The 134972-nt window shown below is 40.4% G+C and overlaps 2 protein-coding genes across 10 annotated transcripts; one reads left to right on the plus strand and one right to left on the minus strand.

The window, feature by feature from the left end:
- The first annotated feature begins 10705 nt into the window (after positions 1–10705).
- Positions 10706–40450, plus strand: Ncf2 (neutrophil cytosolic factor 2). 2 transcript variants are annotated; one of them, XM_013015785.1, is made up of 15 exons: positions 10706–11050; positions 13216–13298; positions 20691–20799; positions 24733–24867; positions 26225–26332; positions 28135–28194; positions 29327–29370; positions 31241–31382; positions 31576–31644; positions 32900–32975; positions 34895–34920; positions 35272–35423; positions 35550–35661; positions 38332–38509; positions 39992–40450. In XM_013015785.1, exons 1-15 carry the CDS (start codon positions 10877–10879, stop codon positions 40102–40104), a joined length of 1581 nt encoding a protein of 526 aa, XP_012871239.1. In that variant the 5' UTR covers positions 10706–10876; the 3' UTR covers positions 40105–40450. The 2 variants fall into 2 exon arrangements, with proteins under 2 accessions (XP_012871239.1, XP_012871240.1); XM_013015786.1 differs by lacking the exon at positions 26225–26332.
- An 877-nt stretch (positions 40451–41327) lies between these two features.
- Positions 41328–111465, minus strand: Smg7 (SMG7 nonsense mediated mRNA decay factor). Of its 8 annotated transcripts, none has more exons than XM_013015716.1 (23): positions 111328–111341; positions 90252–90343; positions 84135–84166; positions 81504–81621; positions 78931–79063; positions 68919–69090; positions 67416–67487; positions 65923–66073; positions 65455–65590; positions 62034–62196; positions 61767–61923; positions 60439–60509; positions 58934–58994; positions 56120–56239; positions 53794–54082; positions 51629–51773; positions 50830–51122; positions 50064–50435; positions 46330–46410; positions 45689–45848; positions 44563–44733; positions 44304–44449; positions 41328–43755 (listed from the first exon to the last, which is right to left on the minus strand). In XM_013015716.1, the coding sequence occupies exons 2-23, from the start codon at positions 90302–90304 to the stop codon at positions 43642–43644; spliced, it is 3210 nt and encodes a 1069-aa protein (XP_012871170.1). In that variant the 5' UTR covers positions 90305–90343; positions 111328–111341; the 3' UTR covers positions 41328–43641. The 8 variants fall into 8 exon arrangements, with proteins under 8 accessions (XP_012871170.1, XP_012871168.1, XP_012871166.1 ...); XM_013015714.1 differs by having other exon boundaries at positions 50830–51212; XM_013015712.1 differs by having other exon boundaries at positions 50830–51212; positions 53656–54082.
- Between the last annotated feature and the right edge of the window lie 23507 nt (positions 111466–134972).

Genomic DNA, 134972 nt, shown 5'->3' on the forward strand with positions numbered 1-134972 from the left:
GACAAGAGAGTTAGGGGGGGCAAGGGGAGGGAGGAAAGGAGGAGACAGATGATCAATGAAAGCTTGTCTTAAAGTCTCCTTTTCCCCTTCTCACAGCCTCCAAAATGTTGGCCTCCCCAGAAGTACAAATGTCCTCCCTTGGTTGTTGGTGGTTTCATTTTAAGAGCGGAATAGAGGATCAGTTGGCCAGCAGTGACCAGTTTCTACACCCTCCTCCCCCTCCCACCAAGCTCTCCTGGGCTCTCCCTAGCCCTAGGAAACAGAAGCTAGAGTAACCCACTGAAGTACAAGAACCCAACTTGGGTGCCCCAAAAGGGCTGGGAAATAGCTTCTAAAGCAAGAGTAATAGTGACAGCCAATCACATGGCTACTAAAGCGGAAGCTGACAGGACCCTGCAGAGCATTTTGAGGTTGAGCCTACACTGTCATTTCATTCACCCATTATAAAAGGCATAGAAAATCCAAATGAAGGCCAGGCAGCTGAAAGGAATCCCTTTGCCTCCCTGAATTGTCAGTGTGCTGGGACACTTGAACTTGAGAAGGAAGAAATGCCTTAGATATATTTGTGTAAAATCCTAAGCAATTAAAAGTCAAGGGTATTTATATCTTCTGGAAATGAGGTGGAGTGAACACCTAGTGATCCAAGGTCATAGGTCCTGGTGTTAAACTATTAGGTTTCATAATAGTTTGTGTGTGTGTGTGTGTGTGTGTGTGTGTGTGTGTGTGTGTGTGTACTAAGTCTCAAGACTGCACTCAGGGCCTCTTGGCACTCATTTGGCTCTTCTGCTCACAGCTGGTACTCTACCACTTGAGCCACTCCTCCAATCCAGCTTTTATGTTGGTTAATTGGAGGTGATGTCCCTCAGAGGTTTCTGTGCCAACTGCCTCCAAACCATGACCCTCAGATGTCAGCCTCCTGGGAAGTTAGGATTACAGACTTGAGCCACCAGCATCCACCTATAAGCTCTTTCAAGACAAGGATCACATTGTTGCCTTTGTCCCAAGAGGTCACTACAGTGTGTAAACTGGGGCTATAATTATCTGGAGCCAGAGCTAAGCTCCATCTCAGTCCTGGATTTCAGTTCTTTTCTTTCTCTCTGTTCAAACCACAGGATTGCCATGCAGTTGGGAAGATAGATAATGCAGAGATGCAGCCCCACCACATTTTGCCTGAACAAAATAAAGGTGAAGTGCTGGATCTTGCATAGCTCAATTTAAAGTATGAATATTTGATATCAACACATAATAAAGGCCAGGTGACTCACACCTGTAATCCTAGCTGCTTGGGAGACTGAGATCTGAGGATCACAGTTTGAAGCCAGCCAGGATAGGAAAGTCTGTGAGACTCTTATCTCCAATTCACCACCAGAAAATTGGAAGTAGCGCAGCGGCTCAAAGTGCTAGCCTTGAGCAAAAGAGCTCAAGGACAGTGCCCAAGCCCTGAGTTCAAGCCCCACAACCAACAACAAAAATGAACAAACAAAAAAACATAAAAAAAAACTGACTCATGCCTACAATCCTAGCTATTCAGGAAACTGAGATCTGAGGATCACAGTTCAAAGCCAGCTTGGGTGGGAAAGTCTCTTATCTCCAATTAACAAAAACTGGAAATGAGAATGTATCTCAAGGTGCAGAGCACTAGTCTTGAGCAAAGAACTAAAGAATTGCTCAAGGACCCCAAATTCAACACAGCAACACAGCAACACACACACACAAACACACACACACACACACACTCTAAGTTCATAGCTAGGATTGCAGGTATGGTGCCTAACTGCTTTACTTCTTTTTTTTTTTTAACCAATTGTCATTGGAATCTGTAGGACTGGATTTCGGTTGTTCCATTCTGTCTTGTTTTTGAGATAGGATCTCCCTGTGTAGCTCAGGCTGGCATAATCCTTCTGCCTCAGCCTCTTGAGTGCTGGGATATAAGTGTGAAGCACCACCATATCTGGCAATCCTGGTCCTTTATGAGGTCTGAAGCTCTGAATGAATTATTAACCCCGACTCAGTTTCTTTTCCTCTCCATGATTTTGTAAGGAGCAAATGGCATGCTGCTCAGTAGAGAGAAGTTGTTACTGTGCTATTTATTGTTAGTGGCTCCAGAAAGGATCCTTTGCCTGGGAAACCTCCTCATTAGATGCATAATTGCCCTGGGGTAGCACCTGCAAAGATGGACACAGGCTTGCATTTGCAAACAGGGTGATGCTGGGAAGGACAGCTTCGTGGAAGGTTCTAGCCAGGTCCTGATCACTTCTGACAAAATGTTGCCTGTAAGATGGTTTCTGTGTGGCCTTCCGTTGTTCACACCCCAACCTGGGGAGGGGTGGCTGTCACTCCTTCTCTTTTCCACCTACCTAGCCCTTGAGGCACGGTGACACCCATGCTGTGTGTCCAGAGGGGAGGAAGTGTGTGTGGACACTGTCTCAGCCCTGACAGTGGCCTCACAGCTTCCGGCTGACCCCTCCTCTTGGGCTCCTGGGCCTCTGGAGCTCTGCTTGGTGAACTCCATGACTTGGGATCAGCTGAAGTCGGCTGCTCCCAGTGAACTGGAAGACAGCAGCTAGAGTGACACATCCGTCCCAAGGGTGAAGCCATAGACTGGCTGAGGTAGCACAGGGACTCCTGAACCCACCTGGGCTGGGGAGTCTAGCCCCAGGAAGACATGGTGGTCACAGGGAGAGGCCCACAGACCAGGAATCACTGCTTTTCTTCCGGTGCCAGTCCCACCTGTTTGTACCATGGAGCTTCCTAAATGTGGGGTTCACCTTCCTTTTCAAAGCTCACAAGAAAGCAGTCCTTCAACTCCCACTGCCTGCTCCACCCCTCACAACCTGACTGCCTCCTGTGTCCACTGTCCCAGCTCTGCTCCTGCTGGTGGCCTGCCCTCAGTCCCCTCTCCCTCCTCCCATCTCTTGACCTGATGATTGCATGGCATTTTCCCACAATCGCCTCTGGCTCCTCTTTCCCAGAGCTTCACCTGCCTTAATTAGAAACTCCCTAAAGTTCAATCTTTTTTTTTTTAAGTTGGCAGCCTATCTCAGATGGATTGCCCTAGGGAGACAATCTGGCCAAGATCATGATTTGTGATTTGGAGCTGTTTGTATACCAGTTGTACTGCAGATGAGATTACCACACCATTTGCTGGGGTAGCCATGGGTGTCACCAGCCTCCCCCCATCCTTGGTGGTTCAGGCTGGAAACAACAGGGACTCTCTCATCTGACTACTCCACTCCCCTTTCTCCTTGAGTAACATCCCTTTGTCCCCAGGAGCTTTTCACATGCATGATCTCTTCCTGCAGCAGAGTTAACATCATCAGTTCCCACCTGATGTATTGTGCTAGCTTCTTCCTGTGTTTCCTAGCCCTGCTAGCAATCACCTCCAGGCTTTAAAGCACTCATTCTCTGTCTTCCTTCCAGAACTCTATGTCCCAGTGGACTGGGACAGAGGGGACAGCAACGCAGGAGCAGGAAAAAGAGGAACCATGGCTCACCTGCTTGTAAGCAGACAACCTGCACAAGAGACAGAAATTTTGTCTAGTTGAAATTACAAGTGAATTCAAAGTTGGCTGTCCAGTGTTTTGTGGGTAAAGGGCTTCCACAGCATTTAATGATGCTAGACAGAATGGTGAATGTCCTGTCTTTAACTGTACTGCAAGATAATATACTAATCTGCATGCTCCCGTGTGTGAGGAATCACAAGGAGGAAATGGTCCCAAAGCTGAGAGCAGGCAGCCCAGAAGCAAAGAGGAAGGACCTGCTGTGTGAACAGAGGTGTAATTGAGAGCCCTAGGGCCCCGCCGATGAGCGGGTGGCCTGCAACTATGAGCCTTTACTAAGTCAGCCTAGAGTAGGAGGATAGGAATGTGGACAGAGACCAGCACCCTACCAGGCAAATAAAGATGCCTTGTTTATTTGTCTCTCTCATAAATATATTTCTGTCTTACAAAAAGCCAGCAAGACAAGCAGAGATTTTGGTTGTTGTCATGTGTTTGTTTTTGTTTTCGGTCGATCATAGGGCTTGAACTCAGGGCCTAGGCCTTGCTTCTGAGCTTTTTGGCTCAAAGCTAGCACTCTACTGTTTTGAGCCACAGCTCCATTTCCAGTTTTCTGGTGCTTAATTGGTGATGAGAGTCCCATGGACTCTCCCTTTCCTGGTTGACTTCCGCCACCATCCTCAGCCTTCTGAGTAGTGAGGGTTGCAGGCATGAGCTACCAGTGCCCAGCTGTCAATGTTCTTTTTCCTTTTTAATCTGTCTGTTTGTCTGTATTCATTGTGGAACTGGAGGTTGAAATCAGGGCTAACTGTCTTGAGCTGCAAAGCCTTCTTTTGTCTCTACCTGTTGAGTAGCTGGGATTACAGGCAAATTTGGCATTGTTTTTATAACATTTTGCAGGTGATAGAAGTAAAGTGCTTGAGAATAAAAGGGACTTTTGAAAGTTTACTCAGAAGTCCAGATCAGACACAGGGTATGAATCCAGGATTTCTCACTCCTAAAGCCAAAATGCAAGATGAGAAGAATAGAATAGGAGATTGAGGACTTCCATGGGGTTCAGAGTCCAGCTGGGCCTAGAAGTCACCCAGCAGCCCCTAGATCAAGGCCCTGAGCAATTAAGACTCCCTAGATAACACAGGGAAATTTGGAACTGGACTTTCAAAGTCTCTCCCCTTAGTGACACCGGAAGTGTGGTCAGGGAAAGTCCAGGGATAGATAAACAAGTTTTAGCTTCTCAGGGTGGAGGCTGTTCCCTGGGGCAGCTCCACTCAGCTGCTCTCAGGAATAGCCCAAGACTGTCTAGCCAGAGACTGTCTAGGAGGTAGGGTGTTTGATTAAGACAGGTAAGATTGGACCCAGAATTGACAGGGCCCCGTGTAAAATGAAAATGAGAGCCTCATGTTCAGAAACTTCAACATGATTGAAAATAAATCAAGGGTGGGTCCTCCGTATCCAGTCGACCTCAACTTCTAGCTGCCACTGTGAGAGCTTTTACAGAGCAAATGTATTGAAAGGGAGAGGCAAACAATGCTCTATCTTTGTGATAAATGCAACCTACGTTTGCTTTGGTGGTTCAATGGTAACCAAGTGAGGAAAGGTCTGACATTAAGGCTTTGGACATGAGGTCCTCTAGTGTTTGCCAAGGGATCCAGGCAAAGGGATATGGGTGCCAGCAGGACAGGGTGGATGTGCTGGATGGCTAAGAAGAGCTACAGTGGGCAGAAGAGGATGTGAGCATATGTCAGCTTCCTGTACAGGCCAGCAGAGGGACCACCAGGCCTCTGGGTGGGTGGCTGAGTCAAGAGCCGCCTGCCCCAAGCCTGTTCTTAGTGGGTAGCACGTCTGTTAGTGCTGTCCAAGATTGCATTCGCTGTTTTGACAAGCACAAGATACTGTTGACTCATCACAGGCTCATGATCAGTCAGCCAACTGTGTAGAGTTCCAAGAGTTGTCTCTTTCCTGGGATTGAGCGTTTAAACTTAGGAGGAAAGCTTTACGTTATCCCTACCAAATTTCAACCTGGAGGGGCTGGGAAGGTGGCTCAGTGGTAGAGTGCTTGCCTTGCATGCATGAGGCCCTGGGTTCGATTCCCCAGCACCACATAAGCAAAAAGAAAAAAAGCTGGAAGTGGCTCAAGTGGTAGAGTGCTAGCCTTGAGCTGAAAAGCTGAGGGACAGCGCCCAGGCTCAGAGTTCAGGCCTCACGACCGGACCCAAAAAAAAAAAAAAGAAGAAGAAGAAGAGAGATTACATCAAAATAAAAAGTGTCTGCACAGGCAAAGCACCTAGTTACTAAACTAGAAAGACAGCCAACAGACTGTAAGATCTTTATCAGCATTACATCTGATAAAGGCCTAATATCCAAAATATACAAGGAGCTCAATAAATTACCCCCCCCCAAAAAAACCCTAATAAGCCAATCAGCAAATGAGCAGAGGAGCTTAGGAAAGACTTCTCAGAAGAAGTAAGAATGGCAAACATATGAAAAAATGGTCAACATCCCTGGCCATAAAGTAAATGCAAATCAAAACAGCTTTGGACTCTATCTTATCCCAGTTAGATTGGCCAGATTGTGAATTCAAACAACACCAAATGTTGGTGGGGATCTCAGGGAAAAGGAACCCTATTGTTTTGTTAGTGGGAACATAAACCATGACCAATCTGGACAGCAGTCTGGAGGTTCTTCAAAAAACTAAACATAGATCTTCCCTTCTACCCACCCATACCACTCCTGGACATCTGCCTAGAACATCACAAGCCAGGATAGTGTAAAGGAGCTTGCACATCCAGACTGCTGTCCAGATTGCTGTTCATTGCTGCACTATTCACAATAGCCAAGTTATGGAAACAGCCCTGCTGCCCTACAATAGATGAGTGGGTCCAAAACATGTGGTACCTATACACCACAGAGTTTTACACAGCCATCAGAAAGAATAACATTATGTCATTTTCAGGAAAATGGATGGACTAGAACAAATCATGTTAACAAATCAAGCTCAGTGAGACAAAACAGACACGTTTTCTCTCATATGAAGAAGACAGTTCTAAAAGGCACAAAATGCACTAAAATGCACAAAAACATGATAGCTTATATAGGATTCTAGATACTCACACACAGCGAGATTAAAGGAGGATACTTTTATGTGCATAATACCGCTGCACATTTAGAATACTATTTATCAAAATGAATTCCAATAAATGGAAACATGGGATTTATTTATTTATTCATTTATTTATCTGTTTGTTTGTCAGTTGTGGGGCTTCAGGGCCTGGGCACTGTCCCTGAGCATTTTTTGCTCAAGGCTAGTGCTCTACCATGGTGAGTCACAGCTCTACTTCCAGTTTTTGGTTAATTGGAGATAAGAGTTTCACAGCCTTTCCTGCCTAACAGGGCTTTGAATCATGATCCTCAGGTCTCAGCTTCCTGAGCTAGGATTACAGGCATCAGCCACGCGTACCTGTCCAGCTGGGGTTTATTTTTGTTGTTTTGGTTTTGGTTTTGCTTTGGGTTTGGGATTGTTTTTGTTTTGTTTTGGTCTTTTGAGTGGTCGCAAAGAAAGTGGGAGAGAGCATAGACATGGAAGGAGGAAGGGAGAACAAACGCAGTCAGGATATTCAGTATCACTATGCGGAAAATTAACTATGCAACTTGGGGGCAGGAACAGGAGAAAACAGGAGAAAACTGGAGGACAGGGAAGGAAGGGGCAGCATTGGCCAGAAGAAGTTGTACTCATTACCTGGCTTATGAAATGGTAACCCTTCTGTACAATACCTTAATAGTAACAATAGAATAATATGTTTAAAAATCAGGAAAAGTAATGGGCTAGAGGTATGGCTTAAGTGATAGAGTACCATCTGCTCAAGGCAAGCAAGCTGAGGGAGCATGAAGACATGCCTTAAAGTCTCAATACCAGAAGAAGACCAAAAAAAATAGTGACATTAATAAGAGGAAAATATTATAGACATAGTATTTAGCTACCTAAACTGTTTAATGTCTGAATTGGTTGGATTATCTTGTCTAAGAAATATCTTTCCTGAATATATCACTGATATTTGCATATGAAGCTTTCCTCATCCATCTTCTCAAAAAGGATGAGAGGCTGGGTGCAATGGCACCCACCTATAATCATGGCTAGTCAGGTGGCAGAGATCAGGAGGATTTGGGATCGAGGCCATCCCAAGAAAAAAAATTGGAAAGATCCCCTCCCTCTCAACTGAAGGCTTGGCACAGTGCTGCATAGATGTCACCTCTGCTACACAGGAAGCATAGATGAATGGATTGAAGTCTGGGCAAGCCCAGGCATAAATGGGAGACCTGTACGTAAAATAACTAAAAATCAAAAAGAGACTGGAGGCAAGGCAGAACCCTATCTAGCAAGTGCGAGGCCCTGAGAGTTGAAACACTAGTAAAGGAGAAAGGGGAGAAGTATAAAGAAGAGGAGGGTTGGGTACCAGTGGCTCAGGCCTGTGATTCTAGCTACTCAGGAGGCTGAGATCTGCGGGTCACAGTTTGAAGTCAACCCAGGCAGGAACATCTGTGAGACTCTTATTTGTAATTTAGCAGCAAAAAGCCAGAATCAGAATTGGGCCTCAAGTGGTAAAGCATTAGCCTTGAGCAAAAAAAGCCCAGAGCTAATGCCCAGTCCTTGAGTTCAAGCCCCAGAACCAGCACCAAAAGAGAAAGAGAGGAAGAGAGGGGGAGGGGAGAGAAAGGGAAAGGGAAAGGATGGAGGAGAAGGAAGAGGAGGAAGAGGAAGAGGAGGGGGAAGGGGAGGAAGATAAAGAGGAAGGGAAAGAAGAGGGAAGAAGGAGGAGGAGAAAGAGGAGGAGGGGGAAGAGGAAGAGGAGGAGAAAGAAGAGGAGGAGGAGGAGCAGGAGGGGGAGCAGGAGGAGCAGGAGGAGGAGGAGCAGGAGGAGGAGGAGCAGAGGAGGAGGAGGAGGAAAAGGAGGAGGAGGAGGAAGAGGAGGAGAGAAAGTCATGGCACCAGGCTACAATTGCCTCTATTCAGGGGACTTTCTCTATCAGTGAAGGGAAAAAATAATCTTCCAAAACTCCTCAAAAGTCTTCTACTGAAGTCTCATGTTTGTTCCTGCACCAAACAGAGCCCCACTCCCTTTCCCTGGGTTAATATTGGAGGCTTAAGCCCTGGAAGCACTGGTCTTGGGGAGTCTAGGGACTGGAATAGAACGGGAGTTCAACAGAAGGAGGAAGGAAATGAAGGGTGGCTGAAAAGGCCACTCAGGACCAGTGGGAGCAATGAGGGGGGAAGCACAGGTGACAGTTATAAACTGTGACACACACGTCGGGGGAGAGGGTCATGGAGAGCAAGTCACAGATCAGGAAATGTCACTGGGGTAGAAGTGAAAGTGCCCAGCCAATGTAGCAGAGGGACCAGGCCTGGCTCAATGCTGAGTGGGACAGGAAGGAGACCAGTGGGCTGGGACAGAAGCAGAGGACAGAGAGATGAGCAGAGCCAGCAAGAGAGCTTCAGGAGAACCTCACATGCGTGGCGTTTGGAAAACTACAGACTGCCCCAGGAGCAATGCTCCAAATGGGGTTGGAAAACATCAGCTTGGCTACTTCAGGGCAATGCCAGGGGGCAAGGCCATGTTAACCCCCTGCTGAGGGTTACCGGGGAGAAGGAGCAGCCTTTGTTGGCAGTGCAAGGTGGTTCTGAAGGTGTAGATATGAAGAATGGCCAATAGGAGGTGCTAGTGAGCAACGCAGAGGCAAGTGAGAAAAAGAGGGGGAAGGGTGAGGGGTACAACTAGTGCAGGACTGTGGAGTGCAGGGTGGTGTGTTAGGGAGCACATTGTTAATGGTGTGGGGGCTGTGGCTTCTAAAATGAGAAGGTATGGTCTCAACTTTTAAGGGGCTCCAAGAAATAACCTGCAATCAATATTTGCGAAAAGGTGGTACAAAGCAGGAGGTGGAAGAGGAGTTTATTACCTGAAGCGTGGAGCTACCTGTCATAGAACTAGTGACATAAGTATCATTTGCAGGATGGGCCTTGAAGGATGAGGAGGAGTTTGCCAGCAAAGAAGGTGGAAAGGCCTTGCAAACACAAGGAAGGGTCTATATGTAAGGCCACACAAATATGTCTTCAATTCTCAGCCTTCAGTCCCACAAGTCATGTAGATAGACTCCTGAGTTCTCTCAGGTGCAATAAACTGTGAGTTAAAGTATTTCACTCTCATAAGCATCTATTGTACTTTCCAGGAAGATGGGGTGGGGGTGGGGGGGATGTTTTGCTTGGACTTAGGGCCTGGGTACTGTCTTTGAGCTTCTTTTTTGCTTAAGGCTGGTGTTCTACTACTTGAGCCACAGCTCCACTTCTGGCCTTTTTGGTGATTAATTGGAGACAAGAATCTCACGGACTTGCCTGCCCGGGCTGGCTTTGAACCATAATCCTCAGATCTCAGCCTCCTGAGTAGCTATAATTGCAGGCATGAGCCACCTGCACCCAAGTCAGGAGTTCTGTAGAATCACTACTCAAAATTGTTTCTCAGTGAAGGTGTCCCGTCTTTCACTTTTCTCATGCAGCAAGACATCTAAATCTGTGTTGGAAAATCCTGTTTTTCTTTCTTTCTTTTTAATAAGCCAGAACAAGACTCTCCTCTCTTTACAGGAGCTGTGTTTACTGTCATGTGGGGCTCTGGATCTGGGCATTTGTCCCTTCTACACTGCTGTGTGTTCATTACGGTTATCTCCGACTTTGATGGACCCCCAAGACCATTCTTCTGTCTCAGAAATGTGTTCTTTGCTCACTTTTGCTCAAGATAAAAACTAGCATAGTGGTGCCTGCCTGTGATCCAAGCACTCAGGAGACTGAGGCAGGATCACAAGTTCCAGGTCAGCCTGGATCATATTATGACAGCCGATGAGACAGAAAGAAAATAAGGAATCCGTTGAATTCTCCTCTCATCCAGTTCCCTTTGGCAAAGGTGTAGAAACAAGGAGACACTCAGACTTACCAGGGTTACCTTGGCTGGAAGCTGCCACGAAGTGGGGTTGGGCAGGGAGAAGGAGAGGTGGCGCAGGGGGCAGAACCAAGCACTTTAGGGAACTGAACCGTGGCTGCACTTCTGATGTACTTCCTCCCTCTTCTCACCCCACCTCCTCACCCCGCCCTCCAGCCTCTACTTTTCTCTCAGGGTAGCTTCTGCGTCAGTTCCTGGAAGGTGGGGACATTTCCTGACACCCTTGCAACACTAATAAGTCACCCTGAAAGAGACTTGACCCCCACTTGGAACACCAGCCTACAAGTGTGGAGACGCAGGGCTCTGGGGCCACCCTACTGTGGGAGACACACCTGCTCCCTGCCTGGCCTCCCTGCCCCCCCCCCCAACCAGCTCTCAGTCCCCTGGCGTCATCTGACCATGTCCCTGGTGGAGGCCATCAGCCTCTGGAATGAAGGGGTGCTGGCAGCTGACAAAAAGGACTGGAAGGGGGCCCTGGAAGCCTTCAGCACCGTCCAGGATCCTCACTCGCGAATTTGCTTCAACATTGGCTGCATGCACACAATCCTGGGAAAAATGCCAGAGGCGGAGAAGGTGAGTGGGGTGGGGGGACTCCTCACTTCCTCTGAGCCCCTCTCTCAATCCCACGCCACTTGAGCAACCTCGTCTGATTGGGGAAGATGGAGGTTACCAGAACAAAGGTCCCAGCTAAGGTCCTGATGGACAGGCCTGGGTCTGCAGATGGGCCTGGCGGCCACCATGGCAAAAATCTCTGCTAGTTCCCATGAGTAGCAGTGGTGAGGGTCATGCTGATTCCATTTCTCAGTACAAGTCATTTCTTGTTGGACCCAGGTGCTCTGTCTTTCTACCTTGCCCAGTTATGACTTTCTAAGAATTTCACAGGCATCAGCTTTGCCTGCCCAAGAGATTGAAGAAAGGCCACATAGGAAAAAATAGGTTTCCACTCAAGTGATAATTCTGATCTATTATGCAGGGCTTTCTTTCAAGGCTTCTGAGGCTGTTGGGAAGAAAGCGTAGTGAGATTTTTTTTCTTATTTAAATAGTCCTAGTAAGAGATAGAGCATTCTAACAACTCCTTTTTGGGGATCCAGCATAAGGTAGAGAGGGCATGGAGTTTGGAAGCAGAGGAACCATGATCAAATCCCAGCTTGAGCTCTCCCCACTTCTCTCTGTCTCTGTCTCTCTCTCTGTCTCTGTCTCTCTCTGTCTCTGTCTCTCTCTCTCTGTCTCTGTCTCTCTCTCTGTCTCTCTCTGTGTCTCTGTCTCTGTCTCTCCCCCACCCCCACCCCTCTGGATTTTCAGTATTAATTAAACAAGCTACATAAACTCCTGGCTTTCAGCACCACAGGGATTTAAGTATCATGAGCATGAAGAGACATCAACTATTAAAGTACAGTACAGTGTAGCTTCACACTGCTCTCTGAAAGGTTTTGATTTTTTGGAAAAGTCTTGGCAATTGAGTTCTCCCAGCATCCTAAAGAGCCCGTGTACCCCACAGTCATCTTGTGAGCAGCAGGTAAACAAGCCCCAGTCACACCCTCCTGCCAGGAGACAAGGGCTTGCAATGCTGTGACGTGAGCCAAGCAGGGCTCACGCTGCAGAGGGGCCGGTCAAGGGGACCGGAGGGTGGTGGCAGCAGGCAGCGCTGGCCCCGCCCCCGGAGGGGGAGCGGGAGAGCAGCTGAGGGCCAGCAACAGCGTCAGCTCTGTGTTCTGAGAGGTGGTAGAGACAAAGCACACATTGTCTTGTTGGGCAAAGGAGGTGATTAGTCAGGGTGCAGCTCTCCCAGCCCAGCCTCTTGGCTCCGGCCTTGGCCTGGACGTGGGATCCTGAGCCAGGCTGTGACCGCCACCACCACCACATGCTCCCAGCTCACTGGCTCCGCTGGCTCCTGACTAGATTCCTTCTTGCTCTATTCTGCTGACCTGACATTCTCTCTTGCTCTTGTTTACCTGCCCTTACTATATATATATATTATATATATACTAATATATATACAGTGTGTGTATATGTGTGTATAATATATATTATATAACATACACATATATATACTATATGACTTGTATGTATAAGTGTGTGTATACGTATATACACATAATATGTATTCTTAGTTATACAATATAGATAATATAAATATTCTTGTTATTTATATCATATTGATATCTTAAATTTATATCATAAATCATCTTATTTGCCATTTAATTTATTAATTTGATCCTACCAATAATCTTGATTTTTTTTTTTTTGGTCGGTCGTGGGGCTTGAACTCTGGGCCTGGGCACTGTCCCTCAGCTCTTCAGCGCAAGGCGAGCGCTCTACCACTTGAGCTACAGCGCCACTTCCGGTTTCCTGGTGGTTTATTGGAGATAGGAGTCTCACGGTCTCTCTTGCCCGGGCTGGCTTTGAACCGAGATCCTCAGATCTCAGCCTCCTGAGTAGCTAGGATTACAGGCGTGAGCCACCAGCGCCCGGCCCTACCAATAATCTTGAAAGACAACTAGGAATGTTCCCATTTTACAGAGGAGAAAACTGAGGTTCCTGGAGATAGCTACAGGCTAGGCAAGGAGGAAGTGACAGCCCAGAGAGTTCTGATGCAGAGTGACTATGCTCCAGATTTCTATCCCATCACCTTGAAGAGCTGGATCATTCCCAGGCCCCTTTTTGACTCTCCCTGGGACTCATCTCACCTCTTTTCAACTCCTCGCTCACTGGCCACATCTGGACTTTTCTCTCTGCAGGCTTTTACCAGGAGCATTAACCGGGACAAGCACTTGGCAGTAGCTTACTTCCAGCGAGGGATGCTCTACCTCAAGATGGAGAAGTAAGTGGCCCAGTGCTGCCCACACTGGAGAAGGCTGAAGAGCCTAGGCGAGGGTCTCAGGGATGCTGGGCCTGGTGTGCACAGTGCCTGACTAGCCCAACCCTGGCAGAGCCTCAGGAGCGCAAGCAGGGGAGGGTCTACCAGGAGGGAAGGCGGGCCTGCCCCAGAGTATCAGAGCTGTACTCACAAGTGGTAGAAACCTCCACCGCTCCTGCCCCACACTTCAAGTGTCTCTGGTGGGGTTGTCCACAGTACCTTACACCTGGGAAGCAATGATCTCTCCCAGATGAAGAGTTTCATGAAACCCCATGAAAATTGGGCTTCATCCTAGTTAATAGGTTTCCAACACTGAATGAGTATAATTCAGCCACAAAAATGAGAATACAAACCATTAACAATATATCTTGTCAATTAATACAGATGTATGTTACATACATATTAACATTTTAAAAGTTTACAGTAGATATCTTAAAAATAGGTGTGGGGGTGGTTAAAAAACAGCACAACTGGGGCTGGGAAGGTGGCTCAGTGGTAGAGCGCTTGCCTTGCATGCCTGAGGCCCTGGGTTTGATTCCTCAGCACCACATAAGCAAAAAGATAAAAGCTGGAAGTGGCACTGTGGCTCAAGTGGTAGAGCGCTAGCCTTGAGCTGAAGAACTGGGGGACAGTGCCCAGGCCCAGAGTTCAGGCCCCACGATCAGACCCAAAAAAAAAAAACAGCACAATTCCATTTGTTTTCATAGAAGAGAGACCAGAAGGCCATCGATCTGTAGTGTGCAGACTAGATCAATACTTTGGCCTTAGGTATTTTTGGTAAACCTTTCTGAATAGCGGGATGATTTTCTTCAAACACTCATGGAACCCTGAGTGGAAAGATAAATATAAATAAATGTTAATCTCAATTCCCACTCCCCCCACCAGATGCCAAAGAACAAATAAATAAACAACAGAGGAAAAAAAACATTCTCCGTGTGAATTTTAAGTGAGTTGGGAGACAGCACATGGACCCTTTATAGACAATCTCTCATTGCTTACAAGCTCCAAGGAGAAACTGGGCTCAGGCTAAGGAAATTCTTTCCAGTAGTGAAACGGGCCCAGTGGTGTGAGTGTGGGTGAGGAGATAGGGTGGTGGTGTGCATCTGGAAGGATGCAGAGGGTACTCTGGGGAGGGGCTAGGCTCTGGTCCCATGCCACTTTGGAAGGCCCTAATCCTAGGACCCCGGTAGAAATGCAGCCTGCAAAGCCCACGTGGTCAGCTGTTACTAGGGGCAACCACAAGGAGCTCAGAATACTTCAAAGATGTAGCGGTTTGCCAATTACCTAAAGGCTTAAAGAGCAAAATCTTCCCAGAAGGGGGGGAAAAAAAAGTATAACCCAAGAACACTGTGCAGACAGAATCCAGGGCTGAAAGGAGAAAGAGTTGTCTGTCTCCTTGGCTCTGTGCACCTGTGTCACTTAACACCAGTGTGTGGCTCATGCCTGGAATCTCAGCAAGCAGGGATATAGAGATTTGAGACAAATTATTAAAAACAAAACAGGCTTGGGCATGGTGGTACACAACCGAATCTTAGCTATACAGGACACAGAGGTAGGATCAGGGTGTGACAAGGCCTATCTGGGTAAAAGCACAAAACCCTATCTAAAAAAATAAAGACAGGACTGAGGCATGGCTCAAGTGATAAAACTCTTTCCTGGCCAATCAGATGCTGACTCCAAACCCCAGCACCCAAGAATATCTAAGAAGGTCAAGCACAAATCCCCCAAACTGTGTTAAATCTCAAAAGGCAGACTCTAAGACTGTGTCTTTAAGTACCTCTCATAGGCTAGCATAAAGACAACCCACAGTAAGAGGAGCTGTTCCCAGAAGGAAGTTTCACATGCAAATGCTTGCAAGTTCCTAAGCCTGAAAGGCTAAGATCTTGAGGGAGTTAGTATAAGATCCAAGGCTGAGTTTCTTGAGCTTTCCTTCCCAGGCTAGATTCGAGCCATGACCTTCAGATCTCAGCCTCCTGAGTAGCAAGGATTACAGGCATGAGCCACCCAGGCCCAGCCATTCTGTAAATTTCTTAAGAAATCTCTACACCCCTACAGGTATTTTAGTACTGAGATAGGGGTTCTTTAATACATGCTTGTTGAATTAATTCAATGAAAGTGAGCAAGTCTCTACATCAAGAGACTCATAGATTAAAAGGAGGAAACAAGTCACCAACTAGGACTGGGCAAGTCCTCTGTGAGTGCTGTACTTAAATTAGTGCCTCGAGCAATGATTCCTTACTGAGTGGTTAAGAACCATGTTTGAATGCAGAAGGACTTGTTTTAGAGTGATAAGGTCCCTCTCTCCCCAGCCATCTCAGGTCATGGCATCGCTTTCCTGTCATCTAGAAGTTCCAGCAGAACAAAGTCCAAGCGCATTTCCCAAGAGGCAGGTGGTGTCTTATGTTATCCTGGCCATGCTGTGTCCCCTCTCTGGCCCTATACTTGTCAACCCAAAGTTGTTTGTAAAAAGTGAGAGCCCCCTTCAGATGTTACGTAGAAAGGAGACCTGAGCCGGGTGCCGGTGGCTCACACCTGTAATCCTAGCTACTCAGGAGGCAGAGATCTGAGGATCATAGTTCAAAGCCAGCCTGGGTGGGAAAGTCTGTGAGACTCTTATCTCCAATAAAAACTCAGAAAACTGGAAGTGGCGCTGTGGCTCAAGTGGTAGAGCTCTAACCTTGAGCTGAAGAGCTGAGGGACAGCGCCCAGGCTGAAAGTTCAAACCCCACAACCGACAAAAAAAAATAAAAAGGAGACCTGCAGTCAGTCCTTCCTGCTGAGCTCCAGATGAGAAAGGATGGAATCAAAACCCCTGTCAGAGGCATAGTACAGTATCCCAAAGATTTTTGATATGTTAGCTATGGGTGTGTGAACTACAGGGATCTGGGCTACGTGGTAGCTACATTGGTAGCAGGAGAGCAGCAGGAACTTCTGTGGTTACTAAGAAACCTTTCTAAGGCCTGTTACAAAAGAGGTTGGATGAGGAACCTTGTCATGCTGCGAAGCCATGGTGGGAAGCCCCAGCCTGGGGCCACAAGGGCTGGCACTGCACAATAGGGTATTACTGAGTATGGGTGTGTGGAGGGAGAGAGACAGAACCCTCAGAGCCTGTGGGGAGCAGGTGCTCCTGCTGACTCCACAGGAGGCTTTCACATGGAAGAGGAGTTTGAAGAGGAGCTAGAGGGAGGCAGGCCTGTACCCACCGCCCACTGCACCACACATAGGGCTGAGCTCTATTTTGGACTTTTCATATTGAGCCTATTCAGACCTGTACAGCAGGAAACAGAGCTTTGTGTCAAAGCATGGCCACCTACACCCTGTGGATGCACTGCGGGGGGGGGGGGGAGAAGAGAGACCAAGAATAGAGAGGGAGGATGCATTCAAAGACCTGTTTAAAATGGGACATTAGAGTTAGAAAACAGTGGCTCAGGCCTGTAATCCTAGCTACTCTGGAGGCCAAGACCTGATGATTGCAATTCAAAACCGACCCAGGCAGGCTAAGTCCATGAGATTGTGTGTGTGTGTGTGTGTGTGTGTGTGTGTGTGTATGTGTGTGCGCGCGCGCGCGCGTGCTGCAACTGGGCGTTGAACTCAGGGCCTAAGCTCTGTTCCTAAGCTTTTTGTGCTCAAGGCTATTACTCTACCACTGAGCCACAGCTCCATTGCTGACTTTTTTGGTAGTTAATGGGAAATAAGTGTCACATAGACATTCTGCCATGGCTGGTTTTGAACCGCAATCCTCAGATCTCAGCCTCCTGAGTAGCTAGGATTACAGAAATGAGGCCCAGGCTTTGTGAGACTCTCATTCCCAACTAACCACCAAAAAGCTGACAGTGGAACTGTGGCTCAAAGTACTAGAGCACTAGCCTTGAGCACAAAAGCTAGTTTGTTTGGGGGTTTTGTTGTTGCCTTGTCACTCAGAGCAAGCACTCAGAATAGTCTGTCAGTTCTTTCTCTGTCACGCTAGGGACATCTCTAGGAGAGGGAGAATTACAAGGTGAGGTTTGCTGGGCTCCTGCAGGTCCAGGTAGACCCAGGCATGTCTCTTCACAGCTGAAATCCATCTGCTTCGCCTGCTCAGCAGGGAGGAAGGCCCATTTGTAAGTTAATGCTGATGACACTTTAGCGTGCCCTCTGAGACCTGCCATGGAAATTGTAGCTGCTCAGAGAACAGGACACCTGCGCCACCACCTGCCCCCTCATCAGCTCAGAGAAACAGCTTGGAAGGATGGACCGCTGATGCCTTCGTGCTATCTCTCCCTTCCCACAACTTGGGGTCATGTGAAAGATGTGTGGCGATGACTTTGAAATGCCCATTGCTTCCTAAGGAAGGGCGCCCCGGCTTTCACGCATTTTATAACTATCTCTGTTAGCGGCAAGGATATTGGAGAGAGCATGCTCCTGTTTCAAACCCAGACTCTCTTTCTTCTCCCGTTGCCCCCTAGCCACCACTGCCACTGTTTGTGAGCTGCTTAAGATTGAGAGGGAACCAGTAGCTCATGCCTATAAATCTAGCTACTAAGGATCTGAGATCTAGATGATAAAAGGTTCCAATCTGAAAGACTCCCTCTGCAATTAACTAGCAAAATGCCAGACTGGAGGTGCAGCTCAAGTGGTAAAGCACCAGCTGTGAGCATGCAATCCTAGCAAGAGCACAAGGCCTGAGTTCAAGTGACACACACACACACACACACACACACACACACACACACACACACGTACGTACGTTCATCCAGTAGGGATGGCAGCTCCATCTCTTCCTCTAACACCTGGACCCTTAGGCTCTCTCTTAGGCCAACCAGCCCCTCTGGTCAGCTCTAAGTCTCCTTATCTCAGTCCCAGCGTCTACACTGTGTTTTTAATCTCATGAAAATAGCTAATACAGTGTAGAGTTTTAAATAATGCTATGACAGATGATTGGTACATGGGTTAAACATGTTGTACTGGGGTTTTGAACTCAGAGTCTCACACTTGCTAGGTAATTCTACAATTGGTAGAATTTAGAACTGAAAAAAAAAATTAGGAACAAATGTGTCAGGGACCTTTTTTGCATATAGTGTTTACAACATCCCTGTGAGAATCGCCATTCTTTTTGTTTGCTTGTTTGTTTTTTGTTTGTGTGTGTGTGTGTATGTATGTTGGTTGTAGGGACTGAACTCAGGGCCTGAATGCTGTCCCTGAGTTTTTTTTTTTTTTTGCTCAAGGCTAGCACTTTACCACTTGAGCCACAATACCACTTCTGGTTTTTTCTGTTTATGTGGTACTGAGGAATCAAACCCAGGGCTTCGTGCATGCCACATTCCCAGCCCAGAATTGCCATTGTTACTAAAGATGAGGAAACAGTGAAGTAACTTGACTTTCCTCACCGGACATGAGTGGCAAAGCCAAGACTCACAGAACCACACAGAAGCTAGTTCCTCCTTTATAGATTCTTTGTAGATCATCTGCAGACAACACAGTCCTATATGACAGGGTGATGATTCAAGGATCCACCAATAGTGAGGCCTAGTTCCTGGCTCCTGTCCCTGCCCTCAGGAGCCCTCCCTCCACCACACTACCCCTTAAAGATCCTTGCCAGTTCTAGGTGGCAGTGGCCTAGGAGCTTTCAGCCCAGCTGCCCAAGTGGGAGACACAACCTAATAGCCAAGATGGATTCCTGTGTACCAGGGGCTTAGTGGAGGGACAGGTGGGCTGGGCTGGTGTTGCTGTCCCCACTCACTGTAATCTAGCAGTGGTCCTCTTCCATCGGGGCCTCTGAAGGTCAGGGCTTCCTCTGGATGTGAATCTTAAGTCCTGCCCACAGCCCTGCATCCATGATGTGGGGGGGTCCCCATTCTAGGTGAAATTCCAGGTCATCAGCCCTAATATAGCTTGAGCTAGTCAGCACACCAGCAGCAAAGTCCATGCCATATCAAAAGCAGCCTTAAAAATACAGACTAGCTTCACCCCCTTTTCCAAAGCATAAGGAAGAGGCAGGATGGGAAAGGGGATGGTGAGGCCACAAAACTAAGAGCTAAATTGGACTCAAGGAAGTCCCAGGATGAAAGCCAGGCGCTGGTGGCTCACGCCTGCAATTCTAGCTATTCAGGAGGCTGAGATCTGCGGACTGTGGTTCATAGCCAGCCCAGGCAAGAAAGTCTGTGAGACTCTTATCTCCAAGTAACTACCAGAAAACCAGAAGTGGCGCTGTGGCTCAAGTGGTAGAGTGCTAGCCTTGAACTGAAGAGCTCAGGGTCAGCACCCAGGCCCAGAATTCAAACCCCATGACCAAAAAAAAAAGTCCCAGGATGAGTCCTCTTTGTTCCCTGCCCCTCTCCAAAGGGACAATCTCTCCATAGTGCTTTCAAGGCCTCCCCTTCACTTTCAAATAAACTTAGGATTTACCTTAAGAAACAAAAAATCTTCAACAAGTTTGACAAGAAGTGTACTTGTTACCTTACTTATGTAACCAAAACCCCTCTGTACATCAACTTGACAATAAAAAACCAAACAAACAAAACGTCTTCAGCTGGACAATGGTGGCTTATACCTATAATCCTAGCCACTCGGGAGGCTGAGATTTGAGGATCATGGTTCAAAGCCAGCCAGGCAGGGAAGTCTGGGAGACTATTATGTCCAATAAACTACAAAAAAAAATATCCAGAAATAGAGCTATGGCTGAAGTGGTAGAATACTAGCCTTGGACACAAAAGCTCAGAGACAGAGCCTAGGCTCTGAGTTCAAGCCCCAGGACTAGCACCAAAAATAAGTGAATAAATAAATAAGTAAATAAAGTCTTAGGAAAATGTACGCATTATCCTGCCCATGCAATTGTAACCCCTCTGTACAGTATGTTCACAAATAAAATAAAATTAAATAAAAAAAAATAAAGTCTTAGGATCAAGCAGTGAGGGGGGGAGGATGTTGTAAGCAGCTTGAGGAGGGGCCATTGCTGCTGTGCTAGGCAGGCCTGACCTTGGGGGGGTGGGCAGTCAGGAGAAAGAATGCTCTGAATCAGCTCTGAGACTTGGCAGATAGAGGCGTGGGCAAGTGTGGCTTTGCTTAGAGCTCTTAAAAGAGTGTAAAGGCGGAATCTGAAGGCCAAACCAGGTTGTTGTTGTTGTTTTAGAAAGATGGGAATGGTATACCATCTATAGAGAAGAAAATCCCTGTGACCATCCCAGCCTAGAGCCCTCTGGGACCTATGAGTCACTATGTCTGCAGAATCCTTGCACCCAGGGTGGGTGAACCACCAGAGCAAGCTGAAAGAAATCTGCAAGGCTGCTTCCTCCTGTGAAATAGGGATAGGAGAAGCAAGAAATTGTCTGTTCTGCATCTTTTTCTCCATACTTAGACTGCTTTATTTTCTGTCTGCAGATACGACTTAGCTATTAAAGATCTTAAAGAAGCCTTCACTCAGCTTCGTGGGAACCAGCTGATTGACTACAAGATCCTGGGGCTGCAGTTCAAGTTGTTTGCCTGTGAGGTCAGGACAGGGCTAGGCTGGGAAGGAGGGCTACCAGGCACCATGGGCTGTGACCCTTGTGGATTCTTATGAAAGTCATTGTGACTCTTGGGCCTGAGGACTCAGATTTTTTTCCCTCCTTAAGAAAAGACTCAGAGATCTGGGGTCCGGAGGTGAGATCTGAGGATCAAGGTTCAAAGCCAGCCTGGGCAGGAAAGTCTGTAAGACTCTTCAGTAAACTACTCAGAAGTGGCACTGTGGTTCAAGTGGTAGAGCACTAGCCTTGAGTAAAAAGAAGCTCAGAGACAGAGCTCAGGCCCCGAGTTCAAGCCCAGGACTGGCACAAAAAAAGAAAGAAAAGACTCAGAGCCAGATGTTTGTGGCTCATGCCTATAATCCTAGCTACTCAGAAGGCTGAGATCTGAGGATCCCCATCAAAGCCAGCTGGAAAAGAAAAGTCTGAGAGACTCATCTCCAATTGATCACCAAAACACCAGAAGTAGATGTATGGCACAAGTGAGTAAGAGCACCAACCTTGAGTGAAAAAGCTAAGCAAGAATGAGAAGCCTTGAGTTCAAGCCCCAATACTGAACCACTAAATATATAAATAAGAAAGGAAGAAAGGAAGAAAAAAAGAAAGAAAGAAGGAAGGAAGGAAGGAGGGAAGCAAGGAAGGAAGAAAGGAAGGAAGGAAGGAAAAGATCATGTGGACTGGAGATATAGTTCAATGGTAAATCACTTAGTATTTGCAAGGCCAAGGATTTGATCCCCAACACTATTTAAATAAATAAACAAACAAGTAAATAAATAGCAAAGAGATTCAGATGGTTCAGACTCCTCATGGAGCCATTAGTTACCTGAAGCAATATGTTTTTATTACTACTAGGCTTCAAAATGCATGCAAAAAAAAACCCCTCAAACAAACAAACAAAACCGTGAGCCCATTGGTCTTTCTGCAGAGAGACAGGACCAGTGTGCGGATCTATAAAAGTATCCAGAATAATTTGCATGTTCTATTTGCTTAGCATTACACTAACAAACCCAAACTCATGGGTTCAGTCTTCTGCAGCAGCTGCTGTAACCGTGCTAGGTTTTCAGGTTTCTTTCTCTTTTATACACACACACACACTCTCTCTCTCTCTCTCTCTCTCTCATTGCTATTAATAGTTCTCAACCCCGAACTCGGTTGTCACTCAGAGAGAGTGAGGACAGCATGGTAACAATCTGCCCCTTCTCGCTCAAAGAACAGCTCAAAGCAGGAATCTAAGTAAAGCTTTCCATAGAAGGACAATGTCTGTATTACCAAAAAGGAGAAAACGTAGCTGGCTTTGACTTAGCAAGTAAATGTCCTTTCTCTAAACAACCCTCCCCTCCCCCAAACACATACTTGCAAATATTACGGGTGTCTTTATTTAGAAGAATTCCTGAGTGGGGAGTGGAAGTCCCCTTGCTTTATTTTCTCAGGCATGAGAAGTCAAGTGTTCCCAGGGTTGCTCAGGACTAGAAGTAAAAATAGAATCCACGGCTGCCTTAGGTCCCTGGGGACATGTGGCCCCCCCCATCTCCGCCCTCCAGGAGGCTCAGGGCTCACACCACTTCTCCTAATCTGGGAAGATGAGACTTTGCTTTGGGAGCTTGACCGGCATTTAGCCAGATGCTAAAGGAGTCTCTAAACTATGGCGCTATTGATCTGCAAAACATTCTTGCATGCACTGTGGGATCTTCAGTGCCATCTTTGACCTGTCCCCCACTAGATGCTAGCCGCTTGTCACTACGCACCGCCAGTCACTTTGTACAGCTGTAAGGACTAGCTGACCAGTTGGTCCTTTTCTAGGGAAAAAAAAGGATCAAGCTACAGTGACGTCCAAGCTGAGCTTCATGGGGGAAAAGTCCTTTCTATAGCTGGGGTTGAGATGACCTGAGACATGGGAAATAGAATCATGTACAGAGGCTGCTTGCCTCAAAATCCCACATTCTGTCCTGATAAACCCATCTGAAGTTTAAAATATCCAAAGTTGTCATTGTAGACACCCAAGCTACTGGACAGCATAGTTTAGCAGCCTAGCCCTCCAGTGCTGGCTACCTTGCTTGCCCTTGTGACCATGAAGCTGACTGAGACCACAGCCCAAGACCATTGCTTGAACTGCAAGAGAATGTCATCGCATGCATCCCTCATGTGGGAAAAGATCAAAATGCAAACTGAGAGGTACATTTCGATCACTTTTGCACTTTTGTAAAGGCAAAATATCCCAAGACAAATCATCCTCAGCCAGGGACCATCAGAATGCAGAAGATATCAGCACACAGATCCTCAGAATCAGTTCTGGAAGGAAGTCCAGATCTCCACCTCTAATACTGGTCCTGGCTGCACTATCTAGCATAGCTTTAACTCCTTAGACAGATCACTGCTGCTGCGCATGCCTGTGTGGTAAGTGAGTGCTGCTGGTGAGAGGCCACTGTTCCTTTCATATAACAGCTGCGTAGGGCTGCCTGAGTCTTCACGGCACCTGGTGTCCTTAGAGTGAGCCAAGGCATTAGATGATGTGTCAAATCCTTCACTCCTTCTTCTCCACAATACCCTCTTTTTTCCACTTAAATAGGGTTTGTTTTTTCCTGCCAGTCCTGGGGTTTGAACTCAGGGCTAAGGTGCTTGAACTCAGATGCCCTGGCTGGCTTTGAACAGTGATCCTCAGATCTCAGCCTCCTGAGTAGCTAGGGTTACAAGCATGAGCCACTGATGCCTGGCATGTTTTTGTTTTGGAGTGTGTGTGTGTGTGTGTGTGTGTGTGTGTGTGTGTGTGTGTGTGTGTGCATCTTATCAATGCATCCAGTTGTTTGATCCTGTAAGTTGTTAAGTATGATGATAAAAGAAAAAATCCTGAGCCTACAACCCAGCTAAAGACATGGAGGATGAAGTGATTATTGGGTTTGCCGTCCCTTCCCTTTTCTCTATGTGGACTCCAGCTCTCTCTAGCTCAGTCAGGCTTTGCCCATGGATTTGCCTCATTTCTACTGCTGTGTTCCAGTCTTGTAGTCATGTAGCCCCGGCCAGGCCCTGGTGCAGAACGGTGCATGTAGAATCTTCTCTGATCTTGTACCTGTCCTGTGGCTCAGCTTAAGCTCGGAGGCAGGATCTGACTGACAAGACACACACCTATGTTTTAGACCCAACTCTGCCTTGTTAAGAGGCCCTGGGCAGGTATCTCCTCCCCATCACTACAGCACAATAGTTCTTGTCCTCTTCTGACCTATTGGCTGTTAGGGTTTACATATGATGTGATGCTTTCTTAATGCCATGTTCGTGCTTGACATTAGCAAAACTAATTTTTTTATATATTTGAGGGTTTTTCTTCAACTAGAATCATTCCATTTCTATCTACCTTAATGGAAACATGCATTTTGTTAAAAAAAATTTTATTGTAAAGGTGATGTACAGAGGGGTTCTTTGCATAAGTCAGGTAATGAATATATTTCCTTTTTTTTATTGGTCGTGGGCTTGAACTCTTGGCCTGGGTGCATCCCTGAGCTCTTTAGCTCAAGGCTAATGCTCTATCAGTTGAGTCACAGTGCCACTTCTGGCCTTTTCTGTTTATGTGGTGCTGAGGAATTGAACCCAAGGCCTCATGCATGCGAGACAAGCACTCTACCACTGAGCCACCTTCCTAACCCCTATATTTCCTTTTGAACAGTGTCACTCCCTCCCATTTTCTCCCTCCCTCCCCTGCCCCCTCAACTTGTATAGTTCATTTCCAACATAGTGTCTAAGTGAGTATCACTGCTGAATTGCCTCACACTTTGTCACACTATTTTAGTGCAAGATTGACTCATTAAATAATTTCCATATCTCCAGGAGAGCTGGGGAAGGAGACATTCCCTGTATGTTCATAGAAGCTCTTTTCTGGCACCTGGCCTTAGAATGGTCTTGAGTCTTGTGTGTGATCTCTGCCTTTCTAGGTGTTATATAATATCGCTTTCTTGTACGCCAAGAAGGAAGAGTGGAAAAAGGCGGAAGAGCAGTTGGCAGTAGCCATGAAGATGAAGTCAGAGCCCCGGCATTCCAAAATTGACAAGGCCCTGGAAAGCGTCTGGGTGAGGGTGCTGCTGATGTTGGGGAGGTGGACAAGAGAATTACTTGGATTCTTGTTTCTGAGGACACCATGAATGGGAGACTTCATTGCGTTATTCCAGTTCAGACCTTGAACCTGTGCTAAGAAGTCAAGGCTGTGAGGTTAAGATGATAGAAGCTCGAGTCCCTTATAAGTAGGGCTCCCCAGCATCCCCTAGGGAAGAGGATATTAGGAACTATGCTGTGCTGTGCAGCCTCCAATCCTGTAGGGCAGTGGTCATATTTGTTAGTTCACCTTGGAGCCCTCAGAGCCCCACACAATGCCAGAATGATGTGCCTCTACACAACTTATCCATTGATAAATTGCCGGTGACTTGTGGCTTCTGCCTGAAATCCTAGCTAATCAGGAGCCTGAGATGTGAGGATCGAGGTTTGAAATCAGCCTGGGCAGACAAATAGAGACTCTTACCTTCAATTAACCAGTAAATAAACAGGAAGAGGTATGGCTCAAGTGGAAGAGTGCCAACCTTTAGTGAAAAAGCAAGAATGTAAGGCCCTGAGTCCAATCCCCAGTACCAGTACACACACACACACACACACACACACACACACACACACACACACTCAACCCAATAACATCAACAACAATGAAAATCAATTATAGAAGGAATGAGGAAAATTATCCATAGCTTGAGCACTTGCATTTGGGAACAAAGCTAGTTTTCAATTAGATTTCTTTTTTAACAAATATATTTTTATTGTAAAGATACTGTACAGAGGGGTTACAGTTACATGACTAAGGTGATGAATCCATTTCCTATCGAGCATTGTTACACCCGCCTTTGTTATTTCCCCTACTAGCCAAGTCAGTCATTGTAGACCTGTCTACATCTGCAATGCTGGTCAGTCCCAAGACAGCGCTGCTGCCATTATGGCTTAAGTCCTCGTGTCCTCTATGCTGGGAGAGAACCTCCTTCCCCAAACACCACGGAATGGGAGGGGGGCAGTCCCTAGGGAAAAGAGGGTGCTGGACAAACAAATGAACGTAAAGTCACGTTAAAGCCAGCCATTCCTCCCTTCACATTCCAGATCAGTCCTTCCAATTTGGAAGAAAAAAAAAAGTGCTTTCATGAGGTTGTTGCAACTCTTCCATAAGAGCAGCAGGAACAAGTCTCGTCACCCCTATTTTCAGTGTCGTTGTAGGGGGGAGGTGTTCTGGTCACCTGGCCACCTCCTTGGGGGCTATGGCTGAACCATCTAGATTTGTGCAAGCACGCGCCCTCTGATGCTTTCACAATGATGCAATCAATGCTACAGGCATTTCTCAGAAGCCAGCACATGGTTGAGTGACAGGTGGCTGTCCTTTATTCTATGCTACAGAAACAGAAGCTGTTCGAGCCGGTGGTGATTCCCGTGGGTAGGCTGTTTCGACCAAATGAGAGACAGGTGGCTCAGCTTGCCAAGAAGGATTATCTGGGCAAGGCTACGGTAGGTGCAACTTGTCTTCCCTACCTCCTGGGTCCTGAGCCATGTGGGGCAGTATGGGAGGGGCTCTTGGGAAGAGAGGGCCCATCTCTGGCTCTGCCCCATGATGACAGCTAGTGTCTAGCTTACAGTGATAACAACGGGCTTAAACACGGGTAAATGCTACTAGTGATTTTTCTATCGGTTCCTCCCATATCTTCCTTCCAGCCTGGCCCTAGACCGAATCCCCCTAGGTTACTCTGGGGCTGCTGGGTCTTGTGACTAAGCCCACAGAAAGGAGACACAGCTAGGAGGTGCTCAATGAACGTGGAGAGAACCTGTTAGGAGACAGAACAACCTTGGCTCAGTGCTCCCTGAAGTCTGACCTCTGTGTTCTGAGGAATCTCTCCCCACTTCCACAGCCCTGTGACCAGACGCCGCCTTCACCTGGGCTCATCCTGAATCCAAAACTGCCTTGGCACCAGTGGCTCACACCTGTAATCCTAGCTACTCAGGAAGCTGAGATCTGAAGATTGTAGATTGAAGCTAGCTGGGGCCATGAAACTCTTCTCCCCAATTACACACACACACACACACACACACACACACACACACACACACACACACACACTGGAAATAGAGCTGTGGCTCAAGTGGTAGAGTGCTAGCTTCAAGCACAAAAGCTTAGGGACAGTGTCTAGGCCTTGAGTTCAAGCCTTAAGACCTATGCCAAACAAACAACAACAAAAGTGCATTGGCTTTGACTTTTGTAAAGGGGCTGGGTAGCTAGATCTGGTAAAGCTGCAGAAGCCAGAAGAACATGACAATAAAAATACTCCAAATATTCACCAGTGAATGAATGGATAAACAAATCCTGGCATATATATGTGATGGAATATTATTCAGCCTTAAAAATGTGGTACAGAAACAAAAGCTGTATGAGCAGTAGTGGTGATGTGGCTGAACTTTGAAAACATGGATGAACCTTAAAAACTTTATGCTATGTGTAAGAAGCCAGTCACAAAAGGCCATACGCTCTCTAATTGTATTTATTGTCTTTGAATTGGTAAGTCTACTGAGATAGGAGACAGACTGCGGTTGCCAGGCTAGGAGGAAGGAGCTGAAGACTGCTTGATGTATGACATTTTCTCGGGGAGTGATTAAAATGTTTTGGAACTAGCTAGAAATGATAGTTGCAAAGCAATGTGGATGTACTACCACTGAATTACTTAAAACCGTTAATTTGATGAATTAATTTATATTAAGTGCATAATTTATCATTATTAATATTTGATTAATAATTCATATGATTTGCACATCAAGGAAGATTTTAAGAGAGAGAAAGTAAGCCTGGGTTATTGGCGGTAGTGAGGTAAATACTAGCTTTGAGCTATATGCTGGCTCATGTCAATAATCCTAGCTACTCAGGAGGCTGAGATCTGAAGATGGTGCTTTGAAGCCAGCCCAGGCAGGAAAGTTCATGAGACTCTTATCTACAATTAACCACCAAAAAAGCCAGAAGAAGTGGAGCTTACGCTCAAATGGTAGAGCACTAATTTTGAGCAAAATGGCTCAGGGACAGTGACTAGGCCCCAGGCTTAAACCCCAGTACCAGCATTAAAAACAAAACAACAACAACAACAAAATCCACCCCGCTTCTTTGGTTGCAGGAACTTCTAACCCACAGGACAGGTAACCTGATACTCAGCCACCATCACCTCTGAAATCCATGATAACGGATCTGTGGTGTGCACTTGAGGACGGGAGAGGATGTTGGGGAGAAAGCAGAGCGGGTGCCGCTCTCACATACTCCTGTTCTGTTTCAGGTTGTGGCATCTGTGGTGGATCAGGACAGTTTCTCTGGATTTGCCCCTCTGCAGCCACAGGTGAGGCAGACCTGCTCCAGATCGAGGGTTCCAAAGCTGTGTAGGAAACAGCCCCCTGGGGGAGCAGAGGTATCGAGCTACCATGTTGTCAGGGCTTCTCAGACCAGCCAGCTGTGGGTAATCGGCCTGCTCCTGTGGCTGGTAGGGAATAAGGCCCTGTCAGCTTCCTCTCAGCTTCTGAAGCCAAGCCTCCCCCTCTAAAATGCCTCTGCTCAGGGGCCTCTCTTGGGAACTATGGCAAGGTGTTTAGGGATCTGAATTTCAGCCCAAGGTTTATTCAGAGAGATGGATCCATCTGGACTGGGTGGTGGTAGATGGTGAAATGTAGGAGGCTCTTCCTTGTGACAGAAAGAGAGGGAAACAGGGTAAGGAAAATACAAACCCTGTTGTGATGGGACTGTGGTGGGTGAGCAGAAGAGGAAAAGACGACGACTTTCCTGTACGCAGGCGCCTGCCTGTGTGGACAACCACTGCTGGATCAGTATGCAGCCAACTGGGGATTCTGGGAGATAGGCTGAGTTAAGAGGGATAGAAAGGGGCAGCGTCAAGACTACACAGACTCTTGCTTCACTTGTAAAGTTGGAGAGAGCTTGGAAGAAGCCGTTTGGGCTTCAGTACAGCCCGAGCTGTGTAGGAGACCAGAGAAGCCCAGATAACTGGAGTCTGTGATCTTCAGTGGGGCACAGGGAGTGGGCATTGAAAGCAGATCCTTGCTTGGTCAGTGGATCCTGAATTGGTTTTCAATCCCCAGGAGTGTCATATGATAGGACAGACATTAATTATAGAACAGAGCTTTTGGAAACAATCCTGGGAAGGGAGCAGAGCTCAAGGTCAGAAGCACTCCCCTGACACCCGGATGCTCAGTGACAGCTAGCCTTCTGCACAAAGCAGCTGCGGCTCCAGAGGAGTTGCTGTGCTGGTGAAAGCTGTGGCTAGGGAGCCCAGGGAGGTGTTATTTTCTTTTGTTTAGTCAGGGAGCACTGTACTTTCTTTCTGGACTGTGTTTCCATCAGCCAGACATGCAGTCTTTGTTTTCTGGCCTGCAAGAATGCTCAAATTACCATTAACAGTCTGCTCTCTCTTCTTTCCCCTCACTATCCTCCCCTACTTATGTCTCCCAAATATTTCACAGGCAGCTGAGCCTCCACCCAGACCCAAAACCCCAGAGATTTTCAGGTAAGTTAGAAGTAGATCCAAAGGCAGAATGGCCAAGCGCCAAGCCTGAGTAGAAGCCTTCTGTTTTCAAGGTTAGGATAGAATGATCTATTAGGATGACAGTCTCCTCTGCAGTGGGGAAGAGGTTCCAAAGCTATGGGGTTTCCTAGCATCCCCAAGTCAGTGTGTACAGCCACCCATGTAATAAGGGGTAGTTGCAGTGCAGCAGTGTCCTGAAGAACATGGCTCCATGGACAGGGGCCAGTTTCGTCTTGGCCACAGTCCCCTCCAAGCTATGTAGCCAGGAAATTAACATGGCGAACCCTTTCCTGTGTGGGTGTTTCCTACTCGTTTTTGCACCTGTTTTTATGAAGAAATATGAGGAAGGACCCAAGAAAAGGAAGTCTATTCTTCTGTAAGATGGGAAACAAAGCATGTCCTAACTGCCAGCTTTCTTAAGAATTCCCTATAATAAGTAACAAAGCAAGCCTAGCTCCCTACCAGTAAAGGAGGCTGGAAAAAGTTAAAAAAAAAAAGTATGGTAGCCATTACCAAAAGGAGAGGTGGACAGGCATGTCTAAATCCTGTGGCTGGAAGGGTCGTGAAGAGACAGGGCATCTGGAAACAAAGCTGCATGGAGCATGAGCAGAGTGAACCTGAAACCCCACGTACAGGCGGCTTTGAAGCCAACCTTCCTCACTTGGCCCAATGAGTGCGGAGACGTATCATGGGTTCTGAGGAATGGAAGAGATTAAACATTGCCTAACACACAGAACAGCATAAGAGCTTACCGGTAGCTATTCATCCCCTTCCTCCTTCCGGGATGCAGGCTGGCCTAGGCAACTTCTCTTCACTCATCTTTCTCATTCAGCTGCCTTTCACCTGACTTCCATGGTCACCACCCCAGCCCACACTTGGAGTATGTCCTCTGAAGACAGGACCGAGGACAGGCATTATCAGATCTCTTCATCTAGAGATGTATTTTTGTCTGTTTGACTATTTTTTGGTGCTGGTCCTGTGGCTTGAACTCATGGCCTGCATGCTATCCCTGAGGTTTTATGCTCAAGGCTAGTGCTCTACCACTTTGAGCCATAGTCCCATTTCTAGCTATTTGGTGGTTGACTGGAGATAAGAGTTACATGGACTTTCTTACTTTCCTGCCCAGGCTGCCTTTGAATTGTGATCCTCAGATCTCAGCCTCCTGAGTAGCTAGGATTATAGTCATGAATTATCAGTGCCTATCTGAGTCTTTATTTTTTATTAGTATACATCAACAGTACAAGGGGGTTTCGTTGCAATAGTCACATAAATGCATTTGAACAAGTTCACTCCCTCTGTTTCATAGTTTTATTTGGTAATGGCTCTGAAGCATAAGGGTAGTGATATCAGCAATGTACTTATGCCAAAGAGAAGTAAAAAAGTGGAAGTTGTTGATTTAATAGACGGGGGAGAGATCATGTGTTGAGGGGTTGCTAAGATCCATAGTGAAAACAAACCTTCCATCATTGACCTTGCTAAGAAAGACAAAGATGTTTAGGCTCAGACTGTAAAAGTAACAGCCATGGTATGTGATAAACATTTAGATCAGACAGGAAAGACGGGGAAACGTTAGTAGATAGAGTTTGATATTAGGTGTGGTTTCAGGCTCTCCTAAGTATTTTGGGTCATCACCTCCTGTTGGTTTAGGAGAGACTCTATGTAGTTAAGCAACAGGTTGACAGGGGTTCTTACCTAGCCCTCTTGGGAGTCTAGGGAAGGCAAGCACGGAGTATCTGGTTCCCCGAGGAGCATCTTACTCCGTAGGGAAGACAGGACTGTGTATGTGGCGGTCTGATGTGAGTCTCCCCTTCTAAGTCCACTGTGGACTGGATCCCGTGTCTACCCACTGCAGGGCTCTGGAAGGGGAGGCTCACCGTGTGCTGTTCGGGTTTGTGCCGGAGACATCTGAGGAGCTCCAGGTCATGCCAGGGAACATCGTCTTTGTGTTGAAGAAGGGCAATGACAACTGGGCCACAGTCATGTTCAATGGGCAGGTATTCAGGGGCCAGGGGAAAGTGCTGAAGGAATGGGATCCTGGTGGCAAATAGCAGAGCTTTCTGTGGAGCAGGCCAGTTCACTTCTTTGTTATGTACACCATCCCTGCTGGTGCCTGTGGGCTGTTCTGGGGCTGGGTGCTGACAAGCACATCTCTATCTTTCCCTTGGATTCTGCGATGCTGAACCACAGAAGGGGCTTGTTCCTTGCAACTACCTGGAGCCAGTGGAGCTGCGGATTCAGCCTCAGCAGCCGCCCCAGGTAATGTAGTGCTAAGGCCTGAACCCCATCATCCCACCTTTTGAAGATCTCTCTCTGGAAGGAGGAAAAGTGGACACATCGGAGGGACTCAGTTGCAGCCCTACTGCTGTGGATCTTTGTCAGGATGACTTGGGGAGCAGTACTGGAGGGTTAGGTTTTCCCAGATGTATCTTCTTCACTAGGGAGAAGGATCAATGTGTTGGTTGGTGTGATACTCTTAAAAACAAAGCAAAGCCATGCCCTAGTGGCTCATGCCTATAACCCTACCAATAATCTGCCCATGCCTATAACCTAGCCTCTTAGGAAGCTGAGATCGGAGGACTGTGATTCGAAGCCAGCTGGGATAGGAAAGGCCCATGAGACTCTTATCTCTACTAAACTACAAAAAAAAAGCTGGAAGTGGAGTTATGCTCAAGTAGTAGAGTGCTAATTTTGAGCAAAAAAAGCTCAGGGATGAGCCCAGGCCTGAGTTCAAGCTCCAGGACCAGCATACATACACACATACACACATACACACAGAGAGATACACCTGTGGTCCCACCTACAGCGTGGCATGGGGTGAAGGATCTCTGTCATCCTGAGGCCATCTGTCATGGATAAAAGCACAATACCTTACCTGAAAAATAACTAAAGCAAAAAAGTGTATGTGTGCTTGTATGTATGCTTACATGTATGTACGTACGTATGTATGTAGTGGCAGAGTACCTGACTAGCAACCATCAGTACTCCTTTAGAGGAGTAGGCCTTACTGTCCTCTGCTTCTGGAGTTGCTATTGTTGCTTCCTTCCCCTCAGAGGACTGCCTTTCCATGGAGCCTCAAGAGGGCTCCTGTTTGGATCTGAGTGTTCAATGATCATAGGGCAGCTGGTCTCTCTTCAGACTTTGTAGCCAGATATATATGGGCTCTGCTCTCCCCAGTCAGACTCATTCTATCCAGTTGCTTTAAAGAGTTTTGGGAAGTGGAGTTTTTCCTTTGTACTTGAAACAAGAGGATAGACATCCAGTGGATTTCCAATATGGCGGAAGGGATGACAAGTTGGAAAGGCCTTTCGATGGATTTCTATTCCTGATGTGGGTTTTGTTTCCATTGGGCCAACCTTGTCTCTCCTTTTAACCAACATTGTCCTTAGCTTTTTCCAAGTAACACCCTAACAACTTTTAGGAAGTGTTTTCCATGGGACTCCACAGGATGGTCCCCTCAATCCAGAGAACTTTGAATGAGAAGATTCTGACCATCGTCTCTTGTCATCTATAGGAGGAGACCTCCCTGGAGTCTGACATCCCACCTCCTCCCAGTGCCAATGCCCCTGGAAGACCCCAGCTGTCACCAGGTTAGTGGTCCTGGAGCAATGCCCTAGGCCTACGTTCAGAAGCACTTCATGCTGCTTCCTAACCATTGTCATCCCAGGCTTCTAGAAATCTCTTGTTTCTTCTCCCAAAATACAAGTGTGCACTATACACCTACATTGCACGTGCATGCGCACGCGCATGCACACACACACACACACACACCAGGCATAGTCAGTTTGCTACCTCACTGCCTTCTCCAGAACACTCACTCATAGGCCTAGGTGAGGTAGTCAATTAGGATTACCACTCGGTCACCAAGCCCCTCTGATTACTGAAGCCATGTTGCAGAAGCAAAGCTGCAGTAATTGCATGTCTGTACCTCCCGAGGAGCATGAAGTGGCTATTTGCAAACTGTGCTTGTGAGGAGACCACCTTGCAGAGCCCGGGTAGGGGATGGGATGGTCAAAGAACTACAAGCAGATGTGAAAGGGAAACTGTCTCTTCAACCTTGTCTCCTCAAATACACAGGGCTGTCTTGGGAAATAATAGGCTTTTTGTCATCACTACAGTGATGATTAGCAGATTCTGGTAGAGATACACTGAGCAGGTGGTTTGTCCATGACTACCTGATCATCAGGATCACTCTGGAGACCCTCTCCTTTGCAGACCTACAGAGTAGTTGAAAGTCATGTACAATAAGCATCAAATACCTTTCACCAGTGTATAGTTCAAAGCATATACTTGTCCTGCTCCCTTTTCTATAGCTCCTCACCTGCCTGCCACTTAAAACTATAGACATGTGACACAACCTGTACTTAAGCATGGCTGCCCTGAGAACAAGTACCATCTCCTGCATAATCATGGTAATATCACATTAAAATATATTAGTGTCTATTCTGCCTAGGGTTTGTCCAAGATCACATATTGTCCCAAGACTTGGGAGTTTATCTCTCTCTCTCTCTATATATATATATCTTATGTAGATATCTATATCTATGTCAATAGATCGATAGATATGTAGATATATATTTCAATTTTTTTTGTATTGGTCCTAGGACTAGAACTCAGGGTTCAGGTACCATCCCTGAGCTTTTTTGCTCCAGACTAGTGTTCTACAACTGGAGTCATTGCTCCACTTATGTTTTTGTTTTTGTTTTTGTCTTTGTTTTTGTTGGTCATGGGGCTTGAACTCAGTGCCTAGGCACTGTCCCTGTTTTTTTTTGTTGTTGTTGTTATAGGCTAGTGCTCTACCACTTTAAAACACAGCTCCATTTCTGGTGGTTAATTGGAGATAAGAGTCTCAGACTCTTCTGCCCAGGCTGGCTTTGAATGGATTGAATTATCCTCCTCAGATGGCAGCCTCCTAAGTAGCTAGGATTACAGGCATGAGTCACTAGGGACCACCTTAGCAGTAATTTTAATGATCAATTGAGTTTATGAATAGATCTTTTTTTAAAAAAAATCATGTACTCCCCTATGCTAAATAACTTTCTACTTTTCTTATATAAATTACATGCATACTGCTATGTCAATGCATGCACATTAGAAAATAATAAAGGACAGGGCAAAAGTAAGTGGCTCTGATAATTCTTCTGTGGCTGCTGCTGCATCTCACAGTCCTGCCTTTTCATTGCTTTGGGCCTCACTGCTTGAGTTGACCTTTGGGAGGCCCGCTAACCCCACAGGTTGATAAGCATATGCTACGTCCTTTGATAGATGTCTGTCGGCTCCCTTAAAGCACACTCTGGCTATGTTCATGGACTCATGACTTTGATGTTCCCCAGAGGGAGATTTCCCCTCAGTTTACTAAGGTCAATGAACATTCAAGATTAAAGGGCAAAACTCTGGGTACCATGTTCTAATACTTTCAGTCTGTGGATGGCAGGAGGTGGTCAAGAACACTTACTCAATGCTTTTTATTTTGATTTTTTAAATTTTACTCCTTACTTTTTTCATTTAGGTCAGAAACCAAAAGAAGAGCTTAAGGTATGTTTTCCCCCCTTGTACTTTTTCAAGTAGAAGGTGGAAAAGAATGAGCTGTCAACATGTGCATGGCTCTTTGTATTATAGTCCCAATGGAAGGCCAAAACCAATTGCTACCCATTGCATAGCCCATGGACTGACCTACCCCTTCCCTCCTCCAAGCCTGTGCATACATTTCATACCAGCCCATAGCTTTTCAAGTCAAAAGTTGGGCTAGAGGATCCGTGAAGGCCTTTCAGGGTATTGGGATGTTTCCTCCTGGCCTCTCCCCTGCGATCTGGAGGACTCAATGTGACAGGGTGGCAGTGATCGACAGCTTCTGATGTTCAGCTCCCTTTGCTTCTCCTCCCACAGGAAGTAAGGCTCAGGGTTCCCACACCATACACAATCAAGGTGCACTACAAGTACACAGTGGTCATGGAGGCTCAGCCTGGGCTCCCCTGCAGCCAAGTCCAGGACATGGTATCTAAGAAACTACAGCTGCTACCAGAACACACTAAGCTGAGGTGAGCTCCATGCAGGTTGCAGTAGGGATACAGCTGAAAGCCTTGTGTTGGCTCAGAGGAAAGACATAGGAGATGGTTTGGGGGGCATGATGATCTGATACGCTTCTTCCCGTTATCATTGCTCAGCTACCGGCCTCGGGACAGCAAGGAGCTGGTGCCTCTTTCTGAAGAAAGCATGAAGGATGCCTGGAGTCAAGTGAATAAGTACTGCCTGACTCTCTGGTGTGAGAATACAGTGGTGAGTACAGCCTGGCTCCAGATGTTGCTCTCAATGGCCATTTCCTTAATGGCACGCTCAATATTTATGAAGCTTCTTTTTTCTTTTCAGTCCCAGGCTTGACCTCTGGCCTAGGCACTGTCCCTGAGTTCGTTTTGCTCAAGGCTAGCACTCTACCACTTGAACCACAGTGCCGCTTCCAGCTTTTTCTGTGTGTGTGTGGTACTGAGGAATCAAACCCAGGGCTTCATGCATGCTAGGCAAGCATCCTGTCACCAAGCCACATTCCCAGCCCTAGTCAGGCATTATGCTTAGTAATAGGGACATTGTGGGTAAAAATGTACAGCTGGGAGAGAGTTTCTCACAAGAGATGAGCCAGGTCTCTCCACTGCCATGCTTGACTGGGTCAAGCCCATCTCTGTCAGGCAAGGGTTGGGATCCAGTCATAGCCTGAGTCTGTGCCCATAGCCATTCTTCCCCATGTTTGGTTTCCACGAGGAAGAACACTTTGGGGAGCATTTATTTCACAGATGTCATGGGCAACAGCTTCCTAACAAGTATCTGAGAACCTTCCATATGCCCAGCAGTGTGCTGAGAGCATTCTTTGAGGCAGCTATTGTCAACCTGTTTGATGCCTTAGAAACAAGGCTGGCAGAAGTCAAGCAACCTAGCCAACATGACACAGCTGGTCAATGTTGGAACCAGGGCTCAGACAGGCACTGTAACTAGTACCTGCCTATGTTCACAGCCACCTCGCCAAACTGACACAACAGGGAAGGCCATCTATTGGCCCTGAGGTCTATGCAAGTCCCCTGCATTGTGGTAAGATCAACGGCAGTCAGGAGATAAGTTTCAGGTTACAAGAGGCAGCCACAGTGTAATACTCTTGTTTCTTCCTCCAACTAGTGTCCAGAAGAACAGTTGCCACTTTGTTGTTCCTTTCCCAGTCTGGCCTGAAAACTATCCCTTTGCTTTCTATCAGCATAGTTGGCTTTCTATGTAACATCATATAAAACAATTATATGGTGACTTGTGTATTCTGTATGGTGGTCTACTCCTTTTGATTGGTAAGTGGCATTCCATTATATGGATACCACAATTTACTCATCTGCTGGTGGATAATTTCCTCTAAATGGATTTAGAGTAAATTAATTTTTTTCCTTTGATGAGAAGTTCAATCTAATGACTATGCCTAAACCTCTCTCAAATTCCCAAGGCTTTTTGGAACTCAATCCAGGCTTAGGGATCTTTGCTGAATGCTGTCATTTTTGGTTATACTGGATCCAGCAAATCCTGTTGTAGCTAGGGAAAAGAAGATGAAGTATCATTTATTATACACCCACTCCAGACATGAACTAATTTTTTTTAACAATTTAGAATAGTACTGATATACAGTAAGTATTCAATAAATGCCTACATCATTGATCCGTACCATTTCATTTAATTCTCCAAGTCCCAACCTCAGGCTCAGGGAGGCTACACGGCTGTTCAGGGACACATAGCTGGTAAATAGTGGAGCTGGGATACAAACCTAGGTCTATGGGCTCCGGAGCTATTTCTACCTCCTGTACTGCTGCTGCCTTTTAATAAAGACAATACACTAAAGTTCAACAGTGTAAGAATTGGGACTTTTTAACACTCAGTCCAGGATTTTATGCTTTGGTAGTCCTGAGGTTTGAAGTTAGGACCTGTGCTTGCTAGCCTCAGTCACATTCTCCAGTATAACATTTTAGCCTAAGCTGTTTCTGACTGGTTACGACACTTCTACAAACTACATTCCTCTTAAACCTTTATGGTGCAAAAGCGACCACAATAAGCCAGATGCTGGTGGCTGTCTGGAATCCCAGCTACTTAGGAGGCTGAGTACCTGAGGACAGTGGTTCAAAGCCATCTTGGGAAGGGGAGTCTGTGAGACTCTTATATCCAATTAACCATCAGAGAACTGGAAGTGGCTACTGCTCTACCACTTAGAGCCTTGAGCAAAAGAGCTCAAAGACAGCAACCAGGCTGCTAGTTCAAGCCCCATGACTGGGGGGAAAAAGTGACCATAATGTCTAAGATGTTTAAGAAATGTTATTGCAAATCAAAGGTAAGCCTTTTTGAGAGAGAGCAGAGAGAGAGAGAGAGAGAGAGAGAGAGAGAGAGAGAGAGAGAGAATGGTGCTACATAGTGGCCCTCAAATTCAGTACTCAACATTTTAGGACTTAAAATAGATTACAAACCCATTTTTTGGTAAGACTGACTTCTTAGATTGAAGGAGTTGAAAATGTATGCTTCTAACACAATCCCTAGTGTTTGTGCTAGGAAAGGGTGTTGGATTTGGTATCAAGAAATTCAAGGGCTCACGTCCTTGTCATCCAAATTCTATTTCCCAACCTGGTGGGAATCAACAGAGCCTATCAACCTTGCTGTTGACAGGATTCCAGCAAGGTATTCTAGTATCATATATAGTTCTACAGATCTTTGGGTGTCACTTATCTATCTAGTATTCACTACATATATACATACATTTAACATGATCTCTAGTATCTCTATATAGAACATCTATATGTATATATAGATGGCTTCTACTAGGAACTAATCTCAAAGTTACCTTTAGTTTATAGCAGACTTGATCTACTGACTTCTTTTAGTGATGCTCAATGTTCACTGGCCAAGAAATTAGGAAAAATAACAGATGTCTCATTTCAGGGTGACCAAGGCTTTACACAGGAACCCACAGAAGGTGAAAAATCTGATAATAACAACCAGACACCAGAACCTCAGCTTAAGGAAGGGAGTCAAGTGGTGGCACTCTTTAGTTATACAGCTACCCAACCAGAGGACCTGGAGTTCCTTGAAGGAGATGTAATCCTGGTGCTATCCAAAGGTAAGTGCTACTCCACAGAAGTGAATTCCCATGTTTACCAGAAATAAAGTCAGGGGCAGGGAGAAGAAAACACCAATAACTTAGAACCCAAACTTCAGCTAGTGTTTTCAATCCCCTGCCTAGTTTTTAACAGGAACAAAATGAGTGCTCAGCTTTTTCCGGTCAGGTGTTCTAACAGGCATATATAATAGGTATACAATCGTGATGGCCTTTTGATGAAGGCAGCTATGTTCTGGAAACAATGAATTTTCATTCTAAAGGTTAACAAAATGGTCTAAGACCATTTTGCCTTTGCATCAAACCATAGCTCTGAATCGATACTCATTCTAAAGAGGGAATGGGGAGCGGTCAGTTTTGGCATAAAAATGGGAATAAGGAGTTTCAAACTAATAGTTCTCAAACTTCAGCGTAGTATCCCTTGAACTTAACAAAACTTTTTTGGCCATCTCCCAGAGATTCCAGCTCAGATCTATAGCGAGGCCTATAAATGTTCACTCTATGGTTTCCAGGTGATGTCAGCTTGATTATCTTTGAGAACTACAGCTCATTTCTGAAGTGTCTACATTAGCTAAAGGACAGGGTTTTGTTGTCTTAAGAGGATGGGCAAGGACAAGATAAAAATGAGAGAACACACAGGAAAAACCTAGAAAAAGCATTGCACTTCTGGGACACACAAAAGATGAATTGGTTTAAAAAAGCACCCTTCTACATTCTGGAATCTTGTCCTTAACACTTTAGTAGGAAACCAACAGCATATACGCAGTCAGCAGGGTAGTTTCATCCACCAAGTGCTTTCTCAAACTTTAATGTGAACTCAATCACGTGGGATCTTTTAAAAATGACCCTTAAAGTTGGGCATGTCACCTGCAATTTCTAATACACAACTAGAGTCCAGGATAGACGTTTCCAGGCCAGACCCACAGTAAAAATAGGAAGAATGAAGACAGTGGGGAGGAACTTTGGAGGGAAAAAAATTAATGTTCAGCTATGTTCCACACAAATGATAGAATTCTGGAAGGGGAAGGGCACGATTTCACACATGGACTCTAACGATTCATATCCAAAAATGTTTCTAAACTGTTTGGTGTTTTAAGATAGCACTTAACAAGCCACTGTAAAATAGAGGTAGTAATTATAACTAATTTACTGTGAGATGAGTGTTACGTGCTTTAGCACAATGCCTTCTTTTAAAGGCTTATATTAAAATTGTTGCTTTTACAAACACCAAATTTATCACTAGCTCTAAAAGCTTTTTATGAATCACTAACAAGATAACTTTCATTCTCAGTATTTCATTTTTAATACAATTGACAAGTGCCTGTCCATCATCAAAATTAAGGTTCCCAATCAAAGCTCAGATATATTTCTTAAAAAAAAAAAAACCTATTGGAAGTTCAGGATCATTGGTCAAATGGCGGGGCGGGGAGGGGGGTTAATTTTCAATAACTGATTTAGTAAACGATGTGCTTTCCCTTTTGTCAGTGAATGAGGAATGGCTGGAAGGAGAGTGTAAAGGGAAAGTTGGCATCTTCCCTAAAGCTTTTGTTGAAGAATGTACTGCTGTGGATTTGGAAAGTACTCCCAGAAGAGGCTAAGATGGTTCTGGCAACTAAGAAAAGGAGGCTCTATTATTTGTAAGACTTACTATACCTCTGCTATAACCACAGACATTACAGTTTGACCATGTTAATCTAACTTTTCCTTGTTAAAATTCAACCTGTTATATAACACAAGAACCTGCCCATGCAGGAAGACGGAGATGAATTGTCTGGGAAACGATGATGGAGTCTTCTAGGGTGCCAATAATCTGTTTTGCTCTAAATGCTGAAGCCAGATGTGTTCACTTTGTAAAAATCCACTGGCTTGCACCTCTCTGTATGGGTAAAACCTCAATAAAACACTTGCCTTACCAAAATAAAACAAAATATCCAAGAAATTAAATGGAAACATTTTTGTTCTTGTACTATTAAGACTCCCCAGTCCAGAGTAACTTACAGGTGACTCAGAAGGCATACACATACTCTTCTAGGAGAAGTATTACTACTTAAACAGAACCTAGACTTGAGTTAGGTTTCCATTTAATTCCACAGAGAATTAAAATACTGAAATTATATCTCTCTATGCATTCTGAGAGATGGACATTTACTACTCAATTTTGAATTTAATACTGAATTTATGTCACTATGTTCAGGAAGCCAGCTGGTTGGAATATTCCTTCCACTTAGTAATGCCATGGTTTTAGTTATCAAGAATTCTATAAATACTAGACCATAGGATCTCAACTTAGTCGCCCCATTTCTTCTTTTTGGGGTGTACGTATGCATAAGCTAGCATGTTTTTCAAGCATGGAGGTGCATGAGTCAGGAAATAAACTATACACCAGAACACCATCTAAATCCAAGGACTTCAAGGCAATATGAGCATCAAGTGCCAGCACAGTGGGGGGAGGCCCAGCAAGCCACGAATGGAAATCTTGGACAAATGGGAAGACCAGGACCAGTAATAATAACTGCTTTGATGATAATAGGTTTAGTGAATTCTGAAGGCCAAAAAGATACAATATCTCAGAACTGCTTCAGTAACAGCTATGATAGGCATAAAAATGGTGGGCTGTTAACTATTTTACATAACATTAAATAACTCTGATAATTTCTACCTATCACTTTACATATTAATTTGTTGGTTGGGAATGCTACCAAAAGACATCCCCAACCCACATTCTGACTATGTTTTCCCTTGGGTTTCAGTTGTTAAAATTCTTTAAAATTCCTTCAATATTGTGTCCTTCAGGATAGAAAAGAAATAATCTACACACGGATCTGGTTGGAGAGAACATAGTTTAATTAAAGGCAAAGCTGATTTCAGCAGCTGCAGGTCTTGCACAGATAGACAAAAACAAAACAAAAAAAATTTAGGAGGAAAAATAAACTCCAAATAAAAAGCAGCAAACAAAAATAACAAAAAAATCACAAAATAAAGTTTACTACATAAAACCAGTTTCTGATGAAGATTCTCCTCCCCCTCCTCATTATTCCACTGTGAGGATGACAAGGCGAGGAACCCATCCCAAAAGTCATAGAATATTCCAAACATCAAATTTTCATGCAGACTGGGGCTGTAGATGGGCACAGGGGCACTACCGGGAGGGAGATGGTAAACCTGGTTAGCTTGTCTAGGGTGCAAGAATCAGTGACAGTTCAAACACTGGAATGTTGCAGCTGCCTGAATGCAGAGCTCAAACACATAAACTGGGTAAAGGTAACAGGGAAAGCAGCTTAGGAAGGAGGAAGAGGAAAAAGGGGGAACACATGGAAGGGACGAGAGAGAAGCACAAAGGGTTTCATATTGCCATCGGGTAGGGGGCTTCACCCTTTCAGATCTTTCAAAAACAAAACAAAACAAATAAAAACCCCAAACACCATGTCAAACTAAAAGAGCAATAATGTAAGCTTAGGGGGCTCCAACCACTCTTTCTGAAGAGCAATAAGCATTATCTCACCCCTTTTCATTGCTGGGGTTGCTTAAACTCCAGAGACAACCGGGGCTCCTGGATGTGCTTTGCTCTGCAGCTGTTTTCCAGCTAAGTTCTACACACTCATACACACACCCCTTCCCTTTGGGATAGCAGATGGGTGCACGCACGCACGCACGCGCACTCACACACACACACACACACTCACACACACGGACCTCCCAGAAAATAATCCCTACCGCTAGCACAGCAATTGGACATTTAGATTGTTTCCATAATTTCCCCTTAAAACATTACTTTTCCAGGAAATGACTAACAGAAATTCTGTCCTCCTGTGTCTACGCAAGAACATCTTCAGTCCTCTTTCCTCCTAATAAATATCAAATAAAGTTTATCTTCCTTTCTTTTGCTTTTCCCAAAATGGCCTTCGTTATGTTTTCTCCTGTGCATGACGTGCATATGTCCATGTTGCCTCTTGACGCTCACTCATGAGGTGGAGGCTGGGAGGCTACAGCTGGGCAGGGGCCTGGCTCCTCTGTGGTTCTGCAGACATCACTGCTTCCTCTTCAGACTGTCCCTGGGCCTGACCGCTGGTCCCCATGCTGTTGCTTCTTGGTGAGATGTTGTACACATTAGGAGTAAAATCAATTGCTAGCGCACAGCATAGGGTTAAAAAAAAATGAACGGAGACAAGCACAGGAGGCTGGTAAGCAGGATGAGGCACAAAAATCAATCAACCAAACAAAAAAACCACACTGAAAGCTTCCACCTACTAAAACGTGTCAGGCCACGAATGGACTAGCCTGTCTTTTGTGAGACTGCTTGCTGGCTACTGCAAAAGGTACAGGAAATCAAAAACGTTAATTTGAACTCTTATAGCAGTCACTTGCTAGTCCAGCCCAGCAGCAGCACCACCCACACTACATCCTCGATTGGAGCTCCAGCACCTACAGGGTGAAGGACATTTCCTGCTGAGTCACTAGGCCAGAGGAGGCCTAACCAGAACTTTCTGAGGGACCTTGTTCTCTCCGTTAGGGAACACTCCCACTGGCTGAAGAGGTCGGTTCTGCATCCTACCACCACCGACCTCTCACAGGAGCAGCGATCAGGACTGACTGTCTTTGCTACACACTGACCAGAAGCACACCTGTATATGGAAGAATTCAGTGTGATATCTTACTACTGAGAGTAATAACAATAATAAAAGATGTTCAAGAGTAATTTCAACTACATTCTCAGTCAGCAAAGCAATCATTAATGGATTCCTATTTTATTCCCCAAAGAGGAAAAAAGGACTGAGAAGTTCCCATTGGCTTCTCCCACCTGCCTTCCCTTCTCAGCTTTCACTTCCCATGTGGCTAGGGACATGCACGACGGAGGAGGTGAGAGGTGGTGATATCAGGTGACTGAGTGAGACAAACAGCAGTTCCTCTCTCCCTCCGGAAGGCCCCGGGGGACGGAGAGTTCCTGATGGTTTTTCTTTTTGTTGCACTGCGAACATTTCGTGCACACTCAGCGGGCTGGTGGAACACTTACACCCTCTTGACAGCAAGAAACAGACAAGAGGGCTGCCACCTGCTGAGGACTATGTGGGCCAGTCCTGCAAACCCAACATGCCATGGTTTATGGAGCCTTCATTCTCAGGGTTGCTACTGTGGCCTCAGTGTGGTGGGTTCATGGTGCCTTGTCCCCGCTGCTGTTTCTGCTTCTGCTGCATTAACAACTGCTCCAGAGCTGAAGGTCCAGGATGCATCATGGAACTGGACCAGATAGACTGAAAAACAGTCCAAACGTTGTCAACAGAGATCAAATGCTTTGGGTGTCTGACAAGTATTTGGTTTTTAATTCCAGCCAGCTATAAAGGCATATATATATATATCCAAAAAACTCCATGCAAACTTCAAACACAATCCAGCTATGAGAAAATTGTCACTATAGTTACTAGTAAGATTTTAAACTGGAAAAGGATATGTTTATTATAAAGGTTTTAGGCAAACAAAATTTTACTAAAATCATGTAACTCTTCTTTCACTTGATCAGAAAAGTCTTAAACATGTCAAGATGCTTGACCTTAGAATAAAATGTTTAAGTTTGTGTTTCTAATCCTCTGATCCTTCTTATCATTAGTGAATTCACAAATTAAAATCTTACAAGATTCAAGGAAGATATCATGTAAGGTAGACTATATGTAGACACTATTGTATATGTTCTATGCGTTGTCAAGTCTAAGAGCTGTACAAGTCAGTCTATTTATTTGTGTGTGAAAATGGAAACATTTCTGCTTCTAGAATCCTGTAGCTCTTGTTTCTGAAATCTACTCACCTTTAGGCTTTCCATGAGAACAGTAGAGGAATCCTCCATGGAGGGGCCATGGCCTGTCCAGGTGCCACTTGGAGTGCTGGCCTGATGCCAACTGCTCTCAGATGATGACGTTGCTGAGAGATAGTCAACACCAAACCCACCCATGGCTAAGGGATGGAACCAGAGAAGAATTTAAGATGTTTTATTACTGTCAAATCCCAGGTAAAAACAGAGGAAGTTATTCCATTTTATTAGGTAGGTAATGAAGTTGAGATCTCACCTGGTTTATCAGTTTTCCATCGATCTGCAGGCCTCCTATCCCTGTTATCTGGAGTCCCAATGGGTCCAAAGTTAGAGAATGGAGCAGAATTATGGTTGTGTGTTGGAGGAGAGCTGGGCAAGCTGCTTGGATTAGAGGAATGAGGAGACTGGCTGGCTGGTGTTGAATGATCTATTAACAGCGACACAAGGCATGATATAGAAAAAACATTTCACAAACATCACAACTAGTGTTTCTTACATATCTTATCACCCGCCACTATTTTACTAAAAATGACAAGGCCTTTGGAGGAAAGGCAAAATAAAGGTCCCATAAAGGAATGTGACAGAAGCACTAATTTGCTTTAGATTCTTTGCCTAAAAATATCAAAGAAAAATATAATTTTGCCCATCAAATCTGTAATTCTGGCATGTTTCAGGTAAATACTTACTGGTTTTCCCTAACAGAGACAGATTTTTTTTTTCCTCTTTTTTTTTGGCCAGTGTTGGGGTTTGAACTCAGGGTCTGAGCACTGTCCCTGAGCTTCTCTCAAGGATAGTATTCTACCACTTGAGCCATAGCACCACTTCTGGCTTTTCTGTGTATGTGGTACTGAGGAATTGAACCCAGGGTTTCATGCATGATAGGCAAGCACTACCACTAAGCCCAGCCAGAGACAGAATTTCTTAACCTAAAGTTTCTACAAAAGTAGACTATAAAGCTGAGATGAATGAACACCACCTGACAAGATTAAAAAACTGATTACACATCAAGACACAACTCATTTTTCTTTTTTGTAACCCTACTATTTATCTAGGGTAACTGTTTATGTATGCATGCTCATGTACATAGTTCCAGGCCTGGGGCTTGAACTCAGGGCCTTTGGTGTTGTCCCTGAGACTTTCTGCTTAAGGTTAGAGATCTGTTACTTGAGTAAAGCTCCACTTGGGCTGGCTTTGAACCAGGATCCTCAGATCTCAGCCTCCTAAGTAGCTAGGATTATAGGCATGACCCACAGGTACCTGACTACCCAAAACAAAACAAAACAAAAAAAAACAGGGTGCATGTCTATAATATAGAATCAGACTAACACTGTAAAGCTGAATGCATAGAATGGTAAGTTTATAATTTAAAGATTCGTTCATACCTGAACTGGCAGGAAGTGATGGAGACCATGGAGTCCCTTCAAAAAGGGAGTACAGTGATGTTTCCTGGGGGGCCAGTGAGGGACTGAGTTCTGCTTTGGAGTTGGTTGTCAGGTTTTTCCCATATACCTCATTGAACACACTACTATTTGGGTATCTTTCCTGCAAGAGGACAGTTAGGCTGTAAACTCACTATAAGAACAAAAGCTTATTTAAGAAATAAGGAAATGTCATGTTCATAGATACCCACCTGAAGCTTTCATTTCTTTCTGTGTCTTAAATGTGAATACTTTATTTGGGTAAACAAAACTTGCAAGAATTTTAAGAAGTTTAAAGCTTCAAACGCATAATATATAGGTTACTAATCTGAGCCAGGATAAAACCAGTAACCAGAAGATAGTATTATATGGAAGGAAGGGAAAGATGTACCCACATAGAATGGAAGAAAATTAGCACACTATAATATAAAAGCACAAAGGAAGACTTTTAATTAGGTATCTACCTAAGGGATAGTAGGGGGAAAACAATGGAGGGGGTAACAATGCTCAATAGGAAGTGTACTCATTACCTTACTCATGTAACTGTAACCCTCTGTATAGTATCTTTACAATAAAAAATTAAAAAAAAAAATTAGGTTATCTACCTGATTAAGAGAGAATCCGGTGAGGGACAGGAAAGAGGATGAATGTGACATGAGCTCTGAGGGTTTCTCCAGTAAGGATTTCTTCATCATTCCAGGGGAAGAAAAAAAAAGGGGGGGGGAGTTAAGTGATTTCTTACATTTTTCTTAACATTCATCTTAAAATACTATGCAGCCAAAGTGAAAGACCACCATTTAAGCATACTTGTATTCATTCCATATACATAACACAAGGCTTAGAAAACGTAGATTCAATTTGTGAATACCATGACACCAGCTAAGTGCCAACTGCCTCAGGCAAGTCAGAACTCTTTATAAGTGCACCTAGTCAAGTTCTGGGATCAGAGACCCTAGGAAGCAGGTACTGTGTGTTTTTAGGCACAAAGCTCAGGAATCCCTGGTTAATTGCTGCAGAAGAAATTCAAGATGCTTAACTGTTTTAACACTGCTTACTCCCTAAAAGTTTTTAACATTAACATTGATGACTTAAAAAAAAAACTCTCAATCTGGTTAACTGGTTTTGTGTGTGGGTTTCCTAAGCAACTGTGTTTGTGGTATATATTAAACTATTAAAAGTCAAATTTATACTTACTGGCCCCAAGAAAGTTATGGGGGAAAAAGAACACTAGACCTCTAAAGTTCACTGCCCTTGAATAGACAGTTAATAAAACTACTAAGTACCTACTACATGCAAAACACTTCTATACATATTATTATCTTGTTAGCAACAATAGCCACAATTACTGTTATCCTCAGTTTATTTTCAAAATGGAAAAGAAGGAAAGAAGAAAGGGAGGGAGGGAAAGAGGAAAGAAAGGAAAGAAACAAAAAAGAGAAGATTGAAAGCTCTCATTTGTTCTACAATCAGTTCCTGTTTCCATCCTAAGGGACAGAAATAACATAAAAAAGGAAACAAGTGGATAGAAAGGTGCTATCTTAGCACCTCAAGCTATCCCAGCAGAAAAGCAACATGAAAGGCTTACATGCAAGACACCTTTCATAATTCCTATGCTCCCAACCATGGTACTGCCACCATGAAATAAACTTCCAGGTACTACTGCTAACTTGAAAGAAGGCCTCTGCTGTCACATGCTTGAGAGAACTTACAAAGCACCAAGGATGGTGACTACTGCCATGGAAGCTGTTCTTAAATTTTCCCCAGAACTATAATTAATACATTTTCATTTTATGAGTATTTTATTGCCTTGTGATTACAGAATAGAAATAGCAAGAGAGAAAAACTCAGAATCTTTGATTTTATTTAGATATAAGTGAAAGGGGGCCAGGTACAATTGTACATGCCTGAAATCAAAGTAGAAGCTTCTCAGTTCAAGGAAGACCCTTGCTTAAAAATAAGCTAAAGAATAAATGGCTCAAGGTGTGGCTCCAGTGACTAAGTGTAAGTGCTTGCCTCACAAGTGCATAGCCCCAAGTTCAAAATCCAGTAACTGCCCACATAGATGGGTGTACACACACACACACACACACACACACACACACGAGTGGACAAAACTCTCGGCGTATACTCTCTTTATACCTCTTACATTCCTCACCCTCAATAAAAATATAAATACTGATAAGCATAAGGAATGGTTTTTGGGTTTTTTTTTTTGCAGGCTGGGCTCTAGATTACTTATTTTGTGTGTGTGCTGGTCCTGGGGCTTGAATTCAGGGTCCGAGGGCTCAAGATTAGTGCTGTACCACTTGAACCACAACTCTAGTTCTGGCTTTATGGTGATTAACTAGAGTTAAAGAGTCTCAGTGGTAGAGCGCTTGCCTTGCATGCCTGAGGCCCTGGGTTCGATTCCTCAGCACCACATAAGCAAAAAGAAAAAAGTGGGAAGTGGCGCTGTGGCTCAAGTAGTAGAGCACTAACCTTGAACTGAAGAGCTGAGGGACAGCACCCAGGCCCAGGGTTCAGGCCCCATGACCAGACCCCCCCAAAAAATTAAAAAAATTTTTTTAAAAAAAGTCTCACAGACTTTCTTGCCTGGGCTTGCTTTTGAAAGTGATCCTCAGATCTCAAGACTCCTGAGTAGCTTAGCTAAGATTATAAGCATGAGCCACCTGCACCTGGCTGGTTCTAGAAGACTTTTAAAAAAGGTACCACTAATAAAAAAAATTGGGGGGTAACATGGGTAGTACTAGGTAGGGCTTGAACTCGGGGCCTCATGCTCTTGCTTAGCTTGCTTGCTCACAGCTGGCACTCTACCACTGGAGCCACACCTCCAGGCTATTAATATTTTATATTATATTATCCCTGTGATTTATTTCATAACCACTCGTTTATGGCATTCCAGTAATGTTTATAAATAAAATACTCTTAATTTCTACTCAATTTATGAATCTAAAGCTATTTTCAGATTCAGTTAAGCAAACAAAAAAGGGCTACATATGTTCAATCCTATCAGTCAAAAAAAATAGAACCCATTTCTTTTCATATTTTGGATATGTATAAAATCTTACTATCCCTAAGAAAGATTAAGTAACACTTGAAATTTCTGGGGCTAGAGAGAAGTGATAGCTGCAATGAGTTTGACAGGTCTGCAGGATACTTTCTGGATGATATATATATATATATGTCCAAGCTGTTAACTCTGTGAATTGTAGCAACTAAAGTCAGCAATGGTTTATCATGCTCCAGAACCATTTTAAGGCTAAATTAAGGCTATCAGAAATTTTTTAAAAATATACTTCCATAGGAAGGAAAGCCTCAGAAAGAAGGTACTACCTATACTATATACTGCACACTCTCAGAAAATGGGTTGGGGTTAGAGCAAGCAGCAGTATTATGTCAAATACATACAAAGAGGCTTCGTCCAGGAAGAGAGGCGAGAGGCCCCAACAAAGCTGGGTAAAGATCAGGAGGGTTAGAAAAAATCAGCTCTTCCTCTTCCTCCAAGGCAGCCAGACTTTTTAACAGGTCCGGAGGAAGCAGAGGGGAGCCCTTGGGGTCCTAGTGACAGAAAGGATCAATATAATTAGGGATGACAAAAGCATAAAGGACTAGTAGAATGATTAGGCTGGCAGGTGACTACAGTCAAGTAGAGAAGTGATCAATAATGAAATAAGATGGTTATGCAAAGGAAAAGGTTATGAAGTATAAACACAAAAGAACATGAGGACAATGGTGGAGAAAGACCCAAGACAAAAGAAAGGAGTAAAATTACACAGAAGACAAAGCATTAATGTGTGGCTACTGAGCAAAACAATACAATGGAGCAAGATGATTCTGCATTTTGTGCTAATGAAGAACCAGCTCTTTAAAGAAGTTACAAACATATACCTGTTTCTCATGAATAAAAAGAGCAAGGAAAGAGAATTCCCCTAAGATAACTGACAAGTTTTGTGCCTTTTAGAAAGCAATCTCCATATTTAGTAAGTCATTTTTAAACTTAAATGACTCAGCTCAACTGAAAAGAACTATTTGTCTCAAAGTTCTCACACACCAGGCCAGAGATTCCTGCACATTTCTTTACCAAACAATCACATTTATAAATTAGTTACTAAATTTTTCAGCTCCCCAAATTAAAACCTATGTTTTAATTCTGAAGAGGCCAAGTGTTACAGTACACTAAAGCATCAGTGTTCTTTATAAAACAGCGATTTCCCATAAATTATGTGAGATTTTTGTGTCAACTTGAAAGTACAAATATATACATACAGTATCTAGTAGAAAAAGTTTTGTAACCTCAGGCCTGTCTCTGAAGAACCTGATGAGGGGAAAGCGCACATACCTCAAATGGCATTCTGGACACTGGATCCTGCTCTGGACGGAAGACTCCTGGGGACCGTTTGCCCCTGCGGTCCATGTTTGCTTGCTGTGCCATTACAGCTCTGTTATCAGCCACACTGTAGGAAGGGTCCCAGTAGAATTCTGGGACCTTGACTTCTGAGGGATTATGGTTATATGGCTCCATGGGAAAAGGCTTCCTTTTTTTTTCTAGAGGCTGTTGCTGCATCACAGGAGGTTGCAATGGTGGCTCAAACAGTTTTATGGGGTCTGGGGTCTGAAGGTAATAGGGCTGCTTCACAGGCATGATTTTCCCCAGTGGGCCTTGAACCTGAGGGGGACTCCACAGCTGTTTGGAGGCATCTGCCTGTTGATACTAAAAAGAGATGGCCATCATCAAGATACAGTAAAATATAACATCATTTTATACTATCACGTTCATGGATCTGAGGGATTTTACAACTAACAAAAACCTTTGGTTTTTGCAACACAGATTTTTAGGAGCAAATTATGAACACTAAATTTGTACTCCCTTTCAAAATCCACTACTTAAGAGGTTGAAATGTATGTGTATCCATGTATCTATGTGAGAAAAAATAAGAATGTATGTTTCCCCCTCCTGCTTTTTAGATTGGTGTCACACTTCAACAAGACTATATTTCCATTTCCACTCAGTAGTTTAGATTCAAATAAGACAACTACTTACACTAAATCTTCTAGAAAGATGGCCATTAGTATCAACAGGAAACAGTAATGAAGACGTAACTTACCTGCTGGAATCCAGAGTGGTGAGGCGGGCTTTTCCCCAGAGCTGCCACAGCTTTTGTAGGGGATTGTTGTTGCTGAGCTAGAGCTTGAACCTGCAGCTGGCTTGTAGACTGTGCTGTTGGCTGAGTTGGTAAAGATGTAAGGGGTTGCTGGGAAGGTGGCTGTGATTGTTGAGGTCCCTGGTTCATTGGCCCTGGTCCAGAGGGCCGTTGCTGGCTGTAAGGAATGTGGGACTGTTTCCCAGCTTGCACCTGGTTTCCTGCTGGAGAGTGAGCTGTAGGCTGAAGAAAGGTTCCTGGGACAGAAACACCAGCTGGGAAGGTGTAACCTGAGCCCATAGAAAATGCCACAGGAGGGGGGATAACATATGTTGGGGGCGGGAACCCTTCAAAATAGAAGAACACAGCTTTAGTTCTAATGAATCTTGGCAAAAGAAAGGGGGAAATGTCATTTTTTTGGAGTAGGGGAACTAACACATAAAAGCAACAGACCAACTATGTTGTCAAACTTCAACTTGATTTTAAGAATTAGAGACTTGGCTAGTTTCCTTCTATCCACAGAAGTAATTAGAGAATTCTAAAAGTGGCTTGTCTGGTCTAATATAATAATATTTTCATGCTAATACAGATGCACTTATATGCAACCTACAGAGAAATGGTTCAAAAGTAATTTATAAGCACTAGGGAAAATCAAACTTCTTTCTACCTTTTAACATTATGGTTTAGTAAAGCTACTCCACGAATACACCGTTCAATCAGAAATATGAAATCCCCACACAGAACAGACAAAACACATATTTACCTGGTCGGCTGGGAAGAGGAGGAAAGGCTCCAGGGTGATGAATGGGGATGAACTGAGAGTTACTTGCTTGGCTTGGGGTTTGAGATACAGGGGTTTTCCTGGCTTCAGATACTGGAGTTTTTCTTAATTCTGTCTGAGATTTTACCTACGACCAATGCAGGCAAAACTATAAAAATCTGGAATTCAATTATGTCAGAAAGAAGCATATGTTCCCAAGAAAGTTTTGAAATCCCATTGAAATCCCATCATATCAATAAACCTTTGTTGAAGATATTCCGATTCATCAAGTTAAATATAGAAAATTCAGTTATTTAGTCACCAATAAAAGAAAGATATAATGGCTTAGTTTTTACTAATTGTTTTGGTTTCACATAAATCACAAAGACAGTAAATATAGAAAGGACCTTAAAGCCCATTTGTTTTGTAACTGTGATACCTGATGTTAATAGGTTAAAAAACTTGCCTATGATATGAAAGCTGGCTGTTATGTGACCCAGGGCTCTTTATGCTGAACTATGAATTAACAAAGACCATAACGAGGAGGTGATCCTAAAGTTCAATTTCATTTAGGCAGCCTTTAGTGTATAATCAGGCCTCCACAATGCAACAAGAAAGCAGTAAAGGAAAAAGAAGTAAGAAGTAGATGCCATACGAACTGTTGAGGTTGAGCAAAGAGGGAAAAAGGTAGCATTTATAGAAAGCCTGGGATAAGTATACAGTATAATGATATATTGCTTATAAAAAGCTTTATCTACAGGTAGATTAGACATGGATTAGGGACAGAAAAAGGAGATTTTATTACTGGAAGCTATTAGAGAGAATAGAGAAAGGTTACACAGGAAATTCTGGTCTTGTTATCCCTCAAACACTGAACCTTCTCATGTCTTTTTCCACCATCTCTCTCTGCTCTCTCTGTCTCTCTCTCTCTGTCTCTGTTTTTCTCTCACCATGCCTTTCCTAATTTCTAGCGTATTTTTTCCTGTTTGTTTTCCTACTGGAAATCATAAAATATGTAACATTAATTTCTTATTTTGCCCTTAAAAAATTCTATTGGGAAAATAAAAGTACTATTTGTAAGCAGTTTTCAAAAATGTAAAGTTCCTTTATCTAAACATACATTTGTCATGTCAACTAATCATACAGCTACTTAAGTACTTATCCATAATAGTTCTGTTTAGATGAAAGTATCTGTATCTCTTTGGAAACTACAAGAAAAGTCACAGATAACTGAGCAGTCTTTTCCCAGGAAAAGATTTGAGTTCTTGTTCTGCCAATTCCCATGAGCAAGGATATTAAAATGATAGTATTGTTAGGGGCTGGGAAGTTGGCTCAGTGGTAGAGTGCTTGCCTTGCATACCCGAGGCCCTGGGTTCTATTCCTCAGCACCACATAAGAAAAAAGCCGGAAGTGGCGCTGTGGCTCAAGTGGTAGAGCACTAGCCTTGAGCTGAAGAGCTGAGGGACAGCACTCAGACCCAGAGTTCAGGCCCCACGACCGGACCCAAAAAAAAAAAAAAAAAAACAAATAAAATGATAGTATTGCTACTGGCTATAAGACAGGGGTAAAATATCAAGTAAAAGAGGCTCATTTTTTTCCCCCACAAAGAATACATTTTACCTAGTTTATGGAAGCTAGGGAGTATAGGAAACTTAATGAAAACTGTGTAAGCCTTAATATACACCCTTGGTTCTACAGGACCTATAAGGGACCTCTAAATCTCTACTGTGACATTAACAAATAGTACTTAAACCTTTCAGAAAAAAATAATCCTGTGAGGAAACCAATGGCTCCACAGTTGGTCATCTCACTTAAATATGGATAGAAATTTAAAATCAAGTTGAGACTTTTTCACTCACATTATAACTCCCAATAATGGTTATTCTATAAATCTTTACATACCTCATTATGCATTCAAAGAATGCAGTTAATCTTCAGAACAGCTATTGCTCAAAGCTCAAGGAACAAAATAAATCTTGCCTTGTGTGTGAGCCTTCTTCTACCTGTTTTATAGTTCAAATACAGCTTACCTGCACTGCCACACTCTGCTTTCCTGTTTCCTGTAACTTTTCTAAGGTGCATTTCTTGGTTTCAGTTTTCCTCTTGTTGTTGTCCTTCTTTCCATCATTCTTAGTTATAGTTATTCCTTTGCTATAGTCCCTTCTCACCTCTTTGGGAGGAAAACTTCTTCCTTGGTCTCTGTTGGCTTCTCGTGGCTTAATGTTCTCTTTGAAGGTGACCACTGGTTTCTCTCCTGTGTCACAGTTGTTGCTTAGATTTCGGCCTGTAGACAGCACTGATTTCAGTCCTGAGCTCCCATCAGCAGCCAGCGACTCTATCACAGATGTTTCTTGTAGAATGAGGTTCTCTTTGGCTTCACTGGGGTCTTCCAGTATTAACTCTGGAATTTCTGTGATAAACAACAACTTTCCTACCTCATTTTCACACTGAATGAGCCTACAAAAAAAAACATAAAAGTAAATTTCAAAGTGAAGAATACAAACCTAAAAATCAGTAAATCACTGTCTGTTGGTACAATAATCAATATAATTCTAGACCTAAAAGTTATGGAAAGAATATTCTGTAACAAAGTGTAGTTCTCAGAAACCTGGGGTCTCCTATGATCCAGCAATTCCACTCCTGGGCATTACCCCTAAGATTGCAAGCTAGGATACAGTAAAGCCACCAGCACGATTATGTTTATTGCAGCACTATTCACTGTAGCCAAGGTATGGTATCACCCCAAATACCCCTCAATGGACAAATGGATCAAGAAAATGTGGTCTCTATACAGAGTGGAATTTTACTGATCCATTAGAAAAAATTATATGAAATCAGGCCCAGAGAGACAAAGGATCCATGTTTTCCCTTGTATGTGGAAGCTAGATTTAGCTTTCAGACTCCTAAGTAAATATACTGGTAGAATGCAAGTGTTTATAAATGTATTAACTGACATACAGTAGTTCAAGGGAGATCTCCAATAGTGCAATTCCTTAGAAAGCCAAAAAGTTCAGCAAAGAAAACACCAGGAAGAGAGTACTCAAAAGGGGTAGGGTGGGAGGTCAAGTGGAAAGGGGTAGACCAATGAAGAAGGGGAAAATGCAGATAAGAATCCAATGCATATCCCTACAAAATGAAGAAGAGTAAGAAAAGTGGTGGGTAAGGGAACAATGGGTGACAATGATGAAAGGGGTAACATTGATCAAGATATATTGTACTCATGTATTGCTTTGTTAAATGGCAACTCTTTTCTACAACTACTTAAAAGATTAAAAAATAAAAAAGAAACTTGGGATCTCATGAACACTTAACATCAGCATAACATATTATCCCCTGCCCTTTTCAAAATTTGCTAATAGTTACTTTAACTAAACATGCTCAAGAAACTAATCTAAGCTCTTGATATAAGGTAGCAATATATAACTATTATGCTAGGTGCCAGTACTAAGGCTTGACCTCAGGGCCAGGGCACTGTCCCTATACTTCTTTGCTCACTTGAGCCACTTGAGCCAAAGCTCCACTTGTTTTTTGGTGGTTAATTGGAGATAAGAGAGAGTCTCAAGGACTTTCCTGCCCAGCTGGCTTTGAACTGTGGTCCTCAGATCTCAGTCACTTGAGTACCTAGGATTACAGGCATAAGTTATGGCACCCAATATAACTATTTTATAGGTGTGGAAACTTAAGCTCAGAGAAGATAAGTTCATTTAAACACGCAAGCAAGTATTTAAATCTCTACATTATTATGACAGAAACCTTAATACAAAAAAATATGAAATTATTGCTTTTCCAAAGTCATCAAAGGCTAGCTATAATCTACTGGAGAGATCCCAATGGCATGCACCTAGAAAGGGGCAGAGTCTAGAAACTAAATTGAAATCTGATTCTAAAATCTGTTTTCTTTCTACTACACCAATTATACCTATTTAGACAGTAGTATCATCCTCTTCTACCCTGACTGAAACTGACCATATCCTTGCCCATATAAATCATTGTGACAAGAATGTACAACCAGTTCCATTTATCTAGATATTTACAAATTAAAAGCAAAAGATTATGATAAACAAGGAAGACAAGACCAAGTCCTCTAGAATAGACAGTGTAATTGTGATTGGAGTCACAATTAGGCATGATTATATACAAACATGTATTTACACTTTATTTATTTAGGGTCTGGTCATGGGGCCTGAACTCTGGGCCTAGGCGCTGTCCCTCAGCTCTTCAGCTCAAGGCTAGCGCTCTACCACTTGAGCCACAGCGTCACTTCTGGCTTTTTTCTTTTTGCTTATGTGGTGCTAAGGAATCAAATCCAGGGCCTCAGGCATGCAAGGCAAGCGCTCTACCACCGAGCCACCTTCCCAGCCCTACACATTAGTTATTAAATACAAATATAATCATTATATACAAATATTTTTACTTTGTTCATAACAGCATTTATGTGTGCATGTACTGATAAGGTGATTAAAAAGAAAACAGCCAAAAGTCTGATGGACATACCCAGGCTGATTATCAGCAATCCATTTTCCTATAGCGATCAAACGCTGCTGCCGTATCCGTCGTTGTTGACCTTCTTTATCTCCTGTGATACCCTGGTGGCCTTTGGAAAAATCTAAGTTCCTAGAATTGACATGACAAATTACAAAGCATTAAACTCTAAAGGCATCTTCTAAACAACCAAATTTACCCAACTATCTGCAATAGTTTCCAGATATTTTCTGTAAGGTTTAACCTTTGATATAATCACAACTAAATTTGTTTAAAATTATATTTGCCAGTATTGCAAATACAATAGAATGAAGCAGAGGACATACAAGCTCATTGTATTAATGTAATACTTTTCCTTTCATTTAATTTACTAGCTAAACTCCACACAACCTCCTATTAGAGGTGATTCTTTTTTCATTTTAAGAATAATGGTTGTTCCCTCTACCCTCAGTGCTAGGGACCAAACCCAGGACTATGAATATACCAGACTCTACCACTAGTGCTACATCACTTATACAAACATAAAATTTTATATAAGGACTGCCTTCTGAGTAATTTGCTTAAAATTGCAATGGCAATGCTAAGGTGCCCCTTCTAATAAATAGTATTAATCTAACCACTTTAAACTAGCCCATGCTAAATGTATATATTATATGAATGTACATAAATATCACAGTGAATATGGATGAGAAGTTAACTTGAAAAAAATGATTCTTCAGATCTCTCCACCATTAAATTTAAAATTTTTAAAAAGAAAGAATTTAAGAATCATTTAAGGAAGAATAATTTAAGTATGCTAAAGGCTGAAGACACAAAGATAAGTGAGAAAACATTCCTACTTTTAGGAATGAGCAACATTTTAATAATAACTATGCAAAGAGAACAAAAGACTGAGCTCTTTCCAGGAAGTTCTGGGAACTGTTTTGTTTCATGGAGTAAATGACATTTGAGTTGGACCTTATTGGGTATGGATAACTGCTTACCAGGCTGGGAAAGTAAAGGCAGAAGTGGAGGAAATGTTCTAGATACAGCATAAGCAAGGTGTGTGGAGAAATAAAAATATGAAGCTTTTAAAGAATAGGACACTGAGCATATAGTATGTGTAAGAACGGTGCAAAGGGAAAGGAAGTGACAAACCATAATGCTGAAAAACTTAAGAGCTAGATAGGGCTTGAACATCAAGCTAAAAGAGAAACTAGAATGTCTGGAGATGGATAAATCCAAGTTTTTATATTGATTGTGAACATCATTAGTTTTATATTAAAAAAAATTCTTCAAGCAGTACAAAAATGGAACACAAAGAAACACTGTATGAAGGCTTTTTATGCTCCAAGTAAATGTTAAAAAGAAGGCACTGGGAACTGGGAATGTAGCTTAGTGGTAGAGTGCTTGTCTAGTACGCATGAAACCCTGAGTTCAAATCCTCAGTACCACATAAACAGAAAAAGCCAGAAGTGGTGCTGTGGCTCAAGTGGTAGAGTGCTAACCTTGAGAAAAAGAAGTTCAGGGACAGGGCTCAGGTCCTGAGTTCAAGCCCCAGGACTGGCAAAAGAAGAAGGCATTGACTGAATTTATGAGGCATGTTAAAGAATTGTAAGATTTGGGGAGAACACTAACAGACATAAAGGCTTTTTTTAAATTTCTAAGCACAGATAAGAAACATAGAAAATTAATCTTAATGACCAAACAGGATAATATCATTTTAACTTTCATATTTCAGTTTAAAATGTGAAAGGGATATATTGTAAGTAATAGCGACTCAAACTAAATCAAAAGAAGTGATAACTACCCAACAGATAAAACTCAAGACAGAGTGTAACATAAAAATTCAAGACTATACAGAGTCAGAAGGAAAGAACAAGGAAAGAATCCTGGAAATATATGTGATATAAAAAAGTGAAACTGCTGAAGTGGAACTCAAGCTGTAGAGCGCTAGCCTTGAGCTGAAGAGCGTAGGGACAGAGCCCAGGCCCAGAGTTCAAGCCCTATGGCTGACAAAAAAAAAAGAAGTAAAACTGATTAAAGGTGGATAGAGAACAGAGATAAGGAAAAAAAATCTTGTGAAGGAAGAAGATCAAGAAAAACTCAAAAAAGGATATACTATTGAAAAGTTATTGGAATCTGTTATCTACCTAGGAGTGCACTAGTAGTCTTAAGTTATGGATGGCAAAAAAGTGAAAAGTTTGATGAAGCAAAAGATTCAGAAACATTAGAGGAACATGAAGTTGTGTATTTTGTGTTATTTTAAAGCATAATTTCAAAAAGAAGGAAGAGGAGACAGGAATAAATGGAAAAAAAAACCAGGAAAGGTATAAGTAATAATCTTTGGTTTGTATGTATTTATTTTTTGTGCCAGTCATTACTGGGGCTTAAACTTAGTGCTTGGGTGCTGTCTCTTAGGCTTTTTTGCTTAAGACTAGCACTTCACCACTTGAACAATACCTCCACTGTTGCCTTTTTGCTGGCTAACTGAAGTTAAGAGTCTCACAGACTTTCCTGCCCAGGGTGGCCTCAAACCACAATCCTCATATCGTGAGTAGCTAGGATTATGAACCACCAGCACTTGGCTTTGGTTTAATGTCAAGAAAAATATCAAAGTATAATTGTCACTTGAGAGAAACAATTATTTTCCATTTCTTTCTTCTACATTTTCTTAAGCATTCTGAAGGATTATAGGCATGACATACACAACAAAACAGTCATTATTAGTTGCTATTATGAAAATAAGATGTGCCTGATTCTTTACATTTGTGCCTGATTCTTTCCTATTCGTTTTCATCCTGCAAGCAACCGAAGTGAAACAGACCTTCTTTGGCAGTTACCTACCTGAAGGAGGGTCTCAATGCCAAGAATCCTTGTAACTCAAATTCCTCTGGAAGTGGTGTAGCTAAAAGGAAGAAATAAAACTCTGTAAATGATTTCATTAAAAATACTATTGGGTTTGATAGAATACTGCTCACTAAATGAAGCATTTAAAGAATCATAATGCTTAGTTCTTTGCTCTTTGTATATATCTATATCTATCTATCTATACCTATCTATCTATTTATATAGAACAAGCCTTATTTTAAAACCTAGCATGTTACTTTTGGAGCCCTGATAGTCAGTATTCAGGTGGTTAAGTGTGACAAACATTTTTTACCAACAGCCTTAGGCTTCCCAATGTTTAGAATACCTATGTTCTTTACTCAAAGGATTGAGTAACAATATCATTCATATCACAATGAACTTACAAGAAATGCAGACTCTTGGGCATTGTTCTAAACCTACTAAATAATAAAACTGTACTTTAACCAAGAACCATGCAGTTTGCTTGCAAATTAACATTTGAAGAATACTAACTAATGGAAGAATAATCAGGTTGCATAGTACTATACTGTTTGTAATGGGAAAAAATTTAAAGTAACAGGGATTGAAATGATTATGACACATGCAATATGGCAGAAAATTTTGAACCCAACAAAATTGTGCTTCCAAAATTATTAGTGACAAAAGGAAATGTTAACACTATATTGTTAAATTTAAAAAGTGAGTACAAAGCTCGAGCAGACACTAACATTTCTTATGCTTGTACAGTTAAGAAAAAAAGCCAAGGGGCTGGGATGTAGCTCAGTGGCAAAGTGCTTGCCTAGCAAGTGCAACGTCCTGGGTTCGATCCCCAGTACCAAAAAAGACAAAAAAAAAAAAAATACAAGGAAGTAGCATGTGAAGTACAAAGTACTATGAGAGAACTTTGAGCAATTTGTGCATGCATTTAATTTTCTATGAAAAATAGCTTTTAATTACTTCAACACTAAATACTGATCACATTATTTTTCTTTTTAAAAATCAGTGAGAATGAAGTTAGGTGTTGGTGGCTCATGCCTGTAATTAAAGCTACTCAAGAGGCTGAGATCTACGGATCATGGTTTAAAACCAGCCTAGGCAGGCAAGTCCATGAGATTCTTCATCTTCAATAAACTACTCAGAAAGTAGAAGTAGAGCTGTGGTTCAAAGTGGTAGAGCACCAGCCTTGAGCAAAAAAGAGTTTAGGGACTGTGACCAGGCCTTGAGTTCAAGCTCTATAATGGGGGCTTGGGGGGGGGGTAAGAATTAAGAGGGAATGAATTTATGTGTATTACTCCATACTCTGGACTCACTCAAATATAGCAAAGAGTGGGAGACTATTATCTCTACTTTTACCCATTTACCCAGTACCAGGCTTAAAGTCAAAGCTGAAATACTGAATTGAAGTCAAAGGTATCTCACCAACAGCCTATTCTTCTTTGGCTTTAAGCCTCCCAGAAGCAATAGAGGAGGATAGCCACAATATATGGGCAGCCTTTGCTTACCATTAGTGCTTGAGAGATCTTCTTCATGGGGATGAAAACTATTCAGAAGAGAAATTAGCCAAGGCCAAATGCTGTAAATTAAAGAAAGCTATAGTTCAAACTTTATTTTTACATACAGAACACTAGTAAGTCATGAAAATGTTATCTGGATGATCTAATATTTCCCCCTTATTTTGGAATCTTAAAGGCTATATAATTCCCTAAAACATATTTTCCAGCATATCTAGACAAAAATATAAACCAAAGAGTTTCCATGACAGACACACCATTACAAATCATTTAATAATAAAACTAATTTTGGTATTTTAAACATGGAAATGTGGTATTTACTTAGAAAACAGAGAAATCAGCACATATTTTCAAATATTAGGTACACAACTCAGTGCTAGTTCTTTACTCTGTTGATATGAATACACCATACCCAAATCACATTTTTCAAAGTGAGTTATGAACAATGCCTTTTCTTTAGCAATATGGCAAAGTCCATGTTCAATTGGTCCTGATGGCTAATGCCTGTAATTCCAACTACTCAAGAGGCAAAAATAGAAGGATCACAGTTCAATGCTAGCCTAGGCACAAATTAGCAATACCTTATTCTCAAAAAGCAGATAGGGGCCGGGTGCTGGTGGCTCACTCCTGTAATCTTACCTACTATTTAGGAGGCTGAGATCTGAGGACCATGGTTGGAAGCCAGCCCAGGCAGGAAACTCTGTGGGACCCTTACCTTCAATAAACTACTCAAAAAAGCTGGAAGTGGTGCTGTGGCTCAAATGGTATGAGTATCTTGAGCAAAAGCAGCTCACGGACAGTGCCCAAAAGTCCAGAGTTCAAGCCCCAGGACCAGCACAAAAAAATACACTATCTTTCTCACTGTAAAAACCAGTAACTCTTAAGAACTATCAGAATTGCTTTGAGTAAAGATTACAGAAAAAAAATGGCAAGAGTAAAAAAAATTTAATACCCTATAATTAAAATAAACAATGTCAAACAGTTTGTGAGTAGAAGATAATCCACGAAATAAAAATCTCTTCCTTTTATTTCCCCAAAAGAAAACTGTGGCACAGTGTTAAGGATAAGAAACTGATTTTATGTCAAGTTCAATTTACAATGTTTCTCCCTTGGATGGTAACTGGGAACACAGAAGATACAGGAGGAAGTCACCAATCTTTAAGACTACTTCATATGAAAAATGCAAAAATTATGAAAGGCATACAAAGAGGTTTTTCAGTTGTTTCCAGAAAGTAGGCTGTGTTTTAGAAGGCCATTTCTACATATCTAAGAATATCATACAAAAGCACACAAGCTAACATGAAATTCCAAATACTTACTATTGTCTTTCATCCACCACTGACTCCTGAAAGACTCTGGGTCTAAGTCTCAACCAGTCCATGGAGACCTTGACTGCAGGGAGGGGATAGGCATTATAGGACTCCTCCTGAGACTCATTCTGGAGAGGACACTTACACAGGATGCCAAGAAAAGACACTTAAAAAGAAGGAAAAAAAAATTAAAGTATAAGATACTTAAAACTATATACAAGTTCAAATTGAAATATCATCATGACACCCATCAAAGTTAAATGATTTAATACTCACTAAAGAGGGCCAGTAACTGTGTCCAACATAGCTGCTCATCTTGACTGTAACTATGCTGCTCTGTTTCATTGCTAAAGTCACGGAGGTGATGAAGTTGAAACAGGTTAATGACAGTAACATGAACTAACTGCTGAGAATTGAAAGCTTTTTGAAATAGCAGCCTCTGCAAAAAGAGAAAAAAATACATATATATGTTATTAAGAGTAGGAACTATCTTAGAATTAAACCATCAAGAATAAACCGGTAGCCTGTATTTGGTAACACATGGTATAGTACACGAATTACCTTTTCTGCTCTTAATCTCAGTATTTCCCAAGGTGATTATTTTGCTCTGAAATAAATTCAGACACTAACACATTATTTAAGGTGATTGTCAAATTAACATCTTTTACCCTAAAAAAAGAAGTGTTCTGTTCTCTTCTCTTTCTCTCACACACACACCCCACACACAAACATACTCACACTCCAAGAAAAGTTTTTTGGAGGATTAAAAGTTGCTTTCTAAGAGATATATACATATTAAACATGTTAAACTGGGATAGTGATTGGAAAACAGATACATGTAGTAAAAGATTTTCAAGAAAAGACCAATACTTTACAAATTCTTGATACCTAAGACAACACCTCTAAGATTTGGCTTAAAATTTTCACCTTCAAAGCTTCACATATTTAAAGAAACATTTATAAATAAGGCACAGCATGAACATCCAAAACAACCCATGGAACACAGGATAAATAGAATGCCGGAGCAATCAGTACAGGTAACTTATAAGATATTATAAATTTTGTGTGACATGCACATGTATGATTTTAACCCAAATTCATTTACCTGGTTAACTGTTTATGGTAACCTGCTAAAGAGGACTACAAATAAAGTTAGTAAGTTGGGCACTGGTGGTAGCTCACACCATGTAATCCTACTCAGGAGACAGAGACCTGGAAAATCTTGGTTCAAAAGCTAGTCTGAGCAGAAAAGTCTACCAAACTAGATATAGGATTCAAGTGGCAGAGAATCCCGCGTTCAAATACTGGTACCAGCACACATACACAACAATATCACTCAGAAACCCAACTGGTAGCCTCTATATAAATTATACTTCTACTTTAATATATGCAATCGTTTTAGATTATAACCCTATCTTGTCTTTATCAAAGTTAAGAGCTACTTGGATATTTTGGGGTTTGAAGACAGTCCAGGCAGAAAAGTCCATGAGACTCATCTCCAATTGACCAACAAAAAGCCAGAAGTAGAGCTGTGGCTCAAGTGGTGAAGTGCTAGCTTTGAGCAAAAAAACCTAGGGACAGCACTCAGGTTCCGAGTTCAAGCCCCAGGACTGGCACACACACAAAAAGATTATATGAAACCATCCAAGGTTGATGGCAGTCAATATAAAGCCTAAGCTTTCTAAAAAGAACCCATACTTTCTCACTTAAAAGATTTCAACTTAAAATTTAAGATTTCAGTTTTAATTTTTGGAATGTTCTCTTTAAAAACCATTCTTCAAGCCAAGTGCCGGTGGCTCACACCTGTAACCTGGCTACTCAGGATGCTGAGATGTGAGGATCACGGTTCAAAGCAAGCCAGTCCAGGCTGGCCTCTTCTAGGTTAAGTATAGTATAGCACATAAAAGGACAGTTATTTCTTTCACATTCTACCTTATAATTATCATGCACTAAAAGGCCAGTAGGAAAAACAGGAAATAGAAAAGGGTACTAAAAGTTTATTTAAAACTATTTCTATCTCTCTCTCTGGAGCTTGAACTTAGGGCTTGGGCACTATCCCTGAATTTTTTCACTCAAGTCTAGTGCTTTATCAATTTGAGCCAAAGCACTTCTGGTTTTTCTGGTGGCTAATTGGAGGTAAGAGTCACAAACTTTTCTGCCTGGGCTGGCTTAGAACTTAATCCTCAGATCTCAGCTTCCTGAGTAGCTAGGATTATAGGCATGAGCCACCAGTGCCTGGCAGCATAATCTCTTACATATATAAAATTTCAACTAGGGCTGAAGGTGTGGCTCAAATAACAGAGCAACTAGCAAACAGAAAGTATTAAGTTTAAACTCCAGAATTACCCAACTCAAAATAATTATCTGCAAAACTATTTTACATTGCTGTATTTGGCTTATTCATTTTTTAACTGTCCAAGTTCTAAACTTTCTTTAAATGTGCTGCTTTTATATACATACAGGAAAATCATCAGACAAAATTAATCAAGAAACTGTTCAGTACTGATTCTAGTGCCTAAAATAGTGACTGATACACAACACAAATATTTTAATTTTATTATTTTTATTCTGTCCCTCCCATTTTAGGTGTTATATTACATTAAAATTAACTTTTTAGTAGTGGCTCATGCCTGTCTCTTTTTTTTGGCCAGTCATGGGACTTGAACTCAGGGCCTGGGTGCTGTCCCAGAGATTCTTTAGGTCAAGGCTAGTACTCTACCCCTTCAGCCACAATGCCACTTCTAGCTTTTTCTTTTGGTTGTTGTTGTTTTGGTTTTGTTTTGTTTTTTGGTCGGTCATGGGACTTGAAATTTGGGCCTGAGTACTGTCCCTCAGCTCAAGGCTAGTATTCTACCACTAGAGCCACAAGGCCACTTCTAGTTTTCTGTGTGGTTTATTGGAGATAAGAACTTCATGAACTTTCCTGCCTGGACTGAGATCCTCAGATCTCAGCTTCCTGAATAGCTAGAATTATAGGTGTGAGCCACCGGTGCCCAGCTTCCAGCCTTTTCTGTTTATGTGGTACTGAGGAATTGAACCCAGGGCTTCATGCATGCTAGGCAAGCACTCTACCAGTAAGCTGCATTCCCAGGCCCATGTATGTAATTTTATCTACTCAGGAGACTGAGATCTCAGGATCACTGTTTGAAGCCAGCCCAGGCAGAAAAGTCCCCATTAAACTCTTACCTCCAATAAACTATTCAAAAAGAAGCTGGAGGTGGCTCTGTGGTTCAAGTGGTAAAGCTCTAGCCTTGAGCACAAAAAGGCTCAGAGACAGTGCCCAGAACCTGAGTTCAAGACCCAGGACTCGCAAAAAATAAAATAAAAACTGTAGTAAACTAATGCAAGAGCATTATTTCATTTTACTGGTTGATTGTAACTTTATACACTAATGACAGATCATTAGTACATTAAGATTTGTTTCATATTAAGAGCATAGGTTACTTAATTTTATATCTATTTTTTTTTCTACTTTGACACGTATTCTGAAGTGACCACACTGCTATTGTATTTCTTTGGACACTGTAGCTCAATTAAAATTGAGTGGCTTCCATATATACAAATTTTATATATTTCAAATTTAAATTTTACTAGTGGTTCAGTTATAAATGGCATAAAAACTGGGGATCAATTCCCTCCATATATTATGCTTTCTTATTTAGATAGAATAAAGATGTTTCTCTTTTTAGAATCTAACCTTAAACTGTTCTTCCAATTTCTCTCGAAGAGGACTCAACTTTTCCAAACTCTTACTCAGGTACACATGACCGTGGAATTTAATAAAAGCCTTGATGAAATCAGAAACACTCCATTTGGTTTTCACTTCATCCCGGCTGAAATCAAAGAAAAATTTCCATGAATCTTAAGCAAGAAAATGGCCAAAATGACTTTTAAGAGAAATTGGCTTGTAAAAACAAGTTATCTGAGTTTTGATTCCCAAAGACAGCTCTGCATTTGACTTTTCAACTAGAAAATATTCAATTACTTAGTACTCACCTGAGATCAAATCACAGAGTTCACTGATTACACAAAATGATTATGATCTATCTATATGTGTATTACAAACACAAGAAGCACAGGTCATTGACCATTATTTTCTATATACCAAAACTTGAGAGATTAAGGTTCCAAGTTACATGAAACATTAGAAAAAAGATAATATTACCTTTCCAGTGCTTTAGAAAGTGCTTTTTGTAGATTAGTGGAGGCAGCTGGGAAAGGGAACTTCACAGCAATGCTTCTGCAGTAGTAGAAAATTGTGGTCAGATGGTCTCCTTTGGAAGAAGCTAAGATAGCCAACTGATTGTAAGGCTGACCTAAAAAGGAGAATTAAAAATCTCTTGAGTATGCTAATTACAAATTAGCATAATGCAAAACAGCACATTTTAGCACTGGTATATTCTATCATGTATAGGTTAAAAAATCCTAAGTCCTGTGCTAGTGGCTCAAGGCTTTAATGCTAGCTACTTGAAATGCTGAAACTGGGAGGTATGCAGCTTTAGGTTAGCCTAGGCAGGCAAGTCTAAAACTCCATCTCAACAGATAGAAGTTAGACAATCATATACACATCTGTCCTTCCAGTCAGGACATGAAATCTAAAATAGGCAGACCACGGTCTAGGCATAAGCCTAGGGAAAGAAATGAAAACATATCTCAAATACAGCCAGGGCAAAAAAGGACTAGAGATGTGCCTCAGCAGTAAAGCATTTATCTGGCAAACATAAGGCCCTAACATAAGGCCCTGAGTTCAAACCACAGTACTTCCTCACCCCAAAGACCATAATTAGGGTGGAGAGTAGTAGAAGCACTTAAAGTAAGGATCCCAAAAGGGCTAATAATAAATCTTTTGGACTTTGCAGGCTATGGAGTTTTCCATTTTTCTTTTTCATAGTTTCATCAAACTACTCAGCTCTGCAACTGCAGTATGAATTCAGCCAGACAACATGAATAATATAGTCAGACTTCCATCTCTGCTTTAGGCGCTAGACTCTCTTTGTTACTAACTTCATTTTAAAGAATTGTTGCTAATGCCTATTTTAGGGCTGTTAAAAGACAAAAATACTGTATATTAGGTAACACATCATTCCCTAAGGAAAAAAATATAGTTATTCTATAAGCAAATAACATTTCTTAAATCTATTTATACTGCTTTACCAAAATAAAAATAACTGGAAAAAAAATTCAGGGGCTGGAGATGGGGCTCAGTAATAGAGCACTTGCCCTAGTATGTCCAAAGCCCCTGAACCACAAAATGAAAAACAAAAAAATTCATTTCAACTATATGAAATGTTCAATTAAAAAGAAAAGTACAAAAAGTCAATACCAAAATTAATTTCTCTTGCTTTTTTTTTTTTTTTGGGTCCGGTCATGGGACCTGAACTCTGGGCCTGGGCGCTGTCCCTCAGCTCTTTAGCTCAAGGCTAGTGCTCTACCACTTGAGCCACAGCATCACTTCCGGCTTTTTTTCTTTTTGCTTATGTGGTGCTGAGGAATCGAACCCAGGGCCTCAGGCATGCAAAGCAAGAGCTGTACCTCTGAGCCACCTTCCCAGCCCTATCTCTTGCTTTTATAAAACTTGAAAGATGAGTCTTGTGTTACTTGATACATTCTGTAAAGAATAAAGTCTTCTATCAACCCCAAGTTGGCAGGTTCACTCACCGTTGGAGGGGACAAGCTGAGCTGCATGCCTATAGTAGGACTCCGCCTGGCTAGTCTGATTTCTGTATCGAGCTGAGAAAAAGAAAAAAAAAAAAGAACTTAGTTCAAACAAACACATAGACACATGCACATGCACACACACACAACCAAAAGGGCATTTCCAAAGCATCTAAAGTTTTAAATTCTAAAGATAATAAAGGCATTAAAATTAAAGATCATTAAAGACAGAAAATACTCTAAAACAAATTAACTATAGGATTATGTGTGAAGTGTCCACCTGACTTTCCCTATTTGGGACATTCAGCATGTAACCAATGTTAAAGCTTACCTAGCCCCCATTTTCAGGTCCTCCAGTGTCATGCATCACCAGCTCCCACTATGGACTATGCTGGTGACCTGGAGCCGGCCCACAAGAAGGGGTGACTTATATGGCACTTAAAAACAAAACAAAACAAAAAACACTATACAATATGATCTGAAAATTATGTATTCTTCAATTTCTTATTAAAGTGATTTTGAAAAATTCCTCATACCTATTTCAGCAGCAAATATGTGTGTGTGCAAAGAATACATTCAAAGCAAAAACAACCTAAACACACTACCACTGAATCTCCCTGAGAACTCATGGCTTTCTTTAAAGTGACTACTCATGAAGCCACTGATTTATGGCATTAAGAAACCTAAAATATTCACTTAAAAGCAGGTTCTCCATTCCTTGATGAGGACAAGCAAAACATAATCCTATAGTTAATTTGTTTTACAACCTTTTCAGGTCATCTTAAAGGAATGAACAAAAATAAGTTTTAATGTAGTCTCAAGATAAAATAAACATAATAGAAATAGATATTTAACCTTTGAAGGGAAGCAAAATGAGCTTTTGCACTAGTAGGAAAAGAAAAGGGCAAACTACTTTAAAAGAAGTATTTCAGAAACCTTGTCTATTAGAAGAGTAGATTTTTTTTTGTTGTTGTTGTTGGTCATGGGGCTTGAACTCTGGGCCTGGGCGCTGTCCCTTAGCTCTTCAGCTCAAGACTAGCGCTCTACCACTTGAACCACAGCACCACTTTCAGTTTTCTGGTGGTTAACTGGAGATAAGTCTCACAGACTTTCCTGCCCAGGCTGGCTTTGCACCGTGATCCTCAGATCTCAGTCTCCTAAGCAGCTAGGAGTACAGGCGTAAGCCACCAATGCCTAGCTAGATTTTTTAACTTAGAAAATATTATGGCATCAGTTTGAATTAAGTTTACCTTCAGTTAGTTTTGTTATTTGCTCTCACCTGTATAAAGTCTGAATAAAATTTAAGTCTTAATATGGACATTACTTTCTTCAAGATCCTCTGCTGATCCCCAAACATTAAGAAATAATAAGTTACTAAAAATACCTTTTGTAGTTTCCTCATATGACAATCTAAATAGTGTGTGTACACTCAGCTTAAAGGAATTCTTATTACTACTCCAAAAAAAAGATAATACTACTGTAAATTCTGTCACTCCAAAAGCTCACCAATGTCTCCAAGATGGACGAGGCAGTGCTGGCAGATATAGGAACAGGAGCTAGACTGTGGCTTCACTATGGCGCTGGTATACGTCTGTTTATTGCTAATAATTCCCAATTGGGAAGACTTCACACGGCATGGTAAATCTACATTAAACACTGTACACAGTTCTTGTAATAACTAAAAGGAAACATAAACAATATTTAGCAGTCAATTTGTACATTATTATCACTTATTGATAGTAATTTATTATAAATTTTATCTTTCAAGTATTAGGATATGTACTTAAACTAGCATTTTTTTTATTTATCTGGACACTATTTTTTGATACATTCAGCAAGCAAAGAAAAACATGAAATTCCATATTATCTGTCTCAAAAACACAAAACCATTGAAGACTGGTTTGGTTATAAATGTGACTTTTTTAGCCAAGGTACCTGTAAGACTTCTGGAATTTCTCCTATTTCTTTTCTTAAATTCTAGGCCAATTCACATGGCTTTGTGTATGTAACGGAATTCATAAACCCTAACTAGAACATCCATTCTTACCACCTCAACTCTCAAAAGTGAGATGGGCTCTTCCCAATCTACTATCCACCAATTGTCTACTAAAACTCTGTCAATCAGACAATTCATGATGAGGTAGCCAATACAATGCTCATATTTCAACATCACTTTACTGGATTGCTCGTTTGATTTACAACAGTGGATCTTATGTTTGATCGTTGAACTTTTCTAGTTCTTTGTATTTCTCCTACCAGTTCTTTTCAGATTTCTTCAAAGGCTTTCCTTTTCCTATCCCCACCATTGTTTTTTTTTTTTTAAATGTCAGTACTGGGGGCTTGAATATAGAGACTAGGTGCTGCGTCTTAGTATTGCTCAAGGCTGGAGCCTTAACCCACAGCTCTACTTCTGGTTTTTTTAGTTTTTGTTTTTGGAGTGGTTTACTGCAGTTACGAGTTTCATAGACTTTCCTACCTAGCTGGCTTTGAGCCACAATCCTCAGATTTCAGCCTCTTGTAGCTAGGATTATAGGTGTAAGCCATTGCCACCCAGGTCCTCTTCTCATCTCACCCAGGAGTTAATTCCCCATCCAGAAATTTACATTCCATTCTCATCTATTCAAATTGTTACTAAAACATTCATTTAAGTATTTTTTCAAATATTATTTTGTCCACTCAAATATCTACTACTCTATCAAACAAATAGTAAGCAAAAGAGATACAAAGGTAAGTAAACCAGAGTTCTCAAAGAGCTTATAAACCAGATAGGAGAGACAGAAGAGTGGGGAAAAGAAGGTATAAAGGTATAAGAGAAGAAAGCATGATCATGTACAGCATAAGCCAATAAATAATGAAATTCATTATATGATACTTCTATCTCAAGATACCTGGTGATAAACTGTGGTTAAAGTATATGCAGATATAAAGTTCTACATTTTTCGGATGAGGATGTGAAAGCAACAGAAACATTAAATAACTTGCTTATGATTAGAGAATTAGAACCTTGAGTCTATCATCACACCTCCTACTACACACAGAAGTCACAACACAAATAAAACACTCTAACGAGCTGACTCAGAAGAACCGTAGAGAGGCCACCTTTCCCCCAAGATATGACTTGATTGTAAATCCTTTTCACCCTTTCTCACTAAACTAAGAATTATCTATTTTATTCTTCCCCTGTAACTGTGTATCTAACAATAAAAAGTTAGTGGTGGAGTATGTCATATTAAAAAGCTAATGGTGGAGAATGATGAAATGGGTGACATGGATCAAGTGGCACTGTAGACATACACTGTTTCGTTAAATGGTAATTCCTCTGCACAAGTACTTAAAGATTTTTTTAAAGCAATTTCCTTGTCAAGACAAGACTGGCTTTGTGGGAAAGGATTATTGCTTTCTATCATTAACTATATTTTTAAAACAATGCACAGAATTGATTTTTTTTTAAATGCTACATTTGTTTTTGCCTTAAAAAAAAAAAAGTTAATGCCCCAATTGGGTAGCCAGGCAACAGAGAAGACATAATGCATGGAAATGGAACAAAAATGTGTACAGGGGCAGTAGAGTGGGGTTCCACAAAAACAGGTAACTCTGAAAGATAAGAAAACATTAGAGTATAATAAACAAAGGTAAAAAGTCACTGAAAACAGCCACAAAAATTAGGAAAGTCTGAACATCTAGCAAGAAGGGAAAACAAATAATAGCAAAAAGTCAAAATGTTTGGAACATAATGCAGACTGGCTTTGTAATAAAATCTCCCTGAATCCTGGAGTTGTACATTCAAGTATCAGACAGAAAAGCTACTGGCCCAACTATCCCTTTGATTGAGATCCAGTAACAAAGTACAGCCAAGGAGTTTGGCAAGTGCTGAACTTGTGACAGTGACAGCGGCTAATGATAAAGTCTCTTCCTAGTCCACTCTAATGAGGCATACATCTCCAGCACTCTGCTTAAGTTACATTTCATTAAATCCAAGACACCCTAACTTTTAAGATGAACCACTATTTTATAAAATTTTGTGAGGAAAAACCATTGCCAATCAGTGACTTGCCAGCAGTACTATTTATCTTGATATCTAACAAGTTTATTGCAAACTTATCTCTATTTTCAGATACATTGAATATAAAAACAAGTTTTAGAAATGAAGTAACAAGTACTCATTAAGTTCATCAATGATATCCATGTTGTGAAATCCATTTTTTCACATTGCAAATACTTCTCTGCAGCACATCATCAGGGATATTACTCACTACTGCCCCACTGCAATGTTTTCTTTTGGTTTCCAAGTTACCTTTCTTGCTGTTTTTCTACTGCAAAATTGACTTCTCTTGTGCTAAGTCAGTTTTCATCTGAGTAAGGCAGGGCTCTATAATCATAAAATTTACTCATCTTTGACCTTGCCACCAGGTTCAAGTTTGTTCACCTAATTACCTATTTGATATCCCCTCTTACATGTAAGAGGCATTTCTTGCATGATCTCAGCATGGTTCCGATCTTAGTTGCTCTTCTTGTTAACAGCTTTGACTCCTCTACTTGGATTCCACAGATGTAATCCAATCCATCAGAGAAAAGTCCTACTGGCCACACTTCAAAATTCTATTTCTTTCTTACACCACCATAGCATCCTAAGTAACTTCCATTCCTGACCCTAATATCCAAAAAACTCTTTTAGGAATCTGAATATCACACGCTTGCTAACTCTCCAATTACATGTAACTTATTGAAATTAAAAACTTATTTCAGCCTATGAGGTCATACACTGATTAGGAATTGGTCTACTTCTTGAATCTAGTCACCTAATCTATACTGCATTTAGCCAAAATAAATGAAATATTGCTGTAACATCATTAATGTCCACTCATTAGTTATCATTATTTTAATGATCAAATTAAGACAGTATAAAAATGTAAAAAAGACAACATGTTAATACCTTAAAGGTCTAAATTAAGAGTAATATGAGATTAAAGATGTTTGTTGATACTTGTTCTACAACTGTCATGATTGGTCAGTTGCTGCCTCTGAAATGTAGGTAAGGGAGAATTAATGTTGACATTTACAAATTACCGCCCCCCCTTTTTTTGATCAGTCGTGGGGTCTGAACTCTGGGTCTGGGTGCTGTCCCTCAGCTCTTCAGCTCAAAGCTAGCCGCAGCACCACTTCTGGCTTTTTCTGCTTATACAGTGCTGAGGAATCAAACCCAGGGACTCATGCATGTAAGGCAAGCACTCTACCACTGAGCCACCTTCCCAGCTCTACAAATTACTTTTATAAATGGTTCTTCAATAAAAAATTGCAGCTACTTTGAAGGTAGAAGCAAGCAGTCAAGAGACTGAACGTTTGAGGCCAACTAGAGCAAGACCATATCTTTGAAACAAAATACAAGCAAAAAGGCTGGGGGTATAGTTCAAGTGGTAGAGTGGCTTATCTAGAGGCATAGGACCTGGGTTTAACCCACTGTGCCCCACAAAAAAGTATTAATTTTGAAAATAACATTGTCTAATGTTTACTAGAAAATGTACTACAGAAGGTGGGTTCCTTTCCTCTATCTCCCTGCTTCCCTACTTCAGTTGTATCCCAATTTTAGTTTTTACTGAACAGAGGAAGAAAATGAGATTTGAATTAGAAACAAGACTGAAAATTTAAAACAAGACTATCCTTCAGAAACAAATGTAAGTACTAATGTGAGCTTGGATATTTTATAGAGCAAAGCTGAAAACAGTGATGGGGACAAGGAAAAGATACCTTTTGTGTTCATACCACTTTTTTCACTTAGCAGCACTATAATTTTCTCATCTTAAAAAAACCATCAATATAATTTATAGTAATTTCATATTTTCAACTTTACAGTTATGCCAAAATTTAACTATTACTCAAGTGTGGAATATGTGTTTTGTTTTCCAATGTTAAAACTTGCCTGGGCACTGGTAGCTAACTAAGCCTAGCTACTGTAAGCCTAGCTACTCAGGAGGCTAAGATCTGAGGATTATGGTTTGAAGACAGCCCAGGCAAGAAAATCCATGACACTTATCTACAATTAATCATGGAAAAAGCCGGAAATGGTGCTGTTGCGCAAGTGGTAAAGTACTAGCTTTGAGCAAAAGGAGCTTAGGGACATTGCTGAGGCCGAGTGGTAAAAATAAAAAAAATTAAAAAAAAAAAAAGCCAGGCGCTGGTGGCTCACGCCTGTAATCCTAGCTACTCAGGAGGCTGAGATCTGAGGATCTCGGTTCAAAGCCAGCCCGGGCAGGAGAGACCGCGAGACACCTATCTCCAATAAACCACCAGAAAACCGGAAGTGGCGCTGTAGCTCAAGTGGTAGAGCGCTCGCCTTGAGCTGAAGAGCTGAGGGAAACCCCCAAGGCCAGAGTTCAAGCCCCACGACCGACAATAAATAAATAAATAATAATAAATAAATAAATAAATACGCGCGTGCGTGTGTGTGTGTGTGTGTGTGTGTGTACAAAATCTATCTGGCCCTTTAGAAGCAATCATTATCAGCAGGTGAAGGAGACAGAAGGAGCAGTGCGGGCCAGATACTCCAGGGCTGCACTCTAATGAATTTGAACAATCCTTTTGGGTCCAGTTGTGGGGCCTGAACTCTGGGTCTGGGTGCTGTCCCTCAGCAAATCAGCTCAAGGCTAGCGTCCTACCACTTGAGCCACAGCGCCACTTCCGGCTTTTTTTAATTTTTTCTTATGTGGTGCTGAGGAATCGAACCCAGGGCCTCAGGCATGCAAGGCAAGCGCTCTACCACTGAGCCACCTTCCCAGTCCCTTGAACAATCCTTTTGAAAAGGGAGTCCCGGTGCTGATCATGGGGCAACATATCCTGTATGGGAAAATCATCCACGTGGAAAAGCCTTTTGCATCCCTTGTCAAACAAGCTGCTGGGGAGCAAGACTGTAGTGAACCTCTCTGTAAGACTGGCACCTAGTACTGGGTGACTGCTCATCAAAAACAAGATCCTTTTCCAAAAAAAAAACAGAAAAAGAAGAAGAAGAAGTGATCATTATTATGATTATTAAAGATCCACTGAGCTTTGGACAAAGAAAAATTATACTGCAAAAAAAAAAGGTAACTGGCACATGAACAGACCTCAGGACCAATGGAATAGAATTGAAATCCCAGAAATGAACCTACAGTCCTATAGCCATCTAATCTTCAATAAGGGAGCTAAAAAAAAATAGAATGGAAGAAAGACAGCCTCTTCAGTAAATGGTGCTGGCAAAATTGGTTAACTACTTGTAGAAAACTAAAACTAAATCCTTATGTATCACCCTGTACCAGAATCAACTACAAATGGATCAAAGACCTCGAAGTCAAAGCAGACACTCTGAAAACTTTACAGGATGGAATAGGAGAAACCCTAGGCCTCCTTGGCACAGGACGAAATTTTCTTAATAGAGACCCAGAAACACAACAAATCAAAGAAAGGATGGACAAATGGGATTGCATGAAATTGCAGAGCTTCTGCATGGCAAAGGACATAGCTGGCAAGATCAATAGAAAGCCCACAGATTGGGAGAAGATCTTCACTAGCCCTACAACGGACAAGGGTCTCATATCTAAAACATACCTTGAACTCAAAAAATTAAAACCCCCAACAACAAATCTTCAAAGAAAAAACTGCCCAATAAATAAGTGGGCTAAAGACTTAAAGAGAAACTTCTCTGAAGAGGAAAGAAGGATGGCCAATAGACACATGAAGAAATGCTCAACCTCTCTAGCTATAAAAGAAATGCAAATCAAAACAACATTGAGATACCTCACTCCAGTTAGAATGGCTAAAATCAAGAACTCTAAAAACAACAGATGCTGGAAGGGATGTGGACAGAAGGGAACGTTACTGCATTGTTGGTGGGAGTGTAAACTTGCTCAACCACTTTGGAAAGTAGTATGGAGGTTCCTCAAAAGACTCCACATAGAGCTCCCCTATGACCCAGCAATCCCACTTTTGGGCATTTACCCAAATGTTTACAAACAAGACCACACTAAAGCTACCAGTATGACTATGTTTATTGCAGCATTATTTACTATAGCTAAGATATGGAACCAACCCAGATGCCCCTCAGTAGATGAATGGATCAAGAAAATGTGGTCTATATACACAATGGAATTCTATGCCTCCATCAGAAAGAATGACCCCATTTGTTAGGAAATGGGAAGACTTGGAAAAAATTATATTAAGTGAATAAGCCAGGCCCAAAGAAACATAGGTCCCACGGTTTCCTTTATTTGCAATATCTAGTATATGTCTGAGTCAAGCAGAAAAGGTCAGATAAGGTGATGTTAGGGAAATGAACCCTAAGAGATGTATTCAACTGTTTTTTTTCTTTCATGCGATTGTTTCTACACATTTATAAGATTATTTCTTTGTTGCTTTGTATGTCCCTCCCCCATAGTATAACCCCTGCTTTCACTGTATTTGATGTTGGTATAATTTGTGGAGGGGAAGGGGAAAAACAAATCGTTTAAATAGAGATACAGGTGGACCCATTGCAACAATGAGATGTACAAGTTTTTATATCAAAAACAAACTTTACAACTTTCATGGGGGGGGATTTGGGGGGGGCTGGGGAGGGGGAGGATGGGAAGGGATGGGAAGGGTAAACAAAGGAGGAGGCTACAATGCTTGATAAGAAATGTACTCATTATCTTGCCCATGTAATTGTAACCCATCTGTACAGTATTTTCACAATAAAAATGGTAACTCCTTTTTATCATATATATTTTTATTGCAAAAATACTGTACAGAGGGGTTACAGTTACATGAGTAGGGTAATGATTACATTTCCTATTGAGAAAACAGGTAACTTCTGTGCTTCAAAAAACTTCTAAATAAAGTGAAAAGACAATAAGGAACTGGTGAAATGCGCTATAAATAATGACCCTTTGGGAAAACAGTATGTTTCACTAGCATTTAAACTTTCACTTTTGTAGTGACTTCTAGAGACTTCCACTTAATGAACTGGTTCCTGGGGAATAATGCAGTACTAGAGAAAGTGTTTTATACATGAAGAAGCTCATTAAACAAGAAAAAACGATGTAAAGAAGTACAAAAATACTGGTAGCCTATACATTAAGGTGTTGGTTTATAATGAATGAAAAAGATGAAAAACTCTTTGGACTTTGTATAATTTTAAATTCTTTAAGTGAGTATGTATTATTTTTGGTGGTACTGAGTTTGAACTTAGGGCTTTTCACTTGCTAAGAGGCATCTACCACTTTAACCACTCCTCCAGCAGAATGCATTATTTATAATTAGAAAATAATAGGCATATCTATTATGTATTTATCCTCTTTCATTTAGACTAGATATTTCCTTGAAGCTAAAAGACTCATTTTCCTCTACATCTTCGATATGTAATACTGTGCTTGATAAGCAACAAGCTTTTGAGAAGTACTTGTAGAATGAAGTCTTGAAACAGTAATTCCTTGTTCTTTCTAAAGCATTATTTTTTCAGCAGTATAAATTCATACTGCTGAAAAATAAATTCTGAGAATTACAAATAATTTTTTTTCAAGGCTAGCGCTCTACCATTTTGAAACACAGCACCACTTCCTGCTTTCTGGTCATTAATTGGAAGTAACAATTTCATGGACTTTCCTGCCTAGGCTGGCTTTGAACTCGATCCTCAGATCTCAGCCTTCTGAATAGCTGGGATTATAGGCATGAGTCACTAGAGCCTGGCTAAAAAACATTTAATGATGAAGTATGATGAATGTTTTGGGCCTAAATAAGATGTAATTTCTATAAAATTATACCCATTTAGTATCTTCCAACACAGAGATCCTTATCTCCCCTAACACACAGACTTTATTCAAAGAAATGGTGAGAATATAGGTAGGGGGCAAGCAGCAAAAGGAGAATTGACCAAAGATTTCTTTAAGCACAAAAGCCTCAAAAAAACCTTGTCTTATAATTTTTTTTGGTGGGGGGCCTCAGTTGTTGGGCTTGAACTCTGGGCCAGGTGTTGTCCCAGAGCTCTTCAGCTGAAGGCCAGTGCTCTAACACTTGAGCCACAGTGCCACTTTCAGTTTTCTGGTGATTAACTGGAGATAAGAGTCTCATAGATGCTCCTGCCTGGCTGGCTTTGAACTGTGATCCTCAGATCTCAGCCTCCTGAGTAGCTAGGATTACAGGCTGCCCAGCTTTTGTTTTATGATTTTAAGATGCTAAGTAAGTGTGTATGCTAAGTGTGTGTGTGTGTGATCTTAGTAGTTAAATTACAAATGGAAGGAAACAAGAATTTTCCAAAAGGACTGTGTTATAGTAAAGAAAATTCCATTGTCAGAAATAAGGTTTATTGCTGAACATGGTGGGTTTATATATGCAATCCCAGCTACTTGTGTGGCTGAGATCGTAACAATCACAATTTGAAGGTAGTCCAGGCAAAAAGTTAGTGAGATTCTCAACTCAAGAAATAAGCTGAGCATGGTGATATCCTGCATTTCAGACATGTGAGAGGTATGAACTAGAATATTGTGGTGTAGGCCAGCCCCAGCAAAAAAGCAAGGAGAATGGCTGAAGTAGCAAGCATAAAGGCCTATTTGAAGCACAAAAGCACAAGGAAACAAAAATCCTAAGATTTATAAAATTTTTATATTGCTTGACACAGAAATTCTATCAGCATATGGCCAAGAAAGGAAAATTCTATAAATAATTAACTTATTATTCAAGCCCAGAAAAGGCTACACATTTTTTTTTGTATGTGTGTGTACTCAGAGGTTTCCAACAAATTTTATTTTGAAGACCATTGGTTGGGCAGCTTTTAAGGACCAACATCTGTATACATTCCTATAAAATGTCCCATAAGGCTACACATTTCTTAGTTTAAAAATATTTTAAGCCGGGTGCCAGTTGCTTAAGCCTGTAATCCTAGCTACTCAAGAGGCTGAGATCTGAGTATCATGGTTCAAAGCCAGCCTGGGCAGGAAAGTCTATGAAACTCCTATCTCCAATAAATCACCAGAAATTTGGAAGTGGCGCTAGGGCTCAAGTGATATAGCACTAGACTTGAACTGAAGAGCTGAGGGACAGTACCCAGGCCCAGAGTTCAAGCCCCATAACTGACAAAAAAATAAAATAAAATAAAAAAAATAAAATAAACAAAAATGAAGAAACACATAAATTGCACTGTATAAATAATACTACATGTTTTGACTATTTCTATCTGGTATAACATACCAAAAAACTTCCTAATTACAATACTCAAATTCATATTTGCCCTAATACCACTTGTAACTGACTTTTCACCATCTATCCCAATCCTATTTATATAGTTACACTTTCAACCTATTAAGCCAAAACATCAACCTTAATTTCTTAAAGGTTCTAATTTCTTAAACGTCTTATGGTAAAATTTTGGACATTTGTATTCTCTTGAGATTTTAAGTAATCAAGTTTTGGTTATGTCAGATAGTGGTTATACCAAGAGCTTACATGAAGAAAAGATATGTACAAAATGCAGAATGCCAATAATACTAGGAAAAAGGGTATATAACGCATAACTTACCTGAGTATAGAAGCCACTGGCTGCCTCTAGGAACAGAGAAAGGTTTGCCTGAACTTCACTCCGATTTGGGTTTGCTCGATTCTTTGCCTGGCCTTGTAGTGTTGTGATCTGATTCTTAAAGGCATGATTCCAGCTGAAAACAAAATGTAATTCTATTTGGTATAGCAGTGACTCACTGGGAAGACACTGGTCCCCCTGAGAACAAGAAAGAACTGTCTGTTATAATTATACCATATTAGGCAGTAAACCTGCATTAAAGTTATTCATTTAAATAACTTTATGTTTTCCTTTGAACAAGACTAGTCATGTAGGAGAATCCAACTGACCTTAATAGACACTTACCAAATGTTAGAACAATCATTTTGAGGCTTCAGCTATTCATCTTTTAGAGCTACTCTGAAGTCTACTTAGGAATCCCGGAACTAATCAGAACTAATAGGTAACAACAAAATGAAATATTAACAAATTTCCATTTATTGTGCCAAAAATAACTAACTCTACCCTATTCAAGTGATGGGTTAGGCTTTGTGAATAATACATTCAATCTCTTATTTTTTCCAGTTATTTCCCATAGAATTTAGTTTTATTCCTATTAATAGTTTTGCTTGTTTATTTTGGGATTAACATTTTCTTTACAGCATGAAACACAAACCACATTTTGAATTCCGACTACTTAATACAATGCTAAAATATGGCATATATGGTTATAAAATGCCTTTCATTAACTAAATTATATAGTCAGTAACTTGAAAATCATTGTGACGGGGGTGGTGGTGGTGGTAGAGGTTTGCAGAAGCAAAGATGATAAGAGTTTTACCATCTACCTGGAAAGTAATTGTTTATTAATTTTTTAAGGCTACTTAAAAATAAGTCTTTTAGGGCTTAGTGGTAGAGTGCTTGCCTTGCATGTTTGAGGCTCTAGGTTCAATTCCTCAGCACCACATAAGCAAAAAAAAAAAAAAGCCGGAGTGGCGCTGTGGCTCAAGTGGTAGAGCGCTAGCCTTGAGCTGAAGAGCTGAGGGACAGCACCTAGGCCCAGAGTTCAGGCCCCACGACCGGACCCAAAAAAATCAAAAAATAGTCTTTTGTGCTTTATTTTTCTTGTGCTTGCAGAGTCTCTACCACTTGAACCACATCTCAAGCCCTTTTGGCTTTAGGTAGTTTTCAATTAGGGTCTCATATTTATGTCTGGGCTGGTCAAACCAAGATCCTCTACTTCTCACACAGCTGGAATGACAGGCACACATCATCAAGCTTGGCTTTTTTATTGCATGAGATTAGGTCCTTTTAACTTTCTGCCCAGACTGGCCTTGAACCCCAGTTCTCCTGATCTCTGCCTCCTAAATAGGGAGGACTACAGGCATTAGACACCTTGTCCAGCTAGCCCCAGGATTTTTTTTTTAAAAACATTCTCTCAATATTACTAATAGCTTTTTATCCTTAAATCTAGAATCATAACATGGATTCTGATTGGTTGTTATTTAGTTCTATTATTAGACTTCCTAAAAACATAAAAACATAAGGCTGGGGATGTGACTCAGGTTTAAGAGTGCCTGCCTAGCAAACATAAGACCTTGGAAAAACGGTAGTCAATACCCCCACACCAAAAAAAACAAAAAACAAAAACACCAGTAAAGGAGGAAAAACTAAGTCTCTATTCCAATTTAGGATAATACATATTACTAGAAAGAATATTCCTAACCGATTTTCGTATTTCCATCAAGATAATGTTCTGCCAATTTTTGAGGAAAGGCCTTATTCTAAAGGCATTCATTTACTCACTTGGAAATCTCGTTCTTTCTATGAAAGGTGAAATGGCAGTTAACAAGTAGAATAGTCTAGATACATAAAATCTTCCTTTAGTTTTATTAGGAAGGAGAAAAGGAAATATCAATTTATTTGATTAACAAGAATGTTCTGCCAGGAACCAGTGGCTCATGTCTATAATCCTAGCTACTCAGGAGGCTGAGATCTGAGGATCACAGTTCAAAGCCAGCCCGGGCAGGAAAGTCCGTGAGACTCTCATCTCCAATAAGCCACTATAACTGGAAGTGGCACTGTGGCACAAGAGGTAGAGCATTTGCCTTGAGCTGAAGAGCGCAAGGACAGCGCCCAAGCCCAGAGTTCAAGCCTCATGATCAACCAAAAAAAAAAAAATTCTTTACAAAGCAAACATATTTTCCTGTTGGAGAAATTTATAGAATCACAAATACCAAAGGAAGATTTTTCTTTCTTTTTTCTATTTTTTTTTTTGAATCATGACTTTTAATATAGAATTGAAAACAAACATTTTCAGTAACTGAAATATATGTATTTATTTTCCTGATAGGAATCCTAAAAGAACTGACCTTAGTTAAGATTCCGCTTTCTGAATTTCTTCTCTTACCTTCTTAGCTGAAAAACACTAATAGCTAAATATTCTGTTTTAAAAAGTCAAATATTATAATTTCTTTGTGTTGAAATATTTAAAGTGCATTAAAAAACAACAGCAACAAAAAACTCAACCAACCAGTTTTAAAGTCCTGGTGAGATTATTCCTGATCTACAAGAATATCTTAACTGGTAATACTTACAGATCCTGTTCTACTTTCTTGTCTAAAGCGTATTCCAAATCAGTAACTAGCATTTTCTGGTACAGGTCTTGCAGAGCCTGCCTGGATGTCCAGACCTCAGCTGGACCCAGCTTAGAATCTGAGTAGCAAAACAAAAACACAACACATAAAAAAACAGCTTAATCCATATACCACACAATTCTTCTCTTTCCATTCCCAAGCAAGTCAGTTGTAGTTTTGCATTATAACATTTCAAATGATTTTGAACTTCTTACTAAAGAATAAATCTAGCATAAAATGCTTTTGTATGTATGTGTTTGTCTTTTAATTTTAAAATAACATCATGAAACAAAAATGGCTTAAAAAAAAGGATTCACACCTCCTTTGGATTTCTACATATATCTATCACAAGAAGCGATATGCCTCAAAACAAGTCATTTCATTTGACATAGTATAGTACGGAGTTGGTTCTGTTTGCCCTCAAAGTAGTTTTTCCCCGCTTTTTATTTTTAAAAATGTTTACAAGGTCCTTATGGAATTTTCATGTCGCTAATCATCTAGCAGCTTTTTTGGTTACTCCTTCTCTATTTCAACCCAATAAAGCCAAAACAGTGAGAATTATTTTAATGTAGAACACTGCTGTGAGCAATCTATATTTGGTATGTGACATGAAAAAGGCTAGCAGAAGTCTGGGATTAGCTGGGTCCTGGTGGCTCATGCCTGTAATCCTAGCTACTCAGGAGACTGAGCTTTGAGGATCACAGTTCAAAGCTAGCCCTGGCAGGAAAGTCCCTGAGACACTTATCTCCAATTAACCACCAGAAAACTGGAACTAGTGCTATGGCTCAAGTGGTAGAGTGCTCTCCTTAAGCTGAAGAACTCAGGGACAGTGCCCAGGCCCAGAGTTCAAGCCCCACAACTGACCCCCGCCCCCCCGCAAAAAGTCTGGGATTAAACTTCTCAAAAGACCAAATGAGAGACTGAGTAAGACTGGATATAGGACAAAATTAGGAATACACGTTATGACTATACATCCACTGTAAAACTGGGGTCACACTTTTTGCAAGGTAGAGCCCCTGGAACAGTTTAATAACTGATAGTAGACTGCCTCAGTAGAACTTAATAATGGACTTTCAATAACCAGCTAAGTGACTTATTACTGCACAACCACATAATTCTCCCTTCTTAAGAGTAGTTATTTGTATCTGTAGCCACCCACAATCCTGTTCTGAAAACAGAATCTTCTGTATATCTGAGTTAATTATCACAGAAGTTTGCTAGCTAATCCTTGAACTGAAGAGCTGAGGGACAGCGCCCAGGCCCAGAGTTCAGGCCCCACAACCGGACCCCCCAAAAAAAGAAGTTTGTTAGCTAGTAAGCATAAAGTCTAGTATCAGCTCCTTGGTCTCTTACTGTAAGTCTTTAATAACCAACAGACTTAGCAATTCTTTAAATATCAATAGATTTAAGAGATTTATTTAATTATGGATGATAAGAAATAAGACAACAAGAGAGTATCAATACTTAAGAAAAAGCAAATGGGGCTGGGAAGGTGGCTCAGTGGTAGAGCACTTGCCTTGCATGTTTGAGGCTCTGGGTTCGATTCCTCAGCACCAGAGAAGCAGAAAAAAAAAAGCCAGAAGTGGCGCTGTGGATCAAGTGGTAGAGCGCTAGCCTTGAGCTGAAGAGCTGAGGGATAGCGCCCAGGCCCAGAGTTCAGGCCCCACAACCGGACCCCAAAAAATAAATAAATAAAATAAAATTCAGGATAACAACAAATTTAAGAAGAACTACTGAGGTGTTACACTAAGTAAATCTATCATAAGACTTTTTTTTGCCCTTTTCCTTGAATAAGAATTAGATTATCCACGAACTCTTAGAACATTAGCTTATGAGTCTAGAAATTGAGGAAAAGATACCTTACTAGTCCCCATTTCCTCTGATGGTAAATTTTAGAAGGTGTCATTATTACCATAAGTATTTTAATTCTTCTTTGTGGGTTTTACTGTACTAGACTGAAATCTGTTATCACACATCTCTCTTATATTTCAGGTAAGATATGCTGTTATATAGAACAAACTGATCACTTTATGATTATTATCATATAGTTCTTAATTAAGGAGATAAAATTATCTACTTGTTCCAGTGGTGATAACCAGGAATTCTTTCAAAAAGACCTCGACTAGTATTTGAAATAGCAAAGACAGGAAAAAAGAAAGAAATATAACAAAGTAGCTGACTCAATTTCAAAGACTTACAGGAGGGGTTTTGCAATTTTTTTTCTCAAGTCTTACCTACCCTTTAAGTGAACACTGTTTCTACTTATACGATTTATGAATTATTTTATGTTTTCCCTAAAATTCTGATATAAAATTCATAAAAATTAACTGCTTATGTATATTAAATTAAGCAATATTCATTTTAATGTGGTATATTTACATAATATTTCCTGACATATTTAAGACTCTAAAGACTAAAAACAGGAAACAGGCAAAGCAAATAGAGACAATAACAAATTAGCCCTTTTGACAACATGGGTTTAGCGATAGATGTTATAGGGTTTGGTATGACATATAACACAAAAATAAGAATATTTGTTCATTAATTTAACGGCATAAAGTAAGTTGTGAAAAGAAATAATTCAACCAATACCTGTCATATCAGCCTTCAGGACTTCTGCCTGCCTAAATAAGGAAAAAAGAACACAAGTTAGAAACAAACCAGGCCTAACCAACATAATTAACATAAAGTAAAGTCTATGTATTATAATAAGTCTATACAGCAACCAGGTGTGGAACTGTAAAATGTGTCAGAGTACATAGGTACATCAGGGTTGCACTGGACTTTGGCAAATTGGTGCTATTATCTATAGTTTGCAGAATCTTAAATGACCTCTTCTAAGCAGAGTTCGTTTTTGGGATGTTTTCCTCTAAATTTGACATTTTAAAGGTAACATTAAGTGAAGAGTTTCTCTGCACTGAAGAAACCCTCAACAATGTATAATGACTACATCAAATTTCCACCCTCCTCAAACTATTGACTCCTGTTCCCCCTTTCTCATTACCAATGACAGTCCTAGATCTCTGGGAAAACAATCCATGATAAATACAATCAAAATTTACACAGCCTTGTCTTTACTTTCTCTTAACGATAGAGTAGTACCTCTTATTTAAAGACCAAAATTCCAATTCAGAATGCTCTTTCTGGCCTTCTGTAAGGATGTATCTATGTATCTATTCCTTCTTTTTTTAAGCTTATTTTAAATTAAGTACTAGGGTTTATATTCAAGGCCTTTCATTACCAGTCAGGTACCCTACTATTTGAGCCACACTTCCAGCTCCTTTTTACACTGGCTATTTTCAAGGTAGGGTCTCAACTTTATTCCAAGGCTAGAATAGGGTGCAATAGGGTGTAGGCTGTAGGAACAACATATGTGTGGTATAGCAAAGCTACTGTGCTTCCCTACATGTGTTCTTGTGCCTAGCCACTGGCTGAGATGCAATTTTGCACACTTTATGCTCAGGATGGCCCAGAACTGTGGTCCGCTCAGTGTCTGGCTGCCAAGTAGCTAGCATTTTACGCTTGAGCCAACACAGCCAGCATGTTCATGTATTTTGTTTTGTTTTGTTAAACAATTTTGAAATTTCTTTCTCCTGGGTCCTGTCTGCTCTTTAGTTTTGAACGGTCAAATACTCTCATACATCTTAAAACCTTCAATCCCACATTCCCCTCTAGCTACTGTCTCTTTTCTTCTCTCTTAAAAATTGCTTGTATTCAAGAGGTCCAAAACTGAACTCATGATGCTTTATCAATCTCTATTATTTCTTTTAGTATGTTTTTCTTTTCACCATAGCCAATCTGTCATGAATTTCCAGCTGTGGAAGGCAGAATCCCTTAAATATTGCATGGTAACCTTCTCCCAAAGACTGTTATTTTACAAAACAGACCTTGAATCTTCACTTTCCACTTCTTTAGCTAACTCCAAGTTATACGTCATGTTCTTATATACTATTTAACCCAAATATAGAATCTAAAGAAGCCGCTCTCATGGAAGTAGAGAATAGAAGGATAGTTACCAGAGGCTGGAAACAAGCAAGGGGTGGAAGAGGATAGAAGACAAATGTTTAACTAATACGAAGTTATTGTTAGATAAGAGGAAAAGTTCTGTTGTTTTGCTGAATAGCAGGATGATCATCATTAGCAATATCATACTGAATATCTCGAACAGTTTAAGAATAAATTTTTGAATGTCCTCACCACAAAGAAATGATAAATGTATGAAGTGATGGATATGCCACATAGTCTGAGATTGAAATAACACAGTAAATACATGTATTAAAACACTGATCTGTATCCCATAACTATATGCCACGGTGTCAAATAAAAAAAACTTTCAATTTTTAACTCTAAGTACTACTTTACATAATTATTTTATAGCAATTGTAGATTTTAGTTTCATTAAAACACTAAGTAAATCCTTTCATTCTATTAGCATTTACAAAGATACTTAAGTGTTGGTACGGATTTTTAAAGTCAAGCTTTCAAACAGATTCACAATAGTGCGCTACAAAGATAACACATGGGAACTATCAATATAAATGAACTAAATAGCTATGTTTAGTCTTAAAATGTAACATCAAATTTCATCTTCCAAACAGCATAGCTTCACTAATCTCTTAAAGTGTTAACTTCCATTGAAGCTATTCTGTTTACATTACTACATATCCTATCCTATTTCTCCTTCTTTCCTCCAAAATAGCACACTCTCTTTAATGAAGTATCCATTTCTTTCTATACTATACCTCAACAATTGTACTGGCTTTCTTAAAAACCTTTACTAGATAGACAGTACAATTTTTAAGCCAACACTTAAAAGGAGTTTTAATGTTTTCTCTTGGTAGAGGTTGTAGCAGAATAAAGTTTTTATATTTGTTTTGTGCAGGTCCTAGGGCTTGAACTGTCTTGGAGCTTTTTTGCACATGGTTAGCACTCTACCACTTGAGCCACAGCTCCACTTACAGTTTCTTAGTGATTAAATGGAGATAAAGAGTCTTCATCAACTTTCCTGCCCTGGGGCTTCAAACCACAATCATCTCAGATCTAAGCTTCCAGAGTAGCTAGAACTATAGGCATGAGCCAACAACACCATGTCCAGCAGCATCACAAGTTTCTTTATTCTTAAGCTGGACAAATTAATCAAAAGAATGAACTAAGAATCCAAACATTAAATTATCATACCTTTAATAATAAAACAGCACTATTAGAATTACGTTGTCTCAGATATTAAGAGGAATTACATATTTCTGATAAGCAATAAAGAATGATTAAAAAGCTGAAAAAACTATAGAACACTGAAAAAACTATAGAACACTCAAATGATAAATATATTGAAGTTTACAACATAAAAAGACATTTGTGGTGACAACATAATCAAGATATATTTGCTATATTCTGAGGACTAGGTACAATAATAGCTAACATGATGTATAGGATTTATCTGTTTGAGACTATTCTAAGAGCTTTATATAAAGTGATTTTTTTTAATTTGCACTAAGTCCTGTTTTCCCCACTTTGAATAAAACCTAAGAAGTTAAATAATATGTCCAAGGCCACAATGTAAAAGTAGTAGAAGCAGCAATTTCAATTTGGCTCCAGAGTCTAGCTCCTAATCATTTAATCAGAATTCTCTTACACAAGAATATAAGAAAAAAAAAAAAAACTAAAGTGTTTGAGAGTAATTATCTGTACATCAAGGGCTTTCAATCCTTAATCATTTTATGGTAACTTAAAAATAATGACATTAGAAGGAAAAAAATAAAAATTTGAATTGCCTTCTTAACAAGTATTTTGGTCAAATACAGCATTTAACAATGTAAGATAACAGTATCTCTCTTAATGTACACTCCAAGATTCACAGTTTAAAAATATAAGCGGTTGGGGATGTAGTTTTGTGGATACAGTGCTTGCCTAACATAAAGTCCTAGGTTCAATCCCTAGCATTGTCAAGAAGGAAAGGGGTAGAGGGAAGGGAAGAAAGGACAGAGAGGAGGAGGGTTGTGTGTGTGTGTCTGTCCTACTTGGAACTCTAGATCTCTTTCTCTACAAGAATTTGGAAACAAATCTAAACAGCTACTAAAAAAAGGTGAATCACTCTTTTATTTTGGAAGAAGAGGCTAAAGTATAAACAAGAGCCAAGGTAAGTTCTTAATTTGTTACCGTTAAAAAACTTTTTCTGTAGGGTTCTAAGGAGTAATCTGAGCTAGTAACAACAGCCACTGATTTTAACTATAACAATAAAACTAAACCAGAATTATTTATGCCAATGGGCCATATTGTGAGTATGCAATTAAGCACACAGAAATATCCATCCATCCAGTCTCATAATATCAAGGAAGAATAAATCATACTATGTACTGTTGAATATAGGGAAAATTTGCTCCTAAAGGAGCTTTTCTCAGCATATTTTAATAAAAATACTAACTTGCTTTCTTGCCACAGAACTTTACACTTCATTAAATCTCCAGACACTTCAGTGCTCTATACCACAACATTCACTACACACTTTACATTCTTTGAAACTATGTCTCTAGTTTGTTAAGGGCCAATTCTGATCTGGGAACTTCAAGATAAGAAGGCAAAAGAAATAGAACAATAAAAAAGAAGTGTTAAGTCCTGAGTGTAAGGCAGATAAGGCTGGAAAACCAGACGCAACTTGTGAGAAGCACTATATGACATGTCAAGGAGTTCAAAACTCATCCTTTAATAGGAAATAATGCAAAAATTTTAGTAGGAGTATAAACTGTTAGATTTACTCTTTAAAAAGATGTCTAAACCGGGTGCAGTGGCTCATGCCTGTAAGCCTAGCTACTCAGGAGGTTAAGATCTGAAGATCAAAGTTCTAAGCTAGTGGGTAAGACCCTTATTTCCAACTAATCACCAAAAAACCACATACACACACACACACACACACACACACACACACACACACACACACACACACACACACACACACACACGGTAGAGCAATAATCTTAAGCAAAAAGACTCAGGGACAAAGCCTAAGTTCAATCTCCCCACCCCCAAAGATTATTAAGACATAATACAATTACATATTAAAATGTGTTGGTAATAATACAGAGAAGCAAAAACATCTTAGAGTCAAGAAATATACAAAAGGTAAACAGAAGGGGAGCTAAAGCAGAGGAAAAGTCTAAAATCACTTCCAGACAGGTACAGGTGGATACCTGAGGAAGTGGAGGTGTGGTAAGCAGGGATTTAAAGATGAGAGAGTTGCTATCAGGAATAAAACAAGTTGCATAAAAGAACTAAGTGACCTCTCAAAAGCAGAGGTAATCTGACTATGGCCATCAAATTACTTTTGCTAATGTAATTAGTGACTATCAAGTGTTTCTTTCTCTCTGCTATTAAAGAAAACAGTTCAAGGTGGAAGTCAAAAATCCTAGGTCATCTACATGAAGATTACATTTTTAGCATGGATAGGAAATAAAACAAGAGACAAGATACAGGATAATTTTTAAAAAACTAAACCTAGTTAGCATTTTTCTTTCTTGTTTCTTTGTAAACTTTATTTCACAAATACATTTAAAAAACTGGACTGACTTAACAGATCAAAAATAATATAAAATATGGAAATACTATGGGAATTGATAATACACTCTCTAAATTCATTTGGTAGTGGATTAATCTGTCAAAAAATTCACCAGTAGCCTAATAATACAATTTAATCACTTATGCCTTCACTTATTTTACATTTTTCAAAAATCTTGATAGGGTATAGTAGCATATCGCTGTACTCCTGGAATTCAGGAGATAGGATCTTGAATTCAACGCCAAACTGAGTTACACAAAATTCAAGGCCAGCCTTGGATACATAGTAAGACCCTGTCAACCCCCTAAAAACAAACAAAAATGATTGGGTATGTAACACAGTGGTAGAGCCTGTCTGCAAGCCTAAGACCCTGGGTTTAACCCCAGCACTTAAAAAAAAATGCAAAAATTTTAAATCTCAATTTTGTCAAGTAAGAATCAAGACACTCATTTTGATAAGGAAACTGAGACGTAAAGTCACTGAATAACCTGTCAAAAGTCACACAACTAGACAGTGACGAGCCTGGGTTCTGTCTTACAATGTAGTTCCAGACCTAGAACTTGAAAAAAAAAAATCAGTAAAATAGGTCTTTTTGGCTATCACAGTATCAACCTGTGGAGGCTAACTACTTCTCAGTTAAAAGCCACATCTCTGAGATAAAGCATCTTCACATGATCTGTCACAAAATGCAAGAATTCATAACAATACAGAAGGCCCTTGTAACACATCATCAGACATCCATTTCCATAGGTATTAAGAGCCTTAATTGAATCTATGCTGACATACAAAACCCACAGCTAATGCTTCTTGCAGACAAATAAATTAATGCATATGTAAATAAGCTACAACATAGACTACATGTTCCAATGCATCCAAATATTCAGAGACCTCACAAAACATGCTAATTTACTCCAGTAAATTAAAAAAAAAAATCCTTGGAACCTAAGATATAAATGTTCATGATGAAGGAAACCTAGCCTGAAGTTCTCATAAAGCTACACAAGTAAAAATAATCTTTAGCTCATCCCTCCCACACCTTGACCAAAATCAAGACTTCATAGTCTCTCATTGTTTTAATTTCCACAGAATATGAATAATTTTAACAAACATCTCTAAAATGAGTAAAAACATATAGAAACCCTTTGTAATTTTTATCCTACCTAATATTACTTGATTTCAGATGCTCCTCTGATTTCAAGTTTTCGGTCCTCATCTGGGACTTAAATGAAACGTTTTCTCCCACAATGACTATCTGCAAGAACATCCAATTTCTCATAAGGTAGAATGGCTTAAGACATTCTAGATAGAGAGGAGGAAAATATAAGTTAACTCAGAAACACAGAGAACTACTAGAATCAATTTTTTTTAATTTTATTTGAAATGATTTAATGTAAAAGGCAAAGGAAAAATAACAAAGTATTTTCACTTAATACTAAGTTTCTTTAAAAACATGTTTTAGAATGGTTTCATGTATTTTAAGTCTTAGATCAAAATATGATCCTAATCTGTCTCACTGTATAAAAGCTAACTGGCCTTTACAGGACAGATACAGTTACCAGCAGAGAAGAATGTTGTACAATCATTGTTACAATGTCCTATAAAATAAAGATGCAGACGACTCCTCATACATTAACAAAAAAAAAAACTTGGAAAGCAATTAAAACCACAATTATAGGCCAGAAAAATGCTTAAATTTTAAGATCAACTGAAAACATTAGGTATTTGTTTATTTATTTATGTATGTCGGCTGTGGGGCTTGAACTCTGGGGGCCTGGACACTCCCTGAGCTTCAGCTCAAGGCAGCACTCTACCACTTGATCCATAGATCCACTTCCAGCTCTTTAATTGAAGGTAAGATTCTCACAGATTTTCCTGCCCAGGCTAGCTTCAAACTATGATCCTCAGATCTCAGCTTCCTGAATAGCTAAGATTATAGGTGTGAGCTACTGGCACCCAGTAGGCTTTTAAATTTTTATCCATTCGCTGAACAACACTTTGTCATTTTTATGTGCTAGATACTGTGTGTATGTGCTAGATACTGTGTGAATGCTTGAGTATATAATAAAACAGGCAGTACCCCTGATTTAATCTAATGTATAAACAGTCCAACAGAAGCAGTAACAGAAAATGGGCATTAAAAATACAGGTTGAGGGCTGGGATGGTGGCTCAATGGTAGAGTGCTTCTCTCGCATATATGAACCCCTGGGTTTGATTTCTTAGTACCACATAAGCAGAAAAGGCCGGAAGTGGCGCTTTGACTCAAGCTATAGAGCTGAAGTGCTGAGGGACAGCACCCAGGTCCAGAGTTCAGGCCCCAGGACTGACCAAAAAAAATTAAATTAAATTAAAAAAAATACAAGCTTGAGAAATCATTCTACAATCAATAGTATGAAGAGGGGTAAGCCCTAGGCAAAACACAATTTCTTGGAGGTATCAGATTAGTGCAAATAAGTTTAGTGATAACTTGCTATTGTTCAATGATTACATCTGTAACTATTTTGTGACAGATATTAAACTAAATTTTCTAAGTGTATGATCACATAAAACCAAAGCATAGTAAGATATGCTGTTAAGTTTCTTGGTTCAAACCAAACTGCCACTTGGCTTATAAGGCAAATTACTTCTCCAGTCTTCAGTGTTTATTAGAAATAAGTTGGAAATAAACTTTAACCCTAACCCTAAGTAGAGATAATAAAATAAGCTACCTCACTGAGATGTTCTTGAGGATTAGAAAAATAAAAATATTAAGACAATTAACAACTCAAAAATGTTAACTGTTATTGCCATGTTATTATTATTTATAGTTAGTATTACTCTTCCCAACAACCCAAAAAGGTAAATGTGATTATCTCAATTCTATAAATTAGGAATATGAGGCTATGAATTCTAGAACAGAACACAAAAATTTTCATAATTTTACAGCCGAGCGCCTGTGGCTCATGCCTGTAATCCTAGCTACTCAGGAGGCTGAGATCTGAGGATCACAGTTCAAAGCCAGCCTGAGTAGGGAACTCCGTGAAACTCTTATCTCCAATAAATTGCTAGAAAACCAGAAGTGGCACTGTGGCTCAAGCAGTAGAGCATTCGCCTTGAGCTGAAGAACACAGGGACAGCGCCCAAGCCTAGAGTTCAAGCCCCACAACCGACCAAAAAATTTTTTTTCATAATTTTTAACAATAGAGAGATTTCAAACATATAGTAGTGGACTTTAGTATACTTCCAATCATATACTATTTCTTATTTAGTTGCACTTCAGTGGAAAAGAATGAGGCCAGCAGCTGGTGGCTCATGCCTATAATCCTAGCTACTCAGCAGGCTGAGATCTGAGGATCACGACTCAAAGACAACCCAGGCAGGAAAGCCAACGAGACTTTTATCTCCAACAAACCACCAGGAAACTGGAAGTGGTGCTGTGGCTCAAGTGGTGGAGTGCCAGCCTTGAGTAAAAGAAGTCAGGGCCAGTGCCCAGGCCCTTAGTTCAAAGTCCCAGGACCCACCAGGAAAAAAAATGATATCGATAAAATACTTCAAAATAAAGCAGTTTCTTACCATAGCATCTGAGTACCCTTGACTTTCTATTTTCTGATTCAACAGACCTATGTTACTTAGTTCCTTGACATTTTGCCCCTTACTTTTATTCATGCTCTTAACACCCAAACTGGAATATACTCCCATTCATCTCCTTGACTGCCTAACCCATTCTGATATTTTAAACCTCAGCAGCTCCTATGAAAGCCTTGGCTTGACCAAGTAATGTCAGTGCATCTTAATGTCCACCTTTATCACAGAACTCAGCATTATAAGAGTTATCTATACATCTTCATGAAAGATTGTCCTATTCAACCTTCCACATATAACTTCCTGAGTAGCTAGGATTACAGGAGTCATCCTCCAGCACTTTCAAAAATATATTCCATTGTTGGCATCCCCTGTACTTTCCTGAAATAAAACTCCCAGGTAATGTAAACTATCCAAAACATTGAAGTAAACCAATATTTTACATCTAACAAAGTGATAAAGAAAATTTCAGTTACATAAAAATGAAAACAAAAGTAAAAACAGCCATTAGAATTAAAACTATTGATAATGTAACTAACAACAGGTCAGAGTTATTAAGTAATGGAAAGAGTAACAAGACAAAGTAAAAGAACTTGATGGAAGAAAACAAGAATGGTATAAGAGAATGAAAATACTAAAAAGTATTTTCAGTATTTTGGTACAAACAATTCTCAAAATCAAGTAAGAAAACAAATGAGATTAAAAAATAAGCCAAAGTAGCAATGTCTCACCAAAGTAGAGCAAGCAATATGAAATGATCAAATATTGCCAGGAGAATATAAGTTAAAATAAATACGAGGCAGTTCTATGCTATCAGAATGACCCAAATCCAGAAAATTGACAAAACCAAATGCTGGTGAGTATTATTTATCGTTGGTAGGAATATCAAATAGAGCCAAATCATAAGACACTCCTACAGGGTTTTTTGTTTGTTTGTTTTCATTTGTTGTTGTTGGTTTCTTTTTTAACCAAATTACAGTCTTACCACATGATCCAGATACTGGGCACCGAAACAAAATAAAAATTTATTTCTACACAAATACAGGCAGGCCACTTTTTATTCCTACTTGTAAAACTTCAAAGCACTCAAGATGCCCTTCTGTAGGTGATAAATTTGTGATACATTCACTGATATTTACAGCTTGAAAAAAGAAACAAAATAACTCCCATCAATCCATAAAAAGACATGAATGAATTTTAAATGCAGACTATTAAATAAAAGAAGCCAACCCGAAAATACTGTAAACTATATGATTTCAACTATGTAGCAATTTGAGAAAGCCTGAACTATGGTAACAATAAGTGACAGGATGAAGAGAACAGGATGAAGATAAACAGGAAATTACAGTATTCTAGGACAATGATACATGCTACTTGATAGATGTCCCTGAGTTAATGAAGAGCCCATTTCCCAACAAACTCACTGAAAACTAAAAATATTGTAAACTAAAAATGCATGTAAGATATCTAACCTACCAAACATGGTTAAAATGCAACACTATTTCCAATTAACTATCAAAAAAAAGCCAGAAGTAGAGCTGTGGCGCAAGTAGTGCGGTGCTAGGTAGCCTTGAACACAAAAGCTTAGGGGCAGAGATCAAGCCCAGAGTTGAAGCTTTGGAACAAGCCAAAAAAAAAAAAAAAAAAGGTAATAAAGGAGCAAGGAAAAACACATGAAAACATAAACCAAGTTGGAGCAAAAGTGTAGCATTAGAAAACTAAAATGCATTCTTACTTTCTGATTATATACTTAGCAAATATGCCTGACTCTGAAAGCTGCAGGGAACTATTAACAAAATAGTCCTTTTGCTCACAAATTTGTGTAGAGGGGAAGCAAAAAAGGAAGAAACCACTTATGCTGTAGAGAAAACGGTACGCAGATTTAAATCTAGGGAGGACTTTGGCCACATAGGCAGGCAGGTTTTAGTAAAGTAGTTGGGGAAAGAATTATGAGAAGAATGAAGGAAGTTAAAATCAGCACAAGGCTACATTTTTAATGTAAGATGTACAAGGGAAACATGATAAAGATCTATTTTTTTAAAAAGGTTAAATTAGGAATATTATTGAGATCCAGAGCAAAGACCTTTATAGGGAAGCACCAGAAGGCAGAGTAGTGGAGGAGGCAGGAAAAAGATCAGTACTACCACAGGTTTCAATCATTGTATTTCCTATACAAGGCCCTTTGCTAAGAGTAGCAATGCTGACACTCTACCAACTGAGCCATGACTCCAGCCCTGCTAAGACTAAAAAAGCTTCAAGAAAGTAGTAAAATTTTAAAACTACTACAGAAAGGAAGTGGATAAACAGGAAGAAGGGGGCAGACACATATCTAAGTGGAAGACTAGCATTTAAATAGCAATTAGCCCAATGGGGCTACCTTCTACAGCCCCAAAGAAGCACAAATCATGCAGTGCTGGATTTTCCCAGACAAATAAGGCAGAGAACAACAGACAAAGGAACCAAGGTAGTGGGAAGACATTATTCTCTGAAGAGTAGGAAAATGAAGAGAAAAACAAAATAGAAAGACTGACCAATAAGGAAGAAGAATCATTACCCTGGAAGTCTTTACCAAAAGCAGATTAATGGAGATGTGGCTCAGGTCAGAATGGAATGGATGGATTTAGGACTTTAGTTGAGTTCTACACAATGGCAAAGTCTATAGCTTGCTAAGCATATATGAATGTCAAAGTGCTGGGTACTGGTGGATCACACCTGTAATTCTAGCTACTCAAGAGCTCTGAGTAGAGGTCTGAGGACTGCAGTTCAAAGCCAGCCAAGGCAGAAAAGTCCATGAAACTCATCTCCAATTAACCAAAAATTAGCCAGAAGTGGAGTTGTGGCTCAAATGGTAGAATGGTAGCTTTGAGTGAGAAACTCAAGCAAGAGCACGACACCCTGAGATCAAGCCCAAGCACTGGCACAAAAGTCAATTCAAAACATCAATTCTGTGAAATGTGGTGTAACTTTAGGAAAGAAACTATACCATACCACTGCCATGGAAGTTCAAATACATATTAGCATATTTCAAATTATGCAAAGACCTATATTAAGAGATCTGATTTAGCTAGTGTTCTTAAACTTGGTCTTGAAAATACTGATAGTCCTAGTGCCTATGACTATTTCAGAGGATTTTGTTCAATAGACTACATTCTAATCAATAGTAGAATACTGGCTAGGTGTGCCCACATGTAACTCAAGTAAAGATATCAAAGGGTCTGTTAAAAAAAGAAAAAAAATGCTGGGTGCTGGTGGCTCACACCTATAATCCTAGCTACTCAGAAGGCTGAGATCTGAGGATTGCAGTTCAAAGCCAGCTTGGGCAGCAAAGTCCGTGACACTTATCTCCAATTAACCACCAGAAAACCAGAAATGGCGCTGTGGCTCAAGTGGTAGAGTGCTGAAGAGCTGAGGGACAGAGCCCAGGCCCAGAGCTCAGGCCCCACAACCAATTAAAAAAAAAAGAAGAAAAAGAAGAAGAAAAAAAAAAGTAATATGCATGAGCCCCTCAGTACTGGGAGAGTATATATGGAAACAGGCACTTTTAAATATTGCTAGGGATATAATAAATAGTGTAAACTTTCTGATGAATTACTATGACATATGTTTTAGTTTCCTATTGCTGTTGCACATTATTACACTTTTAGTGGTTTAAAATTACACAAATTATTACCTTACAGGACTGAAATCCTAAATAGGTTATAGTGAGCTAAATCCCAAGATGTCACTAAGGCTGCACTTGAGGGTTCTAGAGGAGAATCTGTTTGGGTTTTTTGGCTGGCTCTGAAGGCTGTCTACATTCCTTGACTTCAAACCTGCTTCCATTTTCAAAGACAGGAAGACATTATTGTAGTTGTGACTCTTCTCTCTTATTTGCTTACCTAACTGTTCCCTATAATTACATTAAGTCTAGCAGATAATCTGTGATAACCTCACTTTCAAGTCTGCTGATAAGCAATTTAAATTCCACCTGCAATCTGAATTTTCCCTTGCCAGTAGCATACAATCAAACAGGCCCGGGTTCCAAGGACAAGCATGTAAACATATTAGGGGAAAGGGGGGACCAGACATCTAACAAAATATTTTTGAATGTAAATATACTTTCATTCAAAAAAGTAAAAAAAAAAAGTAATCTATCCTTATGTGCATACAAGGGTATTCATAACACCATTTTTTTATAATAAAATTCTGGAGTCAACGTAAATTCTTAATAGAATATCGGTTTAGAAAACTACAATAGAAAGTTACTATAGACATTCCATTAGGAACAAATTCTTGATAATGTTAAGTGAAAAAATTACGAGACTACATAATATAAAGCACAATTTGTTTTTCAAGTATGCACATAAAAGTATGTAGATATATGTATATACATATAAAATTGGCCCAGCAGAGGTTAGCACTCTTCATTATCATATGATTACACGCTCAACATCTTTTGGGTTTTATTTTTAGAACAAAAAGTTATTACTTTCCTAGATGCTCAAAGTGGTAAGGACCCACATTAACATTTAAAATTTTGAAAAATATAAAGTAATTTTTAAGGATGCTTTAATGAGCTAGGTATGTAATCCAGTGGTACAGTACCTGCTAAAACATGTGCTAGGTCATAAGTGTGATTCTCAGCACCATAACTAAACAAAATCAGCAACAAAAAAACATGTGGTTATTTTTATGCTGAACATAATACATTCTTGTAACCTCATTGGGGAAAGAAGATTGTGAGTTCAATGTCAACCTGGGCTGACCATCAATAGTGAATTCTAGCCCAGCTTCAACTACCTAATGAGACCCTGTCTCTCTCTCTCCCTCTCCCTCTCTCTCTTTGTCTCTCTCTCTCACACACAGAGATTTTTATTTTTATTTATTTATTTTGTCAGTGGTAGGGCCTGAACTCTGGACCTGGGTGCTGTTCCTGAGCTCTTCAGCTCAAGGCTAGCGCTCTACTACTTGAGCCACAGCACCACTTCCGGACTTTTTTGTTTATGTGGTGCTGAGGAATCAAACCCAGGGCCTCATGCATGCAAAGCAAGCACTCTACCACTGAGCCACCTTTCCCAGACCACAGATATTATTTTAATACATGGATTTCAACCACCTAGTTGGGGTTGAACTTAAACTATAACATTTGACAACAACAATGGTAAATGTGAATATTCAAAGGAAAAGTTTTCATTTTCTTCTTTTATGTAAAGTAAGCAGATTTATTAAAGAAAGAGTAAAGAATACTCCATATCATGAAAGTGGGCTTGAGCAAGAAATCTATAGGATTAAAATTTCATTTTCAGGTCCAAGTGCATGCAGCAGACAAAAAAGGAGGATCTAGAAGACTAAGGTTTGAACCTAGCCTGGGTAGAAAAGTCCATGAGACTCTATATTTTTCTTTTACAAAATTCAAGTCCAATTACACTGTTTTTAATACATTAAGAAGGTAATTATATAAGTCATTTGAAAAATAAAGCTAATAAAAAAAAGATGGTACCCTTGTGGAACAAAGAAGCCTACTTCACAGTGAAGATCCCTCAAATATCCTACAGCTGATTATACAACTCCCAGCCCCCCAAAATTAATTTATAAGCTAAATATTATATTTAGAAAACAAAAACTAGGCTCTTTACCCATCTGAAAACTACACTCAACTTATTCACACAGGTTACATCTTCCTATGAAATTCCTAATGAGTCTATTATGATCAGTTTGTGGACAGCAAACTAGAGAGGTTCAAGGGCACATTGCTGTAGATAGCAGACCAGGGATCAGAACTCCGAACAACCTGAATACAAATTTGGACAGTCTTTACTCTTAATTTGTTATGTGATACTACTGTCTTAAAAAAGCTCAAAATACCCCTATGTGTCAAACTTACATAAAACCACACAAATAAATATACGTTTTTAAGTCACAAAATTAATCTGTTATAATTTCTTTTCCTGCCATTTTAGAAACCAGAATTTAAGTCAGAAGTTAACAATCTGTTGTAATTTCTTTTCCTGCCCTTTTAGAAACCAGAATTTACAATCAATATGCTTTTTGGATGTGCTTCTTGAAATATGCTAACCTTTTTTTCACTAAAAATGAATGATTATATTAAGTACACAAACTACTGTCATTCTTTCTGGCTATTTGAATTAGGTAAATGTGAAGGGCTGGAGGCACGGTCCAAGTGGCAGAGTACCAAGCTGTTAGCAAAAGCATCAGACCCTGAGTTCAAGTCCTGGACCCAGACAAAGAAAAATTAGGTGAATTTGAGAAATAGAAATTTTTAGAATCATATACTAAAAGTTAAAATATACTTTTAAGATACATTAAACAAACCATATGGTCACATGCTAACTTTTACAAATACTCTATGATACTTTTTAATATTCAAGCATTCTATGGTAGCTTTTTTAATATTATGCTTTTTATTTTTATTCACCACTAATAAGAAAACTTCCAAATATGCAGTCTTTAATTCATTTTCTTCTTTGCATACTATCTTCCAGGTGCATTCTGATGATCTTCTAATCTACACAGAAATCTCAGAAATTTTGGTTAGGTGATATTCAACTTTAAAAAAAACTAAATAAGAACTTATAACCTGTCTAGACAGCAGGAACAGCGAAACACACTGTAATATACTATATTTAACCAATACAACCAGGAAACACTATGCCTTTGGAAAGGAGAGAAAAAGGACTTGGTTTTTATGGTCTATAAACGAAGTTTCAGGAAATGGACAGATAATATTAATGCAATTACTTGATGACAAGAAACATTTGGAACCAACTTCTCACAGAATGCAAATGCCATGAAGACCCATCGCCATGGCCTGGGCTGCACCTTAGTGGTAGAGTAGTTGCCAAACATACACGATCACAGGCACAGATGGAGATAAGAGTTTGTAAAACTGTGACAACAAAAAACTAATCATAAGAAACAGTCAATTTTTTTTAATGACAGAACCAAGTGAAATCCAAATAGACTTCACATAAGCTCAGTAACAAAAGTAAAAGATTTTTGGAGTCAACCTCCTAATGCTACAGATTCCTTCCCTCACTTTTACTTTCACTCTACCCCTTCATCTCAAGAAATGAGGGTTTTAGGGTTGAACGTTTAGTTCCTGTTAGACCATCTGCCTACCAAGCACAAGGTCTGAGTTCAAACCTTAATACCTCTCCCCCCATCCTCTCAAAATAAAAGTATTCTATAGCATAAAATCCACAATCCAAATGTATTTACTGAAACACTTTTCATCTCCCATGAAATTTAATAATGTTTCAAACAATTTTTTATTATGGCTAGAAGCTACATTACAAAAAGAGGAAGAGAACAAAGTCTGTGTATCTCAAAGATGTATCTCTCTTAGGTCTCCCTACTCTAGTAGAAATGTACAATACTGACCATTCAAATATAAATTGCTCCTTAAGATTAATGACAAGCTGGGTACCAGCAGGCTAAGATCTATAGCTATTCAGCAGGCTAAGATCTGAGGACTGAGGTTCAAATCCAGTCTAGGCAGGCAAGATGATGAGACTCTTACCTTCAATTAAGCACCAAAAAGCTGGAAGTGAAATTGTGGCTCAAGTGGTAAAGCACTAGCCTTGAGCACAAAAGCTCAGGGACAGCACTCAGGCCCTGAGTTTAAACCCCAAGACTGGCATACACACATGCACACAATTAGTGCCCAAATTTGTTGAAAGAAAATCTTGGACTCCCAAAAGAAATACAATAGGAGACCTGGACATCTTTACTATGCATGACATTACCTGATTGGTTGATATTTATATCACCCAATCTCTCAAGTCATTCCTAATATTAAATTAGTTCCTCAAATACACTACCTTAAGACATTTACTCATTTTGGTTTTCTACTACTTTGTCTCTTCTTCACCTACTCAGCCTTTAAAACTATGCTTAGCCTGGGCACAGTGATGTAGTTCAGCACTAGAAAGGCTAAGGAAGGAGAAGCATTAGAGACGAGTCTAGGCAACATGTCCTTACCCCATCTCCAAAATGGAAGAGAGGAAAGAAGGAAAGAGGAAGGGAGGAGGTAGGGCTTGCTCACTCAAGTGCTCATGTCTAGTAACTTTCTCTGCACTGGCCCCCTAGGTAGGAAAAATTTCTCTTTCCTTAGTATACTTCATGGCATCCACTGAAAATAAATAGCATTCCACTGAAAATAAATCTACTTCAGGAAACACCTACCTTAAGGAACAAGATTTCATTTTTATATTGTCAGAATCTACAGTAGAGTCTATACAGTAGATATTCCACAGAAGCATGGTAATTTTAATACCCATACTATATATTTTTAAATGGTTAGGTATGTACTGTATCATATTCAGTCTAGCTTCAAATTTACACACATTTTTAAGAAGGGAATGATTATAAAATTAAGTGTTAAGTATAAAATGGTTAAAAGACAGGAAATGTTATTCTTCAAAGAATGAGGAAACCACAAGAACAGACAGTATTCACTAAAAAAGTAAAGCATATAAACACAGAACTACCCTACGATACTGCAATTCCACTCCTGGGCATTTACTCCAAAGATTATAAACCAGGATAAAGCACTAGTACAACCGTATGTACTGCAGCAGTACTCACGATAGCCAAGGTATAGAATCACTCTAGATGCCCCTCAATGGACAAATTTATAGGGAAAATGTGATGTAATATATATGTATCTATATCTATAGATAATCTACCTAGATAGATTATATATACATAATGTGGAATTTTACTCATACATTACAAAGAATGATATTGGAAAGACTTGGAAAATGTTATGTAAAGTAAGTCAGGCCCAGAGAGACAAAGTATCCATGTTTTCCCTTGTATGTGGAAGCTAGATTTAGCTTACAATTCCTAAGTAAATACACTGGGTAGAATCCAAGTGTTTATAAATGTATTAACTGACATACAGTAGGTTCAAGGGAGATCTCCAATTCTAATTCCTTAGAAAACCAAAATCAAATTTCAGCAAAATAAAGCACCAGGAAGTAGGTACTCAAAAGCAGTGGGGTGGGGTCAAGGAGAAAGGGGTAGACCAATGAAGAGCAGATGGGAAAAATGCAGACAAAAATCCAATGCTTGGGGCTGGGAAGGTGGCTCAGTGGTAGAGCACTTGCCTTGCATGCCTGAGGCCCTGGGTTCTATTCCTCAGCACCGGAAGTGGCGCTGTGGCTCAATGGTAGAGCGCTAGCCTTGAGCTGAAGAGCTGAGGGACAGCGCCCAGGCCCAGAGTTCAGGCCCCACGACCGGACCAAAAAAAACAAAAAACAAAAACGAATCCAATGCTTATCTTACCAAATAAGAGTGAGGAAAGGGGTGAGTAGGGAAGGAATGGGTAGGAATGTTGGAAGGGGTGACACTGATCAAAAATACATAGTATCCATAAACTGCTTTGTTAAATAGTAACACCTTTCTACAACTACTTAAAGATAGTAATTTAAAAAATATTTTTAACAAGGTAAAGCATAAGGTAATGAGGTTGGCACTTCCTACAAGGGAAATGGCATAGGGAGATTTAAACAGGAATAAATGCTATGCTTTTAAGACAGTTGGTTCCTATCTAAGGTTAAGTAGATAAATATCATTGGCCAAAGTGGATGACGGTTATTTTATGGAACGCTGACAATGCCTGATAGCCAAATTTAAGAAAGACACATATACAAACATTTTTTTCATGAATATTAATACAAAAGCAAGGTAAAATTTCTTTGCAGTAAGACAGTTGGTGAGGAGTCTGAACAGCAACCAGACTTTTAATTGGAAGGAGATCAGAACTTGAACATATATGAATCTTTGCTATTTTACTTTAAAATGGATAGCAATTTTATAAAATTCATGTTCCACTTTTACAGATAAAGCTGTTGTTCCAATAATGAAAAGAGTGATGGTCTATGTTGAAAGCCCAATCGGTGCTTTCTTCTGGCTACTTCCAGGAAGAAGTGCAGGCAATTTACCAGCTGGAAGAGAATTTCAACCGGATGGGTAAAAAAATCGACAGCACTGGCAAGGAAAAAGGAGACAGACAAGAAGGCAGTGTTTCCAAAATGGTAAAAAAACAGAAGAGGGTAAAGAAACTGGAAGAACTCAAAGATGACTATAAGGTTTTAAACCTGGGTGGGGAGGAAAGAGAAAAAAGTAGAGGGACAAAGAAGACAATGACAAAAAAGGAGGTAAATAGATAGAAAGGAGAAGGATAAAAAGAGTTTACTTTTAGCTCAGTGGTAGAGAATGCTTACCCAGCATGCACAAAACCCTATGTTCTGGCCCCAGCACTACCAAAATAATAATAACAATATTAAAAATAAAAAGTTTACTTGTAAGAGTGTTGTGATTGATATGACAGCAATACTTCTGAAATGAGGAATACCCAAAGGCAGAATTGCAAAATGATCAGATTAGTCAGTGCTTGAGGCTAATTTTCAATGTTAGACATGCTTAAGGGTCTTGCTGTTCTAAATACTTTGGGGGGGTAATGGAGTTTGAAGTTGGCCTTCGCTTAACCTCTTATGCTGTAACTCCAGCCCTTTCGCTTTAGTTATTTTTCAGTTAAGAATCTCATGCTTTTCTGAAGCCAGCCTCGGACTTCAATCCTCCTACTTGAGCTTTCTCTGTAGCTAGGATTAAAGGTGTGATTTTACAGATAGAGAAACTCAGGTACAGAATGCCTAATTACTTGCTCTAGGTAACACAGCTAAGTTGCACAATCATGTTTTAGAAGTAGACAATTATACCCCTGAGACTGTGCTCTTAAAGTTTAAATGTACTTTAGAATTTTATGTTTATGTCTGTTTTGATAAAGAGTTTACAACTCTGAAGGTCAGAGATGGTATAAGTAGATAGTTGACAGATTTTAAACAATGACAATATAATGACAGCAAAAATCCTGTAAGATGAGAGATCTGGCAACATACTTTCCTTGTTGCCACCGATGGGGTGAAGTAGGCCAGGAAAATTACACAGGCAGGGTAATCAGAAATTGGTGCTGAAAGCAACAAGACTCAAGTGTACATATCATGATAGTATGAACTATATGGCAACTGAGTACTTAGGAGTTTGGTAGCACTACTTGTCTATCTCCAGGGTCCTACGATATACCTTGGACCAAACTGAACGTTGACTGATTGGACAGATGAACAGTTAGTTAGATATGAGAGAATGACACAGAGTCAGAGAGAAAACAAAAGTGTGTGCTTGCGAGAAAAAGAAAAAGACTGAGTGAATTAAATGGGCCATTATCAGAATATTGCCAATTCTGGAAACCTTTGGTCAATTCAATTCTACCAAATATTAAGAAAAAAATAACTGAATCACATTAAAAAGAAAAATATACTATAAAGTAAAACAAAATGCTTAACCACAAAACAAAGGTAAAGAGTAACAGACTTTAACGGTAAAATCAGAAGAAAGGACTTTTAGGGTATTTTTAGAATGCTTTTTTCCTGGTTCATAAAAACAGAAAAGACTAGTGAAAGTAATTTATTAAAGCTGAAGTAGGTTCTGGAGGAATGAAAAACACTTAAAGAACACAAGAAGAGGATTATGTAGAAACCAACCTACAGAAAACTAAAAAATTGCTTTTCTTTGTGGGGGGCGCGGTTGCTGGTCCTGGGGCTTGCACTCAGGGCATAGTCCTTTGGCTTTTTTGCTGAAGGCTAGTGCTCTATCACTTGAACCACAGCTCCACTTCTGGCTTTTTTGGAGACAAAGAATCTCATGGTCTTTCCTGCATGGGCTGCCTTTGACCTGCAATTGCTTTTCCCTTTGAGGCTTATAGAAGTCATCAAATCTTCAGAATTTCTGCTTCCAGATCTTTATTTCTCTATCTGACCTAAGAAAAACTTCAGACACCTAATCAGAATGCTGTCATATATAAATGAAAGTGAAGTTTTTTTTTATTTACTTGGAAAGAGCCATGAGATGTTCTTCCTGCTCAAAATATAATTGTGTCCAATATCCATTTTTAAAACTTCCATCCATCTTTCCATATCCAGATGAAACTTCATCCCCAATATGCCTTCCTTACTTCACATTTGCCTATGTTGGATAAACACTATCACTGCATTTATAGTATCTCTGGCTCTTCTATCACAGCATCTCCATCTCACCAGGTACTTAAATGTCTTTCTTCAGGATCTTTCAATCTGTCTCTACAAAAGCACCTGTGACTGTGCTTAGTACATAAGTATTCAGTAATTGCCAGCAAAATAAATCCCAGACTTACAGAAAAAAAAACTAAAACATAAACAAATGTTTATGGGTAAAGTATGAACATAGTAATTAGCCTGTTACCACCTCAGAAGCAAAGCTTAAGCAATCATCTGTGGCTTAGAGGACAAATTAAGACAATGGACCCATACTATATACTGTAGTTTAGACCTGGATAGTCCTCCATAGGTCCCTGTAAAGGACTGGTCCCTAGAGTGGGTACTATCAGGATGCTGTAATCTCCATTAAAGGAGATTACAGGACACAGGTCTTTTGCTCCCTTTGTTTCTCAGCCACACTGAAGTGAGCAGTTTGCTCCACTAAGCACTCTCTATCATGATGAGCTCTTTTACCATGAGCTCAAAGCAAGTGTCAACTGACTATGGGCTGAAACTTCCAAAATTGTGAGCCAAAGCAAACCTTTCTCTCTTAAGATGGTTATTGCAGGTTGTCACAGTGATGGAAAGCTAACATGCACATATAACTTTCCAATATATTTTCTAAGTCAGTGGTTCTCAATTTATGCCTCCAGGATCTGACAATGTGTGGAAATGTTTTTGGTTGTCACCAATGGAGACAAATTATACTGGCATCTAATGAATATAGGATAGGATAGCTGCCCAACACCCTACAATAGGACAGACTCCTACATACTCACAATAACAAATTACACGGCCCAGTATGTCAGTAACTGCCAAGAATTAAGAAATCCTGTTCTAAATGAAACAAGATAATAATAATGATAATAATATTAATATCCAAACTAACCAGTCTACTTGAGATTCCTTACTCTTTTTTTAAACAATAGAGTCCCCTCCTCCTTTTTCTGCTGACTAAAAATTGAATCTAAGGGAAAGTAAAAACAACCTTCCTAAGCAGCTCCAATTACATGCTAAGAAAGGAATCAGTTACAATCTCACTTACCATGTGATGTATTTGCCAAAACTCTATCCTTGTATCTTCCTGATTATAAGTGCTTCTTAGTTACAATCTCCCAAACCATTGATAAGTCTTCACAAGCAAAAACGGTGACTAAATTAAAATATAGCTTGATTGCAAAATTTAAGTGGTAATGTGTGGTAACCATCTGCCAACATACTGATACACAGATACACGGGTGAACAATTCACCATCTATAAGGTATCTACTTAATAATTTATTCTCTGAACAAGACAATCAGTTAAACTAACCTGCTGAACTTTCAGGCACCTATACATGCCACTAGTAATAAAAATCTGAAAGTTTAGACATTTTAGTTGGAGACTGCAAACAATTTTATTCCAATATAGTAAGAAAAAGAAAGTAGTCTTCTAAAGTCTGAACCACTCTACACCCTAAAAGTTCCTCCTCATGAGAAACTTGCTATCCTGATGGGTCTAGCTCTTACTACATACTATGTCCATTAAATATAACACAAAAACCCAGCAAATGCTTCTTCTGTCATGCAGGAAGATGACAGCAGCTGTTAAGGAAGCAAAGAAATGAAACATAAATTAAGACAGGAAATCTAACTGAAACCACAAGGGAAGCAGAAATTAACTGCTAAAATAATTTAGCCAGTCTATATCCAAACAGGTTAAAGCATTTAAGGAACAGTCATTTATTTCAAAACAATTTTACTATGTTTGGTCAATTAGCCATGTTTGATTAATTTTCTGGAATCAAAGCTACTTTATAGCATGGAGGGACAAAGACAACTTTAAATATTACATGGATTAAGTGATATAGGACTTTTTAGCTTGAAAAAGTCCCAGTCCCAGCATTTAACTATTCTCAGTCTCCCTGTTCCCCTTTCCAGGCTATGATAAGGCTACTCTGCTCTCTACTTTATCTAGTCTCACTCCAGGATTTACAAAGACACAGTCTTATCTTATATATCGTCATTTTCATTTATATGACAACCATCTTTCTGTTGTCTTGGAAAACAACTGTGACTATTGTATTATTTCTACCTCTGGTAACAGTTTTTAATAAAGAAGTATGCTACTGAAATGCCTTTTCACTATATGTGTATCAAATAGTGACAAAACTTCAGGATAGTTCATGTAAAGGAGTTCTGGTGTGGCTCTCTGTGAAACACACACAGTACAAGAAGAAATTAAAGACAGCAATAGTAAAGCAAAGTTGGAAGGAGTACAGAGGATGAACAGTGAGTCCCATAACAGCAGCAGTCATTCAGTGGCACCTGTGCTATCTTTCATAACAAGATTTGACCTGTCTGATGGTATTCCCTATGGCTATGATTATTCTTTCTCATCTTTCAAAACAACTTTGATGATGTCTTTATCTTCTCGCTCTTTAATACTTCCCTCCCCTCTACTTTTTCATCTTTGGTACGTTAATTCCCATTCTTCTATTCTTTCAAACATGTCATTCTTTTAAAGCATATTAGATATCTCACCTCCTATCTCATCTATGGCCTATCCTTACCTTACTTCTACCCCCACCAAATGAGCTACATTCAATGCAGCTGTCAAAGCTTTTTGTGTTTTTTAAAAATCTTTTTTTTGGGGGGGGGGGTCCAGTCGTGGGGCCTGAACTCTGGGCCTGGGCGCTGTCCCTCAGCTCTTCAGCTCAAGGCTAGCGCTCTACCACTTGAGCCACAGCGCCACTTCCGGCTTTTTTCTTTTTGTTTATGTGGTGCTGAGGAATCGAACCCAGGGCCTCAGGCATTCAGGGCAAGCACTCTACCACTGAGCCACCTTCCCAGCCCCTTTAAAAATCTTTTATACTGTAATAAATCAAGAGAAAATATCAGATTTTTTTTCCTTCAGTTTGGTTGGGTTAACACATTTCCAATAGTATTCAACCTAGATCTTCCAAATTTAAAGCATTTCATATTTTGATAAAAAAAAATTGAGTGTGTTCAACTTATTCATTACAATAGGAGTTAGTCTAGTCAAAAAAAGATGTTCCTTTCTGACAAGATGTCATCTAGTCTTGCTCAACCATTTCCTATATAGAGGTGTGCTTTTTTCCCCTTTTATCTCTGCTCTATTTCTACAACTCAAGACTAATTCAGTTCCCTTGATGTTCAGTTCCTTCTTTCTTGGTCTTACTGATGCTTCTTCACATCCTTATTTCTTGGGCCTTTTGAAACCTCCATTTTGCTCTCCCATTTCCTACTTGCCCACTAACTAGTTCAATGTCAGACACCCTAGTTCATTTATTCTAAGAAAATAAAATTCAACAGAGAAAACAAATTTTCACCTATTTGAGCAAAGCTCCATAATGATATAGTTTAAAAACTGTCCAGTTATATAGTCTTCCACCACTGACAAAAGACAATATAATTCCTCCTTAAGTCAAGGTCACAAAGAATAACTGTTAAACTCTCAATACTCTCAGAGCTTCTGTAAAAGCCAACAGTTCTATTTAAAAAAAAAAAAAGAGCATGATGATACTTACTTGGAAACCTTCTCCAATCTTCCAATATCAGCCTTTAAACAAAACAATTATCTTAAGGGGAAGGAGGGAAATTGAGGCTGATGCAAGCCTTTATTACTCATTATCCCACCTATCCCCTAAACAGATACTTGTTCAGTTCCAGACTCTTACCAGACTTAATTACTTATGACAGATTCACAAGATTAAGACTGGCTCTCAGAAACCTTAAAAAAAGATTCCAGACCCAAGGGCTTCCCTTTTTGTCTATTCAATTTCAGCTGAAAAAATGCAAGTTAAACACTGTATTCTTTTTCTTTTTCATCAAGAAAAAACAAACTCATCTCAAGCTAGCTATCTTTGTTACTATAACCTAAGGTAAGTCTTCCCTACACTGTCGATTTATAAAACAGAAGCTACACTAGCAGGAAGCCTCCTTCTTATTAAAAGTACTACTATTTTTACAACCTGTTTATCATCACACCTTTCTAGTCCGACTGCCAATACCTTATTTCAGACTGTGTATGTCCACTAGTATACAACAAGGAGCAATTTTCCTTTCTACCAAATCATCTCAGATTCTCTCCCACTTTAACTATAAATTACAGGTCATTCCTAACACCCTCTTAAATATGGCCATATTATCTTATTTATATAAAATGGCACATGTATTTTACTTTTTTTCTTCCTTGCACTCAAAAATGCCCTATATTCATTTCCTTATATTTACTGACTGTGTTTTTGTTCACCAGTGTAGGCTCAGCACCTAGAATACAGAAATGGCTCTCAACACACATTTGTGGAAGAACAGATAAACACATGAGTACCACTGCACAGTTGACTCCAGTCAGAAGGCCAAAGTTTCTACATACCAGCTATATGATACTTAACACTTTTAACTTTATTAAGCTCACTTTCCTAACCCGTAAAAGGAGTCAAACGTGCTTAATACAACTCAAGTTTCTCCAGCTATATCATCCTACATTCTTGTCTAAACACTATATATATCCTTGCCTCCATCATCTGTATTATCTATTCTGTTTCCTTCCTTGAGATCCCTTCTTTTTAATACACACCTGTCAGAATTGTGATCTTGTTAAATTTGTTTTTAATTTCTCTATTTTCTGAGGGCATCACTGTATTACATTAATGCCTGAGTTGTTAACAATTCCAGCTGGCACAGGCAGGCATCACTTACATTCACAGTGTAAAAAGATAAGAGGATAGTGTGAGCACTATCACCCAAACCACAATGCTGGACCTCCTTATTGGAACGCTTGTTATCTCTCTATGAGAACAGCTCCATCATTTCCTCCACTTGTTTTTTTTTTTTTTTCTAAATCATTATTATAAAGATGATGTACAGAGGGGTTACATTTTCTGTTTAGACAATGGATCATGTTAAATTTTAAGTGCTATTTTCTTCTTAAAGCTGTAAGGTCTATTAAGACTGGGGCAGAGTTCTCACTTTCTATTCTTAGCAATTGGTACAACTTCCCATACAGGTGATCAACTAAACTGATGAATCATGAATGTATGAATGAGCCAATGACCAAAGAGAAGCTTTCCTGATTACCTCTAATTGTTAAGGTTAACTCCTGCCTTTGGACTCACCCACTGTGTATCTATTGTGGTATCTACCATATTACTCTATGCTATTATAAATTTACCCACCCCACACAAATTCCTTCAGGTTAAGGACTGTCCTGGTTGTTTCCAGGTTCCTTTACAGCACCTACCATTGATCTCTGATCTAACTGTATTTTTCAAGATTATCTGATATATTGAATAAAGGGCACTGAAGGGGGGAAAAAACACCTCAATACACCAACTTTTATGGTCTTTGGACATATGTATTGTGTTGAGATGCAAAACATTCACGTATTCTTAATAAACAACTGCTGCTTTCAAAGACTAAAAAGCTACTCTATGTACCACAGAACAAAATTCCTTTTCTTGACTCTCTTTCTGTACACTCAACATCAATACTTTCACTTAACTAGACAGCTTAAGTGACTTTTCTGCTTATTGCAGACTCCCTCCTTTGCAAGGTATGGAACCACTTTTTAAAATCATCATTCCATGTGGCCTGCCTTTCTTAGTTCTGCTTCTGAAAGAAAAAAAAAGGACCAATTTTAAGGTCTTCTCCTCTTGTAAACAGTAGCAATTCCTCACTCTCAGTCTCTACCCTTTTTTTTTTCTTCTCTACCTTTAAGACTTTTGACTCTCTTTTGCTCTACCTCCCAGCTCTTGCTCAGCAGCTACAAAACCATTGTGGCTGCACAATAGCTAGTCCCTTTTCTGTCCAATATGTTCTCGAAACCAGATAAAAGTTCCAGTGTATCTGCATCTTCTTCCTGAAATGTGCATCAATCGCTGCCCTCCCTCGCCCCTCCTCTGCCACACGCGTCTTACATACACACACTGTACCATGCATGCGTCACTCATCTCTGACATACAAGTTCCTTACACCACTCCAAATGAACGCATACGGCTCTCACAATGGTATCTTCCAACTACATGGATTCCAACCCAGTTTCTGGTGGGGAACACAACCTCGTTCAATGAACCAATCGACCTCTCCCCTCTTTCCTCACTTTCCCCCCTCCATTTCCCCCTCCTCATGCTCTCCCCTACCCCGCCAACTAACCGCAGATGACATTATTTCCCCGGGCTCCTGACCTGCGAACGAAGAGCAGCTTCAGTTTCCCGGGGTCTCTCCCCCCCCCTCGTCCGCACCTCAGGTGTTCCATTCAATACACCAACCCGGTACCACCGAGACCCAACTCCTCCACACCCACCTCCACTCCGGGTCGCCTCTGCCCGTGGCCCGCCGACGAGCCTGAGACGCCGGGCGCGCGCGCGCACACCTCCACACGCTTCCCCCCCCCAACCTCCCTCAGCGCCCCGGGACGACCGGCTTCGCCGGAGCTCGGCCCCCACCGACGGGGTCCAGGCCCCAGGGGCAGCCATGTGCCCGGCCGCCCGGGAGGGAGAGGACCCCGGGGCGTCCCACCCCGGCGGCCGCCGCTCCGCGCCCCCGCCCTCCCTCACGCCCGTCCCCCACCACGTCCCGGACCGGCCTCGACACTCACCGGAGGTACTGCGCGCTCTGCAGGCTCATCCTCCGCCGCCGCGTCTCCCCGCGAAGCCTCCGTGGGTCTCTCAGGCTCCTCGGAGCGGCCCCGCGGCCCCGCGGGTGCTGGCGGCCGCCGCCATCTTCCTCTCCTCCGGCTCCTCCTCGCTCGGCAGGGGGCGGGCGGGGGGGGGCGGTGCGTGCGGCGCAGGGGAGGGAGCGGGGAAGCTGCTCGGCTGCGGCTCTCCGGCCCGTGGGGCGCGGGGACACTCCGACCCGGGAGGAGGAGGAGGAAGAGGAGGAGGAGGAGGCGGGAGAAGGGAAGGGGCGGGGGGAAGGAGGAGGGCGAAGTCAAGGAAGGAAGTAGGAGTTCGCTCTCGCGAGATCTCAGCGGCGCCGAGCCCACCGGGTAGCTTCCGCCTCTCGGTACCGCTCCCCCTGGGGATCCGCAAGCTTCACGGCGCCTCCGCGGCTATGGGGGAACCTGCTGCTGCCGCGGCCGCTGCTGAGGAACCCGCCGGCGGCACCTGGCGACTTCCTGACGATCCAGCCCTCTCCCGCGCCAGGGTGCAACCCCAGCCTCCCCGGGAACATCGAGCCCAAATCAACGGGGGTTACAGTCAAAGTCTTCCCCCGATTTCCCTCTTCCTCTTTCCCCTCTCCTCTCGTCCCCACCGGAAACTCCGCCCCTTCCTTTTACAGTTCCGCCCTCCAGTCTCGGCGACTCCGGTCTCCGCACGCGCGCTTCGGAGTGCTCCGAGGCGGCCTCCCTCTTACTCCGCTGCCCCGCCCCTGCGCGCGGGGAGGCCGGTGGAGGGGGATTGGGTGGAGCCCCGGGAGGGATAGAAAGGAGAGCAACCGGATTGGAGAAGCAGATGCCATGGAAACAGGAGGCTGTGGTTGTATTGTCATAGTAACCGCTGTGTGTGGACGGGGGTGACCCTCCCCTGGGCGAATGGATTCCCGGGAAAACGCCCAGGATTCCTCCACCGCCGCCTCTCCCCCCCCCCCTCCCGCCCTTCTTTTCGGCTTCCCCCGCCATCCGAAGGCCTCCCCCGGGGTGGGAATCGAAGCTGTTCTCCCGGGCAGCGGACTCCATGTCCTCCGCCACCACCACCCCCTCCCGCAGCCGTGGCGGGGGAGACCCTCGCGGCTTCCCCCGTGGGCTTTTCCACCCGCCCGCGGGCGGGAACCACCTCCATCTTTCCTCGCGAAGCCGCGCGTGGAGACGGGGCCGGGCCTGCGAAGGCGCCGAGCTGGAAGGCTGGCCGGAGCGGGGAGGGCGAGGCGAAGGCGCCGGGCGGCGAGAAAGGGCCCGGGGCTTCACCACCCCCGCCGCGGGCGGCGGGGCGGGGCAGGATCTCGCCTGGACGGGGTCCCTTGAGGGAGGAGAACGGCACACGACCCAGCGCGAGAGAGCCGGCCTCTCCTGCCGAGCGGACCCCTTCCCGAAATCCCCCCCAACCCACAGGCACCTTCCCCCTTCACCAGCCTGCTGGGGAGGAGACTCCGGTGAGGTTGGAATAAGTGGGTTTCAAGCGTTTAGAATCCAGGACCCATAAAAGGGCAGACTACTGCCATCCCTCCTAAAGGTACCCTTACCCCATCCCCTGGGTCCAGCTGATCATTAAAGATTGAGCTCCAACCACCCTTCCCCCACCCTTCCACCTTTCAGCAGTGTTTTATACTTTTCATCTCACATAGGGGAGAGGATGTCAGAGCAGAAGCCATCTAATACAGAAGAACCTAAGTGGTTTTTGGCACAATGACCCAGTGAAAGGAGTCTTCTTAGGAAAAGAATTTTTCAGTAATTAGCTGGGAATCATTCTAAGGGCGCTAATTGCTTGACATTTTCACGTTCATATTGTGGAGACCATAAGCAGCTAGCTATCTCCGAAACCCTTGAAAAGGGTGTAAAATCCTCCCGGAATGCAGCTCCCGTTTGGGTAGTTAAAACCAGAATTCCAACAAGCAATTTGATTTTTGAGTGTGTGGTTCCTGTCTTCCCAATCCAAGACAGCACCTATTATAAAAATCGGACCTGTTATTTGGAACATTCTGTGCTGTGTAAGTTCGGAGGAAATTAAAGTACAGCCCACTTTGAAGCCAGTCTCAAGGTCAGATTGTCAGTAAGGAAATAGAAAGTGAACTATGCCCCCCTCACCACCGCATTGCCTGCAAGCTCCCAGTAAGATGGGCTGTGACGCAGAGATTACGGCAGTGCCACGCCCCCAGCCTTCCACCCACACCAAGGCGATGCCCACTCCCGGGAAAGGGAGCCACCTAGTGAGACATTGTTCACATCTCCAGTGTAGCATGCTGCTCTTCATCTTCCAAAGGATGGAGATTACCATGGTATACCATACATTTCACTTCTGAAATGTATTAGTCATATTTAAAGACTTTAACCAGAATGAAACATTTACGTTGTATAAAATAATTACCCCCTTACTAATCATCATAATGACCTTTTATATCTAGGACATGTCTTCAGTAAACAGTAATCATCTCACATACTCCTGGTATGAAGTCCACAAAAATATTACTATCTTCTCATTTTAGAAACAAAATGGAACCAGAAAGATGAATCTTTTTATTGTGGTTTGATTGTTGACTTAGTCAAAGAACATTTAGTGAACACACAATGTACTGCAGACACTGTCCAGGTGACTATGGAAACCACAATGGAAGAGATGATGGTCTTTTAACTCATGTGTAGAGGAGACGTTTGATTACAGAAGTGATTAGATGCTGAGTGGAGGATGCAGTGATGTAAGAGCAAAACGGAAACACATGAGTTCAGAAATCTTTGTAGAAATAAAAAAAGGAATACTCTATCCTAAGAAGTTAAAATTATTCAACAGCTTTATAATGTGCACCTATAAACTATATAGAATATAACAAATCTTACAAATCATAAAACATTGATGATAATCTTACAAATAACTTTCAAAATCAATAATAGAAAAAATAATACCCAGAATCTACATATTGATGATGTACATTTTCCAGTATCTTTCTACTGTTTCAGTCAATAGACTCCACCGCCATCCACAACAAATCAAAATCAACCAAATTCTTGAATACAGTACCTTTTTGCAGAAAGTTTTAATAACTTTCCCCATTAGGGGAAAGAGAAGAGCAGCCTAGAAGTCAATTCATCTTTTAATAGATTCCCACTGAGGAAACTCGGGATTCCTGGAACCGAGCAACTCGACTTGACAATTATACTTCTTACTCAAAACTAAAAGCAAACTGCCTCATTGATTTTTTTTCTAGAATCTTCTCAAAATTTTCTTGCAGGGTAAGGTAGCACACAGGGGACTTTGAAGTTGCATTCCAGAGTGCCTGGTTGTAGCATCTCCTTTCTGGTTTGGCCAAAGGAAAACATGACTTCTCACACACTGCATAGTAAACCCAACATGAATAAGCCCCTCTGGTGCAGGCTACCTCCAACTGTGCTGAGATTACAGGCATGAGTCACCACCCCCAGCTAAGTTCTTTTTCTTACCTTGTCATTCTGTGAGCTCCAGTACAAATAAACATTAATAAAGGTGATAAGTCTTTTTAAAAAAAGTTCCCACATTTCCACTGAGTTTAAAGGATTTTTTAAGTTGTCTTTTTGGCTGATTTCATAAAACATTCATAAGGTAACAGACTTGAGTGTACATGGCCCTTGCATCTCACTATCTTAACTTAGTTTGCTGATGGCATTCCTGAGTACAGAATTTCTGCCAACTTTTTAGATGACCTGTGACTGAATTTATGAATGCTTCATATACAACATCAGCACTTGATAAAGGCTTATTTTTTGTTTTTAATACTGAAATGAGTATAATTGCTGCAGCATAAAATTATTTTGTAAAGTAATTGAAAAGTAATTTCTAGTCTTTGTCTATAATGTTCATAAATCTAATCATGCATCCACATCTATTATGATTTCTATACTAGTACAATTACAAGACTTTATATTTCTGAATGTATCATTCAGAATACAGATTTTTTTGAGACAGATCTCATTATATAGTTCAAGCTGACCTCAAACTCACAGTCCTCGTACCTCAGTCTCCTAAGTATTAAAATGGCATAAATAACTTTATTCATGACTCTGATTATGTAAAAGAATACAATATTATGACATTGTGAGTCAGATTCTAGAGGTTTCAAACTTTTCAAATACTTTTATCATTACTGAGCATCTTCATATAACCATATTTCTGCTCAGTGTGTCCTCTTTTCCACCCTACATTAAGAACTTGCTGAGAAACTACTTCTTAACACCCCAATGAAGACACCCAGAGCTTCAGTAACCTGACAATACATAGCAAACCTCCCTCTTTTTCTTTAATAATAGACACCTGTTGCATGAAACCTTACTAAACACTAACTTATTTTAATATTTAGCCTACATACTCTGGATGTTTCTAAATCATGTGTACAATTAAGCATTAATAGATGTGCTTCTATTTTGATGAACAATTATTATTGCGTACTCAAGGACACATGTATATGTAGCTGACTTGTGTTCTTTAGTACCACACCTCACACCATAGAGCTAAGTCATTCAGTCAAGGCAGTGATTCAGTCTCTTCAGATAGTGAATCAGATACAGGTTGACATTTAAACTCAGGTCTTCTGTTACTCAAGATTTCTTAGATCAAGGGTCAGCAGCCTTCCTCAAAGAACATACCAAGTCTAAGTTCATTTCTAAGAACAAATCATTTAGCTGAAAAATAGGAATGACAGCAGTCCATAATCCAGAGAAAACAACTTCCTGTCACCAGCACACTTTTACCAAAGCCATCATCTGGGCCCAAATCTCAAATTTCATGTCAAAGTCTGTCGTTGTATCCAAGAGCCGCCACTTTTCCCTTAAAACAGCCATTTAAAAGAACATAATCTTGGAGATTTTTCTAGTCTCTTTTAATTTCTACATGGTAGATACTACTTTGGCCACAAAGAAGGTGATGATATATTCATTGTTCTAAATCTCTTCTTCCAGCCCATGAGAAACAACATGCAAGTGCACATGCACAGACAGAAACTTCCTCCTTTTCTCGGCCATTGTTATGATTTGCATTTGTAAGATGTAATAAAGATGAAAAGCAAACCTACTTAGGAGCTGAGCTCATTGCTTTGAAGCATACTGAAGGTATGTTTTTATTATTATTTTTTTGGGGGGGTCCAGTCTTGGGGCCTGAACTCTGGGCCTGGGCGCTGTCCCTCAGCTCTTCAGCTCAAGGCTAGCACTCTACCACTTCAGCCACAGTGCCACTTCCGGTTTTTTTTTCTGCTTATGTGGTACTGAGGAATCGAACCCAAGGCCTGAAGCATGCAAGGCAAACAAGTGCTCTACCACTGAGCCACCTTCCCAGCCCTTATTATTATTTGTATTTTTACTTTTCTACTTTGCTTAACTGCCCTAAGATTTTTTTTTTCCTCAGAGAAAATTTTGTATGCCAGAAACTTGGGTGACCTGACCCAGATTTGTGAAAATTCTTGACATGATTGGATGTCAAGGACACATAGGAGCACATTCCGGAACAATTAAACAGTAAATTAATGTGTATGTATAGTTCACTTTTTAGCTATAGCAAGCTTTTTTCAATTTTTAAAATGTTTTCATGGTTTAAAGTTTCCATTGGCTATCCATTATCCTTGGGAAAAAGTTCCCAACCTTTAGGGTCATGTGTATATCCTGGCCCTTGGCTGATTTTTCCCTGATTCCTTTTATACCACATCCTGACCACTCTAGCTACAGTGGCCTTCTCTTAGGTCTTTGAATAGGAACTGTATTCTTTTCTGCACTCAGAGCCTACACTCAAGTTGTTTCTTCAATCTAGATAACTTTTCTCTCCAGACTACTGTTTTCTCTTATGTTTCAAGTCTAAATCTGAACCCTAGAAAAACTTCCTCTAGGGCTGGGAAGGTGGCTCAGTGGTAGAGCACTTGCCTTGCAAGCCTGAGGCCCTGGGTTCGATTCCTCAGCACCACATAAGCAAAAAGAAAAAAGCTGGAAGTAGCGCTGTGGCTCAAGTGGTAGAGCGCTAGCCTTGAGCTGAAGAGCTGAAGGACAGTACCCAGACCCAGAGTTCAGGCCTCACGACCGGACCCAAAAAAAACAACAACAAAAAACTTCTGACCCCCATCAAGGTGGGTAACTACACTACTGTGTGTTCCCTTCGTGCTCAGCCTGTCTTCATGCCCATGGTCATTTTAATAATTCTTGTGCATTTGGTTAACTCCAGCTATAGCTCGATGTTGTTCCTATCTTTCTCAGTGTTGTCTATTCTTTCCCTAGAAAATGTCAGATACAAAGAATACTCAATAAATGTTTATTGAATCAGTGAATTTTAAAAGGTGAGTATAAATTTGGACCATGACTTCAAATATGTGCTTAAAATTCCTGACTACCTTACTGAGGAAGAATGTCTTCTAGAAGTAATTCCTATCCAATCAGAGAACAACTTCACCAACTTTATAGGACCTTCAACCAACCTTGGCAATGGGACTATGCTACTATATTAAATAATATGAAAGGTTGTGGTTTGTTTTAAGCAGGTACTGGGGCTTGAACTCAGGACCTCACATTCTTGCTTAGCTTTTTTTACTCAAGGCTGAAGCTCTGTAACTTGAGATCTACTCTAGCTTTTGCTGGTTAATTAGGGATAAGAAACTCATGAACTTTCCTGCCAGGGATGAAATTGCTTTGAACTGAAATACACGGGTCTATGACTCCTGAATAGCTAGGATTATTGGCATCAGCACCCATCTTGAAAGTTTTAACTAAGCCAAGTTTAGGTAATGAGTAAAGAACACATAGAAAGTATCATAAAGCAAATTTTCAAACTTCAGAGTAAAAATGTCTTAGACATCCAAATTACTTCTATTTACTTTTATATTTTCTAATTTGGAATTAGATGAAAGCAGTTCGCTTTTCCATTATGTGTCAGAGGAAAGACACCCTCCTGGGAGAGGATGTCAAAATTGAAGAAAGGCCATCAGCTAATTAGAACAAAGGGAAGACACTGGATACAAAAAATTTAGAAAGAAAATTGTATAAGGCTACAGAATGAGTAGCTCAATGGTCTCTACTTCCCATCACAAAAAGTATTTATAAATTCTAGCAGTGTTATTTTTTTTCTCCCATGAGGTAGGACTAAAAATATTGAATATAAAATTCTGTCTTCAATTCCAAAGTAAATGAGGTAATTAAATTATGTTTCTGGAGGCAAATTCTTTGATTAAATTAACATTTGTAATATACCTAGCACTTCTGGCACTTAATAGCAAGTCAACAGATGGTACTGCTCTTATGCGCATAGGTGAATAAAATCTTCATAACACACCTATCAGTGTAGATTAAACTTGCTTTTAAAACATAATACTTGTGTTTGCAGAATTGCATTTATGGAGAGGGAAGTAGAGAGCGCACTCTTTAGAATCATTTTGTCCTATGACCAGGGATAATTTGCCCAAAGAAGAAACCAGCATCCATGTACATTTGGAGGATGTCTCAGTTCATTAGCTGTTTTGTGTTCGGATGAGATGAGATTGCAAATCTGTCTCACAGCTAATGAGGATAAGGAGCTCATGAGGAGCAAAACCGGCTGCTTAGGACTGCCTAACCCCTGCCCACTTTCAAACTTCCTGGGTTTGCATGTGCTTACTCTCATTTGTTCCTTTGAAAACACATACACTCTACTCTCTCTCTTTCTCTCTCCCTTTTTCCTCCCCCCATTGACTGAAATGTTTCTCAAGGCTCTCCAAGTCATCCAGTCCTTATTCCCAGAGGACATGCATGGTTTTAATTCATCTTTGACCATGACCATGTTCTTATGGTTGGATCAAGTTTATTGGGCATGTGGAATACTGGAACTCATTAGCGAATGTACACAGCAAGGGGACTAGATGTTAGGAAAGGTTATTGGCTTTAGAAAGAAGGTGAAATTAATTTTCTGTAAGTATTTAAGGGACAGCCAAATTTTAGCATTTAAAACCAAGAGAAATCTTTAGAGTTTAGGATCTATTCCCCAGCCACAGTGGTTCCTGCTATTCAGATGCACAGACCAGGAAGATTGCAGTTTAAAGCCAATCTCAGCAAAAAGTTAGTGAGACCTTATCTCAAACAAGCTAGATGTGGTAGTTGGTGCTCACAATCCCAGTTGTAAGGTAGGAATAGTGGGCAGATTAGACTGCTACCTAAGGCTGGCTCTAGGCAGAGGCATGAAACCTATCTGAAAACAAAATAAAACACAACTAAAAGTAAAAGGGGCTAGAAGTTTGGTTCAAGTGGTATAGTGCTTAACTAGCCATCATGAAGCTCTGAGTTTAAATCTCAGTACTGCAAAGAGAGGGAATAAAGGGAAGAGGGGAGAGGAGAGAGAGAGAGAGAGCTAGTTTAGGCTCTACAATGTTCATGATTGTTTTAGAACGTTCAATTGCGAATCAATTCCTATCTTTCTTTGCTCTTCAAAGACAAAGACAAGCCTAAACCAAATTTTTATCTTCTGAAAATATTAATCGACATGTATCTGGATACTAAGGAGAAGCTAAAAAGTGATGGATCCTCTAGAATTGTAGTATTTAATTATATGTTATTTGATCTTGAAATATCTGTTGTATTGGGTCACTGCTATGCCAGCGATGAACAACAGTCTTTTCTCCAGAGCTTAAGTTTTACAGGAGAATTAAGTAAATGGGCAGTTGTAGTTTTAGTGATAAATGCTGTGGTAAAGGTTTCTTTCTACTTTGAGACCAAGTATAGACTAGCAGTCAGAAAAATCCACTTAAGCATCTTATTCAACTGGGACACTTAAGTGTGTCAATCACGAAGTCCTTCAGAATGAGATTTCAGAGTTCTCTTTTTGAAATTCTATTTCCCAGTAGGAAAAGGAATACATAGCATCAAATTAACAGAAGAGGGATGGCTGCAAGTATTGTACACTGCAATATACCAGAAAGATTCAAAGCTTTGTAAACAGAGTGGAACTATAAAATAGAATTGCAAAGAAAATGCTCAAGAATACAACGAAGTATGAATACTAGTTATTTCTGTGGTTCTTATGGGTTGCTCTTATTTTCAATATTTTTGACCAGCCAAAAAGTGATTATTTTTGCTGTTACTATTGTTAAGATTTCACTGTGTATTTCCTAAAATTGGTATATATTAATTATTCAAGGTGATTTCATTGCAATATATTTATACATGAATCTAATGTGCCTCAACAAGATTCATCCCTTCTATCACTCATTTTTATCCTCCCTCCCCCCTGTACTAAGAGTTTAATTGGTTATTGTTCTCTGGTGCTGAGGATGAAACTTGGGGCCTTGTGCACATTAGGCAAGCACTCTACCACTGAGTTAGCCTCCAGCACTGTTGCTTTTTAAATGTTTGAAGAATTTGCTATAATGTAGGAGCCTGAAAGTAGCCCTGGAGATGGAGAAGGAGTCAGATTAAAAATAAGTGTAACAGTTTTTCAAAAACTGTTGATTGAAAAAGATCTTATTATAGGCAGTCCCTTCGGTTCTGGTGCAATAGCAGATAGTGATACTTGTGTACAGCTAATATTAATAAGGATGATCTTTTTTGAATATGCTATTACTGATTAAACATTTTTGATATGTTTAGACTTATCTCTAGGATTCATCACAAGCTGAGAAAGATGACCTGAATGAGATTCATGAATTATTTTAAATAATATATATATATATAATATACCTTCATTTAACCTTTTTGCTCTCTCTTACCTTTATAATTCTTGTCTCCTCCTTCAACTTGAAGGCACACCTTGCCCCACCCAGTTACATAACAATCTCATTCTTCTGGAATGTGACCAGTCCTGAACCTCAACATCTGCCTTCTTTTTTTTAATTGAGAAAGGAAAAGGCAGGAAGAAAATGAATTGTGAAATAAGGAAGAAAGAATAGAGGAAGAGAAAAGGTGAACCATGTAGTCTGAAGGAAGAGCAAGAGACATAGATGAACAAGGAATCTTAACTCCTGGTAGTATTTGAACCTACTTTTCATAAGAGATCTGTTTATATAGATAGAGTCTCCATAGGTAGCCAAGACTTCCTTGAACTCACAATTCTCCTGCTTTGCCTCTCAAGTACTGGGATTACAGGTATGCACTGCTATGACTGGCTCCATGAGATATTTTTAAGAGTCTAGATCCCTAATATGTCTTTGAGGGGAAAGTATTGTGGTGAGGTCAGAACTTCAAGGTTGCACTGGCTTGCTTATTCACCGCAGCCTCTAATTGAGCATTTTACTGGTTAGTTGAAGATAGTGTCTTGTGGAGTTTTCTTCCCAGGTTGACTTCTAACCTCAGTCCTCTAGATCCAGCCTTCGAATAGCTAGGATTAGCTACTCAGATATGAGCCATTGGCACTGAGCAGCAGCTGAGACACGGCTCAGTTTGTAGAGTGCCTCTCTAGCAAGTAAGACTTGGACATATGTCAATCCTGAGTGCCACCTAAAAAGAGAGAAGGGGAGAGGGAGGGAGGGAAGGAAGGAAGAAGAGGAGGGAGGGAGGAAAGGAGGGAGGGAGAAACTATAGAAGGCTGGGAATATAGTTCCAGTGGTAGAATGCCTGTCTAATGAGTATAGGCTGTGAATTCAAACCTTAGTACTAGCTAAATGAATAAATAAATGAAAAAAGAGAGAAAGAAGAAAAATTGATTTTGAATTGTTGAACTAGGGGTATGCACTCCGTATTGTTAAAAGCAAAATTATAGCAAATTTAAAGACTTTAAGTGGTTTTTATTCATGATTCTAAAATTATGCTGCCCTCTGAACTAAGTAAAGTAGGTTCAAAGAACATTGGGGTTGCCATGTGGCCAAATAGTATTTGTGGACAGAAAGAGGATGTAAGGTACAGAAACAGGTCTGCTGGTTGTAGTTTAGTTGAGCAGTACTAAATTTTTGACTCTAAGCATTCATTAAATGAAAGCATGCCAGGCAGGACTTGGTAACTTTTTGGATGGAAGGAACACAGTGAAGGAATAGAAAAGATTTCAAAGTTTCTGCTTAAGAAACTCGATGAAAATAGACATTATAAGAGAAAGAACAAGTATATGAGATGTGAGGATAATGAATGCACTGTAGTCACCTTAAACTGTGTTTGTCTGGGATTGAAACGTTTATTTATTTAGAAAACTTGAAAGAAATTGGAGCCAGAGTTGTAGATTTGGTCATCAGCATGTAGATGATAATTACAGATACTTGAGTGGTTTCAGAAAGCTTGCCTGTGTAATGAACGAGAGACTGGCAAAAGGAAAGCATCCATATGGAAAATAAGAGAGACAAGACAGGCAAAGTAGATGGAAACAAGGTCTTCAAGGAAATGGGAGACAATTTCCAAACACAAGTGTAAAGGGGGATCTGTTCCCTGGTGAAATGACAGTGAAAATTGGATGGGTTTATATTGCACATATTCTATACTTGCTCTTTCAGATTTTGAAAATTAGGGTTATAAGGATGCATAGACTGATGAAATTTAGGGTAATTTAAAAGCAAGATTTCAGCCCTAGAATCTATTTGTTTTGTGTATGTGCAGGTCCTGGGACTTGAACTCAGAGGTTGGGTACTGTTCCTGAGGTTGTTTTTTTTTTTCTTAAAACTAGTGCTCTACTGCTTGAGTCACAGCTCAGCTTCTTGCGTTTTTAGTACTTAATAAGAGTCTTATGGTTTTTCATACCCAGGCTGGTTTCCAACTGCAGTCCTCAGATTTTAACTCCTGAGTACCTAGGATTACAGGTGTGACTCACTAGCACCTGGCTTAAAATGTATTTTTTAAACTACCTTTGATTAGTATATAAAAAATATCAGAGAAGAAACCAAAAACCAAAAGGTTTTATACTCTACCTTCTACCAAAACCCATATGCCTAGAGGAAATTGATGTTTCTAAGTAGGTTATTGGCATTTTTAGAACAGAAGAAAATGATACCCCATTACTAATTAAGAACAGAAGAAACATGATACCCCATTACTAGTTAAGTAAAACCAAGGATAACAAGACCATTGAGTTCACCACATGCAGAAGATAACAGGATACTGTGAGCTCAGGCTTTCAAATTCTACATCTTTTTGTTGTTGTTGTTGTTTGTTGGTTGGTTGTGGGGCTTGAAGTCTGGGCCTGGGCACTGTCCCTGAGCTCTTCAGCTCAAGGCTAACACTCTGTCATTTGAGCCACAGTGCCACTCCCAGTTTTCTGGTGGTTAATTGGAGATAAGAGTCTCACAGACTTTCCTACCCAGGCTGGCTTTGAACTGTGATCCACAGATCTCAGCCTCCTGAGTAGCTAGGGTTATAGGCATGAGCCATTGGTGCCCAGCTCTACATCTTCAGGAATTTCAATAAAAAAAGAAAGGCTCTCCCTAGGTTTATCATTTATTTATTTCAGGGTATTTATTTCAGGGTTATCATGTTCTTTATTTCATGTTATTTATTTCAGAGGCTCAGAAAGGAAAACCAACCCAACTTGCATAGTTGGGCCAGTTAAGGATCTGGTAGTTATCTGTGTCTAGACAAGTTGGTCTGGAGTTTGAAATGATCAAAAGCATACCATTCAAGGTATGATGCCTTTGAATGTTAGAAAAAGATGCTGGAAATTACTGAACTGGATTTTAAAAAATAACTGTTTAGCTTCTATAAGGGAAGAACACAGAGAGACTTTACATATAAGACTTAGGTTATTTGCTTTCCAGCTCATCACCAAACTTCTTTTTTTTTTTTTTTTGGTACGGTCATGGGGCCTGAACTCTGTGCCTGGGCACTGTCCCTCAGCTCTTCAGCTCAAGGCTAGTGCTCTACCACTTGAGCCACAGCACCACTTCTGGCTTTTTTTCTTTTTGCTTATGTGGTGTTGAGGAATCAAACCCAGGGCCTCATGCATGCAAGGCAAGTGCTCTACCACTGAGCCACCTTCCCAGCCCTATCACCAAACGTCTTATGTCCCACAAATATCCTGAATCAAGGATGCTAACACACTTATTTTTGGACTAGAGGGTCTCACATGTACATGGAAGCTAACGAAAAACAGGAAATGAGTGGAGTAGGTAAGAAGATTAAGAATTGTCACTTAAAAATCAGTGGCAGGGCTATGACTTAGTGGTGAGTGCTTGCCCAGCAAGCAAGAGGCCTTGGGTTTGATTCCTTGGTACCACATTAAAAACAAAAAATAAATAAAATTAATTTTTAAAAATCAATTACAAATAACAATTTGTGAAAAAGGTAAACTAATATTAAAAACACCATCCAACCTCTTAACTCAGTTTTTAATTAATCTCTGCATTTCTCATAAAGAAATTTTCAAATAGAGTTGCTGAAACTACCAATTTTTTTCCCTTGGTTTTTTTATTCTTTATTTTTTATTTTATACCATAGTTGCATGATTTTACGTGATTAGAAAGATAGCACTTACTTGTATGGTTGTTGTTTTTTTCAATTGCCATTATATAATTTATCTTTATCCTATCGAATTTGTGCTGGGGGAAGAGTGAGGGGGACTAGGCTCTGCTGAATGACAGATCACAGTTATCATGTGTCTGGGTTTCTTCAGTGTTAACGGACTTCCTATGTGGCAACGCAGGGCTTCAGTAGTGTATGATTGAACAAGTCACAGGGTCTCTTTGTGTGTGTGTGTGCTGGTGTTGTGTGGGCTTGAACTCAGGGCTGGTCACTGTCCCTTAGTTTCTCACTGAAGGTTGGCTCTCTACATTTAAATCACACCTCCACTTCTGGCTTCTTGGTAGTTAACTGGAACAAGTATCTCATGGAGTTTTCTGCCTGGGTTGCTTCCAACCATGATTCTCAGATCTCAACCTCCCGAGAAGCTAGGATTACAGGTATGAGCAACCAGTGACCATCCCCTTTCTACATTTTTTAGTCACCAGCCCACTCAGATTCAAGAATGTGGGTGCTATACTCCTCTCCCCCCTCCCCCTCTCCCTCCTCCTCTCTCCCCCTCCCTCCCCGTCTTCCTCCTTCCTCCTCCTCCTCCCTCTTCCTCTTCCTCTTCCTTTTCCTCCTCCTCCTGCTGCTGCTGCTCTTCCTTCTTCTCCTTTTTGGTGCCCCGTCTGGGGCTTGAACTTAGGGCTGGAGTGCTGTCCCTGAGCTTCTTTTGCTAAAACCTAGCACTCTACCTCTTGAGCTACAGTTCCATTTCAGAAGTTTTGGTAGTTTAGTGGAGATGAGGCTCATAGACTTTCCTGCCCAGGCTGGCTTCAAACCTCAATCCTCAGATCTCAATCTTCCGAGTAGGTAAGATTACAGGCATGAGCCCCAGTTTCCAGCACGATATAAAAGAGAAGACAAATTGTGGTAATCTTTAATCATGGGCACACAAAATTTCCTCCTATTAAAAAGTGAGTGTAAGCCGGGCGCTGGCGGCTCACGCCTGTAATCCTAGCTACTCAGGAAGCTGGGATCTGAGGATCGCGGTTCAAAGCCAGCCAGGGCAGGAAAGTTCGTGAGACTCTTATCTCCAATATACCGCTAGAAAACTGGAAGTGGCACTGTGGCTCAAGCGATAGAGCACTCGCCTTGAGCTGAAGAGCACAGGGACAGCGCCCACGCCCACAGTTCAAGCCCCTCGACCGACAAAATAAAAATAAAAACTAACTAATTAACTAACTAAATAACTAAATAAATAAAAAGTGAGTGTAAGCTAGGTGCCGATGGCTCACACACGTAATCCTAGCCATTCAGGAGGCTGAGATCTGAGGATTGAGGTTTGAAGCCAGCCTGTGAGACTCTTATCTCCAATTAACTGCCAAAAACCAAGAAGTGGCACTCTGGCTCAAGTGGTAGAGCCCTAGCCTTGAGCAAAAGAAGCCCAGGGACAGTGCCCAAGTCCTCAGCTCAAGCTTCAGAATTAGCACAACTGTACACAAAAAATCTGCTATCATGCTTGATTCTGGAAAATCTTTCAATGAGTAATTCTTTCCCAGACTATGAGAGGATTAGAGTCTATCTTATTATTTTTTAATTACAATGACTTCATTTTTCAATTTAGTTACCTTTCAGATTCACCTTATTCATATCTTCTGTATTTATTGCTTTAATTTTGATTATTTTAAAATATTTTTTAACATATCTGTTTTAGTCATTTTAGCTTACTTTCTACTCTGGATTTCTACTCCAGTAGGAGTAGTAGGGAATAGATTTTTTTTTTTTTGCTTTTAGTTTATTTTTCAGTGAATACCTCATAGTTTTTGCTTAGGGCTGGCTGTGGACCATGATCTTCCTATCTCTGCCTCCTGCCTAGCTGAGATTACAAGTATGATCCACCATGCCCGGTTTGTTGTTGTTGTTGTTGTTTTTGCCAGTCCTGGGGCTTGAACATGGCCTGGGCATTGTCCCTGTACCTCTCTGTGCTCAATGCTAGCACTCTACCACTTGAGCCACAGTGCCACTTCTTTTTTTTAAATTGTGATTAAGTGATTACATAATTTCCCAAATTTCACAATATTGTGGGATAGTGATGCTCAGTTAAAGTCACAAACACATTCTAACTTTCGGGAATAGATTTTTATAATACATGTATGTAAAAACACGCTATCCAACAAAGAATAGTTGCTTTCTACTGTTGTGTCTATGTGTGTGTTTAGCACTAGGGGGTTTGAAACCAGGGCCTCATGCTAGGCTGGCACTCTATCTCTTGTACCACATCTTCTGCTCTCAAAATAAATATTCTTTACCCATACATGTCCAACATTCATATATTTTGAAAACATAGTAAATAAGTCAGATATTTTAAAAAAATTACAGTATAGATCAAATACCTTGACTAAAATTGAGTTGAATTAAGCCAGATACAAGTAGTTCATGCCTGTAATCCTAGCTATTCAGGAAGCTGAATGAGTAGGTATATGTCAGGGGTCTAAAATAAACATAACTAACCATTAGATTATAGAGTATTCCTGTTAGGATCAAGAACATGACAAATATGCTGTAATATCCACAATCAAATGCACTAACAGTTCTAGTTCCTGTAAGAGAAAAAAAGGCATTCAACAATTAGCAAGGAAAATTTAAAAATATTTGTAAACAATTATTTCTTATCTAGAAACTTCAAGATGTTCAACAGGACAAAAATTAGAATGAACATTTGAACAATGCTGCTAAGTGCATAAGATCAATATAAAAATCAATAGTAATTTTATATAGAATTAAACAATCTGTACACTTGCATAATAGTGGACAAATGATCATGTTTACAATTGCAACAGAAAGTATGGAATACTTAGGAATATATCTAACAGAACATGCAACTCCTTTGTACAACTACTTAAAAGTAAAAATGAAGTTAAAAAGCATGCAAAACTTGTACGGAGAATGTTATAAATATAAAAAAGACAAAAGAAGAGTGTAATAAAAGCACATAATAAGCTCATAGAACAGAAATTTAATAGTAAAGGGATTATTATTCTCCATAAATCATTATAGTTTCAATAAAAATCTGAGCAAGATTATTTTCTTGAACTTGACACATATCTACAAAATTAATTATATAGAGACTGTAGCTCACACCTGTAATCCTAGCTACTCAGGAGGCTGAGATCTGAGGGTTGTGGTTGGAAGCCATCCAAGGTAGGAAAGTTCATGAGACTCTGATCTCTAATTAATCATCAAAAAGCCCAAAGTGGAGCTGTAGCTCAAGCAGTACAGTGCTAGCCTTAGGCAGAAAAGCTCATTGACAGCACATACACCCTGAGTTCAAGCCCCAGGACCTGCACAAAAAAATTATGTATCTATATCTATATCTCTCTCTCTATATATATATGACCTAAGAAAAGCCAAGGTAATTCTAAAAAGAAAGCAGGTACCATTTGCCCTTCAAGAAAGGAAGATTGGTTCTAAAGCTCTGGTAATTCTATACTGTAGTGTATTGATAAGATGAAAAGCAATGGGCTAGGTTGAGACCTGGGACAGTTGATAAAGGAGACTTCATAGACCTTCCGAATTCACAGGATACTGACGTTCTGTATTAAAACCAGCCAGAACAACTGGACTCCTAATGAAATACTTAAATACTAGATTCCTAATGAGATACTTCATTATATACCAACAGTTCTCAACCCGTTTGATCTTAAGATTCCTTTATATTCTTAGAATTTATTGAAGACCCCAGAGGTTTATATGGATAACCTCCATTGATCTTTACCACGTTTGAATTAAAACTGAGACATTTCTAAGGCACATGAACAGGGAACACATTCTATAAGATAGCTATCAGTGGCGATACCATTACATGATGTTAAGACTACTACTGATGATGACAAGGAAGAAGAGAAATAATATCTTAGTAAAACCATGAAAAACAGTTCTGACCTTGTACTTCATCTCCTGAAAGTCTCTGAGTTCTCCTAGTCTTCCCAAACTACAATTTAAGGACCATTTTTATTTATTTATATTTTAAAAACAGGTCAACTGAAAAACATCTAAGCCTGAAACAACATAAAAAATTTGGTAACTATCAGAAGGGAACACATTTGTGACTGCAAGAGAAGAAAGGATTACTTACATGTGATATCCAAAGCACAAATTATAAAGGAAAAGCGTAATAAATTTGAACACTCTAAATATACTACTTCTAATTGACAAAATATCCCATAAAATTGAAAGGAAGGCCATAGTCTGGTAGAAGTTAATTGTCACATATATCAAGCAAGGAATTAGTATTTAAACAGTATAAATTATTTTTATAAGTGGAAGGAAGACAACCCGATAGAAAATGAGTAAAATAAGATATATGTTCAATCTCGCTAGCATCAGAGAAACATAAATCAAAACATCTGTTAGCAAATAATAATAATTTTGTGTGTGTGTGCCAACACTGGGGTTTGAACTCAAAGCCTGGGAACTATCCCTAAGCTTTTTTTGCTCAAGGCTCATTCTTTACCTCTATGTCCATGTTTTTGGTGGTGAATTGGAGATAAGCGTCTCATAGATTTTCCTGCCCAGGCTGACTTTGAATCATGATTCTCAGATCTCAGCCACCTGAGCAGCTAGGATTACAGGTATGAACCACCAGCACTCATGTTGCAAAACCCTGCTTAATCTGACAATGTAATATATTGGCAAAGATCTAGGGAAGTGAGAAATCTTACCAAGTGGAAGTGGAAGCCTTACTTAATTGCAAGTCAAAGTATAAATAGGTACAACTACTTGAAGAAGAATTTAGAACTATCTTGCCTAATTGAAAATGCGTATATCTATGATCCAGAAACAGAAAAATGTCGAAAGGGTGCTTAAGGAAACATTAATGCATCTATTTGGTTAACAAATGTTTTTCAAGTTTATACCAAAACTAATGATCATATTAGGCCTTGTAAATAAAATGATGAGCAAGACTGCTCTTGGGAAACTGAGATGATCTTATAGAAAAGCATATGGATGGAGCAGTGGTGCAGACCTGTTCAGGTGAAGAGGTGGGGGCTGGAGTGCTCTTTCTTTTTCTTTTTTTGGTGGGGGGTGGAGGGTGGGAGTGCTGTTTCTGACAGGAACAGGGTAACAGGGAAGACCTTCATGGAAGAGTGAATTCGAGAAGACTGAAGAGGTGAGAAAGCCAAATCTGTGTTTTGCTTTTGAGGAAAGTGCATGTTAGGCAAGAAGAAATGGAAAATAAAAACGTCTGGAGACAGGAAGAAGCCTGAAACACTGAAAGAGAGGAAATGGGAGAAAATGAATCAGGAGGCTGGACAAGGGTTGGATCACATACGCCTTTCGATCAAGGCAGGGAGTTAGGGCATTTTTAAAGAGTGGAATGAGAAGCCATTGGAGGATGTTGTGCAGGAATACAGTTGCTCTAATTTCCATGTGTAAAGGTCATTCTTGCAGTTCTGTGGGAAAAGATTTAGGGTATAAGATAGTAAGATACTGCAAGGAAGCCTGCTCAGTATATATGTTATCCTTTTCCTTTTCCACTCTGTCATCTTTTTTTGGTTAACTGATGACCTGTACTTACTAGGTTAGGTGAGTGACTACTGCTATGTTTCTAACTACATAGCAAAGTATTGCATTAATGATGAGACTGGTTGATAAAATGATGACTGTATATTAACATGGTATAAGGTTCTCTGAATTTTGTATTATTTGTATTTTTAAATGTCATTCCCTTTTGTGTAATAAAATTGGTTAAATATTTTTGTAATTAACTAAAAAACTGTATAATAAAGGCAAAACCTCAGAATAATTTAAAAACATATTGTAGTAGTAGGAAAGAGATGTTGTTGTGTTGGGCTTGGTTGAAAGTAGTGAGAAATGGATGAATCTAGAGTATGTATTAAAGATGAAAGAGACAGCATGGTGATGGAAATTCGAAGTATTAAGGACAGGCCTTGAGCTGACTGGAGCTTAGGGCAGAGGACTTAAGCCTGGTGCCTGATAATATCATTGACTGAGATGGAGACAACTTGCAGGGGTAGCAGATGTTGAAGGGAAGTATGCAAGCAGAGTTACTGTAGTATTATTTATTTTAAGGAAACACTGGAACAGGCCAATCATGAATGAATAGGGAACAGGTGAATTGTGGGGTAGTCAGCCTATAAAATACTGTTCAGAAATTAGATGGCAAAGAGTTTCTATATCAAAACATGGATGTGCTGAAAACATTGTGTGACATCAACTTGCAACATCTTATATTCAATACGCTGTTGCATGTACATATCATTCAAAAACCACAAATACAAGCCACACACCAGTGGTTCACGCCTGTAATCCTAGCCACTCAGGAGGCTGAGATCTGAGGATGGTGGTTCAAAGCCAGCCCAGTCCATGAAACTCTTAGCTCCAATAAATCACCAGAAAACTGGAAATGGTGCTATGGCTCAAGTGGTAGCGTGCTCACCTTGAGCTGAAGAGCTAAGGGATAGCACCCAGGTCCAGAGTTCAAGTCCCACAACTGACAAAACAAATAAACAAAAACCCTACAAATACAAGATATTGTGGTGGTCTATATTCTGTCAAACAAAAGCAGGGACTGTCTCCACAGTAAATTTTGAGTACTGGTTGTCTCTAGGTTGTCTCAGTTAAGCTGGGCAGCTTTATCTATACTGTTTTATTTCTTGAAAAAACTGTTGTCAAATCTTGAAAGGTTTCCATTTGAGACTGGTGAAGTTTTCCTCCAGCTCATTTTGAGGTCCAGGTGAAGGCCCAGGGCTGGAAGGCTGGGGTCAACAAGGAGAACTGAAATCTTCCTTGTTTTATTTTGCTTTTCAGTGACTTCTAAAAGAAATGTTTTGTTTTAACTTGATTGTTTTGCACTTCCATATCTCATAGAATTACAGAAATCAGATAATAATGAAGTTAGAAAACGCTTAAGAGGTAATAAGCTTCCTCTCTCTTCCTAAAGTGTCAATCACAATTGTGTATGTTTGTGTGTAGAAATGTAACAATAGGGGCTGGAAGGTGGCTCAGTGGTAGAGTGCTTGCCTTGCATGCCTGAGGCCCTGGGTTCAATTCCTCAGCACCACATAAGAAAAAAGAAAAAAGCTGGAAGTAGTGCTGTGGCTCAAGTGGTAGAGCGCTAGCCTTGAGCTGAAGAGCTGAGGGACAGCGCCCAGGCCCAGAGTTCAGGCCCCACGACTGGACCAAAAAAAAAAAAAAAAGAAAGAAAGAAATGTAACAATAAAATCATCTTCTGTGTAACTAATGTAAGATAAATGCATAAGCAAATAAAACACATTTGGTATAAAAGTCTTTAATTCTTTGAAGAAACCTATTTTCATCTCAAAACACTTTTGATGTATGACTAATTTATTTTAATTCAGTGCGTCTCTGCTTAGGACAAGTTCCTGAGTTCAGTGAGAAGTGCTATCCTGTGACCTTTACACTTTACACCTTCACACCTCACTTAACCTTTACACTTTCTTATCTTCAGTTCCCATGTTGTAAATACTTACACATTTTTTAACCATCAAACTGTCAAAAACCTATTCTATGAAATACTGGTTTGATAAAGCAGTAAGGAAATAGCCACTCTTATACAGCTGGTGGGTATGTAAAGGATGAGGAGCAATTTGGACATTGGAAATATCTTTCAAAATTGAAAATGTAAATCCAACGCCATGGCACATACCTGTAATCCTAGCTAGTTCGGAGGCTGAGGTTAGGTGGTTTGCAGTTTGACTCCAGGCCAAGCAAAAATTTCATAGGACCCCATCTCAACAGAAAAAGCTGAGTGTGGTAACCCAGCCTTATCACTTCTGTTAGAGTGGGGAGCATAAATAGGAATATTACAAGCCAGTTTAGGTCACATCTCCAAAATGGCCAGAGCAAAAAGGGCTAGAGCATGGCTCAAGTGGTGCAGAACCTGACTAGTAACTCAAGGCTCTGAGTTCAAACCACAGTCTTACACAAAAATGAAGGTAAAATTGCACATACCCACAAATGCAAATTGTTTTCAGGTGCTTGTCCAGTGAATCTATTTTGTTGATAATTAGACTGGTGAAATAAAATGCACAAGCATCCAATGCAGGGATGTGGTCTATGGAAATATGATGTAGCTATGAAAATAACCAAGCCACTAGTTCTACATATATTATACTATTATGAAAGATAGCCTAAGACGTATTGGTAACTAAAAAATCAAAGAGAAAAAAGAATACCTAACATAATAATATCTGTGTAAAAGAAATTTAAAAAATGATAATAGTTGTTACAATTGGGAAGGAAGACAGAATTGCTGAGGGACAAGTTAGAGAGAGCTGAGCACTAGTGGCTCATGTCTGTAATCCTTGCTACTCAGGAGGCTGAGATCTAAGGATCAAGGTTCAAAACCAGCCCAAGCAGAAAAGTCCCCATGAGACTCTTATCTACAATCAACCACTCTAAAACCAGAAGTGGAGCTGTGGCTCAAAGTGGTAGAGGGCTAGCCTTGAGCAAAAATGCTCAAGGTCAGTGCCCAAGCTCTGAGTTTAAGCTCCACAACCAACAACAACAACAAAAAAAGATAAAAGGTAGAGAGAAAGGTACATTCACATATGCTCACTTGTACATTTTGATTTTGTTTATGTGCAGTACCCATTAAAAACTAAACAAATAAGGTGTGATAGCACAAGCTTGTAATTTGAGCATGTGTGTGTGTGTACACGCATGCACACAATACACTCTTTCTCTGTATATAATATACATATAGTGTATACATAGTATATATTTGAATTTGTATATATTGTGTGTTTATATGTTTATTGCATATATATTATATACACATATTTATAACACAATAAGATTTTCTCAGACTTTAGCATGCACCTGGTTATTTTGTCTCTTTCAGAAGAACCACAATCCATCTTTAAAGAGCTTCTCTTCACCAAAATTTCTTGAATATTTAGCAAAGTGATGAATCATATCATATAACAGACAATAGAACTTAGTGAAAATTGTCCTTTCCTCTTTATCCCAAAGCCCAGCAGAGCAGCTGCTTCTAAGTATTTCTGCTCTGCTTTTCAGTCACTCCATCCACTTCCCAGCTCCCTGCTTGCTCTTCCTTTTGGATTTTTTTTCCATTGTGGATAATTCCTATGTATTGTTAAAAATATAAACCTCTCCAATTTCTCTTCTTGTTACCATCTCACCATTTTCTCTCCCTTTATGAGTCTTTTAACTGAACAAGGAACCTGAAGGACAATAGAGAGGGTCTATTCTTACAGATAGACTTTGTCTTTGACCATAAATGTTATGTACAATATGTCATTATAACTGTCCTTGTCATCTGCCCTATAATACTGCTAAATTAATAGACTAATATTTTCTTCTGATGGTCCATTTATTCACTTCTACAGTATAGAAAATGATGTTCAGAAGACTTTCTCTGGACTGTGTAATTAAGACATGTGTGACTAAAGCCAATGGATAGAATATGCAGGTAGAAAGTCATTTGTGTGAATAAAACTGCCCAGCAATCTTCCTCCGATCAGATCATTGGAGCTCATATGAGAAGATCCTTTGTGTTTTACTTGTGCTAAAGTAAGATAAGAAAACCCTGTAAGTAGGAACTAGGTCAGCTTATCACAGTCATCAAAGAAAATTTCTCAGGCTTAGAAGTGTTTTGTGGCTTTAAAATGGATTCCTTGTTCTCTGTTCTTCTCTTCAAACTAGAAGGGAATGTGCTAAAAAATCATTTCATTTTCAAACAAGTTCATATATCAGAGTGTTTGTATATATGGGGAGTTCCTATGGTTCTTCCAAATTATGATTATTATTGGCTTGCTTACCTAATTATTTTCTGAGCAAATATTTCAAATGCAAGTTATGCAAATATTCATAGGAACTTTTTCAAAGAAAAACCAAACTTGAAAAAGAAAATGTCAAAAAATAAATGTCAGAATAGAATTTTCTCCCCGCAGTCTTCTTGCTGCTTGAGCTTCATCAGAATGAAGTCAGGATTCGGTGATGATTACAGCTTGTTGCCCTGGTAATACTTGTGCTGTCACAATTTTAGTACTATGACTTCATGGTGAGGAGAAGCAGATGGCCCGGAAAAAGAATGAAAGCTTAGGGTTGTCATATTTGCTCAATGAATAAACTGTCTTAAATTTTTTATGAAGTAGATGAGAGCATAAAAAATGAATACAAGCTACCCATTGTAGTTTACAAAATCCACTGAACAAGAAAAAGCTTAGCTAGGTAAAACTTACAATGATCTTCCCTCCCTC

This window comes from Dipodomys ordii, unplaced genomic scaffold (assembly GCF_000151885.1).
Source record: "Dipodomys ordii isolate 6190 unplaced genomic scaffold, Dord_2.0 Scaffold27, whole genome shotgun sequence".
NCBI classification, from domain to species: domain Eukaryota; kingdom Metazoa; phylum Chordata; class Mammalia; order Rodentia; family Heteromyidae; genus Dipodomys; species Dipodomys ordii.

What these genes read in the sequence shown, in the direction of transcription:
- Smg7 (XM_013015719.1), bottom strand. Translation starts at nt 90,304, where the DNA reads ATGAGGACCGAAAACTTGAAATCAGAGGAGCATCTGAAATCAAGTAAT. An exon ending in CTTTCTAAAGCACTGGAAAG is followed by an intron (nt 65,591 to 65,922) that starts GTAATATTATCT and finishes CTTTGATTTCAG; the next exon opens with CCGGGATGAAGTGAAAACCA. An exon ending in TGTCCAGAATGCCATTTGAG is followed by an intron (nt 49,283 to 50,063) that starts GTATGTGCGCTT and finishes TTCTGTCACTAG; the next exon opens with GACCCCAAGGGCTCCCCTCT.
- Ncf2 (XM_013015785.1), top strand. Translation starts at nt 10,877, where the DNA reads ATGTCCCTGGTGGAGGCCATCAGCCTCTGGAATGAAGGGGTGCTGGCA. An exon ending in AGGCCCTGGAAAGCGTCTGG is followed by an intron (nt 24,868 to 26,224) that starts GTGAGGGTGCTG and finishes TCTATGCTACAG; the next exon opens with AAACAGAAGCTGTTCGAGCC. An exon ending in ATTATCTGGGCAAGGCTACG is followed by an intron (nt 26,333 to 28,134) that starts GTAGGTGCAACT and finishes GTTCTGTTTCAG; the next exon opens with GTTGTGGCATCTGTGGTGGA.